This window comes from Camellia sinensis, chromosome 3, assembly GCF_055761805.1.
Source record: "Camellia sinensis isolate YWXY chromosome 3, ASM5576180v1, whole genome shotgun sequence".
NCBI lineage: Eukaryota > Viridiplantae > Streptophyta > Magnoliopsida > Ericales > Theaceae > Camellia > Camellia sinensis.
In genome coordinates this window covers 168,523,491-168,643,568 of record NC_138963.1, presented here as the reverse complement: position 1 = coordinate 168,643,568, position 120,078 = coordinate 168,523,491, and the positions used below count along the sequence as shown (strand labels likewise).

The following is a 120,078-nucleotide window of genomic DNA, read 5'->3' as shown; positions in this document are numbered from 1 at the left end:
TGATTTGGTAGCTTCTCAACTTGAGCTTGCTTCTCTTTTTTTTGTTAAATGCGTGTCTTATTATCCTAACAATTTTGTCTACCCTTGTGTCCCTTCCTTATTCAATTTCCCAAGTTAATTAATTTACACTTCAGTGATTATTAATCATTTTTTTTTTTTTTGGCATGAAAACAAAATTCTTAATCATTTGTAAGGTATTCTACTTATGGGTAAGTGTTTTAAAACTTTTTTACCGGGAGTGAAAAATCTTAACAGATACATGGAAATAATATGCGCACACAAATGAAAAGATTTGAACAAGAGAGCGAGCACCATTAGTTTTCTCTTTGATAATTTGTAAATAATTCTCTATTGACTCACATAATAAAATTATTAATTAGTTGTAATCTTGATAAGGTTGATAATTATTGATTACTTTTCTTTAGAAGAACTCAAACAAAGTAAACACATAAAAACAAATATTTCTAAAGACTATTTAGAAAAATATTTTCTTTTTTAATAATTACAGAAAATTTTTACACTAAAATATAACATAATTTAATTGGTTGTTTGAGAATACAATTTTTTTATTATTATGAAGTCAAAAAATAAATAAATAAAATTGCAATAATTATTAAAGAACCATTTTTCTCTATAAAGCAAAGTGGATACATGTGAAAGTAAAAAAATGTTGAGGTAGACCAAACAATATTGATAAGGAAACATTTGGAAGGAGGTGAGGTGATTGAGAAGACTATTTTAAAAAATAATTTTTTTAACAATTGCACAAAAAACTTGGGAAAAATAATAAATGATTGCACATTTCTCATTTATGCTCACTTGCACTCTATTGATTTATAATTATTTTATTTAATTTCTATTTAACTGATATTCGCCCAATTTTTTACATTAAAAATAGATAAAATAGCATAATTTGATTGGTAGGGCTTGGAATTACACTAGTTACACAGTAAAAATTATTAAAGAAAAAAACAGAAAGAAAAGAAAGGGCTAATCAATGAATAATCCAAAGAAGTGGACCCAAGTAGATCAATAAGCCATTAAATGCAAACAAATCACCAACAAATTATTAACTTAGAAAACAACATCATCATTCATTAGGTGTACAAATCAGATAAGAAAGATCATGGGCATCATGTACAGGGGCAATTTGGTCCAAAAGAAAAAGTAAGAAGCAAGGTTATGGAAGGCCATATTGGTAAAATTTAGCGGAAGTGGGGTTGGAGAAGTATGGTAGGTAAACATCAAAGGCGAATGGGCACCGTTTATATGTATTTTGCGAGGAGAGAGAGAGAGAGAGATGAATGGTACGTAATTGATGATGAGAAGACTACACATTTTCTCTATCCAAATTATATGTTTTCTCTCTCTACATCTATATACATGCATATATCATGCCTTTCATCTCAGCCATTCAATATATAAAATTTTTCAAATAGATCAATCATCTAAAAAAATTAAATTGATTAATTATCAAAAATTACATGATCGATTTATATATATATAAAAAAAAGAAGAAATAATTGTATAGTGGTGCAATAAAAAAAAATACAAACAAATGAAATAATATAATATTTAAATTATTAAAATGTATAATCTTTCCAACTAATTTATATTTTTTTTTTTTTGCTGCACCACTGTATAGTTATTTCTCCTAAAAAAATAAATATATAAGACATAATTTGATCGATCTTATTTCATATCTAGAATTGTTAGAGCATTTATTTCATCATCATCATATTTCATATCTAACTTTTTAAATCATATTTCATCATCTATTTATTAATCACAAATGTGATCCAATAAGATAGTTGATATTTGATCGATCAAATTTTTTTATGAACAATCTGTTCAATAAGACATAATTTGAATGATCCAAATTACTAAAACGAGCTCCATAACTACTGAAACTGAATTCCCCAATCCAAAATGGGGGTTAGAGGCAAGTTGGGTTGTATGTATATATCTAGAATTGTTAGAGCATTTTCAATGTTTATTACTGTATTTTTTTCATTAAATTTGAGTAAAAGTTTTATTTGATGTTGTGCGTTCTAACAGACCAATTTGAGATTTCATCAAGCCACCGATTGACTAGAAGGACGATCAGGGGATGTCCAGCCGATTGACCGACCAGTGTAAATTTTTCAAATTCTGAAACAGACTTTTCTAAGGAAGTAGTCGACATGAGAGACCATCAATCGGATATCTAACCGGTCGTCCGATGCTTATGCATTCTCCAACAGCCACATAATAAGACCATCTCCAACGTTGCACCAGATTCAATATAAAATTTGAATTTGATGAAAAAAGTCACTTTTTTTGCTTCAATGGTTTCACCAAACTGATATCAAACTGAGAACGGAGCAAATTTTTCACCAAACTGAGAATCTGCGTGAGCCTTCACCAATTCACTATGTTGTAACGTTGCAGGTGGGGCCACCGGTTGACCGGAAAAGGTTCAAACAGTTTAAATAGGTAGGTTCAAACAAGTTCAAAAAGAAAAAAATATATATGTTTTTTGCCTTACCGGTCGACCGGCCGGTTGCCCGCTGGTCGACCCCTACCGTTGATGACAACCATTGGAGCAGCTAATATCAAATTAAGAAAATTGTCATTTTTTTACTCAGATTTAATGGGGGAAAAAACGTGAACCATTGGAGATGTTCTAAGACCATCTCCAACGGTTCAGCAAACCTGGCATCAGATTTGAAATTTGATGAAAATGGTACTTTTTGAAGCTCCAACGGTTTCACCAAACTGGTATCAAATGAGAATTGAATAAAAAAATCATCAAACTGAGAACAAAATACAGGTTTCACCAAATTACTGTGTGTGGCCGTTGGAGGAGACCAACCGATCAACCTGTTGACCAACCGGTCGACCGATTCCCATTCAAATAGGTAGGTTCAAACTGGTCAAAAAGGTTCAAACAAGTAAAAAAAAAAATTTGCCTTACCGATCGACCGGCCGGTCAACCAACCGGTCGACAACTTCCCTTTTGATGCACAGTTGGAGCAAATGGTATCAGATTGAGAAAATTGACTTTTTTTTACTCAAATTTGATGAAAATTTTGATTCACCGTTGGAGATGCTCTAAGCATTCTCAATATGATGAAAAAATTGAGATATTTTTAATTTGATACTAATTTGGTGTGAACATTGGAGCACTAGTTTTGTACGTTTTTCATCAAATTTAAATTTGATGAAACAAAAGATGAAGCGTTTGAGACGCTCTTATGTATCTTTTTTTTGTTTTTTAACTCTTTTATTTTACTAAATTGCATGACAAAATATTATTTATTTTTATTAATTGCTTAATTATTATTACAAAATAAAATAATCAATATCTAAATAGAAAGATATAAAATGATAACAAAAAAGATAATGATATATAACATTTTATGTATATGTGTGTATATATATATATATAGAGAGAGAGAGAGAGAGATGTTTGCATTGAGTAATGTCATGTATTTGCTTGGCTTATAAAACATTATTAAATTTACTAGTTTGTTTTATGTTGACGACTCGTGTGCTTCGCTGGCAGTGATTTCCTCTAGCTGTTATAGATAGATGCCTTCCCACTATGCCACTCTTTACGGGTAGAACTTTATACCTCTACATATATACATATATATATAACATTTTTAAAAATGTTTTTAATATATAATATATTCATTTCTCTTTAAATAATTTAAAGGGTAAATCATTGAAGTTGTACTTGAATAAGGGTATGTATTTGTCTCTTGAAGCTTTTTGTAATTGTCGTAAACCAGTCACAAGTGGGTCACATGCCACAATCAAGATGTGACTAATAATTATTTGAAATAAAAATTTAAAAGAGAAAGTAAATTATGCTTTAGTTTTTTATACATCTAATAATTTGGGGGTGGGAAGGAAGTGAATGTAAGAGGGCTGCATTGGATTTTATATTTGAAATTTTAATTAGGTTCACATTGTAATAAATAAATAAAAAATGTCACATAAATGATAAATTGATAAACTAATTGTAAAGTAAGTAAGTTTAAGTGAGAATTGTAGACACAATTCTTGCACTCATTTTATTTACATTTAATTTTTTTATTTTTCATTTATCTTATATATCTCTTATTTTATGAAAATTCAGGACCATCAAAAGCCATATGAATAAAGAATTTCCCTAGAATACTTGAATGAATCCCAAAAATTAAAAACAAGAAAAACAAATAATTTATGTATATTTCATAATTAATAAAAATATAATAGTAAAACTCGAACCCTGATATTATGCTCAAAAAGCATCTTACTCACCAAACCAATGTATTAAACAATATTTTACACGAGAGATATTGAAGAATTGCATATTTTTGTTATTATTAACAAATACAAAAACTTACTTTAAATGACAGGTGGAGTTGTAATTAAGTAGTAATCGCATGTTATGTAAGTTAGTAGTTGATTGCACTACCACTACTTAGATTATATTATGCTTTGAAATTCATGCTGTCTTAATTGTTAAAATATTGTTTAAATAAAAAATAAAAATAAAAAAGTTAAAATATTTGAGAGAATCAAACGTTAATCATCGTACGCAACATGCTACCTTACCGTGTCATACGCTCTTAGGTGAATACTTTATTACATGTTCTATTTATTCCCTCTAGAAAAGATAACCCATATATTTTTGTGTGTGTATTACTCATATAATAGTGTAAATTAATCTCTCTTTATAATTAAAAAAATACATCAAGTTTTATAAGTTTGATATAATTATACTGATTTTTTTTAAAATTTTAATTCAATTTATTTTTCATCAATAATTTGTAAATTGTATGGATAAAAAAATCATATTCTAATTTTTTTTATATTACAATATATATTTTTCATTATTTATCCATTCGTTTACAAATTATTTGCATTCATTCCAACCGTTTTAGTCTTATTAAAAGAGAAGTCGGTATAATTCTACCATTTTTTTGTGATGAATGTAATTTATCATGTAAAATATTTCTATTATTAGTTTTTCTACATATACCAAAAAGAAAGAATCACAAAATAGATAGTTTTTTTTTTTTTTTTTTTTTGTGTGTGTGTGGATAGACTTTCCCATCTCTCATTGACATGGACTTTTTTTTTAGGTCAAAGATATTTTTTCCCCAATTCTCATTATTCTCCTATCCTACAACATTAATAATTATTTGATTATGTAAAAATCTCGAAATATAATTTAATAGTTTTGAATATTTTAAAACAGAAAAACAAAAACAAAAACAAAAACAAAAGCAAAAATTAAGACAGTATATCCCCTGCTGTAAACAAGCCACTTCTTGGTGGGTAGTGCAACTTTGTAACAAGTTGTGGGGTTGAGTTACAATGCAGTTGTGGGTGGGACAAGCTGAGCTGTGAATAGAATGGGCCAAGGGGCTGCTGCTGCTGAGAAAATAAAGAAAATATTGGAATTTCTCATCTATGTAAGAAAAGAAAATAACTTATTGTAATTTTTTATCTTTTTATTTGGACGGACAATGATTAAAATATAATGCATGTGTCTTTTTATTTTATTTACTTTGTACTTAGAGGGATAGTTTAGATATTATAAATTTTTTTATTTAAAGTGTAATTTTAATTTCTCACTAAATCTTTTCACTTTTGCAATTTATTTGGATAGAGGGATGTGATGAGAAAAGAAATGAAGCGATGATAATTAAAAAGTTATTTAAACAGTTAGATAGATGAAAGATGGTAAAAAATCATTTTCTTACCAAACATATATTTTATTTCTCACTAAAAGTGGTGAGATTTAGTGAGAAAGAAATTAAGTTTAATGAAAGTTTTCTAAAATACTAAAATTATCCTTATAAAAAACAAAACTTATTAATATGGGTGATTATTTTAATAAATTGAAATGTAACTCTTTTCTTTCTTTTCTCTTATTTATTCTATCCAAACAAGATAGGTGAGAAATCATTTTTTTTTTCTTTTATTTATCCAAACATAATGATAAAAAATCATAATTATTTTTTTTTTCTCATCTCCACTCGCGATCCAAACAAAATGTTAGTAAAAAATAAACTTAAATTTAAAGTGATTTGTATTTCTCATCGTTTCTATTTCTTTTTTACTATTATTTACCTTATTAATGACGTGAAAAATAATCTCATTTTCTCGATCATAGTGTTAGATTGAGAGAGATGCTATCAGAATATGAATGATTTCGCCTTTTACAGCATCAAAAATTCTGTAAATGCTTCAACCCACTTGTCAGGTTCAGCACCCTCCTCTCTCTCTCTCTCTCTCTCTCATGCATGAAATTTGGCAAAGCATAAACTCCAAGAATGGAAAGAAAGCATCTTTTTATACATATATATATATATATATATACACAAATACATATGTATATATATATACACTTACAAATATATGTATATGAAAAAATAAATTAAATTTAAAATGTTGGACTATCATTTTGATAAAGGTAATTTCTTTTTATATTCACATATCATACTTTAAAGAATTTCAATAAATTACAATGGAAATTAAATATAACAATTAATTAATACAAAAAAAAAAATACTCGCCAAGTGCAAGAAAAAAAACCAGTGACTTCATATGGGCTGGTTTGGGAAGTGGGTTTAACTTTTTAATTTTTTGACTATTTTAGCCTGAGTTAAAAAGCTTAGTTTGGGAAGAGTTTTTTGACTTTTTGACTTTTTTTGTTAGAGAAGAGTGTAATGATTATGGATTGGATGTAATATTTTATTTTTTGTGGCTAAAATAGTCTATTTTATCTTTTGTGACTAAAATAGTCAAAAAAACTCACTTTAGCTCTTCCCAAACGAATCTATAGTGAGATACAGAAGTGTTGGTAAATCAAAATAGCCCCATTAATTGTTAAAGTTAATTTTATGGTGTCCGAAAATTGCTATTAAATTTTTATCAAAATAAAATTACATGAGCATGTGGGCCCCTTCATTAATTAAATTTCAAATTTACATGAGCATCTATCAGCACTATTTTTACCCATTCTCGAATATAATTATTCTTAACTTTGACTTTCTAGTCTTACCACACATCCACCTTATCATTCTCATCTCAGCAACACTCATCTTATCTATATGTTGTTTCTTAATTGTCTAACATTCCGTCCTATACAACATTACTAGTCCAATAGTCGTTCTATAGAATTTCCCTTTTAGTCTAATGGGTACTCATTTGTCTCACAGTACTCTAGACGCACTCTTTCATTTAAGCCACCCTGTCTTAATTCTGTAGATCACATCCTCTCCAATCTCCCCCAATCGTTGAGATAATTGATCGTAAATAACAAAAATGTTTACTCTTAGGTAGTTTTTTGGTTCTCAATTTTTATTTCTCTTCTGTTTGTGACTGTTACTAAAATTACACTTCATATACTCTATCTTAGTTCTACTTATCCTAAATCTTTTAAATTCAAGTATTTTTCTCTAAATTTCTAACTTAATATTAACTCATTCTCTACTCTCATAATCTCATTCACTAACATAATATAATAGACCACCAACATAAGATTTAAATGATAAACTCCGCAATATTTAGATGTGACAATTAGGTTTAACACAATTCAATAATCACAAATATCCTATAAAAAAAAAATTACAATATTAATATAGAGTTCATTGTACTCGTATGATGATTTATGTGTCAGTAATGATAAGATATTAAATTTTATTTATTTTTATAATTTAAAAAAAAAATAGCACTTGTGAGAAATGGACCAATATTAGCTGTCTGATCTAACCTTTGGTGGGCCATAATGAAAAGTTACCTGTAGACAAAGGTTTAAATGAACATGGTGGGCATGTGAAGGGAAACTAAGATCATGTGTCATCCATGTGGATTAATCCCTTCATTTTATCTCTCTGTCACAAGCTAAGCAACCCACCTATGTCCCCCCCATTTTTTTTTCTTTTATCTTCTTCTTTTTTTTTTCTTTTTTTTCTTTTTTTTTTAAATTTTATTCACAACCCAAGATTGTAAACAGCAAACAAATATATGTGATATTTTATTTATGGGTGAGCAATGGGCATTTACAATCCACATTCTCATGGAGCCCACTAAAAGAGAATTTGTGACTCAACCCCCATCCAATCACCATAACCATACAATTAACGGTCAGGATCAATTGGTTTTCAGTGAAGGCGAATTCTTGATTGCGACCCATCAACTAGGTCTACAATAACGTTACAGTGACCACATCACTGTCAATTTTCAAATGTTAATATTTGTTATTTAATCAATATAATTTGAATTTATATTCATTCAATAATAACTCTCATATTATTACTGTCATTCTTGTCTTGTAATAAGTCTGTAACAGTAAAAAATAATCAATCTATATTTGAATCAGGAATTTAAAGACAGATTTGTAAATGAATAAAGAAAAAAATGAAATAAAAATTAAGTAAAGGTGATCCAAACATAGCCCCTAGTATTATTTTGATCGTGACATTCTAATCTATCTATTTATGTAGTTTGTTCAAAATGAAATCATATAGTATTCTCTTATTTATTTTATTTTTCTTATTTTTTAAGTTGAAGAATTTAAATGTGTATATAATTACAAGTTGAAGCTTAGTAGGGTAGGGTGGTAATTAACTGTTGGGTCCAATACAAGTTATTACAACCATGTGCAGAGATTTAAATGCATGTTCCTACAGTTAAAAGGACACTCAAAATAATTCATTGTAATGGTTATATATTGAAAGATGGTTATTTCTTTGTTTGATTCAAAATAATTCATTGTAATGGTAATATATTGGAAGACAGTTACTTCTTTGCTTGATTCAAAAAATATTTGATGAGTTTAATTTATATAACACATATAGTGTTATATGGAGGGTTTTATTTTAATTATAATAAAAAATCATCTAGTAAGTTTGGTCTATAAAATATGTAATGTGTTGTATTGTATTTTGACCATAATAAAAAATCATCTGGTAAGTCTGGTTTATAGACCATGCAGTGTATAATAAAGAAAAATCATTTAGTAAGTCTAACCTATAAGACATGATGTGTTATATTGAAATATTCATTGTTTCTGTTTTGACCGCAATGAAAATTCATCTAGTAAGTCTACTCTATCAAACACGTAATATGCTCAATCAATAATAAATAACACATGAACATCTTATCCCTCTTTTTCAAATAAAATGATCATATATTTCTTCACTATAAATTAAATACATAATCACACAATAAATCAGACTTTCATGATAATTTTTGTGGCCACTATCAAAACCTACGAAGGGCCCAGATTATGAGGATGCTATTACTACAAACATTAGGCACAAACAACCATAGCACTGTTAATTTTATTTATTTATTTACAAACTTTTTCACTTGGGTCTTGGAAGTAAAAGTTGAGAAAAGTAAAAACTTGGTAATAGTTGATCAATAAAGATGGTTGTGGTGGTCCTATGGATGACAATTTGATAAGCCCAAATACACACATGAAGAAATATATAATATATGCTGTTAAAGGTGTTGTTCTGATGGTGCATTAAATTATGTGCTTTGCATTTGCTATCTACAGGGTTATGTTATAGTACAAAAGCTTAAAATGCTTTTGTACTCATAATCACTAGCAATAAAGAGTTAAAAAAAAAAAAAAAAGGGAGAGCACTCACACAAGTCACAATGGATTACTTGCCCCTAGAGAGAGAGGGGAAAGGTTGATGTGGTCAGTGGATTATAAATTGGAAATTTTCAAATCAGTGTATGAGTTGAAAAATAATTATAAATTAATGATAAATTTTATTAATATTAATAATTAAAATTATAAAAAAAAAATTATACATGTGTAAATTTTTTTTGCAATTATCACATTCAGGTAATTTTCCTATTATAAATTGTAATACGGCCTTGTTTGGTTTTTTTTTTTTTTTTTTTCAAATATATTTCTCTTTTATTTTTCATTTTAATCTTTCATGTTATTGAAACAAAAACAATAAATTGTTTTTTAAAAGAAATAAATTCATCATTTTTATACCACCTATTGTGTGTAAGAAAATTCAAATTCAAAATATATATGTGTGTTTGTGGCAATTATGTGGTATTGTCCACTGATGACAAATTTTTATATCCATATTATCCTCCAAACATTAACATAAATAGATGGATATATTATCAAAATTAATCAAAAAAGAGATTACACAAAAATTTGTTTTATGCAAAGAGAGTATTCGTATGATGCCCTCCAATACCAAATTGTTATTCTTTTATATTGTTTCTTCAAACACCAATATAAATGGACCCATTCTTATGACTTGTTTAAGAAATGGTTATTTTAATTGATTTTTTAAATTTTTATAAAAAAATACTTGTAGAAAAATAAACAGAGTAATGTAACAATTTATAATAACTTTTTGATTTTTTAACTATTTTAGCCTATTGACAAATTAGACCTTTAAATCAATCATAAATAAAGAAAGCACCACCATAATCACACCCTCATAGTATGAAAAAATTGCTTGGGCTTGCAGCTATTAAATCCTAAAATTTGCAATGTCTTCTGACTAAAATAAATTTGTTCACATATTTTTTAAATGTAAACACTGTATAATTATAAACTTCATATTTAAAAAGTATAACTCCATTCAAAATAATAAATCTCACTATTTTAAAACAATCTTGTTTTGACAAGTTATTAAAAAAGTATATTTATTATCTTTTATTTTATTTAAATCGCATTATTTTTTATTTAGGTTATATTACCTTTTTATCATATTATATATCTTTTAGTAAAAAAAAAATATTAAAATAGCCAATATGTGAACAAAATCATGTTGACAATTTTAGTCTTCGTTTGGAAAGAATTAAAATAGCTTAACTTTTTGACTATTTTAACTTAACCTTTTTAGTCTCATTTAATTTTTATTTTTGGCTTTTTTGACTTTTGATAAAGAAAAAGTATAATAATTAGGATTTGTATGTAATATTTTATCTTATTAATTTATGTAACTAATTTTATCTTTTATACTTTTTTAACCTAAAAGCCAAAACGAAACATAGCTTTAATCATAATTTGGATTTTACAAAGGAAGGACATGAGGTGTAATGAATGGCGTATGTTTCCAAACATACATTTGCTGAAAATGGCAGAATCTTTAGGTGCATGGTACAAAACTGATTGGCGGGGCACCCTCGGACCTCTATTACCCAACTTTCTGTCAATAATCATTATTATGCTTTCTCCACTACACTAATATTATTAGGGAAGAATTTCAGAGCAGTGTAAAATTTTTTAAAAAATAATAATAATTACAAATTAATGATCAAATTTATTAATATTAATAATTAAAATAATAAATTCATATATATATATATAATAATTTTCTCAAATTATCACTGAGAGATAATTTTTCCTATTATTAGTATGTGCATTCATCGTACAGCAATTTAACAGTCTCGAGAATCATACAAACAAGCACCTGACATTTATGTATGCTCGAGCATATAATTTTTGTTTTACAAATTTATGTCTCTTAATATTGTTTTGAAAAGTTATTGATCATTTAAAAATACAAATATATAAATATATTAGAATTATTTTAATGTAAAAAAATATCTTGAAATTGTTACCTTTTTATGTTATTTTTCTTTGTTGATTGATTGTCCTTTGGCAGTTTATCATTAACATGACATTAATGTAATTATTATTATTTATATATAATCACATAATACGTATTCATCCCTTCAATTTCAGTTTGTAACATTCAAAGATTAAAATGTAAGGAAAATAAAAATGAAAAGAAAAAAAATAAAATGATTATTGCTGTTAATAAAAGAGAATTATTATTCACACTTCACTTTTTTTATAACCACACTCTAAAATTGGTATTCTCTTTCTAAAATTACACATGAGACAAAATTTTGAAATATATAAGTGGGAATAATGTTTTCTTAATCACAATAAAAAGGGCAATTACAACCATATTTTTTATAATTTGAAGCTTATATCATTTTTATTATTAAAGTTCTAATTGTATTAATTTAATTCGATTGATAGTTTTGTTTAAAAATTTGACTAAAATTAATGAGTAAAATAGTACATTCAATCTCTTTGCATAGATTGAAGGCTTGGCATTCAATTTGAAATAGCCAATGTTCTTTTGATCAACCATTTTATTGTTAATTTTGTCTAATAATAATTTCTTAATAGATATTAATAATTAGACTAAATTGATACAATATAAAAAATTAAAATAAAATTAAGAGACAAATTGATAAAATTACAATTACATCAACTCAATAACTCTACGGTACGAACACAGAACCAACCACATAAAACACAGATGAAGCATTTGAGTGTATCTTTTATAATAAACTTCACCTGTGATATATATGATTAAAATTATTTCATATAGTTGGTTGTGTCCATAAATAATTTTTCCAAATGATAAATTTTACTACTTTCCTCTTACAATTAAAATGAACAAAAAAAAATTCAAACAATGGAAAGAGTAATTTTTGTTGGGCAATTTTGAAAGTAAAGTGTTACAAAACTTTTTAAAAATATATATATCTATCTATCTATCTATCTATCTATCTATCTATCTATCTATCTATCTATACCACTTAAACTAAGTACACATTATACTATTAATTTCATTATTATTTTTTTTATTCCTACTTATTTAAATTGCACACACATCGTGCGTGCCACCCACTAGTATATATATATATATATGTGAACACCAAACTAACTTGTTAACTTTACACTTTAAAATAATAGTCGGAGAACGCATTTTAATAGTCAGAGATCATGTTCACCAACTCTTAGATCAATCGCCGAAACGATTTAAATTCCTATTCTACAATGGCCGAAGTTATAGATAGAAAATTTCTCTTTAATTCTATGGATTGTTTGCAGCTTATGTGAGTTATTTATAGTTTTTTGTTATTCTCAAAATTTGTGTCAAAGTGTTTAATGCAGGTTGTGTTTATTATTTATTAAATAAAAATAACTTAAATAAGTATTTTAAAAAAGATGGTAGTTCAAAAAAAAGTTTCAAAAATACAATTATCAAGATGTTAGGTGACAAGTATTTTTTATTTTTCCTTTCTGATTATCAACTTCACACAAGATATTGCTGTTAGCGAGAACTCGGTGATCAACTCTCTCTCTCTCTAATAATATACGAGCTTTATTCATTTTGTATTTATATCACTCATTTTGAAAAAAAAAATTATATTAATTATATATTATATTTTGATCTTGTAATTCACCAAACTTCATCTAATGTGACACATTAAACACAACAAAAAACAAAAACAAAAAAAAAATGGACGTCTCTAATAAATATAAATAGTACCAAACTACAAAATGTAGTAGCAATTTAAACCATAGCCTTCCAAAGTGGTGATTTAAAAAAGAGGCCACTATTATTGATGGGCCCTATGTGGACCAATTGAACCACTCGTAAAAGCCCAGTTTCACCATTGTCAAAGAGTATGGAGGCCCCCCCTTCTGCCTGCCAAAATGACAATTGACAACCTACAACCTAGAGAGAGAGAGAGAGAGAGAGAGAGAGAGAGAGAGAATGTACTAACAAAAATAAACCCAATTCCTTTTCATGTCCATTTCTCTGCATTTTTCTTTTTCACTCACGTCCACTTCCAATGATGTGAGAGATTAAATGGATAAGCTTTTATTTAGAAGCTTTTATGGTGTGTTTGGTGGCATGAATCACAAATGCTAGCTTACAAGAACTTGGCCCCAACCCATGCTAAAAGATGATCACACCAAACCCTTTTGTCTGAATCCTTAAATGCCCACCATAGAGTATAGCCAAACAGTATTTCAGAGAGTGAGCAAGCAAAAACATTTTTCACTTCAAAATGTTGTACAAGCTGTATTTAAACTTACGATCCACACATTATGCTGTAATTCTAATGACTCAGTAAATTATGATCCACTATGATTAGATTGTAGTTTTAATTACATTGCATCCTAACTTAAAGGCACATCGCTTCATAACTTGAATAGGTACATAACACAAAATGACCCTAGTTTTCATCTATGTATCTTGGTAAACCAATAATATTGAGATGTCTAACCATCCTATAATCCCAAAATATGAAGGAAAAAAAAAAATTATAATATACAACCCGTACCACATTCGTTCATAAGAAGCGTACATTGGTCGTAAATAAACTACTAATTTACACATAAACTTGGATGCGATCCAATATGACCTTGTTACAAATGAATGTGATCTTAATTACAAATGAATACCATACACATTTTGTGGGAATATGCCCTAAAAGAGATCGCCACAAGCTAATAGAGATGACAAATTTTAATGGCTAGCGAACAGCAAAGGATTGTTTAGAAATTAATGATTGCCCCAAAATAGGAATGAATGAATGAATGATCACGGTGGCAGTGCATTCTAGCGTAATATGAAGGCTTGTAAAAGCAATTGAATGAAGTGGTGCACGGCCTGTAAGAAGTTGAAATAAGCTATTCATTGTCCGTCGTCCTATGGAAAGCTTCGAAAACATAGTGACCACAAGGTCAGCAAACAGGACCAGTTCTAGAGACCCATTCAATAACTGTCAAAAGCAACCACATGTCTCTTTACTAATCAAAAGCAACCGTGGATGATAGTACCTGAAAATGAAAACACTATATGATAAAAGGAGGTGTGTACTTCTGCTCATATGCTTCTGTATTCACAATAAACCAAAACTAAAATTACAACTAGAGATTGAAAAACATGGGGTTTTTTTTGAATTTAGTTTTCCTGCTTATGTCTGTTATGAAATAAAAATTATAAAAAACACAAAAGAAAACCGAAAAAAAAGAGGAGTTATAAGGAGAGTTTTGATTTATGTACCTGATCATCATGGAATGCACTTGCTATGTCAATGAGCCAGAACCATATACATCTTTCAAAATCAGCTAGCACCATGAATCTATTCCAGAAAACTGATAGCAGAATCTATTTGGGGAATTCAAGAATTTTTTTAACTAATTACAGTGTTCAGGAGATCAGGAGATTTACCTTGGGGGGGGGGGGGGGGGGAGGAGAACAAAAAGAAGAAGAATAATTGAATCCCATGAAACAGGTTGCAGTGAGCACAGAACATGTAGTCTGTTGCCTGAAAAATACAGCTTTTGAATGCTGACAATTTCAAATAAACACAAACCAAGGTCGGCATCAACATATCCTTTATGCATCCTGTACATAAAAGCATCAAACTACAAATTACAGTTTATAGCTAAATAATGGGTGAACCTAGGCCATAACTTATTTAGGATATGAGGCTTTGGCATGGAATAGGTTCCAAGTGACTATTCAAACAATTAGTAAAATTAATGAACATCAATCTGCTAAATTTGATTATCTTCTGTAATTTCAGAAAATTCCCCGATTTGGGCAGCCCAAAAGCAACCAATATTCAACTTATTTATACAAGCAATCTTGCATGTCTAAACATAGCACTTCAATTTTTGACAGTGCATAAACTTCTGAATCACTTTATTCTCTGTAAATGGCAACTTTAATGCAAAGTTGACATTAAAAACCTTCACAATTAGGCAACTAGCCTTTCTATAGGCATAACTAAGAAAAAAAACCATAATGGTAGTGAAATAGCAGAAAAGTACCTGGTTGTGCCGAAGGAAGTTGAATCAAACAAACTCAAGGATATTTTCATAATGATATCAATTAAGAATGTACACATCAATTTCATAAACAGTAATTAGAGCACAAGAATTTTTAATGTGGAAATCCTTGAAGATTGCTCTCCAAAGGGAAAACTACATGTAAACCCAAACAGTCAAATCCGCTAGGAATCAAGAGTTTGAGTCAAGATGAAAGAATTCACAAGCCCAGGCCCGGTTTACTTCAGTCAAAAAAGAAACCTTCCACAAAAGCTCCTCACTTTGCTCTCCATTGCTCTGATCTATGCTCCTTATCTCTGCTGCACAATGGCTAATGGATGGACATGCAATGCAGCTATGTGTGTGGATTTTGGAGTAGACAATCATGAAAACCACTAGATTCTTTTCTCAGAATTCTAGTTCATTGATTGAAAAAATAATGGATTTCAATAGAATGATGTAAAACCAAGTAAACCAAGATTTTCCCTCAAAATTCTGTGAAAAATCATGCAGGAGAAACTAGGTCAATATTTATAGAAAAATCAGAAGTTTAACCTAATTAAACCAAGTTTTGGCCGCCCACTCGAGTGCCCATTGGGCAGGATTCGACCACTAGCTACTAGTCTGCAATTCTGACATGTGGAGGATGTTTTTTCTTATATAATGAAGATGAAAACACAGATAATTGCTACAAGAACACAAGCATCTCATGACACATATCTCATTAGAAATTAATCAAAATTGTTGCAAAATCATGTTATTATTAGCTATTCTGGCCTGTGAAACTGGTTTCTAGCTTACTTAGGTTAGGGCCTCAGGATGGTGCCCATCAAAAAATTATAATCAAGAAACAGAAAATGTAATAGTAACTTTGGATATAATTCAAGTTACTCTGCAACTACAGCAAGATGTCATGCTGTTGTCAATGAAAGGAGCAACTGGTTGGGAAGAAAATGTTGATATTGTCTTCCTAGAGAGAAAAAGAGCAGAGAACCCTATTATTAGTCATGTGCAAGATATATGAATCTTTGTGTTAACTAAATATTGGGTGGAAATAGGGGTTTGCAAACTGATGACATGTTCTTAATCATGTGTGCTGCAGCAACTGTATATTTTGAGTGTTCAAACTAGGGCTAGTTAGCTTGGACAACTTGTCATCTCCCTGCTCAAGTGATGGGTTGCTTTCTTTGTGGCTGTTGAGTTGTTAGAAAGATTCCCCTATTGTTTTGTATTATTGGCTAATTTCCTTTCATAATTTAATTTGCAAGTATAATGTCGAAAAACAGTTCAAAATTTTAGCCTAAAATGCCCATAAACATGATACATATCATTCTGTAAGCATAATTTTTGGTTTATTCAAGCCTACGTCAATGAACAAGTAGTTGTGCTTGATTTTTCTAGTCTTTTTCTTTTTTTTTTACTTATAATGTGCAGTGTGAATAGTGAAAACAAGAACTGCAATATCACAAAGACAAACAAGTACCGACCGAATTAAACCCTGAATAAGATGTTCAAAAGTTACAACTATAAACCCAAAAAAACAAGAAACATGAAAGAAGGGAGGGGGGGGGGGGGGGGGGGGGGGTGGAGGGGGACACCAAATAAAGGAGCACAAGGAAAACAGAATTTCCTACCATACAGAGTTTCCTACCAAAATGGTATTGTATTGCAGACCTTGCAGGCAATACCATTTCATTTAATGAAAAACAGAGAAAACAGACAGTTTTCCAACAAGGTTTCTCAATCAAACTGTGAGACTCTAAATAAGATCAATGGCAGCTTACCAAAAACTTGTTTTGCACTCACACAATACTCAATAATCAAACTAGTTTTGGCAACACAGGCTATTTAGTTATGGTCAGCTCAGCATCCATCTCCTTTCGCTTCAAATCCAATTCCATGTGCATATTGTCAAGTTTCATCCTCTCATTTACGATCCTCATCATTTCCAACTCCCAATTTCCTTTCCTGCAAAATTTTTGCCACTTGAACCTCTCTTTCTCCAGTTCCAACATCTGTGCTTGAATTTGTAGCTTCTGTTCTTCTAACTTAAGTGAACGATGTTTCAACATTTGATTCATATCAGCTTGAGCATTTTGTGGGAGAAAATTGAAAGTACAGTTTAAGAATTCAAGGAATTCCCTAAACTAATATCTTCATGACCCTGGCATTGTTTCATCCTCTTTGCAGAGCCCTCATGCACCTCATATATTGCCCTGAAATCCCCACACACAGCATAATTTTCCTCAAATTCATCATGATTATCAGTTTCTGCATCTTGATCACCCTCATCAAGATCATCTTGTAGGTGTTTGTTCTCATGATCATCTCTACCTTTGAGAGCCAACCGCAGAGAACGCTGCAATTCAGGATCATGGGGCAGATGCAGTCGGTTCCCATTATTGTAAGAGCACATCTCTTGGTAGAACAAATGTTTTGAGCTTAGGATTTTCCTAACCTCCTCCTTTGCTTTCTCTGATAAATAATCCATCATGTCCAACAGTTTTGGCCTCTCAACAACCTGGCAAGAAGTGCCCCTCCCAAGGATCTCATTAAGTCTCTTGTACCTTCTGTTGAGGTCACTGAATTTATCCTCAGACTGCTGAGGCGAAACATAATGACCCCTTTCAGCCATGACCTCAGAAACTAATTTCCATTTACCCTTTTTTTGTAAATTTGCATGTTTCCCCCTCATCCTCTTGCCATATTCAGTTGCAGAATCCTCACCTATGTAAGAGACAGCAGTAATCAAAAGCCTAACCATCTTATCAGTCCAATTCATGCGCTGCCATGGAATCCCTGTCTTCCCTCTATTTGCATCATTGTGACCATCAATAGCATCTTCCATAAAGCTTGGTTCATCCTCATCAGTTGCAGAAATTTTCCCCCTTTCTCCCTTAAGGGTATCTTCCAAAGAGATGGTCTGATCACAGTCTTGCATGCTTGACAGGGTAAGGGGAAAATTCTCATGAATCGATGGATGAACCATCGATCCCTGTCTAGGAAGAGAGTGATGCAGTTGGAGGGTAAGTGGGTGTTGTTGATGAGGAACTTGCATTGAACCTTGCAAGTCAAGGCCCCGGTTAGAACTACCGCCTGGAATCATATTCCCCGATGACAAATTGCCTTCCATTGCTTGCTAACAATGATAATTCAGATCACACCCAAGACCCAATTTCCCTCAAAACCCTAACCCAACAATAAATTTTCACTCTACAGACATCATCTCTCAAAATTCAGATCATACCCATGAACCTCTTCCCCTTAAAACCCTAACCCAACGACACTTTTTGCTCCATGGAAGCCATTTGTCATATAGTTCTATAGCACTACAACTCAGAAACAACCAAATACATTGCAAGTAATTGCTCCTAAAGCACTACTAGGTCCTTCTAGAGCTATCTAAATCATCAATTAAATACACTTTTCCATATAAAGTCAGATATATACCCACAATAAGAGAGTGAGAGAATCAACTAACAGATTGCCCAAATCCACACAATCAAAGCAACACAATTACCAAAATCACCTAAAATGAATGAATAAAATGTAACAAAAAATTAATAAATTGGGTTCATCAAACAGGAGCACAGCAACTTATATGGGTCAAAAAATAACACAGCCGAATACCCATAAAGCCACATAAGACTTGAGGGATATTTGGAATGATCTAAATAAGTATATTTTTTTATTTTTATGAAAATATGTACAGAAAAGTAAAGAGGTGATGTGACTCAAATAAGTGCACTTATATAGTGTACGCCAAATACTTGTATTTAAAATGAGAATTCGGTATCCAAAATATATTTAAACATATTTTAAAATAAATATATAAACATAGGCATAAAGAAAATGAAATATGTGAATCAAATTTATTTGAGTGTAATTCATATTATACTATATTTAAATTTATATTTTTACTTTTAATTTTTTTCTAAAATACATAGGGTATGTTTGGTTTGTGTTTGAGAGATGTGTTTTAGAGATAAAAAGTACGAAAAGTTGTTTGGTTTGGTTTTTTTCAAAAGATGTTTTGGAAAATTATTTTGAGAGAGAGTTTTGGAAAAAGTGATTGATTTGATGTGTGTGAGAGAGAGATTTGTTTGAAAAACTTGTTTACCGAAATTCAAACCAAACGAACCCATAACGTTTTTTAATATTGATAAAAATACGTATATAATAGGCTTTACGTTACAAGTAATTGCTCCTAAAGCAGTACTAGGTCCTTCTAGAGCTATCTAAATCATCAATTAAATACACTTTTCCATATAAAGTCAGATATATACCCACAATAAGAGAGTGAGAGAATCAACTAATAGATTGCCCAAATCCACACAATCAAAGCAACACAATTACCAAAATCACCTAAAATGAATGAATAAAATGTAACAAAAAATTAATAAATTGGGTTCATCAAACAGGAGCACAGCAACTTATATGGGTCAAAAAATAACACAGCCGAATACCCATAAAGCCACATAAGACTGAGGGATATTTGGAATGATGTAAATAAGTATATTTTTTGATTTTTATGAAAATATGTACAGAAAAGTAAATAGGTGATGTGACCCAAATAAGTGCACTTATATAGTGTACGCCAAATACTTGTATTTAAAATGAGAATTCGGTATCCAAAATATATTTAAACATATTTTAAAATAAATATATAAACATAGGCATAAAGAAAATGAAATATGTGAATCAAATTTATTCGAGTATAATTCATATTATACTATATTTAAATTTATATTTTTACTTTTAATTTTAATTTTTTTCTAAAATACATAACGTTTTTTAATATTGATAAAAATACATATATAATAGGCTTTACGTTACAAGTAATTGCTCCTAAAGCACTACTAGGTCCTTCTAGAGCTATCTAAATCATCAATTAAATACACTTTTCCATATAAAGTCAGATATATACCCACAATAAGAGAGTGAGAGAATCAACTAATAGATTGCCCAAATCCACACAATCAAAGCAACACAATTACCAAAATCACCTAAAATAAATGAATAAAATGTAACAAAAAATTAATAAATTGGGTTCATCAAACAGGAGCACAACTTATATGGGTCAAAAAATAACACAGCCGAATACCCATAAAGCCACATAAGACTTGAGGGATATTTGGAATGATGTAAATAAGTATACTTTTTGATTTTTATGAAAATATGTACAGAAAAGTAAAGAGGTGATGTGACCCAAACAAGTGCACTTATATAGTGTACGCCAAATACTTGTATTTAAAATGAGAATTCGGTATCCAAAATATATTTAAACATATTTTAAAATAAATATATAAACATAGGCATAAAGAAAATGAAATATGTGAATCAAATTTATTTGAGTGTAATTCATATTATACTATATTTATATTTATATTTTTACTTTTAATTTTTTTCTGAAATACATAATGGTTTTTAATATTGATAAAAATACATATATAATAGGCTTTACCTTTTTTTCAATTTTTTTTGATTGGCGAAAGTTAGCGGTTAGTTATTAGATTAGCACCCTGGGGGAGGTGAAACTCACACCCATACGCCTTGCAAGAAAATCTTACTCTCTCATTCCACTCTTAAGAGTGGAACCCAAGACCTCTCCCTTAAAAGAGACCTGGTGGCCAAAGGGGTAGCCAACTAGGGTAGAGCCCCTTGGTTTACCTTTTTTTCAATTGATTTGAAATAAATTAATAACATAGGCATAAACAGGGATGAATTGTGAATAATTCGTGGGCCAACCATTATTTTATTTTATTTTATTTTTTTATTGGCACTGTGGTGTCCGAATCAAAACCCGACCAATCTCCATGGATGCATAGGCTCTTAGTAGGGAGTTTCCCACAAGTATACCATGGTTAATTCAAAGGTTTTCCCCCAATTCAATGACCCCAATGAATTGTTAGTACCTAAAAAGTTTCAATCCTGAACCTTGGAGGGAGCACACCCCCAAGATCCAAGGCCTTGCAACCAGGCCAACCTCTGGGGGTTCTCATGGGCCAACCATTATTACTACTAGTTATAAATATTTTAAAACTATATAAGTTCTCTCTAATATATTTTTTGAAAATTTAATATTCTTTCCTAAAATTATTTTGAAATTTTTAAGATTTTATTTATCATGTTATTTTTAGGTGCAATTAATTTTTTAGGTGCAATTTATTTATCATGGTAAATTTTTTAAATTTACCACAAAAAATTTAAAAAAAATAAATTTGAGAAATTTGTCTAATTTGTGACCCATTATCTTTTTGTCTCTAATGTCCATGCTCTCTTTTTTTTGGTTGAGGCCCATTTTTTTGCTGACTATTTGCTTATTTGTATACGTGAAAGAAATGAGAATAATTTCATTTCCTATCTTTGCATACTAAGAGAGTTAAAAGACACCAAAAGAAATAAGGCTGAAAAACACATACTTGATTCTATTGGGAGATCAAATTATACAAAACTTTATATTTGGATGACACAAACCTCGAGAGAAAATTAGAATATGATTCCAAATCTCTATGATTTTAGTATTTAGAATGAACTGAAACAAGAAAGTGATTCATGATTACCAAATCAAGCAGGAATTACTGTCCCTCCCACTCCCCTATGAGAAATATATAAAAATAAATAAAAATAAAAATAAAAATCAGATAATTCCACAATATTTAAAATTTATTATTTCACATAAGGAATTCATAATGAAACCAAATGTTTAAATAGTAACTAACAGTGACTAGTGTGATGCGCGGCTTGTAAGATTTGATACTAATGATAGTCATAATAAACATTATTTATTTGATTTAAACTGCAATAATATACATTAATTTTTTATTTAAATTCAGTTATAAAAAAATAAAAATAAAAAAGTCTCTAGATTTATATTTCATTAATATTTTTTTTTCAAACTTATTACGAATTTTAAAAACATATGCAAATTTCCTGATTTGGATTCCAATCTCCTAGATATCAATACCAGTAACTCTCTCTATCTGTCTCACTCTAAAAATCCTCTTGTTAACAATCAGTCCCTTACGGAAAAATTACAAAACTAAAATAAAATCATAATTCTTTTGTGTGTGTTTTTTATGTCAGACACTTGAAATTCACATTACCTACCAAAATCAAAAGTTAGGAGATACATTTTAACATACAACCTGTAGAAATCCACATATCCAGTGGCAAAGGAATAAGGAATTAATCAATATGAGAAACATGTATTCATCCACAAATAAAGATATATATATATATATATATATATATATTATAGTTTACCCAGAAGAGGAAAACAGTTTACAAACATATATACTTTGTGTTCAATGGCAATCAATAAGTAACTTTCATATTTCTTTTAAAGATTTGCTATATATATCACTGGTTTATTTATTATTCACCTGGGTTCTAATAATTTTTTTAAATATGATAAGTCATATTGATACATGTACACATAAAAAGTGATAAAATTTGGTAAAATACAACAAATAGTATTTCACTTTCTGTTGTTATTAAACTTTGTTCTATCCAAATTTATTTTCAATTGTGCAATCAAGCATAGAAAGATGACAAAGAAAAAAACACAAAAATTGATCAGAAATTGTGAAAACGACACACGTACATGAACCCTTGTAAGCATGCCTCCTGATCAGTCATTGCCTTCTCATCGATCAACAAATGTGGACTCTGCCAACATGTAAAGTTCACCAATTGAATACATCAAGACCCACAGTCCTTCGAAGCCGACTCGATTCGAGGGACTTCGAGAACAGCAGCAATGAACAAAGGTTGGTGGGTTTTCACGGCGAGAGAGATTGAAAATTGCATAACACGGTGTTAGGGTTTTGGTGGGGGGAGAGAGAGAGAGAGAGAGTAGGGGTTTGAATTGAACGAATAAGGGGAAAACAGGGGGGGTGTATTTGAAAATTGTTTTTAGTTTTTTTTTTAATCTTATATTTAAAAAATATTATATTTTTATATGCCGTAAATAATAAAATATTTGTAAAAAAAAAATCACAAAAACAAATAGAAACAAAAAAAAAAAAAAAAAAAAGACCAAATGCTATATGTCCCAAATTTTTTACCAAATAAATGACCAAATATCTCACACACAACCCATATGAGACATTTAATTATTTATTTGGTAGAAAATTTAATATCTCTAGTATTATCCTTTTTCATAAATATATTTCACTTAAATTAATTAATTTTAAAAATTTTATTAAAAAAATTACTAAAGACAAAAATGTCTCGTAACAAAAAAATTAAAATTATTTGTGATTTTTTAAGGAAGAATTATTGAACAGTAAAGCAAAAGAAAAAAAATTACAAAAACATAGCACCCCCACAAATTCTCACTTTCAACTCACCATAAAATTACTTGCACACTCTATGTGTTTATAAATTATTATTTTTTACTTTCCACTGGACAATAATTTTTAAAAAATTTCTATTACAAACTTTTCCTAGTTTAAAATTCTTACTTTATCTCCATTTATGACTTCTTTTAACTCTAATCATAATCTTACACACGATCTCCATCACCTCTCCATGTCCGTCCTCTTTAAACAATCCTTCTAACCTCTCCAACCCATCCTTGTCACCCTTGTTCTTCCTCCTTCCCTTCTAACATCTGCACCATGTCCCTAACATTTCACCATTGCAAACTACAACTATTGTTGTTCTCTTCATTCTTGTTCTTCTGTTTTTTTCTTATTTTTCATCTTACATAAACTCTAAATCTCCTTCAAACATAGATCTAGATATGGATAGGAAGTTCTCAGTAAAGAAAAATAAAAACAATAAAAACAAAAGTAATGGTACTGTCACGACTCAAACCTAGCATTATAGGTTTAGCGTCACGACTGGCCAGTAATCTTGGATTACTTACGGCCTATGTTAACAAAACATTTTAGATTAATTTGCGAGGCTTAGCAGAAGCAATATAAAACTTGAAAATAATCCATTGAGCTATGCTTATATGAAAAAATTTCTTTTTTGAGTGAATATATATGAAAAAATTTCACATTAAAGTTGTGCAAATATTCATAAGGTGCATACATAACAAAAATTTAAAACATAAGATCCATCTAACAAAACTCCATACTTACAATCAAACAACAACCCCTAAATTTTTATTTTTTTTTTAAAAAAAAAAAAACGAAACTGAAAGTTCATAACAAAAGGGGTTTAGACTTTGCTTAGCTCCACATGAGCCCAAGCTGGCTCCTTGTCAAAGGCTCTACAAAAGGCTGACAATGGGGTGAATCCGAGGCAATCTCTATCATTGATGCTCAACTTGCTCACCTACATATACATATAAATAGTGAGCTAGGGTCAAGTGAGTAATAATAGAATAAGAGGTTATATGAATAAAGTTCGATAATATTTCTAATATCAATTCCAGTCTGAATATCAACCGCCATTTCAATCAATTTATGTGGCATATCTAATAAAGTAACAATGTATCAATGACTATGGAACCAAAAGGGTCAATCAATGGAACCATAATGGGTCATTCAATGGGATCACGATAGGTCAATCAATATTCCATATTCAATGTCACCATGTGGGTCTAACATCAGAGATTTCTGTATTTCAATTGATCCATTGGGCCACGATATTGTTTTTCCCAGGCGAAAGCCAATGGGTCATGGTATTAATTTTCCCCAGGCAAGGGCCTTTTAAACAATGGGACATGGTATTAATTTTCCCCAAGCAAGGACCTATTAAACAATTAGGCCATGGTATTATATCCCCTAGGCAAGGGTCTCACTAAAGGAGTGCCACAATTACAAATTTCAAATGGAACTTCATTCATTAATGAAAATTGAATGAAAATAGCATTTCAACAAACCATTCCATCAATCATTATATTGTTTCAATAAACTATTCAATCATTCATGTATTGATTTCAAGTACAACAACAGTTTCGAAAGTAAATATCATTTGAACATATCTTTATAAAGTTACTACTCACAGTGGGTTCTATCGATGCTAGGCCTCGGACGTCCACCTAAACAAAACATATAACAAATACACAATTGAAGCATCATTCAATAACCATTTCACTTTAATTCAACTCTTCATATGTGTTTCTAACTCATTTCATGTTTATATGAGTCCAATTGGGGCCTAAGAGTACTTGAAATGATATGAGGACGCAAGTATGTACTTGTAAGAGTCAGTCAAAATTTGTTGAAAACAAGGTCTTCGCTCGAGCGCTACTTCCTTCACTCGAGCGGTCTGCAAAACTTTGTAAAAGTAATGGTTGCTCGATTTTTAGACTCGAGCCAACTTTCTGTCACTCAAGCCATGAGTAATGCAAAACAGCGTTCACTCGAGCGCAAGTTTTGCCGCTTGAGCCATCGTACAATTCTCTGTAAAACTTCTGGGAGTTTGATTTTTATGCTCGAGCGACACTTTCTTCGCTTGAGCGGACTAGTTAAATTCTAAAATTTCCAAAATTGTGTTTGAAGCTCAAACTTGCAATTTAATGGTTCAAACATTGCATGTTGGTACAAAAACTTGAAAAAAAACATTATAGAACATGAAAACATAGCTAATTTGAAACCAATGGTCCAAAATCATGGTTCATTTCTCAAATTTGAACTCAAATTTAAAGTTATAACCATGCATGTCTTAACTTGAATGCCCTTCTTTTCAAAAGACAACAAGATGGCATGAAATGTATAAAATCATGAAAAATCTTAAAGTTTATACCTTCTAGACCTCATGCACGTATGAAATTCAAGAAATCTTAACTCAAAAATGAAGGATCATGCATGCATGTACATAATTCAACTTAATTCTTCCAATTTAAGGTAATTTATCCCTCTATTGCACAATTTCATGCAAATAAACTCAAAAACTAGATGAATTAAACTTCTACATGTTTCATCTACATAGATAAGGGAGAATTTCATACCCAGAGTGCAAATTCAAGAGTATCTAAGCTTGATCCTTCAAGTTCTCTACAATTCTCTTCTCCTTCTCCCTCTAGAGTTGAGTTCTCTCCCTCTCGGGTTAAGTTCTCTCTCTCTCTCTCTCTTAACAATTTAAGCCCAAGTGTTGTATGTTATGAGTTCAAGACATGAGTTAGGCTTTTATATAGGGTGTGATTAGCTTAGGCTAATTAAGTTAGCTTAGAACTAATTAATCTCACCTAGTTTTGATTAATTCTAATTATTTTGATCCGAATCAAATTTCAATTAAAGTTGCCGTAAAATTCTAAATATTCTAATTAGTCTATTGGGTCAGCCAATTTTGGTTTCTGGAGCCGTTTGGGCTTCCAATTCCTGTTTCTAAGTCGTTAAGTAAACAGATATTCTATGTAACAATAAATAATCACGAAATTAAGCATGTAATTACACAATTAAACACACATAACCATGTAATTAAGCTTATTGAAAAAACGTGATAGAATATTACGGAAGCAAGGATTATCACAGGTACAAAGGTGGGTTGAGATATATGGAAGTGGCATTTGAGGTAAGGAAATGATAAGGTTGTCGGCGAGGACGGATAAGGCCTATAAAAGAGTTGGAGTAGAGACAAGGGAAATGGGTCATCAGTACAAAAGTGAGAGGTTACTGGAAAAATGGGTTATAGGAATGGGGATATAAAGAAAAGGGTATGATTAAGATTAGAGTAATGCTACAAATCACAAAAGTTATATCAAAATTTTTACATGTGTTTACATAAGTGTGGAACTCACACCATGTGATCTAACATTTATGTAAGACATTTGATAAAATTTTTGAAATCTCTAACATTTTTGTTAAGATTATGCTAGGTGCTAAAATAAAAAATAAAAAACAACCTGTGTAAGAGAGTCCAAAGCAAATAGTTGTGCTATTATCATGATAAAAATGCCCTTAGCTTTTTTGTCTTTTTTGCAAATCTCCAAATTCATTCTCTTATTCTCTTTCGTCACCCTTACCACCATCTCCACCCTTCTTCGCCACACCTATCACTTCCCTAACTCCAACCCCATTCTTCTGGCATCCCTTATAAATTTTTTCAAATTTTGATGTAAAAAATTTATAAACAATTAGTCATTTTAATAATATATCCAAACCTATTCCCTCCTAATTATATATGAATGTGATAGTCTTTTTTTCATATTTTTTAATGAGCAAATTATATTAAACCCCCTCAAACTGTCGGTCATTTACACTTTACTCTTCTTATGTTTTAAATGCAACAATTACCCTCTCAAGCTATTTAAATTTAAACATTAAGGCCTCGTTTGGGAAGTAATAGTTTTAGCCTAAAAGTAAGAATGACAACGGGTCGGGGATTACACTTCTCGTCCCCAATCCCTGAAGGCAAAAAAATTCCCGTCTCTGCCCTCGATCCCCGGCGAGGACACCATCACCCCCCCGCCCCCTAACGGGGATCGGGTTTCCCCGATCCCGAAAAATCTCCGACCTGTTTTTTTTTTAATATAATTTTGTTCAACACAAAAATAACAATAAAAAATATATATATGTTTTCAATGTTTCATCATCATCATCAATAATCATCAACTTTAAAAAAAAAAAAAAAAAAAAAATTGAAATTGTTCATTACACACACACACATATATGTATCTATCATCATCATCATCATCATCATCATCATCAATAACTTTAAGAAAAAAAAGAAAAAAAAGAGAGATATGAAATTGTTCATTACACACACATATATATGTATCTATCATCATCATCATCACATATATATGGATCTTAGTTGTTCTTACAGATCAACTGTCGCATTGGCTGGCTCAAACCGTATGTCGTCGTCTGGGTCAAATCGAAATCAAAATCATCCACCGGAACTGTAGTGGAGGCCGGACAGAGGCGGTGCTGCGACGGAAGAAGCGATGAGTAATGTCGAAATCTACGGCGGAAGGCAGGCAGAGGCGGTGCTGCGGCTACTTTTTTGGCGGATGTGAAGAGGTGTGCGAGGTGCGGTTCAGGTGGTTTGAAAGTAAAATTACAAACTGAATGGCGGGTTAGCGGATTGACAAATTGCGGTTTGAACGGTTTTTGGTGGATTGAAGAATATTCTAACTAATTATCATACATTTGCATAATATATAACACTAATTTGTATAATATTTTTTAGATATATAACATAAAGAAATTTTACATAATATGTTTCATATATATATCCACTAATTTGTAATAAATTTCATATCTTAAATCTCTCTCACACTCATTTTTATATTGGTGTTTAATTGGAAGTTAAAATATATATATGTATTAACTATAGCGGAGCGGAGCGGTTCAGTTGGCAGATTATAAATTTTAAAATTTAAACCACAGTTAACGGTTAGAGCGGTGTAGATTGATATGGATCAGTGTGGTTTTAGCAGATTTGGCGGTATTTTGCACAACTCTACATACGAGAGTGAAGCGGCGGCGTTGAGGAGTCGAAGATGAAACCATGGTGGCGGAGGCGAAGGCGAAGGCGAAGGCGAAGGCGGCAGTGGTGAAGGATCAACGAATTTGTTCAGATCTGTTTTGGATGATGATGATAATGATAAGAAGTGAGAGAATAAGATAGAGAAATCTGAGTGAGTGAGTGAGTCTGAGACAGAGAGAAGTGAGATGATGAGGGTTTGGTTTATATATATATATATATAGAAGGGTAAAATAGTAATTTCACTTCAAGAAACGGAGACGGGTTGGGCCGGGTACGGGACTCGAACACTTATCCCCGTTCTCGACCCAAAACTGATCAGGGATTGATTTTTGAATACCATCCCCGCCCCGTTGAGGATATTTTTCGGAGAAAAACTGCTTAAATAGGGATCAGGGGATTGAGTCCCCGTCGAGCCGGATTTAAATTGCCATCCCTACCTAAAAGCCAAAAAGTTACTAAAAAATCAAAAAGCCTATAACCCATATCAGAAAGTCAAAATTTTTATTTTCTCTTTACTTTTTGCATATCTTTTCATAAAAAAAACCAAAAAACTATTCCAAATATACAAGTTTTTTTTTTATCTCATAATTTAGCCAAAAAATTACTAAAATAGTTTGTTCTCAAACGAGGCCTAAGTCTTTCTATTAGTCATTTGTTAGATATTTGGCTAAAAATTTGTCAAGTGTTGTGCACATAATAATTATATTAAATTTTATGACTAAATTACCATATTTTATTTTTTGTAAAAATTTAATATAATCATTATGTGCACAACACTTGACAATTTTTCATCCAAATATCTGACAAATGACTTATAAAATGAGTTAATGTTCGAATTTAAATAGTTTGAGGGGGAAATTGTTAGGTTTGAAACACGAGGGTAAAATGTAAATGATCGATAATTTGAGGGGGTTTAATATAATTTGCCCGTTTTTAAAAGAGAGAAAAAAATTATAGAAAAATAAATAAATTATGACATATAGGGTAATATAGGAATTATTGTAAAAGTTATTTAGTGGTTTGGTTTCAAATTTTCTGAATTCAGTTTTTCAGAAATTAATTTTTTTATTTTTCCTATTTTTTATTTTTAGTGAATATTTTTAAAATTTTAAGTAATTTTTTTTTTATTTTCTAGATGCACCTTACTTAGATGTATCTAAACAATAAAATATTTATAAAAAATTTAATAAATATACAAAAATATAAAAAATGTATTGAATTTTCGTATTTTTGATATTTAATGATTTTAAAATTTTTTTTTATAAACATTATATTTTTTTAAGTGTATTTATATTAAGTGTGTTTAAATTTTTTTAAAATTACTTAAAGTATTAAAAAAATTCATGAAAAATAAAAAATACAAAAAAAATAAATAAAATTTTGTGGAAAGTACTTTCTGAAGCAAAAACAAACACCCTGATTAGGGTTTTACACAAGCGTAGAGCCTTTCCCCAAAAACAGTAGAACAGAGCAGACTGCTTTGTAGTTTTGTTCTTACGCGAGAGAGAGAGAGAGAGAGAGAGAGAGGAGAAGAAGAAGAAGAAGAAGAAGAAGAAGAGGGAATGGAGGGAGAAGAAGACAGCGCAGTGAAAGAGCCTTTGGATTTGATCAGACTCAGCCTCGACGAGCGCATTTACGTCAAGCTCCGTTCCGATCGTGAACTCCGCGGCAAACTCCATGTCTGTTACACTTCCTCTCTTTTTCTCATACATCCATATATATATATATATATACATATCAATGATTTTGGTCCGGACCCCCTTTTTGTTTCAATTTCTTTATGCTGGATTTGTAGCTAATAAACTATATGATTAGTTCTGGGTTTTTTGCTGAGTTAGGTCTGGTTATTTTTTATTACTTTATTTGATGATATTTTGTTTCAGAACACAAGGTACAACTAGATTTCAGCTGGGTTTTGTTGAAATTGATTGTTAACTTTAGTCCAGGTCTGTACTGTAGCATCAACCTGATAACCATCCTAATCAAGCCTAGAACTCTCTGGATATACCCTACTTTGAATCCAAAAATCCCTCAATCAAATATGGAATTTTGATTTGCTCAGGTCAATCTAGTCTAAATTGGATGGAGGCATGCTTCAATTTTACCCTCTACTAGCATTGCTTTACACGATTTTTGTCACTTCACTCTTTAGCTGAGAAGCCATCAATAATTGTCTTAACAAAACTCTGGATTTAAAATGATAAGATTTTGAATAAAGTAAGAAAGAATGAAAACACACATCTGAAGGCATGTAATGGAAGCGAAGTAGAACAATTGATGTTTGCTTGCCACAATATGTTCCATTTATCAATGAAGTTTTATTTTCATTCTTGGAACCCCATGATATTGCTCAGTTGATGCACATTCCATAGAATATTTTATCAAACATGACTGACCTCACTGCAATGACATTGGATTGGAACTCTTCATGATTGAATGCCATTAATGGATTATGTATATGATATATATCATCAAGTAGTCATAGGCATGTTTTGTGAATGCCACAATACTGGAACCAAAACCTTTTAAAGCTTTTATAAGAGAAAAATTTTGAGGTTATCTATTCTTTCAATATTTGCGAACTTTCCACTATCCTACTTGTATTAAATTTTTGGGCAAATTATACCTGTAGTACCTGTAGTTTACCTCTTGTGTCAATTTGATCATTGTAGTTTTAATTGCATCACATTTAACCTTGAACTTTTTACGTTGTGTTGATTTAGTACAATCAATAACATCACTTAAGAATTTGGACTAAAATCAAGGGGCAAAATAGTCCATTTACTTTCAAAATATTGAGTGGTTGAATTACCATTTGCCCTTGATTTCTGTCATATTTCTTAACCGATGTTATCAACTACTTTCAGTATGAAAAATTAAAGTGAAAAATAGATACAATCGAAACTACATGGACCAAATTGACACGATCTAAATTACAGAGACCACGAGTTAATGAGCCCTAAATTTTTACAATTATATTTGAATTCTAATATTTGTGTATGTTTTGCCATTGTCGCAATTTTGTTTTCAGGCTTATGATCAGCACTTGAATATGATTCTTGGGGACGTTGAAGAAATTGTTACAACTGTGGAGATTGATGATGAAACTTATGAGGAGATTGTTCGGGTATGCTACAAACATATATATTTTCCCTTCTCCTTTCATTCTTGAATTTTATTTTTATTTATTTTTTGCGCAAAAATTTACTGGATCTGCTTTCATTCTTAAATGGTAATATGGTCTGTTATTCACAACTAGTGGATAATTGAAACTGTTGGACAAAGATTTCACTTTTGTGAATTTTGGCAGTTTAGATGATTTAAAATTTTAGACTATGCACTTGCCATTGCCTTGGAGTCTTACAAGCTAAATATGAAAATTTTCTGGTCCCCTGGTTTGGAGGATTTGCTATGCCATTGAAAATCAAGCATCTTTATTGAATTATATGTATACTTTTGCATGTCCAAGAAAGTCCATGATTTGTACCTAGTTGTTTGATAGTTCAGATCTATAGCTACATCTTTTCCCCTAATTTCTAATTGAAAAGATAGAATTTTTAGATGCAAAAAAAAATCCAGCAATATTTTCTGAATTGTGAAGGGATGTTGGACAAAGATTTTCTTAAAGGAAAACCTTCTGAAAATGGTTCTGGAAGATCCATTTACAGAATGTTATCTCCTTCCATTGGCCCAAAGGAAAGAGGAACATATAGAAAGAAGATAATATGTTTGTGGAGTGTCCCAAACATTTGGATTCGTGCAATGGGACTCCCTCTCCATATAGAAAAATGTGGTTTTTAAAGCCATTGGAAAGTGCTGCAACGGATTAGGTGGATGCTTCTACTTTGAACAAGAAACATATCTGATGGGCTAGATTTTAGTTCAAGGTGGTGGAAGTAAAATCATGGCAGAGATTTTAGTCATTGGAGTAGGTCGATGAAATATGAGGCTCAAATTTAGGTTGAGTCTAGACCTCAGGTGGATATTTGGCTCTAATATAGGGCTTCCATAGGGAGGGGTGCAGAGGTTAGGATAGATAGGAAGACATCCTATAAACAATTGTCACACCAGGCTTGTAGTAATAAGAATAGATAACTCCATTATTGGTGGTTCTTTGGATACGTTATTATGGGATATAAGTGGGGAAGAGAGTTGAGACATGATGTGGTGTGGGAGGGTAAATAGTGAGTTGGGTTCATTCTAGTTGTCACAATTACTTCACCATCTCTGTGGACACTATCTTATCCAAACTCCCAGCATCAATGATCATCTTTGCAATGGTGCCTATCTTGATGTGTAGAGGATGATTTTTATTTTGAGCTTTTTGGAGTTCCTTGGGTCTTTCCAGTGAAAGTGAGCTTATGCATAGTTGGGGTGGGGAGCTTGTGGAAAACAGCAGAAAAAAAGCTTACTTGACAACTCCATTGTGCTTGATGAATGTGGAGTGTTATGAAGCACGGGTACTGGTACTGTTACGATACGGGTACGTCGATACGGTAAAATTAAAAAAAAAAAAAAAAAAAAGAAGGTACGGATACGGCTTGGTATACTTGTTAAAAAATATTAATTTTTAATTTAGAGTAATGCAAAAATTAATTAAGGTCCAATCTACAATTAACATTTAATGCCAAAAGTAAAGATATAAATCAAAATTAAATGTAAATATATTAAATAATTTACAAGTCATAGTTTAATTTTAAAATCATGCTAAGCATAAAACAAAAAATAAAAAAGAAGTCTAGTGAAAGGAGTTTTATTTTTGTAGTAGAAGAAAATATTATTTCAACTGAGAGATGGTACGGCTTGGGTACATACTAGGTACGCCAAAAACTAAGGAGAAAAAACTTGGGTACGTGTTTTGTGTACCTGACACGTATGCAGAAGTACCATACGAGGTACCATATGCCAGCAAGTATCCGGTACGGGTACGACAGGTTTTTTGAAATATCAGTGCTTCATAGGTGGAGTGTATAGGCAGAGTAGAATAGAAGATCTTTTGATGATGTGGAGCAGTCTTCTTTTAAGCTTTGAAGTTGGTTTTTGAATCTTTTGATCCAGTACAGTTACTATTGAGCTACAGAGAACTTCAATGCATAGGGTGATGTATTGCTCTGTTTTGTGTGCAACAGGTATACCTGTAGATTATACAAAAGACAACTCGCCTTTAGGAAAATGTCCTAAAGATGATCAATACTATTATCACATCCCCTAAATAATAATATTTTTCACCAATCGAAGAATGTTATTAAGCATTTTGCCTTTGCTACTTATCCGGAAAAAGGGAGAGAAAAAAATGACTTAATAGTTCAAGAACATAGTTCTAATTCTAAGGTCATATTACTAGGGGATATAAAGTTATGGACACCCCCTCTAACCTTGCAACTCATAATGCCAGCTTGGTAGAATTTAATTTTGTAGCTAAAATGCATATGATATATATATAATTGAAAAACATCCTCCTGATTTTGAGGATTCTAGTTATGCTTTAGGCACATTCATGTAGGGGGCATGCAGCAAATTTCTCGCATAACAAAATGTTTTTATTTATTTATTTAAATAAATTTATTATCTTGTCTATTGACCCAGTTGTGTTTAAATTTGTTAATATTGTTTTATTTTATTTCAGGCTACAAGACGCACGGTCCCTTTTCTCTTTGTTAGGGGCGATGGTGTGATACTGGTTTCCCCTCCATTGAGAACAGCTTGACATCTGGACAACCTGTTTGGAATCCAAGAGTCCCAAGAGGAAACTCGTCCGCTTTCACATTTGTTGCCATGCTTTTATCATCAATTCAGTCTTCTGTCTACGTTTACTTCAACCTGTTTTAGATTCTGAGGTTGAAATGAAAACAAAATGACTGTAGCATTTGGGTTACTACACTTGTTGAATGGTTAATGTGTATTCTATCATACTTTTCAATGTTATGTATCTAGATGGTTAATATCGTCCCATCCTAAAATATCATGACTTCTAACTCCATTCGTTTGGGCAAATAATAGTTTTCTCATTTTCTTCTAGCTTTTGGTGCAACAAAAAACATTTTTTATGATTAACGGAAAATAAATTTATTTGAATAAGAAATATTTTTCATTTTCAAAAGGAGAAAAATATTTTTTGAATTAAAATTTACCAATGTCATCATATTACCACCATTATAACCGCCCTAGCCATTACAACTATCATTGTTGCCACTGTCACCTCAACGCCATCAATATCACCACTGTCACTGTAGTCACTTCCACCTTGCTAGTGTTGCCATCGCTACTAATGTAATGGTATATTAATTTCTTTTTTTTTTTGAGGATAATGGTATATTAATTTCAAGAATGCAACCAAACATAATTATTTATGTTTTGTATGTTCTACATACTCATGAATTAATTATGATTTGGTTTTAAAAACAAAGTATAACCGTTGTAACTTCAACAGCAAAGACGATATTGACAAAACTAATGCCCTCCAACAATTAGGCATCTTTAGCATGGAATCCCATAAGCCTGATACCAGTCATCACTGGTGACGGATTTGTTGGTGCAATATCTCCTTTCCGAAAAGCTATTACAAGTCAAAATTCACAAGCTCAGTGCCAAATGACTTAACATGGTTTTTGTTGTTCATATAAAGCGGAGCAAAATGCTTATGAACATGAACAAATTCATTGGGGGAATAATGTGGATGATTTCTTTTCACAACAGAATGTATCAATCACTACAATACAACAATACAAACAATATGGAGGGGGGGTAAAAAAATAGTAATAAAAGAATAAGGGTTTACTAGTTAATTCATCTATGTCTTTGCCGGGAATAGCCTGGGGATTCAACAGCTTGTGATCCTCTGAAATTCCTGCTGCTGGGTGAATCCGTTGATCCTCTAAAAGAAGCATAAGCAGCTCTGGCTGATTCTGGAACTGAGTCTAGCGGAAGTGACTCCACAAAGCATGCTGTGTTAATCCGAGTCCTCTCAAGCTCTGCTTGAAGCAGTTCGGAGCTATACTGCTGGGCAAGGGCCTAAGCAGAAATAGAAACATGTACAAAAGCATGTGAGAGAGACTGTCTATGATAATGTGCTACAGGAAAAAGAAAAAGAAAAAAGTATTACAGGAGGCATCGTCACCATTTATGCGATTGATACAAGCCTAACTTATCTAAGTTGAAAGCAATAACAAATTAGGTTATGTAGTTTTATTCATAAGACTATCATTAGAGGGAATGCTCATAGAGATTTTCCCCTTTCTTTGTGGGGATATTCTTGTGTGGGGAGTGACCAATATAATCAAAAAGCCAAAAGCTATTACAAATTGTAACACCACTCTCTCTACTTTTCTGCATGACTTTTAATAAATAGCCAAAAAATCAACTAAAATAACCAATTCCCAAAGGAGCCTGTGTTCTTAAAGTTTCTCTAGAAATCTCTGTTCAAGTTCTGCAATGAGTTTGGCAACAGCTACAAAAATTACATGTTTTTTTCAAGTTTTTCGCCTTTAGTGAGCTCTTTTTTTTTTAATTTTTTTTTATTTTGTTTAAATTGTGTCGAAAAAAAATATTACTTTTAGACCCTTGTAGTCTATGAAGCACGGACACCTCTCCGAGGGCTCCGTACCAGTGTCGGACACGTGTCGGACACGGACACGCGTCGGACACGCGGTGGACACGTGTCGGACACGCACTAGAGAGTGTCCAATTTTTTTTTTATTTTTTCTGAAGCCGGACACGTCCAGGACACGTTATGGACACTCTCGGACACGCACGGGGCCAATTTCAGAATTTACAAAACATTTTTAGGGTCAATTTCAGAATTTACAAAATATTTTTGGGGTCAATCTGTAAAAAAGCAAAAAAAAATTTGTTTGCCCTAAATCGATCAAAAGCCCTAATCGATCAAAAGCCCTAATCGATCTAAGAGGTCAGTAGAGAACAAAAAGAGAGAGAGAAGGCGAAGAAACAGAGGAGAAAGAGAACCTGGGCTCGTCCGTCGCTCGTCATCGCTCGTCGCTGCTCGTCGCTCCTCGTTGCTCCTCGGCCGTCGCTCGTCGCTCGTAAGGTACGTCTTCTTCTTCCTTCCTCAGCTTCCGTCTTCTTCCTTCTTCTTCTGGTCTTCGCCAGTCGATGTCTCTCTCTCTCTCTCTGTCGAGGTCTCCTCTCTCTCTCTCTCTCTCTGTCTGGTCTTCGTCTATGAAGCACGGACTTCGTCCATCTTCTTCGACTTCGGTCTCTCTCTTTTTTTTTTCTATTTTCTTTTTATATTTTTTTCCCTCTATTATTTCAGAATATATATATATATATATATTTATTAATTAATTTTTGTTAATAAATCTTTTTTCAGTATTTATATATATATATATATTAATTAGTTTTTGTTAATAAATCTTTTTTCAGTATTTATTTCAAAAAATATATATATTTATTAGTTAATAAATTAAATACTGAAAAAAAATATATATATATATATATATATTTTATTAGTTTTGTTAATATATATATATATTTTATTAGTTTTGTTAATTTTAATAATAATGTGTGTTTATTAATTTTATTATAGGAACAAATTTGTAATTCTGAAACAATGGCTACTGCTGGTGGTAGTTCTAATGATGTACCTGATGATTATTTTGATGAGAACAAACCATTGTGGAAGTATGTAACTAAATTAGCAAAACCTGGGGAAGGAGGAGGAAATTGCCAATTACAATGTAATTTTTGTAATAATACTTTCAAAGGTTCATATACAAGAGTAAGGGCACATCTATCAAATGACATGTTATGTATTGATGGAATGCAATTTTATGTTATTTCAATGTTTTTTTAATTATTTTTTAATAATTTTATGACATATAATAAATAAAATTAATTATATATATTGAACGTGTCCCCAGCGTGTCGTGTCCCCCATTTTTTGAAAATTTGCGTGTCGGCGTGTCCGTGTCGTGTCCGTGTCGTGTCGCGTGTCCGTGTCCGTGTCCGTGCTTCATAGCTTGTAGTCTAGGACCTTTAAAAATAATAAATAAAATATATAAAAAAAAAAAAAAACTGAAGGCAAATCAAATTTTTTTGCTTTTTGTGGGTCTTCAGTGGACTTTTTCAATTTCTTTAATTTTTGGGGTCTACTTGTCTAGTAGGATCAAAAAGTGAAAAGCTTCTTAAAAAATTTATAATAAAAAATTTTCACTAAAATAAAGGCAATTGCCAAACCCCAACCTCAAGTCAAATTCTGCTGCAAACCAACATGAACAAAACATAAAAGCACTAATCAAAATATCCTTAATGCTAAAAGGCATCAGACCAAGAGACTAAATAGGTTGGACACTTACAATGAGATCATCGGGTGACACGGTCATGCCTTGCTGTCTGTCGTCTGAAAAAGCATCTTCACTCCCACGAGTTGGCCGGCGTTGATGACTTGGAGTCTCAACAGACACTATCACACTCTCGGTGGCCTTCTCCAGAAGAACCCCTTGTAAAGACTTCAGAGACTCCCTTGCATCAGTTGTAAAATATGGATTCAATATGGTCTCGAAATATTCAAGCTGCGGAAGAAAATTTTAAACAGTTAGCATTTGAGCAAGTAATTATGTCAGGCATTCAAATCAAAGAATGTACTTGAATCTGCTGCAAGTGAAATAAATAAATGAATAAGCACCATGTAGATTTTTGGCATCATTTTCAAAAACCAGTACTTTCTCAAAATAGAAAAAATGCAAAACAGAACAGAAACACATTTTTTTCAGAGTCCAATGAATTTTTAAAAATCTCAAGTACATTAAAATAAGGGAAACATCCCATGACAACCATGTTTAATTTCCAAAAATTCAAAAACAAAAAATGGAAATAAAAACAATAAAAACAAAACATAACAATCAGGCCCTTAAACTCAACTTTTTTTTTTTAAATATAAAAAAATTCTTTTCATCCATTTCAAATCATGCAAGGATGACACGGTAAACAAATTGTCATCTATCCTGTCCCCAAGAATCTTCGTATCATTATTATATTATCATCATTATCATTATTGTTATTATTATTATTATGATTATGATTATGATTATGATGATGCTTCTTTTTCTTTTTTGATATTGCTCCAAAAAATATATATAAAGTCGTATTTAATTTATTTTAATGCATGATTGTCTGTAATTAGCAGTTGCAGGATCAAAAAATAATAATTTTCAAAATAAACAGTACCTAATTTAAGACCAGAGAGAGAGAGAGAGAGAGAGAGAGAGAGAGAGAAGAGGAGAGAAAATAAAAAGAAAGTGGATCACCGCTATTTACCTCGAGCATGAGCTGACAGAAACCATTTGCATCCAAAGACCTAAGATCTTTGTCTTTGTTTTCATGGAAAAGACTGAGGAAAGTATCAATTAGGCCTTCAACAAGTATACCAAGCGTCTTGTCGAGTAGGGGCTTGCAGCCTGCAAAGACCTGAAACAAGGGAATTATTTCACCTCATAGACTTAAATAAGCAAAAGAACTAAAATAGATTATTAGCAGATCGCTTAGTTGACCTTCAGAGATTGGCCTTAAACTGATGTGGATATGGCTTCTCATTTTATAGAAATAAAAAATACAATGCATGGCATGTAGGCCAAAAAAACAAAAGAAAACAAAGCAGGAAGAATTTAACAGCAAAACAAGAAAATTTCCAAACACAAAACATGCATTATAAGTACCTCTGCATGCACAGCTACCAGTGTATGCAGTAACTCTACAGCAGCATCTCGCACACCCTGCAAAGTATTAGCAATTTGAGGAATTGTTGAGATAAAAGAGTGTGCACCAGAGAAGGCGTTCAAAGAAGAAAAGAACCGATAATTAATTTATCACCTTGACTGCAGGTGCTCCCCCCCATTGAACTCCTGAATCCAATAAATAGTTCATGGCTGCTGTTCTAATCAAATTTGCCTAAGAAAAAAGGTAAGAATGCTGAGTTAGAAGGGGAATACTGAGCTGGAAGGCCCATATATTTAGGGAGGTCACAGTAACAAAGCCTGTCTCTGGTTTTCTGTAGGGCAGAACTCTGTAGAAGTAAACATCAAACAACAGAGAGGTTGCAAATGTGAATTCTGTGTGTAATAGTTCATTTCAAAAACAAACAAACAAACAAAAAAAAAAATCACAGAACTACTTCTCAAAATCACCAATCCTTCTCTTGACAACCGGCAGTGCTTCCTTTATAATTTTAAAACAGAGCTGGAGGCAAATTGTAAACTAAAAGGAAAAAAGGCATGCAAATATTAAATCTAAGAACTCTAATAGAAACTCAGTATTGAGGCAAGTAGCCTGACAGTAAATTTAGGAAAATATTATCCACCACAACTATCTCGATGAAAGATTTAGACGAGTTTAGGCCATATAATTTTATCATTTGACTTAGCAGTAATTTCACAAAGGAAATTCCAGAGGATGGCCAACTCAATTTTCCACCCAAATGAGAATAAATTTAGAACAAAGCCTATTTAATATAGAAAGCAAGACAAGATAGAAAATAATTCTGACCAAGTGATGTGGATACATGTGGTAGCAACAATGTTCAATTAAATTGAAGACATACAATTGGATCTACCTTTGCAAAAGTGTACTGTTCAATGACCTTCTCTTCAAGCCCAGAGAAAGACATAACCAAATCTTGCATATCGTTGTCCTCTTCGTCTCTTACCCTGTAGTGGTGAAGACAATATATTATGGCTCAAAATAACATTCGGCAGATGAATCAAAATACGTACTTATTGAGCATTAATTATTTTGACAGAAAGTATCCTATCAGTAAACTCATAAAATGGAAAAATGAAAAAGCGAAGAATGTCACAACTAAAATCTGTAGATCAGTTTAGACTAGAGAGAGAATGAAACTAAGTGAGATGAAGAACGTTAAATTGCTGAAAATTCACTATCAGTTAGACATAATTAGAAATATGAAAAAGATTTTAAAATTATACAGTTTAAGAGAAAGAAGGAAAGAAGGGAAATAAAATAAGAGGTAAATATGCAAATTCAGGGAGAATTATCCCAAACCTATAACTTTTGAGCTTCAGGAAAATTATGTTAACACCAACCCTGACTCTTGCATTCATCATTATTGACCCATGTTTGTGTTAGAATAATATTTGATTATTGTGTATTGATTATTCTATTAGTTATTATTTCCTTATTTTGTTATTTCCATAATTGTGCCTCCAAAGCTTTCATTGTAAGCTACTTATTATCAATATAAAAGGGGATGAGTGTCTTGTCATTCCCTAAGTTTTGTTCTCTGTTAACAAACATGGTATCAAACTTGTGGTTGTGGCAGCAACGTCTTGGGCACCCATCGTTTTTATTAGTTAAACATTTATTTCCTTATGTTTTTACAAACAATAATGTCTCTGAGTTTCATTGTGAGTTTGTCAACTTAGAAAACAACACAGAACTTCTTTTGCTCCAACTTTTAATAAAAGTTTAGTACCTTTTTCCTTAATTCACTATGATATTTGGAGTCCATCTCATGTTGTGTCTTTAAAAGGTCATAGATGGTTACTTTTATCGATAATTTTTCTCGTACTATTTGGGTGTATTTTATAAAAGACAAAAGGGAAGTCTTTTCTATGTTTCGTAATTTCTATAAAATGATATGTGTAGTTTTGGAGAAGAGAAAGAGTTAGAGAATGAGTTAGACTTCATTCCTTTTTATATTGATAATACTGAGTAATTACAGGAGTGCCATAAGGCATAATATAAGGAAACAAAATCACACGATTATGTATTTCCTATTCTAACTTATTTCCTATTCTAACACTCCCTCTCAAGCTAATGCAAAGATATTTCTCATACCCAGCTTGTTGAGGATGACATGAAATGATTTGCTCCCTAGCCCCTTGGTGAGAACATCGGTTAGTTGGTCTCCAGTCTTCACAAATGGAATACATATGATACCGCTAGTGAGTTTTTCCTTGATGAAGTGCCTATCAATCTCCACATGCTTAGTTATATCATGTTGAACTGAATTATGAGCTATGTTGATTGCGGCCTTGTTGTTAAAGTATACTCGCATGGAGTCATTATGGTGGATTCCCAAGTCTCCCAACAAAAGTTTAATCCATAGTAACTCATATACACCTTGAGCCATAGCCCTGAATTTTGCCTCAGCACTAGATCTAACAACCACATTCTGTTTCTAACTTCACCACGTGACTAGGTTGCCACCAACAAATGTGCAATATCCGGAAGTTGATTGTCTGTCAGTGACAGATCCAATCCAATCTGCATCAGTAAATGCTTCCACACTGCGATGGCCATGTTTTGAAAAATATAGACCCTTTCCAGGGGAAGATTTCAAGTATCTCAGGATTCTCATAACTGCCTCTAAGTGGGAAGTTCTTAGAGCACGCATAAACTGACTCACCATACTCCCAGAAATAGCAATGTCTAGACGTGAGTGAGATAAGTATATAAGCTTTCCTACTAGTCTCTGGTATCTTCCCCTGTCCACTAGATCTCCCTCTGGATCCTCACTCAGTTCCTGGCCTGGTTCTAGAGGTGTATCACAAGGTCTACCTCTAAGCATTCTAGTTTCTTTTAGCAAGTCAAGTACATACTTCCTCTGGCATATGAAGATGTCATTCTTGGACCGAGCTACTTCAATGCCCAAAAAATACTTCAAATAGCCTAAGTCTTTGATTTCAAACTCCTTGGCTAAGTATTCTTTCAAACGAGAAATCTCCACAACATCATTTCCTGTCAGAACAATATCATCAACATAGACAATAAGTGCTGTGGTCTTTCCATGTAAAGAGTGTTTTACAAACAAGGTGTGATCAGCTTGACTTTGCTTGAACCCATAGTTCAATATAGCTTGAGCAAACCTTTCGAACCAAGCCCTAGGAGACTGCTTTAGCCCATAAAGTGACTTTCGGAGCTTGCATACTTTACCGTTGGACTTAGCATCCGCAAAATCAAGAGGAATATCCACATAGACTTCTTCTGCTAGATCTCCATGAAGGAAGGCATTCTTCATATCAAACTGATAAAGTGACCATTCCAAATTTGCAGCAAGAGAGAGTAAGATTCTCATAGAATTCATCTTAGCAACCGGTGCGAATGTCTCTTGGTAATCTACCCATAAGTTTGAGTGAAACCCTTAGCAACCAGTCTTGCTTTGTACCGTTCTATGAAACCATCAACTTTGTGTTTTACCGTGTATACTCACTTACATCCAACTATATTTTTGCCTCTAGATAACTCCACTAACTCCCGAGTGCCACTGTTGCTGAGAGCTTTCATCTCTTCCATCTCTTCCATCATGGCATGCTTCCATTCAGGAATAAAGAGAGCATCTTGAAAATTGGTAGATAGACTTATAGAAGACACTTTAGACAGAAAGGCTTTATGTGACGAAGACAGATTAGAATAAGAGACATGATTAGTAATCGGATGATGAGCACATGACCTAATCCCCTTCCTATTAGCAATGGGAACATCAAGATCTGAAAAATCAGGAATAGGAGTACTAGAATCACAATTACCTGGACTCTTAGGACACTCATCCGGAGAAGTTGGCAATAGAGGGAGGAAAGTAGTCCCTTGCATCCAAGTGACTTGCTGTCTGTCCTTGTCCCTGATATAAACTTTGCCTGCCTTTTCTTCAACAACTGTTGGCTCATCATCCTCTATATGGTCAACCACAGGCAGAAGTGGAACAAGAATCTCCACACTAAGGCTCGCCCTAAGGGATGACGGTGATACCAGAGAGGGCAGAAAGTAAGGCTAAGACTCAAAGAACGTGACATCCATAGAGACAAACCATTTGCGAGTAGGAGGATGATACCACTTATAACCCTTTTTGGTGGCAGAATAACCCAAAAAAACACACTACGTAGGATCTAATTTACCACGAGTGGGTGAATGATTATGGACAAAGCAAACACAGCCAAAAGTCTTAGAAGAAATGGAGAACTCGGAAGTGGTAGACCCAAACAAAACTTGAAAAGGTGTTTGTTTTTGAAGGACTTGGGTAGGAAGACAATTAATCAAATAAACGACAGTGAGAATCGCTTCCCCCCAATAGGATCGAGGAACCTACATCTCAAAAGATAGACAACGGGCGACATCAAGGAGATGGCGAATTTTGCGGTTGAGGGGTATTAGTGCATGAAGTCTAATGAATAATGCCATGAGTGGCGAAGTAAGTGGCAAGACCAGAGTCAATATATTCCCCCCCATTATCAGAACGAAAAATTTTAACAACCGTCACAAACCATTTTATGGAAGTTTTGAAACACAAAAAACACCTCACTTTTATCTTTCATCAAATATACCCAAGTGGCCCTGGAACAATCATCTATGAAGATAACAAACCATTTTTGACCGGTTAAAGACACAAAACGGGATGGACCCCAGACATCAGAATGAATCAAAGAAAAGGGAACTGAACTTTTATTAATAGAAGCAAAAGAGACTCTGTGTTGTTTTTCAAGTTGACAAGACTCACACTGAAAATCAGATATATTGTTTTTCTCAAAGATAAAAGGAAATAAATGCTTAAGTAATAAAAAAGCGGGATGGCCTAAGCGACGGTGCCACAACCTAATGTCATCCATGGTAGATGGGAACTGAATAGTTGAATGGGCCAGCTTGTCTGTCTGATCCAGAATGTAGAGACCATGGTCCTCTCTACCACTGCCAATCCTCTTTTCCATGATAAGGTCTTGAAAAAAACAATGATCAAGAAAAAAAAGTCACGCTACAATTTAAGTCACGGGTAATACGACTCAATGATAAAAGATTAACACTAAAATTGGGAACATGGAGGACAGAAGACAAAGGAAGGGAAGAGGTGGCATGAATTAAACATTTCCCCGACACAGATGAAAAAGTACCATCAGCAATATGCACTTTGTCCTGACCAGATGAGGGTTTGTACTATGAAAATAAATTAGAAGAGTCAGACATATAGTCGGAAGTACCAGAATCAATAATCCATGGCACAGGCGTATAAGATAGCAATGCACATTCAAAGGAAGCCAAGTTACCTGAATTGGCAAAGGAAGAAAAGGGTGCACCAGGAATAGCAAGTGTCGAAAAACAATCTCAAAATTCAAGACGGAGAATCTCGAAACATCAGCAGCAGGGGAGACAGCCAGAGACGAAGATGGTGGCTCAGCCGTGTTTGAAAGATGTGCCCGAGCGTTGGCCCCTCGATCTCTAGATGGACCAAACCTACCCCCTTGAGCACCAAGACGGTCTCCTCAGTCACCAGAAGGAGCCCCATGCAGCTTTCAACAGGTCTCTCGTGTGTGGCGAGATCGATGACAGTAGTCACAGAAAAGACTATCCTTCTCAGAGGAAGGACGAGAACCACAAGTCACACGATCGCCATCGCGAGGGGGTACAAAAACCAAGGCCGAGGGCAATTAGGAGTGGCAGAGGGAAGCATTGCAGAGCGGCAACTCTTCTCATTCTGCACAAAAGCAAAGGCTTCCTGGAGAGAAGGAAGCACATCTATGTCAAGGACTCTACTCCGCACTGGATTATACTCCACATTTAGGCCTTCCAAGAACTTGAAGACCCGCTCTTGGGCCACAAACTTCCGATAACCCACAGAATCAGTGGGACAGATTGGTTTGTAATCCTAAAGATGATCAAGTCGCTTCCACCCATTGCTAAGGAAGGTAAAATATTGAAGGATAGTCATCTCATCTTGTACCAACCTTTCAATGGAGCAACGTAATTCAAAAGCCTGGGAGAAGTTCCCCTTCCGAGAGTAAGTAGTAGTCACGGCCTCCCAAATATCCTATGCAATGTCCATAGAGAGATAGCCCTCTCCAATCTCCGGGATCATAGAATGGATCAACCAACCCATAATGAGGGAGTTGGTGATCTCTCACTGACCATAACTCGAATCCGTGGTGGTGGATGCCTATATCCTGCCATCAACATAACCCATCTTCTCTCTGCTCTTCAGGAAAATAGTCAGACTCTACGACCATGCTAGATAGTTCTGACCATTGAATAGAGAAGTGATTTTTAGGCCAGGGTTGAGATTATCAGTCATAGTAGAAGGTAAAAGGGAGCTCTCGCTCTTACGCGGCTGAGAAATTGTTGACTCACTAGTGAACTCTACCATGAATATCCTACTAAGGAACCTTCAAACTTGCGGCCAATCACAAACCCAGAAGATAATAGTGGAAGGAAAGGCATAACTCACCCTATGAAAGCATAAAAAAGAAAAGAAAACTGTTTTTTTTTTTAACATTATTATTATTATTATTATTTTGTTTTTTTGGTTTTATACAGAGACGACTAGTTACATGTGTGAGGCTAGCCGATCAACCAGGGAGCACCGAAGGCCCTGGTTGACCACCTAGGAAGCCACGACAGCCCTAGTCGAACAAGTTAGGGTTGCCAACGAGCCTGGGCAATCCTGCAGTGGAAGAGGGAGGCTGCCGACAGACCCCTAGAAGGCCAAAGGGGCTGTCGACTAGGCCTAAGAGGCTATCGGGAGGCACAAGGAGGCTGCCGATGGTATGAACAAGAGTGTGGGAGGTTCGGATTGACTGTAGGGGGCCTGGGTGATAGGCTACAGAAGTTGACTGAGAGAGGTGGCTGCCGACAGAGGTATGAGCTAGGGTTTAGGCTCTGATACTATGTAGTTTTGGAGAACAGAAAGAGTTAGCGAATGAGTTAGATTTTATTCCCTTTTATATTGATAATACTGAATAATTACAGGAGTGCCATAAGGCATACTATAAGGAAACACAATCACACAATTACGTATTTCCTATTCTAACAATATGTACTCAATTTGGGGCAATTGCAAAAATACTACGGCCTGATAATGGGGGTGAGTATATTGATTCTGGTCTAGCAAGCTATTTTTCCACCTATGGCACTATTCATCAGACTTCTTGCACCATCCTTTAACAAAATGGGGTTGTGGAACACAAGAATCGTCATCTTCTTGATATAACTCGTTGCATGTTTTTTTTATGCATGTGCCTAGATCTTACTGGGGGGACACAATTCTCACTGTTGCCTACCTCATCAACAATATCCCAACCCAAGTGTTGCACAAAAAATCTCCTCATCAAGTTTTCTTAAGCTCTGAGTCTGTGTTCTCTATTCCCCCCAAAGTCTTTGGCTGTGTTTGTTTTGTCCACAATCATACTTCTTCTCGTGGTAAATTTGATTCCCAATCTTTGAAGTGTGTCTTTCTGGGTTACTCTCTTACTCAAAAGGGTTATAAGTGTTACCATCCTCCATCTCGTAAGTGGTTTGCATCCATGGATGTCACATTCTTTCAGTCACAGTCCTATTTCTTGTCACAATCCTCCCTTCAAGGAAAGCCTTGGTGTGAAAGAATTCCTGGGTGTGTATCAATTCCTGGCTCATCACTAGTGGTTGAGAACACAAAAGGTGAACCAACTACTAGTGGTGGAAATACAGAATCTAATGAATTGAAGGAGGGAAAAGTCTATGTCAGGGACAAAGACAAACAGAAAGTTATTTGAATACAAAAGACCATTTCTAATCATCCACTGCTATTTTCTTCTTCTGATAAAAGTCCAGGTAACTCAGAAACCCTTATTCCTCCTGAGCATACTGATCTTGATAATCCTATTGCCCAACGAAAGGGTGTAAGGTCTTGTACTAAACATTCTATTTCTAACTTTGTGTGCTACTCTAATTTGTCCCCTTCTCATAGCGCCTTTGTGTCTAGAGTTTCTTCTGTGAGTATACCTAATCATTTTTAGGATGCTCTTGCTACCCCTGAGTGGAAACATGCCATGATAGAAGAAATGAAAGCACTTCGGAAAAATGGCACTTGGGAATTAACTGAGTTACCTAAGGGCAAAAAACCTGTAGGATGCAAATAGGTGTATATTGCGAAACATAAAGCGGATGGTTCAATTGAGCGTTACAAGGCTCGACTAGTGGCGAAGGGCTTTATTTAGACTTATGGAGTAGACTATCAAGAGACCTTTGCACCAGTGGCTAAGATTAATTAAGTCAGAGTACTTCTCTCTTTTGCAGCTAATCTGAATTGGTCACTTCATCAGTTTGATGTAAAAAATGTTTTCTTACATGTTGATTCAGAAGAAGAGGTGTATATGGGCATCTCTCTTGGTTTTGACGACCATCAAAGAGTAAAATATGCAGGTTTCGGAAGTCATTTTATGGTCTTCAACAGTCTCCAAGGACTTAATTTAAGAGATTTATTCAGGCTATGCTTAGATATGGCTTCAAACACAGACATGCTGATCACACTTTATTTGTGAAGCATTCCTCACATGGTAAAACTATAGCTCTCATTGTTTATGTGGATGACATAGTGCTTACAAGAGATGACAGTAAGGAAATACTCCGGTTGGTGAAATATTTGGCAGACGAGTTTGAAATAAAACACTTAGGGAATCTGAAGTATTTCCTATGTATTAAGGTTACTCGGTCCAATGATAGAATTTTTATTTGTCATAGGAAATACATTATTGACCTGTTGAAAGAAACCGGAATGCTTGGGAGTAAAGCTTGTGACACACCATTGGAGCCAAACCAAAAACTTAGTAATGATAGTGTAGGAGCTATTGTTGACAGGGAGAGTTATCAGAGACTAGTGGGAAAGCTTATTTACTTAATCGCATTCTCATCCTGACATTGCCATGACAGTTAGTGTGGTTACCCAGTTCATATATGCTCCTCATGAGACACACTTGGTTGCAGTAATATGCATCCTTAGATACTTAAAATCTTCTCCAAGAAAGGGTCTCTAATTTTTCAAATATGATCATCTTTAGGTGGAAGCTTATACAGATGTTGATTGGGTAGGATCAATAATTGATAGAAGGTCCACATATCTGGTTATTGTACCTTTGTTGGAGGTAATTTGGTTACTTGAAGGAGCAAGAAACAGAATGTAGTTGCCCGATCTAGTGCAGAAGCTGAGTTTCGAGCCATGGCACAAGATGTATGTGAACTCTTGTAGATCAAGTTGCTACTAAGTGATCTGGGGATTAGTCATACTAATTCCATGCAACTGTATTGTGACAATAAGGCTACTATTAACATAGCTCACAATCCAGTTCAGTATGACCGAATAAAACATGTGGAGATTGATCACCACTTCATTAAGGAGAAACTCATCAGTGGCACTATATATACTCCTTTTGTGAGGTCAGGTGAACAATTGGCAAACATTCTCACCAAGGCAATTGGAAGCAAACCATTCCATGATGTGTTTGACAAGTTGGGCATGAGAGATATCTTCGCACTAACCATTGTTTGAAAACCCAAACTGGACTACCGGTCTAACCGGTGACCGGGCCTAGTTTCGAATCCGCATGACCTTCCAAACCCGGACTATGCTCAAAACCGACTTAGAATTTGAAAACTAGAAGAACTGCCAGTTCAACCAAAATAACCGGCGACGAGTCGACATAAGAATCGGCCAGGTTTGAAGAATTGAAATTTCTTCCAAAAATATGCAGTGAAAAAGGCTTGAACATGGAACCAAGTGCATAAAAAACAACCACTCAAACCACTATGCTATCAACACAATTGTTGACAATGTAATAAGTATATATACTATATATTCAATATTATCTTAATTATTTTTACTAAAAATCAATGTATAAAAAAAGTAAAATAAATTTTAAGAAATATATATTTTTTGTAATTGTTTATTATTTATCATTTTGTAATTTTAATATCTATATTTTTTATACTTATAAATTTTAATATATTTATGATATAATTATGACATTACGGTTCAATTCCGGTTCACCCGCAGTTGAACCAGTAACCCGTCCGCCCGGTCATGTTTCCGGTTCGCTCACCGGTCCACTCACAGGCCTAGTTTTCAAAACATTGGCACCAGCTTGAGGGGGAGTGTGAATAATATCTTTGATTATTGTGTATTGATTACTCTATTATTTCCATATTTGTGCCTCCAAGGCTTTCCTTATAAGCTACCTATTATCAATATAAAAGGGATGAGTGTCTCATCATTCCCCAAGTTTGTTCTCTTTACAAACAGTTTGAACAAGATTATCACCTTTAATATTAATTTGGGCCAGTTAGGCTTTATTTAAGCCTGGTCTAAGCAAATTCTAAACCAGTGAGTTAACTCTTTCACAAACCACATTTTTTTTTTTTTGACAAATAACTCTTTCACAAACCACATTGCAACCAGATGTCTGAAATTGCTACTAGTTCATTGATGCAAGAAATCAAAGGTATTAAACATCCCTCTACAAAAAATGTGAAATGTTTCCTCTCCAAGAAAGAAGAGCCAAAGTGCTGACTACGTACCTGGACTGTAGCCAAATATGTCTGTATTTGTAGTACAATTCATGAGAAAGTTCATCTTTGCAGTATCCAATGTTACTCAAAACCAGCAAAAGCTGTTGATGTGGATCAACAACACTTCCAGGAAGTGGATCAGATAAACTTCCTTGTAATTCATGAGAATATCCATTTGGCATATGTGGGCTTCCTTTGTTTGATCTAGTTTGGGCAAGATCACTTCCAGTATGCTCCAGATGGCCTGATTAAGGAGCAACAAATGGAAATCACAACTTACAGCTGCATTTCATTATAAAATACTATGGAAAACAGAGTCGAGGAAGTAACCAACCCATCATACCAGCAAAATCCAGCAAACAGTTCAAAAAAGCAAGTCTAACAGATTCTTGAATTTCTTGAAGCTGCGCAAATGTATCTTCTGACTTTGTAGCCTCACTCCTTAAAGATTGAATCATCCTGGAAGGTACAAACTTTGAGATAGTACTCAAGGAAACCAGATTTTGTCCATCCAAAAAAAAAGAAGTTCAATAGTGTATAAACAGCATAAATACATCTAGAAGCACAAAGTTTAAGCTGGAATTTAGGACAAGCACAAGCTCAGAGTTGAGGTTTCTAGAGCTCATTTCAGCCTGGCACAGCTCATTTACACCCATGTATGCTAGCGTAGCAATAATATTGTCATCACCCATTTGGCACACACCATCCAATCAAATGAAATTTGCACACGCTTTTTTTTTCTTTCTTTCTTTTTCTTCAACTTTATTCTTATTCAAGATATCATTAGCGCTACTACACTTCTCTTGTTAATGCAAAACTGTTAATTAGGCTCTGGATACTTACAAATTGATCTGATCCATTGCTGAAGCCATAACTGAACGAAATGCCAGCGGCAAGGAAGAGATTGTGTATGGGGACTTGTTCCTTTCAAGGATAGAAACTGGGACCCATGATTCATCTTTAGATATTTCTTCTGTTGAAGCCCGCAACCATGAACAAAGCCTTAGTATGTATATCTTCGTAATCTCAGACTGAAGCATCCGCATTGCTGCAACTGTTGGTCACAAGCAAAGTCAGAACAATTTAACAAGACAATAAACCACAGTTCGAGTGAAATCTACATACCAGCAATTGGAGGAGCTGATTCTTTTGCATCCAAAGCTTTACATGCTTTAGATATTTCCTTTATGGCATCACTCATGTATGGGTGAAGAATATTTGATTCTTCAAGATCACGGAATGCATTGTGGACCTGCAGTGGTATCAATATTCATTTAGATCTTCTTTCATCTTCCAAATAAGTAATTAAAGAGGAAAAAACAGAGCATCATTGATCAGAGGAAAATGCCGTTGACGCAAAATCACGATCAACTAAATTAAACAGCAAAGTAACTTCAAAATAATCATTCCTCCTGCCTACACATGCCAGGCTCCCACAGTCAAAACCACCACATCTTCAAATATCAATGATGTACATGAAATATAACTTTATGTATTTAATTTAATGTATAAACTTCTCTACCCTGCCTCATGCATCATATTCTTTCGAGAATTGGTTTGGGAAAAGATTTAGCTGCATTGTTAGTAAAAATCATAATTTGAAGATAACACCACCAATTATGCCTGAAAAATTAATGCAAGGAAAACCAATACTTATCACAAAGGGCTTTTTTTTTTTTATTGTTGCTTTGATTGGTTTTGTTTGAAATCTGACCACTGATTTAATATAGTGCAGCTACAGAAGATCTCTACTCTTAAGTACACATGCCAATACATCGGGCATTCAGCCCCAAATCAACGATAGAAGAAAATTTAACCCTAATTCCTAATCTCCGAAGAACTCTTTGTTGCTGCCTGCCTTCATTATCTAGTCCAGCAGCTCCAAAAATTCTTCTTCTTCTTCTTCTCTTCTTACATTTCTCTCGCATTCTCTTCTCTTTTTCTTCTCTACATTGTTGTCTTCTCTATGTTGCTATCTTCTTCTTCACATGGTTGTCATCTATGAAGCACGGACACGGACACGGACACGCATACGGACACGGACACGGACACGGGACACGGCAATTTCTAAAAAATGGGGACACGGACACGGCAGGGGACACGGCAAATTTTTTAATTTTTTTATAAATATTTTTATTTTAATACATATTAATTATTTTATTTATTTATTATATTTTTAAATAATGTGTTGTAATTAATTATTTTATTTTACATACATATTTGAGCCACAGAATTAGGGCCCCCAAACATTTTTCTTATCTTATAATATGTATTATCCATTATCTAATGAGTATATTTATGTTATATAATAACTATTATATAATATATAATAAAATAATAATAGTTATTAGTTATATATATTATATATATATATAGTTATTATATAATAAAATAATAATAGGTATGAGTTATATATATTATATATGAATATATAATAATTATAATTGTTATAATATCAAGAGATGAAGACAGACGGGAGAGAACCGAGAGAGAGGGAGACCGAAGCAAGAGACGATCGCGATCAGAAGCGAGAGAGAGGGAGACGATCGCAATCGCGATCGCGATCAGGATCAGAAGCGAGGGAGAGAGAGAAGGCGAGAGAGAGAGTGAGCTCTGCGAAGGCAAAGGCGAGACAGAGAGAGAGCTCTGCGAAGGCGAAGGGGCTGGATCGTCGAAGTAGAATGGGGCTCTGGATCGTCGATCGAAGTCGAAGGGCTCTGGATCGTCGATCGACCAGGTTTGTTCTCGTTTTCCCCCTTTCAGTTACTCTTCTCGCCGTGTCCATGGCGTGTCCAGATTCGGACACGCGTGTCCCCTGCAAAAAAATAAATTAAATTAAGGGGACACGCCAGATGCCGTGTCCCGTACGTGTCCCCGGCGTGTCCCCGTGTCCCCGGCGTGTCCCCGTATCCGACACCGCCACGGCTTCCATTTTGCCGTGTCTATGCTTCATAGGTTGTCATCTTCTTCTTCTTCCATCTTATGCTTATTCTCTGGTCTCCTCTTTCTCATCCTCCTCTGGACTGATCAATTTTCTTTCCCCCTCTTCTTGTTCTTCTTCTCCCCTCTTCTTGTTCATGTTTTATGTTAAACTTTGAAATAATGTTCATTTGTCTATGTTAAAATAATAATGCTTGTTAGTATTTATATTTTTAAATGTTTAATATTTCATTTTGCTTATGTGGATCCTAAATTATTTGCTTATATTAAATTATATATTTTTTTACATAAAAGGTGTGCCTCACTTCAGTAAAGCCAGCGCCTCGGTACACCTATCTCCTTTAATAACACGGACTCAACAGCTGGAACCAACACTACCAGATTGAAGGTCAAAAGGCCATAGGAACAGATGCTATAACCATTAGTCCACCAGAAGAGGCCTAGTAAATGGTCAAGTATTTGGCATATTACAGCACGGGGTAGCAATGGAGCCAGGGAAAGGATACAGAAAAGACAATTCTTTTCTATATTATTAGTATTTTCTATTAGATTAGTACTAGTTAGTGATCCTGGCTTAGTGAGCCATTTCATATCTGACAAACTTGATTTAAATGACTCGAGTCAGTCAGATCAGAACCTAGAATGCCAGATGTGTGATTGTTCAAGCATCAAGCATTGTAAGTTCGACCCTGATTATTGGTTCTAGAGTTACAGGTGTGTCCATGCACTGAACACAGAGGTTGTAGTTTTTCAAGTTGAACAAGTCATAAAAGAAGCAAATAGGTCTCACAGGTTTCATTGAAAAGAAATGGTTTCTTAAAGGGGTCAAGTTTGTAATAGATCATAGTGGTCCGGTTTTCCTAAGGCAAAAATGGGGATGCTTCAACGTTAATGAAAGTTGTTGGCTGACGAAAGAGGTCTGCAAAAGGGTAATGTGCTATGTTTCTTCATTCGCCATGTGCAAAGCATATCACGGAGGGTGATCAGAGGATACTTTAGGCAAATGGTCAACTCTAGTGGGGGGCAAAATGGCTTCTATGTATAGAAGTGGGCAGTCCCCATTCAAAACGATTCTACATAGTCTGGCCCAAATACAGTGTTGACCGGTTTGATTATTGCTCCAAGTCAATTTGACTGTCAATTGAAAGCCCCATCGAATAATCCAGACTCTATTTTGGTACAACAATGAATTTACTATGGTCAGTGTAGTGAGATTTGTGGAACTAATCATGCCCTTATGCGTGCCCGTCAACACCGAGCAGTAAAAACAGAAAAGGGAAGAAACAGAAAAAACCTTTTTGTCACTTTTTCCCAGAATAAAGCCCTTTGGCTATATTTGTAAAATTGGGCAGCATGCATTCATCGCTACCTTTTATGTGCAAACAAAAATCACATTCATCTAGAAAAGGTTTGTTGATGATCATAGTATGTCAACCATTCTCTTCCATTAGTTTAATAGTGGATTCATAGTGATTACTATGGTTGCAACAGCACAGATATCCATAACTGCAAGACTCTAAACTCAGATCTATGCTTCCACAGTATCATCATACTTCAATATTGTTTCAGCATTAAACATCATATCATTGGATATAATTACAACATAAAATATGTGCAAGTTTTCACACACGTGCTCATCTGCATAGTACTCTAGTTGTTAACTTGCTATCCCAGGAAAACTACATGCCGACTTTATAGCTAAAGAAAAATTAGCAAGTCTAGGTTTAACAAAAAATTTTGATCCAATCAACCAAACTTACTTTGGAAGAGGTAAAGCTCCAGCGGAGAAATTACATTATTACAGCCACCTAAAGCATCTTACTAACGCTCATATTAAAAAGGAACGAAATGGTCCCACTATAACTTACAATTCTGAGGTCAAGTAACACAAGACAGCATATTTACCTTTGATTCGTATGCAGATATAGTACCACGTATCATTCCAGCAACTTCATCAAGAGAATGACTCGAGTACTTTCCGTCTCCAACTTTTTCCTCGCTTTTATTTGCAGAAGTATTAACATTGGAATCAGCAGAAACTTGGGAAGACTGGAACAAGAACCATCAGTAACTTCAGATGAACAGAACAAGAAAAATAAATTCAAGTAAAAATCAAAGCAAGAAAATTATTCATGCTCCATTTTACATGATAAAATGCAGTATTGGCCTCAGGTGATATCTCTAACGCAAGAAGACAACACAAATTAACAAATTTCTAACCACTTAAATGATAAAATGCGTGCGCTTTAGTTCCAATTTATGTTAAGAGGACACCCATCACATCTAGGCATATGTTTAGGCTTAGACAAGAAAATGTTTTAAGATGCATTTTAGGTTTATAGGTTATACATTTGGGGGTTATATAAAATAAAAATGTCCAAGATACCTTCGCAAATTTCCCACTGGAAACAGAAAGGGCTACTTTCCAGAAGGCTGGTATGTGATGGATAAGTACAGCAGTTAACCTGCGGATATACCTTCCTCTAAGAGCATCAACTTCTGCACCAGTAAAGTCAACTGGCTGTGAATCCCCAAGCAGTCGGGTGTTTCCAGAAATGAGAGAATAGTCAACATCTGACTGATGAGAGTACACAGGAAGAGGGTCAGACATTGAGTATTAAACAGGTTAGCTCCTATATAAGCAGAAGACGGCCCTTTAGTAGTTGCACTTACGGACTGATTTGAATCTTGCTGAATTTGCTTCCACTTTGCATCAGATAGAGCTTTTTCACGTATCTCATTCTGCAAAATTTCCATTCTTGCTTCGTGATCTAAGGTAGATTTTTCAAGCAAACCTCGAATTCTGTGATTCTGTCAGTAGACAAAGCACAAAAGAACATCAGCAAATTGTTCAACCACTTGTAGCACCACGGTGACTTCAACAAAATAGTGGTTGAACTAATTGAAAAGGGAGGAACTTCAACAAGAATTTTAGAGGAATTGGCAAAAAGTTTTATATTGGTAAGTTAGAGGGAGAAGATATTTAAGAATGGAAACAAAATTGATTTTGAGTCTACAGTACGAACTCCAATAATGACTTTAGTCACTTTACCAAGCTATGGTTATCTTTCAATACCTAACAAACAGGCTAACTTGGATAATAACCTCAATCCAGCTAGCCGCTGAAGAATCCCCAGAGAACAAATCATACTGTATTGCATTTGAAGAAAATTTTTTTGTCACCTGTATATTTAAATAATGCCACACAGGATCTGACTCAGGTTCCAGCTCCAACAAAAGTCTCACAACGTTTTCAAGCTACATTAAGCATAAGAAAAATATTTAGTTGCCAGATTTCAAAAAATGAGATAAAATAAAATACTATTGTAACTACCTAATACAGTTTCTAATCAACATGCAACAGACACAAGTATGCAACACATTCAAGATGAGTGACTCAAATGATCCCACCATAGAACCACCCCAAACTTAAGATGGTAATTTTAACCTTTCTACTAGGGGACTTGTGGACTTAATTAACTAGTCTTCATTACCTTCGTGACTATCAGGATTGTTTGGGATGAATACAAAACATATATTTTATTATTGAACAACCAAAAAGATACTACTCCAAAATAGTGTGGTTATGAATGTGTGCATGAATGAATGAGAAATACAGCAAGGCAACAAATGGAAACTGGAAAGAAACCCCGAGAGAGAGAGAGAGAGAGAGAGAGGGAGAGAGAGAAGATTCTCTGATCTCTAACATCAACTAGAAACAAAGACACAAACTTCAAATCTTGATAACGTTAAATATTTTATCAGATCATAATTTCATTCCTCTGAAAATATTAGAAACAGTCAGATCTGTGTGACGAATATCTGTTAGCATAATAGCACACTACTGAAATATATATTATATGTATACAAAAAATAATAAATAAATAAATAAACATACATTTGTCAAGTCTATTTGTGGATCTTCCATGGACTTGTAAAGCGTGCCTTTAAACTCATGCATTACTTTCTCAACCTCCTCAAGAACACGTTTCAATATGCCCACCTGAAAATGAGGTCTTACCATAAGAACATTTGCTAGGATAAGAAAAGATAAAATAGGGATTGTGTTCTATTCAACCAGAAAACTTTATCCAAGCAAGTAATTACATAAAAATTATGCAATGAAAAATAAATATATAAATATATATATAACAAACAAAAAGACAAAGCATGTTGCAAATAAATAAATGTAAATTTTAAAAAATATTGCTAAACTTAGCACTGATTTCAGCATTACATGCCTCCAAAGTATCAGTCATTTCCAGAAAGCTCCCAAGGTAAGAATATTTAACAAAACTATATCATAAAAATAAAACATAAAAAAGCAATTAACGATAAGATGCCCTTACATAATCAAATGTCTAAGGCAGCAATGTTATTGTTTAATTTCTAAAATTGCATTCAAAGCAACGAAAACGATAGAAAAAATTGAGACAACTGAAAATCAAAAAGGATAAACTGACCATACGAATGTGATACATCCTAATAGGAACTTGATAAATCAATTGCTTCACATTAGCTTGTCACCTTAAACATAATTACAATTCCATTCCCTTGTATAATTTATGTCTTTAAATAAACAATATGTTAAAAGGAGGAAGCCAACATGAAAACAATCAAACTCACAGCTAGAAAAAAGATAATTGACTCTTATTGTTATACAATAATATCTTATTAAACAAACCAAGAAAATTTTATTTTGACTGAAGAACTGAGAGAGAGAGAGAGAGAGAGAGAGAGAGTAAAAAAATATCAAACTCAGGCAAAACCCTATAACCCTCCAATTATTCTCCCTTCCATGTTCTCCAAGCTATGATAAGCGGCCAAAGGTCTAAAGAAATCATTTTATTTTGAAGGTCATAACCTGATTACACCAGAATAGGAAACCACTTAATTAAACTGAAAATGCCCACAAAACCCCAGACCAGGTATATAAAAGACCACTGGCGGAACTGAAAACATCCACAAAACCCCAAACCAGGTAATAAACATCTGATGATACTAACATCAAAACAACTGTAAAAGGATGAAAAGAATATCCATCAAATCTTCACAGCAAAACCCCGCCATGTAAAAATTGAGGAAGACCATACCTATCTTATTAGGCTGATAAACAACAGTTAAGTATGAGTGCTCAAGAATTGTAAGGGCACACAGGCATGGTACACATGCATAGGGATAACTGAATTATTTAATACAAAAGTAACTAAAATTGTTTGTTTTTACCACATATAATTACTTTCTATTTTTTTCAATTAACAGTAGTACCAGAAAGATACAGTACCTAATTCCAACTGCTAAATAAATAAGCTCAAAGAACTCACAAGTATAAACATGAATGCCAGTGTAGGAAAGCAATTCATTATTTGAGGCTAGATTGGAGAAGTATCATTTCTAATCCATAACCAAGCAAACAGCACACAAAGCCATTTTATTATCTTATCTTTAGTTTGATTGGATTTCGATCCTTAAATACTCTATTTAAAGAAACAACACATCATCGTCGCAAAATGGTAGCTCATTGCATGAACAGAACAAGATAATAGAATTTCAACTGACAGAGGCTAAACAAAATGTTGCATAAACATTCTCAACCATATGCTCTTCACTTAAGAACAACAGGTACAGGGTTCCAAATAGAGAGGAAAAGAAAAAAGATGATAAGTTACATAAGTGAACATAAAGGTGAGGAGAAAACCCATTCACAAACACATGTAAGTTGTGCCTAGAATTAGAACTAGGAATGATCTTAATTAATGAAACAATATTATGCAAAACGAAATTTTTCAGTACATGGGATGGAAGAACGATTGACTTTGCTTTCCTGTACTCCCTAACTGCCAAGTCATATTCACCCTTACTAATGCTCCCACGAATTGCACTAGGCAAGTTGAATAGTGTCCGGAACCTCTGAAGCATTCCTTGAACAGACCTGATCTTCTCAGCTTGATCCTACATTAACGTTCTTTAAGAAATAAATAAAAACATATCTGAACTGCATTACACCTACAAGAAAGTAACTCCTGAGCTAATCTAAAATCTCGATCCTACCTACCTGTCTCTCAAATAGAGTCCCAAAAGCACGATTTGCCAGTGAATTGACTCCTTGAATACAGTTAAACAAGTGAGAAGTACCAGAACCTTCGGGATCTTCTTCAATCCGTTTCAATTTTGATTCGATATCTGTACAATAAACGAAAAAAGAATCTCATTTTACCATCACAAATTTCAAGTAAAGTTTTATAAGCTTAAGAAGAAGACAAAGGGGAGGGTGGGAGAGAGAGAGAGAGAGAGAGAGAGAGAGAGAGAGAGAGCATAGATAGCACAGCTGACTCAAAAAACAGAGGCCGACATGCCATAACAAAAGATTATGTCAAATTACCACATGTCAAGTGATGGTCACTTACCATCAATAGTGGTTTTGCAAGAGACGAAGCAATCAAAATTTTCTTTCACCAATTGTTTCTTCTGTTGTGTCCGGCCTTTGAGATCAGTTTTCAAAGCAAGAGCACCAGCCTCCAAATCTGCTCCGCTTGTATCTTGATGTATTCGAGAAAGGAACAACTTTGCGTCAAATTTTTCAGAGAAATACAGCAACTTCTCTGCAAAGATTCATGTAAAGAATGTAATCAGCAAAACAAGCACACAAGAATTACCTCCAAATCTCAATGGCTAGTAATAATGCCCCAAACTTATGATTCATACCAACCTGACCAATGAACATGCCAAGAAAGCCTACATACAGGAGTCATATATGTTGACGAACAAAAAAGAGTTCAAGCAAGAACATTATTGAGAGAATGAAACAACCTTAACAAAAAAACAAAAAACAAAAAAACAAGAAAGAAAGCCAAGCAAAAACAATATATAACAATAGGTAACCTATATAAAAGAGGGTTTCAGGTATATATACACATGAAGCTGAATTGGTAAACCACTATAGAATTTTTACATTCAATTTGTGTTTAATTGAAAGGAAAAAAACACGAAACACATGCCACACAATGACCGGGTAAAAGCAATAGTATATCATAGTAATTTCTTGTACTACCAATAGAAATGCAGAAAGGCCACTTAAAGAGAAGAAAACCCCAATCAATTTATTTGGCCAAACGATTTGCTTCCAGGCCTAACACACATAAAGCACTGCTAAATGTAGGCTTTTTTGTTTTGTTTTTTTCTAACAGCATCAAGAATAATTCATTAAAAATGGAGAAAAGGGTACAAGGCAAGGGCAAGTCATCCTCTGATGCAGCCAAAAAAAGAGAGGAAAGAACAGCCACTAACAAAGCAAAACAAAAAAGGCCTCAAGAAGCACAAACAAACAGCCCTCCAATCTTTGGAAATCAAAAAAAAAAAGCGAAACCCCTTTAAAGGGAGGGGAAACATAGGCCCAAAACAAAGCCAAATGACACACTTTATCCCATAGTGAGCCCAAATTCGCAACCTTATCTTGGAATATCCTTGCATTCCTCTCCAACCAAATGACCCAAAAGACAAAGGCACATAGATTTTCAGTCTGGAAACATATCTCAGTTACCAAATTTTGACATCTCATAGGAATGATTCCCCTTTTCTTAATATGAATTAAGGTCATGTTTGGTTTAGTTTTCAAAAACTTGTCTCAGAAAATTTTTCTAAAAAATTAAAATTTAATTATAAAAGAAATAAAAAAAATCAAAAACACTTATCATTTTTATATAATTTTATCTTTGGGAGGCCAAAAATATATTTTTTTTAAACTAAAAATATTTTTTTTGATATTTATTTTTATCAAATTAGTTTCCATTTTTTAAAAAATAAAATCTAATTTTTTTTTCTCCAAAACAAACCAAACATGGCCTAAAATTCCCTGCGCTTTTCTATTTAATGCCACATAAGATTTTTCAACAATTAACACTCAGGTTGTAAAGTTCATGGCAATAAACTTTAATTACTGAAAATATAAGGTTCAGGTGACTGAGAAAGTATTCATAAGCATAAGGTTAATCCTGGAGATGCCAAATCTATGTTCCTAGTTCCTAAAAGCACAAACCTAATCTTCGACGTGTAGAAAACTGAAAATGAATTATCACCCAGTCTATAAAAGATATTTTTACACAGTAGAAGAAATATGAAGATAATGAAGCTTCCAACAACGAAAAGAAAATCCATGACTTCAGATCCCCCAAAAAAATCTACTGGTAAAAAAAAACAACCCATAATAGAAGGGGGGGGGGGGGGGGGGGAAATCAGGATGAAGACAAGGCAGCTTTCGACAATAAAAGAAGTTTCACATTATGAATTGGACAAGTGAATAAAAAAAGAAGAAAAAAATACCACGAACACTAGAATCTAGATAATCCTTCTCAGACTTGGAAGGAGAGCTCTCTAAATTCTCAGTAATCAACCTTAGTGTCTTGTTATCAATTATCCTGCCACATGGTAAACTTAGTTTAGCACAGATGATAATAAGAGATGCAAAATATAAGTAACAAGCCCAGTGGTGGTTATTAATTTAACTTCAGTCCGAGAATAGTACAACAATTCTTCCACAGTCAAAACCTTATACTTGTTACCACGAAAGATATTGAAATCTTTAGCTGCATGAATGGAAAAATGGCAAGTAGAAATTTCAACAAAAGAAAGATAACTAACTAAAACTTTTCAAAAAAGATAGCAAATCAAATGTGCAAACCATTACTGACCATCGTGGCCCCCACTTTAAACCCCAATCCATCAGATTTTTACACTGATTGTGATTACTGCTGAATTTTAATAATACAAATCAAATAATAATAATAATAACTAGTAACTAAAAGCAACATGATGAACAACACAAAATCCCAGTTGGCCCAAGTTACTTTGATCACTATGGCAACGAGTAACTAGCAAAACAAGCATTCCGAATAGCAGAGAAGTTTACCCCAGTCCTAGTGGATCTATACATTCCATGCCACGGGGAAAGGACTGTAAATTGTTAAGACCCTTTTTAGCGATTGCTGATGGTTTCCGCTCAAACTTTTGAACCACCGGAACTGCTCTTGTCTCCCGCATCTCACGAACCCTACGAGCAAGCTACCACAATAATACAAGCTTATGAAAATGCTGTCCGTAACATTTTAATCCAAAACATAAGAGTAAAATTAAAAGTAAAAGGGTACATCACAATAAAATATTATAAAGTTAATTAGTGCAATAAGGTGCATGTTATTGTGCCTAAGAAGACGTCGTATGGTGATGCAGTCAATAAGCTATTAAAAAATGAGCAACTTAAGGAAAGAGTTATCTCTTGTAACTATGCTCTTCGTAAATTGTGGAATGTAATCTAGCCCTAGGTATGATTCCTTTGAGATAGGCGTGCTGCCTATATTCTTTTTACTTTTTTTGTCTTCTACTTCTATTCAATTTCCTGCAGTTTTTCTTATGATATCTAAAATTATATTACGATGGCATCGAACGGACAAAAACCATGTACCCACAAAATATAGGAAAGCTACCAAAACTAAGATCTATTTTTTAAGAACAATTCACCTATACAATCAACATAACAAAGTAAAGACTCCAAGAAATTTCCCAACATCCAAAACTGTAAGGCTCTCCACATGACCCTCTTCAAAGCAAGACCCAACCGCTCAACCTCCTCAACCATGCACTTATTCCTATGTTACATTGACTCTTCAAAATAAATTAATTATCTGTGTCAAACACTTGACACCTAGACAAAGTATGGGATATGTGTTTGATACATTTCATCAACTATGGGCTTAACATGGTTGTTATATGTATCTTTCGTTGTGTAAATGCTATAAAATAAGAAAGATTGAATTTTACCAGTACGGTATAAATGTGTATTGGCAAGTAAATTATGGCAATAAGATTCGCACATATAAACGTCTTTGCATGTTTTGATAAGTTCATTACAGCCATACTTTTGGTTGAGAAATTTGGCAAGAAAAAGAGAAAAGATATGTGATACGAGGTAAAATATACTTTTTTTTCCTTTCTTTTTCCAAATTACTTGCCAAATCCCCCAACCAACACAGCACAAGTAAAAAACTTATTACTACTTAACTTGGATTACCATAATGCACATAACTTTAAAATTCAATTCACTATCCCCAAGTAACTGAGAGCTGAATTATTCCTCTAATCAAGTTGAATTGAGTAATCTAGTCATCCAAAAACACTCACCAAAATCTCAAATATCGGAATTAGAGCTCAAACAAGCAATAAGCATGTAAAAACGTGTGTAATCTAATCATACCTCGCCCTCATCGACTCGTTTCCAGGAATCAGGTTCCCCACCATCCCAATCATCCTCCCTCCCAGGCCTCCCACCACTTCCAGCCCGATTCCGCGACTCAAACCCCCGATCCTTGGAAGTTTCCTCATCTCCGGACGAAATACTCAGCATCTCCACCTCCGAATCATCGTCGTCGTCCATCGACCCCCGCCGCTGCTGCTGCTGAGCCTTCGGCATCGGCGGAGCTTTCGACCTAGGGTTTCCCGGCGGGGCCGAACCCCTCTGCTTCGCCGGATGCGGCGGCGGCGGTGGTTGCACGAAATTGGCCACCTTCCGCGACGGCTTCGAGGAGTGGTAATTGAGATCTCGCTGAGATTGCTCCTTCAGCGCGATCTGAAGCAACTCGTCTTCGTCTAGGTCGTCACTGTCACTCGACATCTCTTAGATTTCAATATATATTATATATGAGCGCGTGTGTGAATTTTTTTTTTTTTTTTTTTTTTGTTGGTGAAAGTTTTGAGCGTTGTTTGTGAGATTGGATCCGTGGGAGATGATTACCGGCATTAACATGTAGATGAGTATTACACAGGTTGGAGGTTGATGAGGGAGGAGGGAGAGGATATGGTGTCTCGCGTGGATGTTTGTGACGTTCCAATCAGGGAATATGTGGTGGACACGTCGGTGAATTTGCGTAGAGGTCCAATGATCTGTGGGTTGATTTTAGTATTAATTTCACCGCTCACCAGCACTGGATATAAACTATTATATATTTCTTTTTATTTTGTTTGACATGGAATGTTTCCTTTTCTTCTCTTTGAAAAAATGGAGAAAAAACTTAGGCCCCGTTTGTTTTGGGTTATAGCAAGGGGATTAGGATTACTAGTACCTTGGGATTAGTATATGGGGTGTTTGTTTTGAGAGATAGCCTTGGGACTATTAATACCTTAGGACTAACTAATACCTTAGTATTACTAATACCTTGTTTGTTTTGAGAGATAGGGAGGGTATTACTAATACCTTGGTATTACTAATACCCTTGGGGAGGGGATTCATAGTGAGGAGGTAGATATGGTATTAGAAAAATAGTGAGGGGATTAGAAATTTTTTTATTTTTTATATATTGGAAATTTTTTTTAAAATATAATTTTTAATTTTTTATATTTTTTTATTTGTTTTATTATTTTATATAAAAATAATTTAACAATTCCTTACTACTAATCCCATCACTATCAATCCCCTCACTACTAATCCCCTCACTATCAATCCACTCACTAACAATCCCCTTATTATTAATCTTCTCACTATCAATTCCCTCCATTCTATCTCTGAAAACAAACGACTCTCACTAACAATCCCTTCACTATTAATCCCTTCACTATCAATCCCCTCCATTCCATATCTGAAAACAAACGGGGTCTTAGGGAGATCTAATTAGGGTCGACTCAACGCGTTTTGGATATGAATTGAAATTCATAAATAACTCTTATAATATTGAAATTAAATTTCAAATAATAAAATATTTAATAAATTAAATTAATATTTTAGATAATTTCTTTAAAACATAGATTATTATCGAAAGTAGAGCTTTTAATTTTTTACATCCACCCACTGAATCAGTGGAGTCAATATCTAATAACACTAGTAATTCAGAACCTTTATCTATTTTTGCTTAGATTCGTCCAACAATCCATGAATCTAAATTAGGACAATATTGTAAGGTCAGTGATCTTAATGCTGTAGTTAGACAAAATTATTCTAATCTTTATTTTCAAACTATTGGATCCCAATTAACTCGTATTGAAGAATTTATAGACACTGTACTCACTAAAAGTGACCTTTAGCGAACAGTACAATCATCCCCTATTCAACATGATAATCTCAAACCACCTGTTGCAATCTCTAATTTTAAATTATCATCTACCTCTAACAATGAAGAATTTGCTAATTCCTTACTTACCAAAATGAAATATTTAAATATTACAGGATCTTATTCTATTAATGTTTTAGACTCTACAACCGACGCCGAATTACATCATATTCTCTAACTTCAACAAATTTTCCCTTCTTCAGACTCTATTTTTGGGTGAATAAATTTTTTTTGGGTGAATATTCAGACTCTATTAACCGAACCTTTTTTACTAATAAACTTGCTCTCAATCATTATTACTATCCTAGACCTACTACGCATGACATATTATATGAAGAAGATTTTCTTCATGAACAAAAATTTTATCATGGTAAAAGCATCTATTCTTGGAACATTAATGCCAAATTCGAATATCAAATTTTAGAAGCTATCCATGAAATGCTCATGCATAGTTTTGTTTGTCATCAGAATGATAATATTGATAGCCAAATTGCTTATTTTATTACCACTGGTTTTACTGGAATTCTCAAAGGATGGTAGGACAATGTACTCACCCCTACTCAATAGCTAGATATTCTCCAATCTGTTAAGCAAGAAACTAAGCCTTTGACTAATACCCCTCAACAGATTAAGGATGCAGTTTATACCATTTCCCAAACCATTTTAATGCATTTTATTAGACCAGGTGTTAGTACCTCTGATAAAGGACGAACACTTCTTTAGAATCTTTGTTGCCCTTCTTTTACCCATTTTCGTTGGCATAAAGATGTCTTTTTAATTAAAGTCATGCAATGGGTTGATACTAACAGTGAACACTAGAAAGCCAAATTTATTGATGGCTTACCTACACTTTTTGCTAAAAAATCTATAATAAACTTAGAGACCAGAATCATGGTATGAATATCCTTTATAATAATTATACTTATGGTCAAGCCATCATTATTGAAAAAGGTTTATCTCTTTGTAATGATTTAAAATTACAATATCAAATAAAGAGAGAAAATCTTACAAGCAAAAAAGAATTAGGCGAATTTCGTGATCAATTTTCCTATGATGTAAAAATTCCTCATCTGAAGAAAAATAGAAAAATAAAGAAAATAAAAGACTATAAATCTAATTGCAAAAAGAAAAATAAATATTTTCCAAAAAAGAAATCTTCTTATAAAAAAAACTAAAACTAGACATGATTCTAAACCTTATCAAAAGAAAGACAAATGTTATAAATGTGGCAAAATAGGACACTATGCTAATAAATGCAGAACTAAACAAAAAATAAAAGAATTAAATATTGATGAAGGACTAAAAACCCAACTCTGTAAACTTATGATTAATTCTTCCAAATCCGAAGATAACTCTGACCAAAATAGTGATGATCTGGAAGAATTATATTCCGATAGTGAAACTTCTTTTGAAGAACCTATACAAGAAGGTTGCAGTAATGGCTATTGCAATCTTAATAATGAATCTAATTATTGGAAAGCTATAGTCGAAATGAATGGGCTTTCCACAGAACCTAGTATTAATGTTCTTATTGATGAACAAAAATCTGTCTTAAATCTTATTGATCAAATCAAAGATCCTGAATTAAAACTCAAAATGCTTGAAGGTTGTTATCAAAAAACTCAAGAAAAATCTTCTGAAGAAAACACGCAGCCTAATTACTATAGTCTTAAAGAAGTAGTTCAACGCATTGAAAATAATATTCCTAAACTAGAAACACCTGCTACTCTTAATGATCTTCGTAGAGAAGTTAATTTACTCAAAATAGAAATTAAAGAATTAAAAGTTCTACCTTCAATAGTAGTCCATGTTTTAAAGAAATTATCTAAAGTACTAATTTCAGTGTTGGGTAAAATCTCCATAATAGTGACAACAAATTCATAAAACCATTCTGTAAAAGGAATAATTTTCTGGTATCTTGACAAATGATAATAAAATTGATTTTTGTAAAACTGTAATTGCTTTTTATCATATTTTTAAAAATACCAATCTCTATATTGTTGATATTGGGGATGCTGAAATTCCTAATTAATATGTTTACGAAGTTCACTTCCTGGTGTAAAATCCATAGAAACTATATTTGAAAATTCATTTCACTGGCCATAGGAATTTGCTTTTCAGCAAAATCAGGTTCATATGGAAGAGTGACAATATGTCTTTTCCTATCCCAAAAAACATTAGGAATATCACTACAAATTTCTGTTTGAAATTCTGAAGCAATTATCTTTATTTTATTTTGTAAAGATGTTTGCTAAAGTTTTTGTTCAATACTAAGAATAGATATTTTTTTTTGTAAAAAATTTAATTGTTTTTCTTTGTAAATTATTAAATCTTTTATTTGATCCAATTCTTTAGTATATGGTTTAGTTATGAATTCGAAAACTATATGTTGATTTCTGATGGTTGTATGAATGCCTTCAGAATCAATTTTCTCAAAAGGCATAAGAAGACATAAAAATGGTGTTCCTAAAATTAATGTCTGAGACATATTTCTGATTAAAACAAAAGAAGTTGACAAACAAATGCCTTGGTTACAAATTAGAACTTCAGAATGTTCATATTTAATAATCATTCTGGTACCCTTTGCACTAGTTAATGATTGAGTGGTTTTTTCAAAATATTCAAAGGGAATAAGACATTCTTGAATGCAATTCATGTTAGCCCCACTATCAACTAAAGCTATTGCATCTTTCATAAGAAGTTTATTATTAATAACAAGAGTAATTTTAATATACCATTTATGATATGTTATTTGGTTTAGTAGTATCAAATATTGACTTTCAGAAGTTGAGTCTTCGTAAACTTCGCCAATTTTTGTTTTATTTTTCTGGTGATTATTTAGCATAGAAATTTGTTGTTTTACTTGAGTTATATCCTGCTTGTTTTGTTGCTAGTAAATTTTTAACACCCACTGAATATGTGGAGTTAGTATCTTATAACACTATAGAGACATCATCTCTAATGTCAGTTTCCATGGATTGTAGAAATTGTTCTTTCATGTATTCCATACATTTGACGAGTAGATCTTTATCAGAAATCTCCGAATGTTGCTTTTTAATTTCAGATTGGATACGAATAAAGCGGTTAGCAGCCGATAATTCAGGAATAGAAAGCTTTGGTATTGAATCATAACAAGCCTTAGTATTAAGCTTGATTTGTTCAATAATCTCAAATTGGGAAGATTCAAGAGTCTTCCACCATTTGAAAAAGAAAATTCGCTTAAGGCGGAGAATTTTATTATGAAAATCACATGCTAGGTCCCATCACCAAATCCAAGGGATACTGAAATGAGTCATAAAAATAGCAAAGGATTTGGTTATAGAAAATTTTGATTACCAGGTATAGCCTGAAAAGCTTGAACCCAAGCATTGAAAGGTATTCGAATTGGTTCTGGTAAAATGGATGGATCTGGGCCAAATTTTTCCCACCAAACAAAAAACCAGTTTGGAAGACTAGATTGATATGTTTGAGAACAAACTTTAATGAACCAAGAATGACTACGGCTAGGGTTCATATAATGAAAGGCCATAGAAAAAGCTTGTACATAATCCCAATAATTATATTTCTAGTCATGCAAATAAAGAGTACGGAATTGGTTGGGATTTAATCCTCATTTCTCTAGTTTCATAATTCTTTTAATCACTGCCTTGCTATATTTAATGGCAGCCTTCGAATTATTTTCTTCGGAATAAGTATGAGTAAAATCTACAGAGGCAGTATCTTTAAGCATTTGCTCATAATAACGATACTGATCAAAATGTGGTTGAAAATTCTGATAATGCAAGTAGCGATCCTTGATTTCCCAAGGGTTAGTCACCCACTTTATATCTATATTTTCAAAAAATAAAATTGTTTCCTTATGGGGACTTGTTTGATAAGTTTCAAATTCTTCTGTTAAGAGTACATCTTTAGCGGATTTAGTGGAAAATGAGCCTTCCTGTGCTGATGAGTTCTTCTTATGCTGAACAGTAATCCAAGGAAATTCAATAAGATCCGGATAAATGTTGCCATGAGCAAAGGGAGTGGTTCCTTTGCCCCGGCCATGATTATGACCCCAAACCAGGCGACTCGTGTGATCCTTGTAAAAATTCTCTGGTTAGAAAATCAAGGAGGCGATTAGTGGGCCCTTTTATATATTCAATATCAAAATCAAACATGGATAATTGACTTTGCCAATTAGCAAAAACCTGTTTATGAGAAAGATTTTCTACATCTTTTTTGAAAATCGGTTTTGCTGCACTGCAATCATCATGAATAATAAAGTGCTGATTAAGCAAGTCCTCTTAAAATTTTAAAACACACTTGACAATTGAAAAAAATTCTTTTTTAATAGTTGGATAATTCAGAGAGGCATTTTTCCAAGCACCTGAAGTAAATCTTATTAATTCTTCTTTTGAAGAATTGGGATTAACTTGTTTAAGTATTCCATCATATCCTTTATTAGAAGCATCAGTTTCAACTATTTTCTTCCAATTAGGATTAGGAATAGATAGACATGGTAATTGTTTAATTCTAAGCTTTATTTTTTATATAGCTTGAGTATGTACAGATGACCATGGATCAAGATTTTTTCTTAATCTTTTATAAAGTATAGTAGCATTAGTGGCTAAATTTGGATAATAATCAGCAATATAATTTAAACATCCAAGAAATCTTTGTAATTGAGTTTTATCTTTGATTTTATCTGGAAACTTATCTGCAAACTCAATACTACGGTCAATAGGGATTATTGTGCCATTATGAAAATTATGGCCAAGAAATCTGACCTTGGTTTGGAAAAGTTTCATCTTCGGAGCAGAAACTACAAGTCCATTTTAATGATAATGTTTTTAAAAATATGCAAATGTTTAATATGTTGTTCAATAGATGAAGAATAAAGGAGAACATCATCAATATAACATATAGTAAATTCGGAATAAGGAATAAAGATATCATTCATAATATTCTGAAATTCTGAAGGGGCATTTTTTAAACCAAAAGGCATAACATTTCATTCAAAATGTCCAAACGGTACAGTAAAAGCGGTTTTGTACCTATCTTGTTTTGCTATTTGTACTTGCCAATAGCCAGATTTTAGATCAAATTAGAGAATATGACACCATCCTGCAAGCTGTCTAAAAGATTTTTTTTATTCAGAATTGGATATTTGATCCATTTAAAAGCATCATTAAGAGGTTTATAATTAATAACAAGTTAGGGAGCACCTCTTTCTTTTTCAGCATTTTTATTGACATAAAAAGCAATACAACACCAAGGAAAATAACTTTTGCGAATTAATTTTTTATGAAGAAGAGTAGAAATTTGAATTTTGCATAATTCCATATTTTCTTTTTTCATTTGGGCAGGTCTAGCCCTTGTAAGAATTTGTCTTTCATCAAAATCAGGTTCATGTGGAAGAGTGACAAAATGTTTTTTCCTATCCCAAAAAAATTAGGAATATCACTACAAATATCTGTTAGAAACTTTGAAGCAATTATTTTTATTTTGTTCTGTAAAGATGTTTGCTGAAGTTTTTGTTCAATACTAAGAATAGATATTTCTTTTTGTAAAAAAATTAATCGTTTTTCTTAATAAATTATTAAATCTTGGGCAAACTTCACTTTACCCCCTATGGTTTGGGTTGGATGCGGATTACCTCATGACGTTCGAATATCACCACATAACCCCCTCTGTAGTTAATGGGGTGATGTGCACAGTTAACACCGTTAACATCACAAGTAAAAAGACTATTTTGCCCTTGTATATATAACTTTTGTTTAACATTTCTCATTCGACAGGTGTGCATTTGAGAAGAGCAAGAGAGAAAGAATCAATGGTGGACATTAGAATCAATGGCAAACATATTCATTCAGTTCATACCAGAAAGGTTGACACAGTAAATCAGAGTGAGTCTTTAAGAGGTTTTACATTGAACACATGTGATCCAATTTAAGAATGAGCTCAAGAAAAAAAAAAAAAACCTGCGGATCTAAGAAGTTTTTTTTTTTTTTCTTACTCTCTCTGTAGTCTACCTTATCTGCTGATTCAAATTTAGATACCGGTTACGGGTGCGCACACCATAGTCGTAGCTGCAGTCATGAGGGAGAGAGAAAGAAAGCTAGAGAGAGTGTGGAAATACTGTAGAGAGAAAGAAAGCTAGAGAGAGGAACCGAAAATACTGTTTCCGGTGGATTTGGCTGAGAAATTTATTTTTTGATTTGTGGTTTTTAATGATGTTCATTCAGAGAATGGAGTCTTGGAATTTGTGGAAATGGGTTTTCGAAAGAAATGTCAGTTTTATCTGCAGTTGGATCTTCATTGAAATCAAAGAAGATTATATATATACATATATATAGCTACAGTTTTATTCTTGTACCATATTTCCAAAATATATATAGCTACAAATTATATATATACATATGTATACATTAATTTTTGATAGTAATTATGTTGTTTAAATTAATTTAGGTTTTGTTTTGGGTTTTTGGAGGTTTTTATTTTTCTCCATTTCAGCTTAAATATGAAGATCACAAATATATATATATATATATATATGAATTTGTGTATATGATTGAAGAAACATAGAGAGATGTGTTGTGTTTTGAAAAATGAAGAAGAAATGCTGCTTTGGAAAATGGTGATGAAGATGAGGGCATTTTAGTCATTTAATTCGGATGAAAAATCATCTTTCCATGCCCAATTGCACATTACTCACGTATACTACATAGCTTGTTAGAATAGATTAAAAAGTTAACTGTGCACATCACCTTATTAACCACAGGGGAGTTATATGGTGATATTCGAACATCAGGGGGGTAATCCGCACCTGGCTCAAACCACAGGGGGTAAAATGAAGTTTGCCCTTAAATCTTTTATTTGATCCAATTCTATGGTTCAATTATGAATTCAAAAACAATATGTTGATTTCTGATGGTTGTATAATTGCCTTCAGAATCAATTTTCTCAATAGGCATAAGAAGACATAAAAATGATGTTCCTAAAATTAATGTCTAAGACATATTTCTGATTAAAACAAATGAAGTTGACAAACAAATGCCTTGGTTACTAATAAGAACTTCAGAAAGTTTATATTTAATAATCATTCTGGTACCACTTGCACTAGTTAATGATTGAGTGATTTTTTCAAAATATTCAGAGGGAATAAGACCTTATTGAATGCAATTCATGTCAGCCCCACCATCAACTAAAGCTATTGCATTTATCATAACAAATTTATTATTAATAACAAGTGTAATTATAATATACCATTTCTGATATGTTATTTGGTTTAGTAGCATCAAATATTGACTTTCAGAAGTTGAGTCTTCGTAAACTTCACCAATTTTTGTTTTATTTTTCTGGTCATTATTTAGCGTAGAAATTTGTTATTTTACTCGAGTTATATCCTACTTGTTTTGTTGTTGGTAAATTTTTAACTCTTTAATTTATATTTTGAGTAAATTAACTTCTCTAAGAAGACCATTAAGAGTAGCAGGTGTTTCTAGTTTAGGAATATTATTTTCAATGCGTTGAACTACTTCATTAAGACTATAGTAATTAGGTTGTGTGTTTTCTTCATAAGATTGTTCCTGAGTTTTTTGATAACAACCTTCAAGCATTTTGAGTTTTAATTAAGGATCTTTGATTTGATCAATAAGATTTAAGACAGATTTTTGTCCATCAGTAAGAACATTAGGTTTTGTGGAAAGCCCATTCATTTCAACTACAACCTTCCAATAATTAGATTCATTATTAAGATTACAACAGCTGTTACTGTAACCTTCTTGTATAGATTCTTCAGAAAAAGTTTCACTATCGGAATATAATTCTGCCAGATCATTACTATTTTGGTCAGAGTTATCTTCGGATTCAGAAGAATTAATCATAAGTTTATAGAGTTAGGTTTTTAGGCATCATCAATATTTAATTCTTTTATTTTTTGTTTAGTTCTGCATTTATTAGCATAGTGTCCTATTTTGCCACATTTATAACATTTATCTTTCTTTTGATAAGGTTTAGAATCCTGTCTAGTTTTAGTTTTCTGAAAAGAATATTTATTTTTTGGAAATATTTATTTTTCTTTTTGTAATTAGATTTATAGTCTTTTATTTTCTTTATTTTTCTATTTTTCTTCGGGTAAGGAATTTTTACATCATAAGCAAATTGATCACAAAATTCACCTAATTCTTTTTTCCCTGTAAGATTTTCTCTCTTCATTTGTTATTGTAATTTTAAATCATTACAAAGAGATCAACCTTCTTCAATAATTATGGTTATCAATTGACCATAAGTATAATTATTATAAAGGATATTCATACCATGATTTGGTCTCTAAGTTTCTTACGGATTTTTTCAGCAAAAAGTGTAGGTAAGCCATTAATAAATTTGGCTTTCCAGTGTTCACTATTAACATCAGTCCATTGCATGACTTTCATCAAAAAGACATCTTTATACCAACGAAAATGGGTTAGAGGTACCAACACCTGGTCCAATAAAATGCATTAAAATGGTTTGGGAAAGGGTATAAACCGTATCCTCAACCAGCTGAGGGGTATTAGTCAAAGGATTAGTTTCTTGCTTAACAAATTGGAGAATATCCAGCTGTTGAGTAAGGGTGAGTACATTGTCCCACTGTAACAACCCCGATCTGTGATTAGCCTATGATCCATGATTAAGATTGTTTCTTACGTAATTACGAAGAAATTCTACGTTAATTGCATTTGTTATATGTTATTTGCATTTATATTTGTCTATTGTAGAAAGATATGTCTGTGTTTCTGTTTCATTATGCGAATTGAAGGCCTTATCGGCTTTCGATCATGAAATCAACTCGGTATAGGTGTTATTTAGAATTTTTAGAATTTTATGGCAGGTTTAATTGAAATTCGATTCAAAACGAATTAATTGGGATTAAATAGTACCAACGGGTTAGCCTTAACTCAACTTAATTAACTAATGCTAATTGAGCCTATATAAGGCTAATTTGATGCTAGACTATTCCACTACACCCTTATTTCATCGTCTTTGAGACTAAAACCATGAGAGAGAGAGAGAGAGAGAGAGAAGGAAAAATTGAGATCAAGCAAAGGAAGTGTAGAGAATTGGAAGTTTCAACTTGGAAACTCAAAGAATTAACAACTTAGACCACAATTGAACACCTAAGGTAAGAATTCAAGCCTTTAAGTTTGTAATTGAGTTGGTTAATGCATGAATTCTAGAATGTTAAGTTAGGAAATGCAAGAATCAAGCTAAGAGGTAGGAAGTAAGATCATAACACACATGCATGCATAATTCATCAATTTTGGAGCTTTGACTTCAACAATTCTTACATGCAAGAGCTTATTTTTGTTCTATTCTGGGAGCTCATGGTGGTTTTCCACCTAAACACTTCATCTATTCATGTTTTGGAAACTTTGTATCCAAGTCATTACATGCATGTTATGTTTTGGAAGTTTTAAGTTTTGTTTTGTACAATTGGCAAAACTTTTGGGCTTGATTTTGCGAAATGGTTTGTAATTCATCATATACTATGAGTTTCTCAATGTTTTACCAAGTTTTGGCCCAAAAAGTTGTGTTTTGAAGCGTTGAAATTGATTTTGAACTTGAATCAGCAATTTGGAAATTCCAGAATTTACATCATCCGCTCGAGCGGAGAATGCAAGCTCCCAGTACTTTTGCATAGTCTGAGGGTTGGCTTAAGCGATAAAATCTGCGCTCGAGCGACCACACTTATATTTGTACTTCTGCTCAAGCAATGAAGTCTAAGCTCAAGCGTAAAATTCAGGCTCCCAGAAGTTTTACACAATTATGCAAACCACTCGAGCGATCGAAGTTATGCTCGAGTGGAGACCCTTTTTACTCAGTCTTTGGCTTGAGCGACCGTCAAGCGGAAAAATCAAGCAACTAGTTCTTTTGCAGACCTTACAAACCGCTCGAGCATTTCAACTTACATTTTCGCATCATCATTGTATCTTAGGCATTCCTAAGCCTTCATTAAGACATAATAATGAGGATAAGGATTAGAACACCAAGATAGAAAATGAATGAGTTATGTGTTTTTCAGGCGTGAGTTTAATGTGCCTTTGTTATGTGTTTGTGTAGGTCACGCGCCATAGGCTACCTGATCTGCCTGCCTTGTCCATTTTTCTATCAGAGCTATTTGTAAGTAACAACTCTATAAAGCTATATTTGATTATAAGTATTTTCAAAATGTTAAGATATGATATGTTTTATGAAATGCTATTTTACGAATAGTAAATGAGTGTCCAATTTTTTGAAATGTATTTGTGGCATCCTTAATTCACATGGCCCTCACTCGGGGGAAACAATACCGTGGCATATGTTTATATGGCCCTCACCCGGGGGAAATGATACTGTGGCTTATGATCATATGGCCCTTACCCGGGGAAAATAATACCGTGGTTTATGCATGGCCCTTGCCTAGGGGAAACAATACCATGGCTACTTGTGCACAAAATATGGACCTTTGAGATCGTCGGTACCGACTATGCATATGGGTCCCAGGACCAAGATGATATGATAGCTAATAGATGTACCACATATAATCGCTTATGACTTTTGGTTACGTATATGAATCTGAATCTGTTTCTGATATGAACTCTGATTCTTGAAACTGTTTGGACATCATTCATAAATCCTTTATTCTGTTATTATTCACTGGGCTCTAGCTCACCGTATTATTATGTATGTAGGTAACCAGGCGCGTGACCAGGCTTAGAGTTGATGGCTTGGAGTTTTTTTTTTGTCAGCCAGCCACAGTGCCTCCCGAGGATGTTCCTTTTTTTACAGTGGTTAAGCTTTTGTGAATCATGTTAAAGATCTTTTTGGTATTTCTTTTGTTAAGTTTGAACAAGCCTTTTGTTTATTTGTATGTATGAATGGTGACGTGGGTATGACGTCTTAATTATGTAAATTAATTTTTAAAATTTTCAGTTCCATGTATGTTTACACAGCTTTATGGATGTTATATATTTGTATTTGCTTCCGCTAGCCCCTGTATTTTATTTATTTGTTCAGAGGCCTTTGGTAATCCCAGGATTACTAGCCGGTTACGACACTAAACCTATAGGGGTGGGTTTGGGTCGTGACACCACCATCCTTTAAGAATACTAGTAAAACCAGTGGTAATAAAACGAGCAATTTGGCTATCAGTATTACCATTTTGACGACAAACAGAACTATACATGAGCATTTCATGGATAGTTTCAAAAATTTGATATTCAAAGTTGCCATCAATGTTCCAAGAATAAATACTTTTACCATGATAAGATTTTTGTTCATGAAGAAAATCCTCTTCATACAAAATATCTTGCAAAGTAGGTCTAGGATAATAATAACAATCAGGAGCAAGTTTATTAATAAAAGAGGTTCAGTTAGTAGAGTCTGAAGAAGGGAAATATTGTTAAAGTTAGAGAATGTGATGTAATTCGGCGTCGACTAGAGAGTCTAAACATTAATAGAAGAAGATCCTCTAATATTTAAATCTTTCATTTTGGTAAGCAAGGAATTAGCAAATTCTTCATTGTTAGAGGTAGATGATAATTTAAAATTAGAGATTATGACAGGTGGTTTAAGGTTATCATGTTGAATAGGGGATGATTGTACTATTCGCGGAAGGTCACTTTTAGTGAGTATAGTGTTTACAGATTCTTCAATATGAGCTAATTGAGATCCAATAGTTTGAAAATGGAGGTTAGAATAATTATTTTGTCTAATTACAGAATTAAGGTCACTGACCTTACAATATTGTCCTAATTTAGATTCATTGGTTGTTGGACAAACATAAGCAGAAATAGATAAAGTTTCTGAATTACTAGTGTTATTAGATACTAACTCCATAAATTTAGTGGGGTGGATGTCAAGAATTAAAAGTTCTACCTTCAATAGTAGTCCATGTTTTAAAGAAATTATCCAAAGTATTAATTTCAGTGTTGGGTAAAATCTCCATAATAGTGACAAATTCATAAAACCATTCTGTAAAAGGAATAATTTACTAGTATCTTGATAGATGATAATAAAATTAATTTTTGTAAATTGTAATTGATTCTTATCATATTTTTTAAAATACCAATCTCTAAATTGTTGATATTGGAGATGTTGAAATTCCTGATTAATATGTTTACGAAGTTCACTTCCTGGTGTAAAATTCATAGAAACTATATTTGAAAATTCATTTTACTGGCCATAGGGCTTTTCCCTTCGCTCATTATCCGGAGCAGGCTGTTCTGCAGGAGTGGAGGTATAAACTCCATGCGGTATTCAATTTTCTGAAAATCTAAGACCTCTAACAAAAGATTCATGTTCATTAGAGATACAGAATTTCTAGAAGTTTGGGGAATATCAACCTCATAAGGTAGACTTCTAGATATAATGGTACTAGACATACTCCTACCAAGTATTTAGGGGGTTGGTCTACGGAAAGTAAGAAAAACATCTCCATCTTTGTTTTGAACAATGTCTTGTATTTCATGATGTACTACATGAATAAGAGGCACAGCTTGCCAAAGTCTCCAATGTTGAGGAAATTCAATTTGATTCCATTGTATTTTTCTTAGTATTGAAACATTAGAAGCATACATATTAGTTTCAAATAAAATTGTTTCTCCAAAAGCACTATTTTTTCTAACATAAGGAGAATGAGTTGTAAGAACTTTAAAATAATTTCTATATATAAGAGATATAGGTCTGGTACCTGGCTTAAAATTATTTCCTTTAGTCAGTATTCGGACATTTAAAACGTCAAGAATATTAGCATCTTCTAAAGCAACAGTTAAATACGGATAGACATCAAAATAAACTGGTTCTTGAGACAAACTTGTCTCAACTACTCCCATATGGGAGTCTTGCCAATCCAAACATCTTCCATCTCTCAAACTGAGAGTTAGACAGGTATTTTTGCCCAATATAGTATAGGTTTAAGGGCTATTTGTACCAGGCCAATATGAATGAACATACTTCTTATAATATGGAAGTAAATCTACAACTTTAAATAAATTATGACTTTCATCATCATGTTCAATACGAATATTAGATTCTACGGTCTTAATAATTGTTTTTGATTTAAAATCAAAAGTTCCAATTTTATAGATTTGCTTAGGAGCAACCTTTGGAATGGTCCATTTGTCTAATTTCTCTTGAATTTCTTCAAATTTTATTAGTTTAGCATTATTTGCTAATTCTGAAGATCTTGTGGTTGCTATTGGTAAAATCTCTGCACCACTTGGAGCAGTTTCTGCTATCTTGTTACTCATATGGTTGTTCTGTGACCATATATGCTTAATTTATTATTGTTATACTATTCATACAAATAGTAATAAACTTGGCTTTGATACCAATTAGGTGTGCTAACTATAATGCTGCAAGCATGTCTGTCAACGACTTATAGGAGATACATGCCATATAGGAATTTAATCCAAAAATGGCAAAACCCCAAACATGACTTGGGTGACGTCCCACTTACAAATTTATAGTTCATGTCCCTAACAAGCACAAACTCAGGAATATTACTGTTCATATGAACAATATACCAATTATAAATTAGTTTTGGATATGAATTAAAATTCAATAATATTATATTTTTTAATTTATCATCCTTAAATAACTCTTATAATATTGAAATTAAACTTCAAATAATAAAATATTTAATAAATTAAAATTTAATATTTATCAAATATATCATTATAAATAATTTTTAAAAAGTAATAAATTAAGTGTGTCTAATATTTTTGATGAAAAATAAGCTGACATTGAAAGCTGGGAGCCATTTCTCAAACTTTCTATTAAATCATGTGCGTACAACTAAGCAACTTGTTTGGTTTCAGTTTTTATAAATTTATTTAAGAAATTTTAAAAAAATTAACTTGGCTCATAAAAATTTATTAAACAAAGATGAAGCTTTTTTTTAATTAGATTAAATAAAAAATCAAGTTAAGTTATTTTGTCATTTACAATATTGTTTTACTTGTTTTAAATGACATATTTTACTTTAAATGTTATTTTAAAAACTTTGTTAGTGGACTCATTAAACAATAACAATAATCAGATTGTTTGGTTTTGATTTTCAAAAAATACTTTTTAAAAAAAATTTATTTTTTTATTTTCTGTATTTTTTTTTTGTTTCTAATATTTTTTTTAATATTTTAAACAATTTTTAAAATTTTTAGACACACCTAACATAAATATATTTAAAAAGTATAATATTTGTGATTTTTTTTTTAAAAAATTCATTATATACCAAAAATACAAAAAAATAAAATAAATGAAAAGTCATTATATTTTCTGTATTTTTGTGTATTTATTAATTTTTTAAAATATTTTTTCACAAATATTTTACTATTTAGATACATCTAAGTAAGGTGCATCTAAAAAATTATTTAAATTTTTTAAAATATTCACTAAAAACAAAAAAAAAATGAAGAACAAAAAAAACTCAATTTTCAAAAAACTGAATTCATAAAACCAAAACCAAACACACTGAATTATCTTTAGGAAGATTCTGCAGTTGGGTATCCTAACTGGAGAGTGTTGTTGAACCTCCGTGGGCTCACCATGAAACCTACATCAATAATCCGAACTGTTCAATATGTAGGACTTGTCGAGTATTTCATTTCTATAAAAAATCACATTGATTGAATATTAATAACCACTTGACTAGATCACATTTGTATAAACAATTTATTTTTAAAATCATACTTACGATTGACACAAATGTGATATGATCAAGTGGTTATCGATATCCGATCAACGTGATTTTTAATAGGGATGAAATAATCAACGAGTCCTACACATTAAATGATTCAGATCATCGAAGTAGGTTCTGTGATGGACCCATGGAGGCCTGACAACACTCTCCAATCTGATTTGGACTGGAGAAAAGTTGTGGCCTTATCTTTATAAAACATTAACAATCATTTATTATACCTTAAGAGCATCTCCAACGTTACATCTTTTCATCAAATTTAAGTAAAAATTTGATGAAAAATTTGATCTGATACGTTGCACTCTAACGTTAAATTCAAATTTTTCATCAAATGCCCAATTCTTTAGAAGTATGTTTGAGAGGACATCCGGATATGGGCAAAATTTGGGTTCAGATAAAGAAAGCCCAACTGTCCGGGAGGATGTCCACAAAACGATCATCTACAAATTTGATGAACAATAAATGCTCCCTTCATTTGATGAAATATTTGATTTTCCCTGTAAGCGCCGTGCTTTTTTCAAGTATAAGGTGCGTTTTCCACACTATGTTGTGCCAACTTGCTTTAACCAATATAGAGTCACCACTTAATTTTAAAAGAAAACTATGAAACCTTTAATAATAAAAACTAAATAAAGGCACTAATCCATCCTAGCCAAATATTCTTGGTTCAAGAACTTAAAAACAAGAAGGGAATGCCATTAATTGATGCACCCCCTCTTACCTAATCAAGTGATTGGCCTCTACTAATGTAACACCTTGTAATTCTCACAAGAACATGATAAGACAAACACAATAATATACCCAAAAAGTCCTCTTTCTCATTGAACTAAGAGTTAAGAGTTTACAATTCACCATGTACATTCCCACAACATCCGAGATTCATATTCCAGTTCAATGAACTAGATGGCCTTACAAAATATAAGCCTCTAGGACATACAACAAAACAAAATAAATTTGATAGTCTTGTTACAAAAATCCCAATTCAAATTAACAAAACATCTATGAATCAAATTTTTCCAAAAGAAGCTATTGCTTGTTCCAATCCATCAGTGAGGTGGTACTTTATCATTTCCTAAAAAATAAAATAGGGTTGAGCTATATGCCTAGTAGGAATACATTTAACCAAGTATTTAATCACTTGAATAAGATTATGGTATCCTTGAAACAAAACATTACAAGGGAATTTGTCTTCACATAGAATCTTTATCAATCATATTGATACATGATAATCAAACAGTGACAGTTACATTTCATGTCTTCAAACACAACAGTTCAACAATCACATCCATAGAAAGCAAACCATGAGTCCCTCTGTAAGAGTCCAATTCAAAACACCATTTGCTTTTGTTTTAAAATTGCCCCCACATTTGTTGACTATTATACGACAGGGAGTGGGCACACAAAGAAAACCATCCGTTTTTTCATTTTTGCCGACTATAATATGGTAGGACTTTATGGACACCCAAAAATATTTTTTCCACATTCGTCCAGTAATAAGCCTAGACAGGGTATTTGGGCACCTTTAAGCTCCCTGCACGAGTACCAACACAACACCACATTTCCAAGACCGACTCTTACTCGGACTCATACACAGTTAACAATTCAATCACATTTTATTCCGTCAACAAGCATCCAACATTACAAAAAAACAGAATACAACAAAACATTCAAAGAAAAATAACATCCAAGCTACAATTCCTTTACCATATCAACATCCACATCTTTTATCTCTTTATTAGTCACAATATTCCATGAATCAAAGGAAATTCCATTCAATTTAGTGTTTTTTACTCAAATTGAGAATTTAGGGTTTTGCCTAATTTGGGAGTTTTTCTCCTTCATCATAGCTATGGGTTTTAAAAACATTTATATACATGTGTTAGAAAAAAAAAAAAGAGTTAAGAAATTTCAAGCAAAACTCAAGTAAAATGGTTTATTTATGTAAAACATGGGTTTAATCCAGCAATATCCTCAAATTAGTTCATAAGTCACAACAACACCATGAAATCTCTTCATAATAAGGAACTACTAGGGTAAAAGTATCCTTACCTCAAAAAAGTGAAAAGAAAACTCAGAGAAGCCCAAAGTTAATGAAGCCTCGAAGCTCTTGGATCAAAAGAAAGCCCTTGACACGATCTACAACCTTTCTCAAAGGACCCAGGTGAGAAGATGCTTCTAGGTGAATAGATCTAAAAATCCAAGTGGAAAAAAGTTGAGTTTAGAGAGAAAGAAGAGAGACTCACGGTTTAAGAGGAAAAAAGAGAAGAAAATAATGAGAAAGAAGTGTTTTGGATCCATTTATAGTAGTAGAAAAGTTGCCATAAGATCATTGAAAAGAATAAGTCCAAAACCCCCAAAATTAGGGCCTAAGTCGAACCCAAAATTCTGGAAATAACACGCAGTGGTCGACTCTTAAGATAGTGGTGTCGACCCTTAAGAAGAAAAGCTGAGACACTAATGTTTGCTGCAGACATGGGTCGACCCTTGGAACTCTTGGTATCGACCCTAAATTTCAGCAGCTAATTCCAAATTCAATAGCACACAAGGGTCGACCCTTGGAACCAGTGGTGCCGACCCTAAAAACCAGTAAAGGCACCAAGAATAGGGCAACAAGGTGGTGTTGACCCCAGGAACCCATGGTGTCGACACCAAAACATAATTTCTAAGTTCCCAACAAGGCTAAATCAAATTGTATTCCTCCAAAATCAAGATACAACAACTCCAATAGATTAAAACATACAAGTGTTACAACTAACCTTTTATTTTATGACCATTCATTCTTAACCCTAATCATTTACTAACACTAACCAACTAGATGATTTGAACAAAAGATAAACATCATTTATTTTTTATTAAAGAATAAAGTCATCTTTTTTAAAAATAATGATCTTTCCAACAAAAATTGATTTTATGATTCATGGCTATAAACTTAACTAAAAATTAACAATATTTATAAAGCATTCAAAATAAATAATTTTGCATAAAAAATAAAATAAAATAGCACATAAACTTGAATTATGGAAAAGTAAGGCAACCAAACAAGCATACATGCTATAAAGGACAAAAAGACTTACTCGAATGCTCACTTCAAGCATCTTACCATGCAAAGTATGATTAAATAAAATACACATGAGTCTAAACATGCAACTAAACACACAATACAAACCTAAGCCTGGTTTAATGGCTACTAACATGATTTAATGCAAACAAAGCAACTAACACACAAAGCTAAATATGGTAAATATTATATAATGATTAATTGGGCTATATTCATGAATATTACATGATTAATCTAGTCTAAATATGTTGTCTTGATAAACTAAACAAAACATGCGAAATAAAGCAAAAAACTAATGAAATAACTAACCTAGATAACTACGCATGCAACCTATCATCCTAACCATGATTAAATGATGAAAAATAAAGTAAAAGCTATTGAAAATTGAAAGAAAAGAGAGCTTACTTGCTGGTTTGCAATAAACCGAAAAAAACACAAAGAAAAAATGTAAAAACTTGCTTGATTGATTCCCTCAGGCTTAGGTTCTGATTATGTTCAAATTCTTCAAGTTTTAGATATTTTTTAGTTGTTTGAGCTGCTCTAGGAGGGTATATTTTTGGAGGTTAGGGTTTGAAAGAAGCGAAGGCAAGAAATTTCACTCAAAAACTCACAGTTTTGCTCAAAAAGTTCAAAGGGAGGACATGGGGTATATTTGTAGGCAAAAAAGAGCCTTGGGGATCAAGAAAGACCCCCCTAGGGCTTCCACATCGCTAACTTGTGGCGCTCCCTTCTTAATTCTCAATATTTCCCAAGAAAAACAAAAATCTACATCTATCGAATGAAAGGGCAGCCACACAAGGCATGTGCGACCGCATGTCCTTGATAGGCTTTTATATTTTGGTCATAACTTTCTTATCTGATATCGGATTGAGGCGAATCAAGTGACATTGGAAATATCATTAAAATATTTACAATTTTGTGTGAAATATAAAATTTTAAATTCCAACTTTTTTCTAGGTGAAAACAGACTGTCAATACGAATCAAAAAACTATAATTTTGGCAAAAAATAGTTTTTGGCACGAAAGTGGAAATACAACAACTCTAACAATTTCAGACATCTCCAAAGTTGAAATTATGATATCTTTCATCATCAGGAAGTATTTCAAGTGCCTAAGTCTTAATGGTCAGTCAAAATAAGGTGTCTACACTCCCTCCATCTGATATTAGTTTGATGACAACGTTAGAGCTGACATTTTTTTCGTTTTTCATCAAATTTGAATTTGATGAAACATCTGATGCAATGTTGGAGATGGTCTTAACAAGTGTCCCCAGAGCACCTATTAGCATTTGTCTTATTTTTACATAGGGTTATTGTGGGAATTGAATTTTTTAGTGATTTTTAAATTTTTTTATAAAAATACATGCAAAAAATAAAGAGAATAATTAACTTTTTTGTAATAATTTTTTAACCTTTTAAAAAAAAGTGTGCCTTCTCAAAGTAGGCTATAGAGTGAAGCTAATAAGAACTTATTATAAATGAATTGTTACTAATTTTTTTCTATTTAAAATATAAAAAACATATATACAACACTAACAGCATACATATAATGAATAACTGTTATCCTATTGTACAATTAAACAAGATAAATAGAAAAACATATTTAATCAAAATATGAAAACAATAAATCAAACCAAATTTTGTGTGGTACCACAGTGTTCTTAAAACAGATTAGCCGCCTCATCTTGGGTGCTGGAGGAACGTCGACTTCTGTCTCCCAGGATAAGATGACTTAAACCGGCTAATGTAGAAGTACCTTTTGTTAGCTTGGTGAACTGACAATGGTAGCACTCTCTCTCACATAGGAAGAATATTATACTAGTAAGCAAACTGACTATATGACTGGAAAGCAAAAACTTGTGTACAAAACCAAAGGGAGATGGGCCTCTTCTTATACACAAATGGGGGAGAAAGGAGGAGTCTCAAGCCATCAAGGCTAACCACTAATGGAGGCCAGTACTCCTGGAAAACTGCTGGAGTAATGCACAAAACTTATGGGAATTCAAAGTGTGAGTTACACACAATATACACATATGTGTATATACATTTCTGCAACAGACTTGGGCCTGCAATAGACTTTGCCCAAAAAGAATAAGTTGGCGGACCACCAATCTGGCCCAGCCCAAATCTAACCCGTTCCAGCAAGCCTCAAGCCCAAGCCCAAGGTCCATGACCCATGGATCACAGACCCGGTCCGGGCGCGCGCGCGTGCACTTGTGTGGCAATTTTGCCATAACCAACTTGGACCATAGTCTTGGCCCAAGCCCATCCTTGAAGCATCCATGCCTCTCTTCCTTCGGAAAATTTGGATGCCCCAAAGGGCTCATGCCCTTCTCATAATCTTGAGGCTGAAATACCTATCAAAGTTTTCCTCCACAATCAATGTGGGATTGGTAGTTATACACAATTCCCAAAACCTCATTCATGAGACCATCTTTATGAGACAATTTCTCATTCAATTCTCAATGGTTATTGGTCATTCTTTATTTGGTGTAAAGACCTTGTTACAAAGAATTTAAACCCATTTAATCCCACCTCAACCAATGATTATGACCTACTTTAATTTCACATTAAAGTTTCCCAAAATCCATTTTTTCCAACAATCCCTCACATGAATAAAAATTGACCGAATGAGAAAAACGGACAATGTTTACAACAAAGCCTCGGAGAGAGAGCGCACAGACTAACCCTGCATCAGAAAAGGTAGTTGTTGGCCTTGAACCTTTCGTAGTGATAGCCTATCGGATGTACTAGTTGACCAGTGAATGTGATGTCTTGAACTGTTTTGCTGTTTGTGTAAACTGAGACAATAGACTTTACACAGGAGTTAGTCCAACCATTGTTCTTGTTCTCACTTGTGTATTCGGTATGGCCCTGGATCACTAGCCTAGTTCAGTGAGTGGTTTCAAAGAATTCGGCCTTACCAATTCTTAAAGAAGCGGCCCCACTTCGCACTCACATAGGTGACCTATATAAGGTATCTCATTATACCACGGTTGACTATCACATCACTTAGGTCATTAAAAGCATTAGCTTAACCTTCTACCCCCATCGGGTATCACTGTACAAAGGAATGGACAAGAGGATTTACCTCTTTAGTGACTCACACATTACACGAAATTAGGTTGTCCTTTTGAACCTAGATCTTGGGATCTTCAATCAACTAGATTAGGTTTTCCGTTCCGATAACATTACTAAAGGCGTTAACCCTATTCCTCTTGGCGACGTTTCTACTACTTCTCGAGTTAACCCTTTGGTTAGCAGATTTGCAGTGTTGTCCTTAGACTTTACATAGTCTAGAGAGACAATTCCATTAGAGAGCAGTTGTCGTATGAAATTATGTCTACGACGGATATGTCTAGACTTTCCATTATACATATGACTCTGTGCTCGTCCAATCACCGATTGGCTATCATAATGAATACAGATAGCAGGTACAGGTTTCGACCAACGTGGAATATCCTCAACAAACTAGCAAAGCCATTCAGCTTCTTCAGTTGCTTTATCCAACGCAATAAACTCAGATTCCATCGTTAATCTCGATATACACGTTTGCTTGGAAGATTTCCAAGACACGGCTGCCCCTCTAAGGGTAAACACATAAACACTAGTGGATTTGGAGTCTTTTATATCAGATATCCCTCTAGTACCACTGGGTATTTGGTACAATGCAGCCCATAATCCCGGGTGTAGCATAAATAACCTAACACCCGCATAATGCCTTTTCAATGAGTGGCATTTGGATTACTCGTGTATCTACGAAGCTTGCTGACAAAGTAGGCTATATCCGGCCTTGTACAACTCATCAGATACATCAAACTTCTAATGACCCTAGAATATTCTAGTTGAGAGACACTTTCACCATTATTCTTGGTCAAATGTAGACTCACGTCTACCGGTGTCCTAGACACACTTGTATTTGATTTACTAAATTTCTCAAGTATCTTCTCAACATAGTGAGACTGAGAAAGTACAATACCACTAGATGTTCTGGTAATCTTAATACCTAGAATGACATCTGCAAGGCCCGTATCCTTCATGTCAAACTTTGAGTTTAACAATCTCTTGGTAGTTCGAACCATTTCATCATTACTACCAACAATGAGTATGTCATCTACGTATAGACACAAAATGACATAACCTCTATCAGTGTGTAGACATCCCATTTTTTGACCGACCTTAAGACTTAGACGTCACCAGTTGAGTGCTTGGTGATATTGCATAATGTACTCGTTCAGAAGTTTCAGAGTCTTGGCTGCGAGCCCTGCCTCCGGACTTCCGAACCCTCTTTTGTGCTTTGCCTCGGTTTGTGAACCAGACTCGGTTTTCTCTGTTTCTTTTCCTGAGGGAAGGGAGAGGTCCTGTAGACCATCTCTCAGTGGCCGTGGGCTACATTTTGTGGCTGTAGGCCATTTTTCCCATTTCGGAGTCCGGTTTCTGGTTTTCGGAGCCGTCAGGCCGTGTGCCTCGGTTCGGGACCGCTTAACCATCTCCGTTTGCTCTAAATTTTGGCATACCTCCTATTTACTCCCCTTTGAGGGACACTGGGGTCTGAGAAACCCAATTCGTGGCCGAATGCCACTTTCGGTGCTTAACAGCCCATTTTCGGGACCCCGAACTGCGCGTTTTGGCCCCCGAACTTTCGTTTTGCATCGGTTTTTGTTCATTTTTGGCAGGTGCCTCTGTTTTATCACCAGGGAGGTCACTGAAGGGTGGGAGGCCAGAAATTATCTTGGCAACCAGTTATGTTCCATTTTCGCCCTCCGACACCCGTCTTTCGCACTTCCGGGCCAATGTTGAACACCTTGGAGCCATTTTCTTCAAACCCAAACCACATATTTGTGATGTACACACATGGGAGGACCCTAAAAGTTTATGGCCGGCCATTAATTTCATTTGAACCTTTTGAACCCCTCCTCAAAATGGCTTGTTCTCTCTCCTGTTTTAGAGTTTCCAAATTCGAACCACAGGGTTGTGATGAGGGGACCCGGGAGGCCACCTTTTTGTGGTGGCTGGCCACTATTTGAACTTGGCCTTTTTGACCCCTAGCCGGCCGGCTAGGGGTGGTGGCCGGCCGGCCACCTGCAACAAAAATACCTGGCCGGCCATGATCCTCACACTGTTCACTTTACAGCTGTACAGCTGTTTTCCCTAGAAAATATCTATATCCGGGGGATATTTTGTGGGGGAACAAGAGCCTCAATTCCCTCCACTTTGGCCTAGGGTCTTCTCTCTCTCTCTTGCCTAGATTGCTGGCCTCCCAACTCAAGAAAGAGGGTTAGAAGGATTGGTTGGAGCATATACATACATATCACCCCATTTCCTTCAAGTTTTGGGCTCCATTTCTTCATCATCTTCAAGCTCTACCATCACCACTCCATTTCAGCAGCAAGGGGAGGAACTCCAGCAGCTTAGAGTCATCAAAGTTGGTCCAAGAAGTAACAAAAGCATTGGTCTTCAAGGGTGAGTAGCATTTCCCCCTTTTGGTCCATTTCTTGCACCTTTTGTAAGCCATACATGTTTATTGATTTGAGCTCCGACCAAAACTGAAAAGGTCATTTTTTTGAGCTCATTTTCTTGTTTCATTAAGGGCTCAACCCGGTTCGAGCCCTCCATATTGCACTTGCTTCAATATCCTCCTTGAATGCCATTTTCTTGCATGCTTTGGCAGCCTATCATGCTTCTATTTTTGGTCTTTTTACAGGCCTAGAAATAGTCTTATTTTGACCTTCTTAACATGTTTCATTAAGGGTCTTTGGCTGTTTGATGAATATTTTGCATACTTTGTGTTATAGCCACTTTTGAGCCTCATTTTGCATTGCATTTATAGCATGTTTGTATACTGTTTTGGAGTTTTTACAGTTCTGTAAATAGTCATATTTTTGATCCCTCTTCAATGTTGTAGAAGGGAATTTTTCAGTTTGGGCTTTGCATATACCACTTGCCTCTTTGGCCACCTTTTGGCCCTTTTTCTTGCATGGGAGTGCAGCCATACCTGTGTTTGTTTTTAGGGTTTTTACAGTTCTGTAATATGGCTTATTTTTTGCCCCTATTCAATGTTGTTGAAGGGCCCTAACCTATTTGGAGTTAGCAGCTATGAGTTGCTTCATAATCTCATGTTTAGGGCCATTTTTGCATGCCATTGTTGCCCTATCTTTGCTTGCTGTTTGGCCATGATTTGTACTGGAAAAATGCTTATTTTGAGGCTGCCTTGCTTCTTTCTTTTCATTCCATGTACCAATTATGCATGCTTTGTATAGCTATAGTTCATTCTATGTGCCTAATTTTGCATTTCGGGAGAGATTCCATGCATCGGGTGTGTTTTCGCCTCATTTCGGGGCTGTTTTCCCCCACATTTCATTGCTGAAAATCCATTAACATGTTTGCATGTCATTCTCATGTCATTTGCATTGCATATGCCATTGCCTCGGTTTGCGTGCCCGTGTGCACGCGTTTCGAGGCACTTCATTTTCATCCATCGGCCTCTTATGTGAGTGTGGATGAGGCTCTCTCATGTTAGTATAAGTCCATGTTGCATTCTATATATCATTTCCATGCCATTGCCTCGGTTTGCGTGCCCGTGTGCACGCATTTCGAGGCACTTCATTTTCATCCATCGGCCTCTTATGTGAGTGTGGCTGAGGCTCTCTCATGTTAGTATAAGTCCATGTTGCATTCTATATGCCATTTCCATGCCATTGCATTGCATATACTATTGCCTCGGTTTGCGTGCCCGTGTGCACGCATTTCGAGGCACTTCATTTTCATTCATCGGCCTCTTTTGTGAGCGTGGCTGAGGCTCTCTCATGTTAGTGTAAGCCCATATCATATTTCCATGTCATTTGCATTGCGTATGTCATTTTCTCAGTTTGCGAGCCCGTGTGCACGCATTTCGAGGCATCTCTTTTTTACAGCATAGTGCATACTAGGTTGTATCTTAGAACGCATTCTGTCATTTTCTCGGTTTGCGTGCCCGTGTGTACGCATTTCGAGACATCTCATTTTCATAGCATTGTGCATGCTAGGCTGTATCTTAGTTGCATTCATGCATATCATGCATATTGCATCGTGTTCGGGATAGGAGTTAGCCCGGACACGGGAAACGAGGTGCGTTTCGTACTCCGAGTGACGGAACGTGTCTCAATTCCCTAGTCACCGACACTCCGGATTACCCATGATGGAGTTAGGTTCTTGTTGTGTTTACACGTGCATTCATTCTATATTGAGTTGCACATTTCGACCCCTCTGCCATCATGCATAGATATGCGTGATTGGTGGCACGAGGATCGAGGCATGCATATATTTGTGAAAATACATTGCTATGCCCCTTTCCTGCTCTCTATTGCAGCAAATCAGGAATCAGCGGTCTTTCGAGGTTTGGCACGCATTTCAAGAACAGGCGCAAACAGAGGCTAATTGGGGCATCCCAGTGGATTTCCACGCAAGACAACCCGGACATGCATCATCCATCAGAAGCAAGGCAGTCCCTGGCTTGCATGCCAGTTTTATTTATTTTCTTAGTTAATTTGTTGATTAATTAGGAATTTGTACATTATTTGGACTGTATTATTTGGACTGTAATATTCTTTTATTCGGGACTGTATTATTTATTCGGACCCTCTGCGCGAGGGCACAACTGTAATAAGTGTGCGTGTGTGTGTTGTATGTCTTCCAACCCCACGTCTTTCTTCCCTTTTATTTATCTGCTTATGATGGTTAGATTAGGGCATATTTCAATTAGCATACAGTATGACAGCATGTTTGCATCATTCATCTGTATTGCATACACCGGGCTCGGCACATCATACTAACTGCATTTGTATTTCAATTCCAAGTTGAATACATGTTAGTTGTAGCATTCCATATGCCATGTTTAGAATAGCCGAGCCTGCTATAGTTTGCATTTTTGCATGTGTTGCATTAGGCATTTTTGTATACTTAGGATCATGTATGATTTCTAATGTAGTTTCTATTTTAGCTTGGAGTACTCGGTAAGTTTTATGCTTTAGCATCCTTGCATGCGTGTGAGTGAATGCCATGATAGCATGCTTACCATGAGACAATATGCTTATGTGATATAACTGCCTGAATGCCTGTGGGTGAAGGTTGGGTTGTTTAAATTGGAACAAATCATTGACTGTGAGTTTTAAGCCCACTAGATAGTGGCAAAACCATCTTTTCCTAAGCCCACCTGAGGGTGGCAAAATCTGTATTTTAAGCCTACTTGCGAGTAGCAAACCATCTTTCAAAAACAAACACGAAATGTTTTGCTCCAATTCAATCGACTCAGTCTATACTTGTATGCTGTGCGCATCACATAGTAACCTAGGCTAATAACCGGAATAAGAACACACAATGTTTTCAAAAATAGATATCATGGTTAGTAGAGGCCGATCTTTGATCGGGCGAGCGGGGGTGCTCACGAAGTGACCTTCCCCAACCGTACCCAAGTTCCCGAGCCGAGGCAACTTTGGTGATGACGGACACGTGGCCTTAGGCAACGAGTCAGGGTTTCCTAAATTTCCCAAAATAAAATATTTAGGTGGCGACTCTGTATCTGGCAAAGCAGTCCATGTTTGCCACTTCTTTCAAAAATCTGTTTTTCTCAAAACGATTTGCCGGATTTGGACTCTTTGGTTCAGACTTAGAACCGTGACAAATTTGAGAGTCCTGAGCTGTAGTGACCCCAATATGAACAGAACGGGAGCTCACCCTCCCGGGGCGTTCGGGGGACGTCTACAGTTTCTGGCGACTCTGCTGGGGATTTAGAGAACTTGACTCGAACTCTTGATATCTGTTTTTGACTACACTTGTGTGTTTCTTTGCATTGCATTTGCATTGGTGCGCCTAGGACACCGTGTTTGCCGTCTGCTATTCCTGAACGGTTTGCCGGAGGCTTGTCTTGTCAAGGCATGACCATAAGGCTGACCGGTTGTGGGCTCTGCCAGTATGGGAACACAAACCCCGGTTTTACCGGGGCACCCTCTTTTGACCATTCGACCTAGTGCATATTCGGATCCATAGTGACCATTCCAAACTAGGACAGGTTGCTTACCCGTTTATAGGTTGTTTGAAACCGCTGTGTGCGTAGTGAAACCCTAGCTCCTGACAAAATAGGACAGGGAAACCCTACCCCAACATAGGGGTGTTTTGGCTCTCACTTATCTGTTATGTGCTTTAGAGTGCGTCTCTACAGGAATGCATGTATCAGTGTTTTAGTTTGGGCATCAGGCCTGCGGGCGCCAGTTCAGTATTTTGGGTATTAGGCTTTCGGGCACCAGTTCAGTATTTTCGGAAATCAGTTATATCTGCGGGTATCAAGTTCAGTTTTGGGGACAGTAATTTTGGGAACAGTGATCAGTGGTCGAATACAGTTATTCAGTTATATTCATGCCTGTATTGGTGGGATTGGGCTGAGATGCTGCATATTTTCTCTTTCAGGGTTCAAAGACTCAGTTCAGAGCAACCAGTGTTCCCCTTTGCTGAGGCAAGACAGGAAAAGGCTCACCGGTTCTTCAGATTTATTAGTCACCAACCCGGTCCATCTGATCCGTCAGTCACCAGTCACATCACTTCTGTTCAGTTCAGCAAAACTCGTGATGGCACAAAATTCGGAAGAAATTGTGGTTATGGCAGCCACATTGGACCAAGGAATCACATTGCAAGGTTATACCGATGGTGAAGTGCCACACCCACCCAGGTCACCTGCCGCACATCCGATCTGGGAACCCCAGTTATTTCCAACCCGTGAACCCACCACGTTCGAGTTGATGCGAATGATTGGTGACCTTCAAAGATCCGTGGCGGATCTAGCCTGCCGAATGTCGGTTCCGCCGCCAAATGCATCGTATGCTGGAAATTTCATACCGCAGGAGCCCCCGCTACTGGGATGAATTGTAATCGAACTTAGTCAACCTGAAGCCATCCCAAGTTCCGGCAATGGCATGCCGACAACAACGGGGCTTTGCTCTGATGTAGCAACTCAAACCTTCTACCAAGCCGAGGCGAGTGGTAAGAACAAGATGAAGGTGGACACCGATCCCTACGAACAACTCCTGTGGGCTGTTGAGGCTTTGAAAGCCGGAGGATTGAATAAACAGCAGGTGTTCGCTGTTGCTGAAAAAACTGTAGATGACATCTTCCCCACTCAGGCCGAGAGCAGTTTAAGCCAGAGGGAAAATCAAGATGGGGACCGTCGTGCCAGGACAGCTCCCTCCAATCCTAACCCTGCACCTAGAAGAGATCAGAGAGCCAAGGCAGCACCTGCCGACCCTTTTTCGAGTGCGTCCAGCAAAAGTTAGCAAGCCTCAAATTGTCTGCCTCGAGGTCGCAGAGTCTTCCATGCCCTCTATATGCCTTTGTCTAAGGCCCTTCAAATCCTCATCAAAAAAGGGCATCTCAAACCCCTCGAGCCTTGGCCTCTCCCGAGTCCTCTTCCAGCTAAGCATGATGGTACCCAGTACTGTGCATACCATTAGCAAACTGGTCACAGCACCGACAATTGCTTTTGTCTTCGCCACGAAGTGCAGGATTTGATTGATAATGAAGTTATCCTCCCTCCAAGCTCGGCAAAATCTGTCACCACCGGGTTGGTGAATTTCGAGGGTAATGCAAGTATGTGATCAGGGGTTGAACCACCTGCGGGCGGCACGCGGTTTACCTCGGATGTGGCGTATGGCACGCACTGTTTTGAGCATTTGTGAATGCTGGTTTTTGTACATGCTGACTTGGGTATTGGGTCAGTTTTGTTGTTTTGTTTTGAGTCTGTCTTTTTGTTTTGAGTCAGTCTCTTTTGTTTCGGGTCTGTCTTATCGTATCAAGTCAGTCCTGTTGTATAGGAGTCGGGTGATTCTGGGGGGTGTTACCTCGGGCGTCACCATTTTGTTTTATGTTTGTCTTTTCGTTTCGTTTTGAGTCTGTTTCTGCCGTGGAGCCAGTTACACCAACAGATTTGAATGAAATAGCAGTGGTTTTTCACGCTCTTGTGTTTGCCTCGGCCATGTGCCAATTGTGCCAGAAAGTTTGAATGAAACGGCAGTACTTTTCGCCTACTCTTCTGCACCCCGAAATCATTGCATTGACCTAAGTTTTTCAAAGCTTTTTTTTTAAAAAAAAAAACACCGCGGTGAAAACAAAGAGGAAGGAATTCCTCGGGATTTGCAAAACTTTGATCAATTGAGAGAAAGAGAGGCATGCTAAGCCCTTAATGATGGAATCATGCGTGTTAGCGTGAGTACTGAGAAGGACCCTGGCTTGATCCAGACTGGTTTCACACTATCTTCAGCGCGAGCGATTTGTCGCTTTTCTTAAAAATTTTCAAAAACAAAATATTTTGCGCGGTCCCGCGAAGACCTGTGTGGAATCGCTCTTGAGATTGTGCAGCTTAGGATCGCTCTCAGCCTCGAGACTTGAGTCCTTACTTTCAAACCTTGGGCCCATTCAGAACGTTCAACGATCAACTACAATGTGAGGCCTGTGTGGCTAGATTTGAAGCAGCCCTCGAACAAGAGGCAAGGAAGTCGGGTCAAGAAGATCAGATCTCATCAGAAGAAGCTTATGAAGCTAGAACAGCAGCCATTCTCCTGGATTCAGATGACTTCGGGATCTCAAAACCATTTGACATGGACTTGTTATACTTTTACCCCTTGAGAGGCTCGCTGAGCCGAAAACCCGGAAGGGCGACCCAGGCAAAAGTTAGAGCAAGAAAAAGAACAAAAAGAACAAAAAAAAGAAAAGAAAAATGCAAAGAATGAAAAAAAAAAGAGAAAAAGAAGAAAAATGAAGAAAATGAAAGAAGAAAAAAAAGAAAAAAAAAAGAAGAATGAAAAGATACAAAAATTGAAAAAAAAGAAGAACAAAGCTCGCAAGGTCGAAAACCCGCAACGGGCGCCTTGGCAAAAGTTAGAGCCTAAAAGGGAGAGGTTAATACCCGAGTGTACCTTAACCTCGAACTACGTAAGGCTTGATTCCCATCATTGGGATACGTAGGCAACTTCATTCTGAAGTCCAGCCCTAAAACACTTCAAATTCGATCATGTCCATGTAATGGTTCTGATAATCTTTGCCTTCTCTGTATCCGAGTGTTCGGTTGCAATCATCACTTCGAGGACTGATTATAATACGCTGCGGTGCCATTCAGACAAGGGGCAACTTTCCGTTGCCGTTCAACGCGCCGCGGTGCCATTCAGACAAGGGACAACTTTCCGTTGCCGTTCAACGCACCACGATGCCGTTCAAACAAGGGGCAACTTTCCGTTGCCATTCAATGCGCCGCGGCGCCTTTCAAACAAGGGGCAACTTTCCGTTGCCATGCAGCTCTCTTCGAGCAAGGGGGCAATTTTCGTCCAAATCCGAGGTTGTACGTCTCAAGAGTAAGTTCCGCGCTTGTTAAGCATCGGCCGTTTGCGAAAATAGTCTTTGAGAATTTTTACTGAGGTTGACTGATTTTCTCGAAAATTGTTTCATCTTTTCCAAAAACTGGACCATTTCTTAGACCAAAAAAGGAAAATTTTCAGTGCTTATAGCCTGACTTGCATGATTTTCAAATCAAAAATTGAACAAGCATGTTGATCTAACTTTCATGTTGGTCAAAATTGTTTTAAAACCAAAATAAAAATGGTCAAAATGATGAAATAGGGGCACAGTTGAGTTAGATGTCCTGTCTTCCTCCTGTTGTCAACTTACTTGCCAGAAAGGGAACTCTACTTGCCGAAAGGGCACAATATTCGCCAGAAAAGGGCACCACTGAGGCTGATCACAAAACGGCTGAAGGTTCCCTCATTCTCCAAGCAGCAAGGTATCAAGCCGAGTGCGAAGCACGAATTGGAATGGATCAAGATGCCCCATTCCCTCGTCCGGCGCATCGACAGATGTTACTAAAGGAAATAGCCGCGAGCTGATTATGTTGGGTGTGAGCCTGCAACTTCCTATTCATCCATCAACCACCCAGGGGAGGGATTGAAAAAAACGAGAGATTGAAGAATAGAGAGATGTGCGATGAGAGAAAAAGTGAGAAGAGGGCTTTTTCAGAAAAATAGAGCTTGAGGGCCGAGTGATGTGAGGGTCACAAATAAGAAAGGGTGGGAAACAATACCCGGGGAAACAGGCTCCATGTGCGCATTCGAGTCTTGTGTTTTATTTTGTCTGTCTCGATTCTTGTTGTGAGTCGCTTCAAGTGTTACTCGATGTGTTTAGGTTGTTTACCTTTTTGTTTTCTATTGCTGAGTCTTTTTCACTGTGTGCAGTCGTAGGCTCAATACCCGGTTAAGAACTCATTTCCCAATTTCCATAAATCTTTTTTGTGCCCAGAGTGTTGTGCCATTCTCCACATTTGTACAAAACAAGATTTGTTCTTTCATAAAACCGCAGGGTCCACCCCCGATAAGTGTGAACGGTAAAACAAGGACCTATCTGAAGCTATATAAGTTCCGGACTACGAAGCAAAAGAAAATAGGGAAAATTTTGAGCATCTGAGTGTGTTTCACCTACAGAAAATTCTGCGATTGCATTCCATATGTACCTCTTCAGGCCTTGCCAGTGCCCTGAAGAATGAGCGTGCCTCTACTCCAAGCTTAAGCATGCTTCAAGCCAGAACGGCAATTAAAGCAGCAGTAGCAGATGTTATCTCTCGCCAATATGAACAGGGTGTGCCCTTTTTGAGCTGAGTGTGTTGCAAAGTCCTCTAAGAGATAAATCAGAGGCACCAGGGTACATGTTTGATACTCCTCTACTACATAGAATGTGCACTTTCGTATACACTTCTGTGGCATGCGTGCCGCGCATCGTTGTGATTCATGCATAGAATATGCTTGCTTTCGATTCCGCATAGAATATGCTTGCTTTCGATTCCGCATAGAATATGCTTTCCTTGTTTCATGCATAGAATATGCTTGCTTTCAATATTGCATAAAAAATGCACTCTTCCATACTTGCATAGAAAATGCACCTCATTTGCATAGAACATGCATTCACTCGCACTATCTTGTGCACTTACACTTTGTATCTCACTAGCACTGTCTTGTGCATCTTGTGGTTGTATCTCACTCGCACTATTTTGTGCATTGCATTTCAATCGCGCTGTTTAGCGTATCGCACTGTTTAGTGCATTTCATTTCAATCGCGCTGTTTAGCGTATCGCACTGTTTTGTGCAATTCAAATCAATCGCGCTGTTTAGCGTATCGCACTGTTTAGTGCATTTCAATCGCGCTGTTTAGCGTATCGCACTGTCTTGTGCATTTCAAAATCAATCGCGCTGTTTAGCGTATCGTACTGTCTAGTGCATTTCAAAATCAATCGCGTTGTTTAGCGTATCGCACTGTTTAGTGCATTTCAAATCAATCGCGCTGTTTAGCGTATCGCACTGTTTAGTGCATTTCAATCGCGCTGTTTAGCGTATCGCACTGTCTTGTGCATTTCAAATCAATCGCGCTGTTTAGCGTATCGCACTGTTTAGTGCATTTCAATCGTGCTGTTTAGCGTATCGCACTGTTTAGTGCATTTCAATCGCGCTGTTTAGCGTATCGCACTGTCTAGTGCATTTCAAAATCAATCGCGCTGTTTAGCGTATCGCACTGTTTAGTGCATTTCAATCGCGCTGTTTAGCGTATCGCACTGTTTAGTGCATTTCAAAATCACTCGCGCCATTTTGGGCATCGCACTGTTTTGTACAGTTTACATTCCGCACTATTTTACGCACCTCAATCGCACTTTCTTGTGCATTTTGAGTGACTCGCACTGTCTTGTGTATTTCAAATCACTCGCGCTTTCTTGCGCATTGCACTGTTTTGTGCGCCTTACTTGTATTTTGCACGCATTCCATCGCGCTATCTTGCGCATCTTACCTGTACTTGTTAGTGCATTGTATCGCGCTATCTCGCGCACCTTATCTGTTTAGCACTATTTTGTGCATTCACTCTGCATCGCACTGTCTTGTGCACTCCCCGGTCTAGGAGACCTTAAATCCTCTAAAGGTACAATTCCTTTGGTGTTTGTCGTGCCCGAACGACTTCCGGTGGTCTGGTATAGCCACCTGCCTGTGTTCGCGGTGAGTTCCTAGGAGACCAACTGAGACGGTGGAAACTAGAGTTCGAATGGCTTATGCCTAGAACGCAAAGGTTCGGGATTTCCGAGACTAAAGTCTGGTTTAAATACCCAGAGGCGTGTCCTCGGCTTGAAATCTGTATGGAAGCCCCATAGGTTGAGATAGCGTGTATGCACCTCAATTCTGGATACTGAACCAATCTAGTCTGTCACCCCGTTGGAGAATAGGGAAAGCTGCGACCTTGGTCAGGAAGAAAAGTAGTACCTGCAGTTCAACCAAGAAGAAGCGAAAGATCCCCAGCAGCATGAGGTAAGTCATTGCCAATTGCCCCTGTAAGGTACCATTACCTCTTAGCCATTATATTGCATTTTAGCCACTACATTACAGTGCATTGCATGAATCCTCAACTTTCAAAACCGGCCTCGCGTAGCGTATAAGTCCAATCTTCAAAATCTTCTTGCATATCATTTGCATTTTGCCCCTGCCTGCGGGCATGCCTGCGGGCACGTCTCTGTTTACTTTGTATGTTTGTCTAAATCTTCGGCCTTGTCAAAAATGGGTCGTCTCTGGGCTTTGACATTCACTCCCGTCACTTGTGACTTTCGAGTTCTGTCAAAGAGGGGCAACTGTAGACACCCCATTTTTTGACCGACCTTAAGACTTAGACGTCACCAGTTGAGTGCTTGGTGATATTGCATAATGTACTCGTTCAGAAGTTTCAGAGTCTTGGCTGCGAGCCCTGCCTTCAGACTTCCGAACCCTCTTCTGTGCCTTGCCTCGGTTTGCGAACTAGACTCGGTTTTCTTTGTTTCTTTTCCTGAGGGGAGGAAGAGGTCATGTAGACCATCTCTCAGTGGCCGTGGGCTACATTTTGTGGCTGTAGGCCATTTTTCCCATTTCGGAGTCCGGTTTCCGATTTTCGGAGCCGTCAGGCCGTGTGCCTCGGTTCGGGACCGCTTAACCATCTCCGTTTGCTCTAAATTTTGGCATACCTCCTATTTACTCCCTTTTGAGGGACACTGGGGTCTGAGAAACCCACTTCGTGGCCGAATGCCACTTTCGGTGCTTAACAGCCCATTTTCGGGACCCCGAACTGCGCGTTTTGGCCCCCGAACTTTCGTTTTGCATCGGTTTTTGTTCATTTTTGGCAGGTGCCTCTGTTTTATCACCAGGGAGGTCACTGAAGGGTGGGAGGCCAGCAATTATCTTGGCAACCAGTTATGTTCCATTTTCGCCCTCCGACACCCGTCTTTCGCACTTCCGGGCCAATGTTGAACACCTTGGAGCCATTTTCTTCAAACCCAAACCACATATTTGTGATGTACACACATGGGAGGACCCTAAAAGTTTATGGCCGGCCATTAATTCCATTTGAACCTTTTGAACCCCTCCTCAAAATGGCTTGTTCTCTCTCCTGTTTTAGAGTTTCCAAATTCGAACCACAGGGTTGTGATGAGGGGACCCGGGAGGCCACCTTTTTGTGGTGGCTGGCCACTATTTGAACTTGGCCTTTTTGACCCCTAGCCGGCCGGCTAGGGGTGGTGGCCGGCCGGCCACCTGCAACAAAAATACCTGGCCGGCCATGATCCTCACACTGTTCACTTTACAGCTGTACAGCTGTTTTCCCTAGAAAATATCTATATCCGGGGGATATTTTGTGGGGGAACAAGAGCCTCAATTCCCTCCACTTTGGCCTAGGGTCTTCTCTCTATCTCTTGCCTAGATTGCTGGCCTCCCAACTCAAGAAAGAGGGTTAGAAGGATTGGTTGGAGCATATACATACATATCACCCCATTTCCTTCAAGTTTTGGGCTCCATTTCTTCATCATCTTCAAGCTCTACCATCACCACTCCATTTCAGCAGCAAGCGGAGGAATTCCAGCAGCTTAGAGTCATCAAAGTTGGTCCAAGAAGTAACAAAAGCATTGGTCTTCAAGGGTGAGTAGCATTTCCTCCTTTTGGTCCATTTCTTGCACCTTTTGTAAGCCATACATGTTTATTGATTTGAGCTCCGACCAAAACTGAAAAGGTCATTTTTTTGAGCTCATTTTCTTGTTTCATTAAGGGCTCAACCCGGTTCGAGCCCTCCATATTGCACTTGCTTCAATATCCTCCTTGAATGCCATTTTCTTGCATGCTTTGGCAGCCTATCATGCTTCTGTTTTTGGTCTTTTTACAGGCCTAGAAATAGTCTTATTTTGACCTTCTTAACATGTTTCATTAAGGGTCTTTGGCTGTTTGATGAATATTTTGCATACTTTGTGTTATAGCCACTTTTGAGCCTCATTTTGCATTGCATTTATAGCATGTTTGTATACTGTTTTGGAGTTTTTACAGTTCTGTAAATAGTCATATTTTTGGTCCCTCTTCAATGTTGTAGAAGGGAATTTTTCAGTTTGGGCTTTGCATATACCACTTGCCTCTTTGGCCACCTTTTGGCCCTTTTTCTTGCATGGGAGTGCAGCCATACCTGTGTTTGTTTTTAGGGTTTTTACAGTTCTGTAATATGGCTTATTTTTTGCCCCTATTCAATGTTGTTGAAGGGCCCTAACCTATTTGGAGTTAGCAGCTATGAGTTGCTTCATAATCTCATGTTTAGGGCCATTTTTGCATGCCATTGTTGCCCTATCTTTGCTTGCTGTTTGGCCATGATTTGTACTGGAAAAATGCTTATTTTGAGGCTGCCTTGCTTCTTTCTTTTCATTCCATGTACCAATTATGCATGCTTTGTATAGCTATAGTTCATTCTATGTGCCTAATTTTGCATTTCGGGAGAGATTCCATGCATCGGGTGTGTTTTCGCCTCATTTCGGGGCTGTTTTCCCCCACATTTCATTGCTGAAAATCCATTAACATGTTTGCATGTCATTCTCATGTCATTTGCATTGCATATGCCATTGCCTCGGTTTGCGTGCCCGTGTGCACGCGTTTCGAGGCACTTCATTTTCATCCATCGGCCTCTTATGTGAGTGTGGATGAGGCTCTCTCATGTTAGTATAAGTCCATGTTGCATTCTATATATCATTTCCATGCCATTGCATTACATATGCCATTGTCTCGGTTTGCGTGCCCGTGTGCACGCATTTCGAGGCACTTCATTTTCATCCATCGGCCTCTTATGTGAGTGTGGCTGAGGCTCTCTCATGTTAGTATAAGTCCATGTTGCATTCTATATGCCATTTCCATGCCATTGCATTGCATATACTATTGCCTCGGTTTGCGTGCCCGTGTGCACGCATTTCGAGGCACTTCATTTTCATTCATCGGCCTCTTTTGTGAGCGTGGCTGAGGCTCTCTCATGTTAGTGTAAGCCCATATCATATTTCCATGTCATTTGCATTGCGTATGTCATTTTCTCAGTTTGCGAGCCCGTGTGCACGCATTTCGAGGCATCTCTTTTTTACAGCATAGTGCATACTAGGTTGTATCTTAGAACGCATTCTGTCATTTTCTCGGTTTGCGTGCCCGTGTGTACGCATTTCGAGACATCTCATTTTCATAGCATTGTGCATGCTAGGCTGTATCTTAGTTGCATTCATGCATATCATGCATATTGCATCGTGTTCGGGATAGGAGTTAGCCCGGACACGGGAAACGAGGTGCGTTTCGTACTCCGAGTGACGGAACGTGTCTCAATTCCCTAGTCACCGACACTCCGGATTACCCATGATGGAGTTAGGTTCTTGTTGTGTTTACACGTGCATTCATTCTATATTGAGTTGCACATTTCGACCCCTCTGCCATCATGCATAGATATGCGTGATTGGTGGCACGAGGATCGAGGCATGCATATATTTGTGAAAATACATTGCTATGCCCCTTTCCTGCTCTCTATTGCAGCAAATCAGGAATCAGCGGTCTTTCGAGGTTTGGCACGCATTTCAAGAACAGGCGCAAACAGAGGCTAATTGGGGCATCCCAGTGGATTTCCACGCAAGACAACCCGGACATGCATCATCCATCAGAAGCAAGGCAGTCCCTGGCTTGCATGCCAGTTTTATTTATTTTCTTAGTTAATTTGTTGATTAATTAGGAATTTGTACATTATTTGGACTGTATTATTTGGACTGTAATATTCTTTTATTCGGGACTGTATTATTTATTCGGACCCTCTGCGCGAGGGCACAACTGTAATAAGTGTGCGTGTGTGTGTTGTATGTCTTCCAACCCCACGTCTTTCTTCCTTTTTATTTATCTGCTTATGATGGTTAGATTAGGGCATATTTCAATTAGCATACAGTATGACAGCATGTTTGCATCATTCATCTGTATTGCATACACCGGGCTCGGCACATCATACTAACTGCATTTGTATTTCAATTCCAAGTTGAATACATGTTAGTTGTAGCATTCCATATGCCATGTTTAGAATAGCCGAGCCTGCTATAGTTTGCATTTTTGCATGTGTTGCATTAGGCATTTTTGTATACTTAGGATCATGTATGATTTCTAATGTAGTTTCTATTTTAGCTTGGAGTACTCGGTAAGTTTTATGCTTTAGCATCCTTGCATGCGTGTGAGTGAATGCCATGATAGCATGCTTACCATGAGACAATATGCTTATGTGATATAACTGCCTGAATGCCTGTGGGTGAAGGTTGGGTTGTTTAAATTGGAACAAATCATTGACTGTGAGTTTTAAGCCCACTAGATAGTGGCAAAACCATCTTTTCCTAAGCCCACCTGAGGGTGGCAAAATCTGTATTTTAAGCCTACTTGCGAGTAGCAAACCATCTTTCAAAAACAAACACGAAATGTTTTGCTCCAATTCAATCGACTCAGTCTATACTTGTATGCTGTGCGCATCACATAGTAACCTAGGCTAATAACCGGAATAAGAACACACAATGTTTTCAAAAATAGATATCATGGTTAGTAGAGGCCGATCTTTGATCGAGCGAGCGGGGGTGCTCACGAAGTGACCTTCCCCAACCGTACCCAAGTTCCCGAGCCGAGGCAACTTTGGTGATGACGGACACGTGGCCTTAGGCAACGAGTCAGGGTTTCCTAAATTTCCCAAAATAAAATATTTAGGTGGCGACTCTGTATCTGGCAAAGCAGTCCATGTTTGCCACTTCTTTCAAAAATCTGTTTTTCTCAAAACGATTTGCCGGATTTGGACTCTTTGGTTCAGACTTAGAACCGTGACAAATTTGAGAGTCCTGAGCTGTAGTGACCCCAATATGAACAGAACGGGAGCTCACCCTCCCGGGGCGTTCGGGGGACGTCTATACAGTGTCTTTAACATATACGCACTTGTCACACTCATTGATTTTAAACCCATTTGACAACATAGCATTGTCAAACTTCTCATGTCATTGCTTAGGCGCTTGTTTCAAACCATATAATGGCTTGACAAGCTTACAAACTTTCTTATTTTTTTCCTAGAGCTAAAAACCCCTTGAGTTGTTTTATGTAGATTTCTTTATCTAAATCTCTATTTAAGAAAGCTGTCTTTACATCCATCTGATCTCTAGACCACGTAAAGTGGCTATCGCAATCACCATGCGAATGGATGTAATCCTTGTCACAGGTGAATACGTATCAAAGTAATTCAGGCCTTCTCTTTACCTGTATCCTTTGATAACTAGCCTAGCTTTATATTTATCAATTGACCCATTAGCTTTCATCTTTCTTCTAAAGATCCATTTACTCCCCAAGGCCTTACTGCCTGGGGGTAGATCAACCAACTCCCAAGTATGGTTCTGTAAGATGGAGTCAATTTCACTTTTAATAGTTTCTTTCCATAAGGGACTTTCTGGTGAAGTCACAGTTTCATGAAAAGTTCGAGGTTATCCCTCTAACATATAAGTCAAGAAGTCTAGGCTAAAAGACTTGGTAGTTCTAGCCCTCTTACTCCTTCTTAGCTCATCTACTTCCTCATCTTGATCATCTACTTGATCATCATCTTGATCATTATCTTTAAGTTCCTTCTCAGAACTTTGATCCTCTCATCGGGTTCTGCAAGGAAATGTGTCTTCAAAGAAAGACGCATTCCTTGACTCCATTATGGTATTCTTGTGGATATCTGAATTATCACACTTGTGCACAAGAAACCTATATGCACTACTATTCTGTGCATAACCAATTAATATACAATCCACGATTTTCGGACCAATCCTAACCCGCTTAGGTGTAGGTACCACCACTTTTGCAAGATATCCCCACATTCGTAGGAAATTATAAGAAGGCTTCCGGCCTTTCCATAACTCATATGGAGTTTCGTCTATTTTCTTTCGAGGGATTCTATTTAGAATGTAATTTATGGAGAGAAATGTTTCCCCCCACAAGTTTTGTGGCAATCCAGAACTTAGCAACATTGCATTCATCATCTCTTTTAGCGTTCTATTCTTCCGTTCAACAATCCCATTTGACTGAGAAGAATAAGGCGCCATGATTGGGTGGATAATCCCAGATTGAGCACAAATCTCAATAAACGGTGATTCATACTCACCACCACGATCACTTCTTAAAGCCTTAATTTTGTGGCCTAATTGATTCTGTGGCCTAATTGATTCTCAACTTCATTCTTATAAAGAACAAACTTGTCAATAGCCTCATCTTTGTTTTTGAGCAAATACAATCAACAAAAGTGATGAAGTACTTATTGCCACCATGTGATTGTATAAACTTTAAGTCACACACATCACTATGCACTCAGTCCAACAGCTCTAAACTTCTTTCCATAGAATGAAACGAAGATCGTATCAACTTCGCTTCAACACAAGTCTCACACTTGTGTTTTGGATTAATCTTAAAAGATGGTATGTGATCTAACTTGATTAATCTACGTAAAGATTCAAAGTTCACATGTCCTAATCTACCATGCCACAAATTAGAAGACTCAAGCATGTAAGCACAAGAAGATGCATCTTTATTCATCTTTGGGATAACCGTTATTACATTGATTTTAAACATACCCCCCAACATATAACCCCTACCCACATACACTCCCCTCTTGGTCAAAACGACCTTGTCAGACTCAAAGACCATGCAAAAACCATGTTTGCTAAGAAGAGACCCTGAGACAAGATTCTTACGAATGTCCGGAACATACAGGACTTCGTTCAAGGTCAGTTCATTTCCTGAAGTCAACTTCAGGACCACCTTGCCTTTCCCCTCAACAATCGAGGTAGCAGAGTTTCCTATAAACAACTTCTCACTATTTGTAACCAACGCGAAAGTTATAAACAACTTATTCTCGAAGCAGATATGGCGTGTAGCCCAAGTATCAATTCGCCATTCTCTTGGGCTTGAACCCACCAGATTCACCTCAGAGACAACGACAGACAAATACATGTCATCCTCCCCATGGGAGTGGTCTTGTGTATCTGCCATGTGAGTACGAGGTTTGGTCTTGTAGGCTTCTTCTGCTTGCAGCAGTCACTAGCCCAATGCCCCTCGCTATGACAGTTGTAACACTTCCCTAAGAATCGATAACCAAGTTATTGCGGTTTGTATGCCGGTTTCTTTGTAACACCACCCCTTGGCCCCAACTTTGAGCCCTTGTTCATAGGAGGCTTCTTTCTTACTCTAGAAGATTTGCCATGCTCAATGACATTGGCCTTCACAGAGGAGGTACTCCTTCCTTTCTTTTTATTATCCTCCTCAATTCGGAGTTGGACAATCAGTTCTTCAACGGACATTTCCTTGCACTTATGCTTCAAGTAGTTTTTGAAGTCCTTCTAACCATTGGGAAGTTTCTCAATGATCACAGCGACTTGGAATGACTTGTTCAACGGCATCCCCTCACCATGAATCTCATGCAAGATCACTTGAATCGATCATTTTAAAGTCCAAGAACCGGCCAACGACAAATTTCTTTGCCTCGGCGTCCTGAGTCTTGTATTTCTTGTCCAGAGATTCCCATAACTCCTTTGCTGAGCTCTTGGCACAAAACACACTGTATAGTGAGTCTACCAAGCTGTTGAACACATAGTTCCGGTAGAGATAGTCTGTCTGCTTCGATGTGTCAAGCGCTATGACTTTCTGCCTGTCTGGCTCATTCTCTGTCACAACTGGAGGATCCTGGCTCAAAACCTTTGCAAGGTTCAGCGTGGTCAAGTAGAACAACATCTTTTGCTGCTATCTCTTGAAGTTCACCCTAGCAAATTTCTCTGGGCGCTCATGGTGACTAAGCGGTCCTCCCGGAACAGCTGGAGTAACACCAGGGTTGACCACAGAGGTCATGACTGTAGGGGTTGGCAACCCAGTTGCCCCAGGGTTCAGATCTCCACCAACGTTAGCAGTAGCAGCAGCATCCGTGACAGTTGCCATTTTTGAAAATTATACCAGAATATCAATTTCTGTGTTTCCAGAAATTAAACTTAACAGTAGAAAATCCCACAGTTGAAAATTTAATTCAAGATTAGTCTCACCACTAAATCTAGAATCGAACATGGTCAAGAATGTTCCCAGGAAGACTGGAGGGGTCACATCGGTCCCACTTAAAACCCAGTTAACCTTTTGACAAAACTTTCAAAAGCATATTGACTCCTAGTCCATGATAAACAATTTTAAGAATTAAATTTTCCTAGGAATGAACTAGGTTAAAACAAACCAAGGTCCAAAATTCTTACAAGTGATGTAAAAATTGCTAACAAATTACATAAGAACAACACCATGAAATATCCAACAATATCCTCAAAAGTTTATTTTTTAGTGACCACAAATATTCTTTCGCCAATTATGTATCTTTGGCAACTAAATTTTTGTTTGGTTGCTAAAAAGTGTCGCCAAAAATACTTTTTGTTGTAGTGGGAAAACAAAAAAGAATAATGAAATTGTGAGTTAACATAGCTGAAAATACACAAAGGAATCGTTGGTTTCTTTCCTTTCTCTTTGAGTTAATTTTTTGCTAGTTGTGTTGTTTGTCTCATATCCCACGTTTTTACATCAAATAAATTTGTTATAATAACTATAAAAAATAAAAATTGGTCACAAAATCTAAATCTTTAATATCAAACACAAAAATTAACAATTTTTACATTGGAATGCAATATTTCAAATAAGATAAATTAAAAATTAAGAAATTTATTGAAATTAATTAAAAAAAGTAATAAATAGATTCTATTTATTGGTGTTGGCACACACTAAACTGAACAATCTTATATCTACGAAAGAGAAAGGAAATAGAAATTAGGGCAAAAATCAAAACCTCAAATCCAAAAACTGTGAACGAAGATTCGTTGTCTCGCGGATAAGAACCGAACCGAAACTTTGCTGATCCAATGATACTTCCTCGACAATGTCGAAATTTCCTGTTCAAAAAAAGAAAAAGAAAAAAAGATACTGTCTACATTTCGGAGGACTCACCAAACACAATGTCAAACATTAGAAACTAAATTAGAATGCTTCAGGCCTGACCCACTCACTCACTTAGCCCTTGAGCCCTACATGTGTTTGGGCTCTTTGTATTGGGGAACTTACTAATATGTTCTATACACAAATTTCAAATTTCATCTAATCCCAAAACAAAATATTCGTACCAATTAGTTCTATATATTTTTAATTGTTACCAAAAAATCTTTTTAAAAAAATAAAATAAAACTAAAGACGCTCTTACATCCCATCACCGTCGGACTTCCATCAGACGGTCATCGGAGACTTGCAGGAATATTTAACATCACCGGGAAGTCGTCGGAATATCATCGTAAATTCACCGGAATATTGTCGGAATGTTTTGAACGTCACTGAAAGTCGTCGGAATATTTAGAATATTCACTAGACATTAAGAATATCACCGTAGACTCACCGGAATGTTTAGAATATTGTTAGAAAAAAGAAGAATAATAAACTGAGAAATTAAAGTGAAAAAACATAGCAAAATGTGCTAAATATCTATAAACTGAAAGAAGAAGAAAAAACCTAAGAACAACAAACAACAACAATGAAAAAAAACATATGTTATTTTCAATTTTTGTAGGGTTTAAGCAAATAATTTCTAATATTGATCAAACTAAAAAGTAAGCTTTGAAACTGTAAAATGTTGCAGTTTCAAAGCATGATTCTATTAAAGTATTTATCCTTATTAATCAAACTAAAAAATATGTTATGAAACTGCAAAATTTCACAGGTAAAGAATGATTCAATTCAACACCAAAAAAATTGAAATTACAAAATTTTATAATTTTCACTACTTGTAATTAAAATTCGAAAACAATTTGTTCAAAACTTGCAAATTTTCTCTATTATAACACGAAAATAGAAGTGTATAATACAAAAAAATTATTAAAACTGAGAGATTGAAGGAAAGAGATAGATATAGAGAGATGCTTGTATTCCGACAATTATTTTTTGATTTTGATTTAGCCGGATCTAACGTAAATCTACTCATTCGTCGGAACCTTATTTCTTTTGTCGTTAGTGAGCACGAAGCAAGGAATTGGTGCTCAATGGTTGCCCGTGAACCTCAATCAATGGTGATCGCCGGTGATTGTAGATTAGAAAGAGAAAGGAAAAAAAAAAGAAGGCGTAGTCGTAGTCGTAGTCGTGGTCGTGATCATCACCAATATTAGAGAAAAAAAGATACAGAGAAGAAACAAAATGTAAGGAAATAGGAGACGATAAATGGGTATAAGATTTTTAGAATTAAATAAAATACACATTTTTTAAAAAGGACTTGCGGGTAATTTGTCCATTTTTGGACTTTTGGGCCGTTCATCTCTAGCCCATTTATACTATAAGGGCTGGAATATTTGAGGCTCTATTTTTTAGGGAAAATTGAGGGGCCGAGGCAAAGGCCTTGACTCACGGTTGGGCGAGGTTCTTTTGCAGGTAAATGTTAATTTTTTTTATAAAAGATATTTAAATAATTATATTGTGCATAAATATATAGTACTAGTTATGTCCCTATCTGAAGATAGGGTGTAAGCAAAAATAAGTGAACAAAAAGAAAGAAAAAAAATAGAAAAAAAAAGGAGAAAATAAAAAAGTAGGGACATTTACATAGAAGTCCTAATTTATGAACTTATACGTCATTAAGTCCTAACTGTGATTTTTCGGACCTTTAAGTCCCATTAAATTGTTAATAGTAAGAATTACCCTTCAAATAATGATTGTTTATCATTTATGATTATCTATAAAAGAACATGATAATTTGACATTTATTTTAATTTTCAAAACTTTAAAACATTAACTTTTAAATTGAAAATTTTTAAAAAAATTATGTGAAAAAAAACTTTTTTTTTGAAAAAATTAAATTATTTTTTTGTGCAAAATTAAAATTTTTGCATCTATACATGATGATAGAACATTGATGTGCAAAACTGAAGGAAAAAAAAAACTTTAAAAATGAAAAAACTATAATATTCTCAATTTTAAAACTGAAAAAAAAAACTGTTAATATTCTCAATTTATTAGATAGTTGAATCAAACCAATAAGTAAAAGGGAAAAAACGTTTAATCTCATGCTCTAGCTTTTTTTATCAGTCAGCGAAACAATTATCTGAAATATTACTATGTAAAATTAATAATTTTCCTTGTTTTAAAAATTGATAATATTCTCAATTTTACTAAATAAGATTTATTGATTAAAAAAATATTAAATAGGATCTAAGTTACTATAACATTTGTAAATAGGACTTTTAGGTAATTAACTTAAAAAAATAAAAAGAAAAGAGAGAGAAAGGTGGGATCATGGAAGGATTGGTGAGAAAAAGCAAAAGTAAGAGCAAGAAGCGGGAAAGTAAAAAATTGTACATGTAAGATATTTTTTTGAAAAAAACATCCCAACCATTGTTTTATAGTTTTAACAGGTCTGAGCCGTTCAAATGTCTTAGTAGGATAAAAATATGTTGAAAATTCAAAAACTCTTCTACTTTATTATATAGATTTTTATAATTATCAAAAATAAATAAAATACTTAGGAATTTGTTTTTATAGTTACAAAAATATTTTAATTATTTTTTACATTTAATTTTTTAAATTATTATATGTCAAATACTAGTACAAATTAAAACATATATATCTTTTATGAATGTACCATATCATATCCTATTTCTTTAAGTTTTGCCATATCAACGTTGTAGGAGATCAACCCAAGTTGAGTTGGCTACAGAGATTCTGGCCATGTGAAGGAAAGTAGCAACCAGCTACATGGTGGGGAAGCCATGTGAGTTGGCCATGAGGCCATGAAGCAATCTGGAAAGCCACCGAAATGGGCTGGCAGCCAGCTCATTTCAAAGGGTGCCTCTTGCCTTTGTAATCTCTATATATAGAGAAGCTAAGGAGAGTTGAATATAGGGCATCATAGCAAATCAGAGAGTGTGAGAGAGTGTGTTATATAGAGAGACAGTGAGTTGAGAGTGTGTAATCTCCTCCATTTGTTGATATATAACAACATCGCTCCCGTGGACGTAGGCCGGTTTGCCGAACCACGTTAAAAGTCTTGTGTTTTTGCTTGTGAGTGTCCCCTGGTGTGCCCAAGATACGCAACAATTGGTATCAGAGCCCGGGTGGAGAAAAATCGAGTTTTTTCCGAAAGTGTCCAGATTTTGAAGTGGTCAAAATCCACTTTTGAGCATACCAGGAGGAAGGTCAGGAGGAGAGGAGTCCAAAACTTCAAACCACAGGCCAATCGGAGGTCTAACGCGCCGCCATGCGCCACCTGAAGATCGCGAGTGAAGGCCACTCGCACCCACGCGCCCCACGCGCCGACGAAGGAAGAAGACGAGTGGGGGCGCGCGTGAAGCTGACGTCAGGCTGACGTCATCCTGAGCCGAGCCAAGCCGTCGAGCCGTTGACCGCGCCGCTGACCAAGCCGAGCCGCGCCGCCAGCCCAGCCGCGCCGCTGAGCCGCCATTGACCGCACCCCTGCGCCGTTGACCGAGCCGCTGACTGCGCCGTTGACCAGCCGATCCAGAGGAATTATCTGGTGCTTCTCAGGCGCACCAGATTCAGCAGATCTGAACCGTTGAAACTGTTTTGGCTAGATCTAGGCCATTCGGAGTCCGTTTTTGGCGTTCCAATAGTGAGTTCCAACTATTTGGAGTATTCCGGACACATCCGTACGGTTAGTTTTTTGAATCGAAGGCATTCAAACTCTTTTGGCTAGATCTAGGCCATTCGGAGTCCGTTTTTTGGCGATCCAATAGTGCGTTCCAACTATTTGGAATATTCCGGACCCATCCGTACGGTCAGATTCTTAAATCGGAATTTCTTTAAAAAAGGAAGAAATTTACAATGGCAGGAAAAGGCGCAAGTTTCATGATTGAGCCTTTTAATGGCAGTAATGACTTTACCCTGTGGCAGCAAAGGGTGAAAAACATTTTAACACGAGAAGGTCTGGTGAAAGCTCTTCTCAAAAAGTCCAACAAACCGGAAGACATGAAGGATGACAAGTGGGAGGAGTTGAGGGAATTGGCAAACAGTACAATTCAGTTGTATCTCGGGAACAACACACTCCGGGAAGTCATCAGTGAAGTAGATCCGGCGGAGCTATGGGCAAAGTTAGAGATGAGGTACAAGTCAAAGTCTTTGACAAACCGGTTATCTCTGAAGAGGCAGTTATATACACTTAGAATGCCAGAAGGTGCGAACCTCACAGAACATCTGGACGAGTTCAATAGGATCACAATGGAATTGGACACCATTGGAGACAAGACCCAGGAGGAAGATAGGGCTATGATCTTGCTGGTCTCTCTACCTGCATCATATGAGCATCTCAGGACAACTCTATTGTACGGGAAGGATGCTCTTGGACTGGATGAGGTGATTGCTACGCTCATTTCTCATGAGTCGATGAAGAAACAGGAAGATAGCAGTAGCAAACACCCAGAAGGAAATGCCATGGTTGCCTCAGAAAATGAGCAAGGCAGAGGTAGGTCCAATGATAGACGGGGTAGATCCAAATCAAGAGGACGTTCGCAATCAAGGTCAGGCTTCAGGAGAAAGTGTTATTACTGTGATCAGGAGGATCACCTCATAAAAGACTGTGCAAAGCTCAAGGAGGACAAGGCACACAAGGAACAGGAGAGCTCATCAAATGTCGCTGCTGCAGTAAATGCTAAGGATGAGTATGCATTTACAGTTTCGTCGAGTATGACGAAACCTGACTGGATCTTAGATTCCGGAAGCACGTATCATATATGCATGGATAAAAAACTTTTTTCTACCTACCAAGCCAAGGATGGAGGTATTGTTCGAGTGGCTAACAACACTGTGAGTAAGATTGTTGGCATGGGAACAGTACGGCTGAGAATGGAAGATGGAAAAATTTTCACGTTGGATGGAGTCCGACACGTGCCAAGACTAAAGAAGAATCTAATTTCCTTAAGTATGCTAGACATGAAGGGTTATAGCTTCACATCTAGCAAAGGAAATCTCAAAGTCATCCATGGAGATACGGTGATGCTACATGGACGACTGGAGGGGAATCTGTACAGGCTTGTGGAGAAGGTTGTGACAGACGGAGCTACTGTCACTTACCGGGCAAGACGTACAAGACATGCACAGAAGAGACATAGGGCCCAGCAGACATGGCAACCAAAGTGTACAAGAACGCATGGAGGCAGTTCGGAGGTGCACAAGACGGAGCCATTGCGGCCAATTTTAAAGACAACTCAGAGCAAAGAGACCAAGACAGCAAAGCATGTCCCAGGGAAGAAAGTTTCTTTTGCTCCTGAATTAGAGACATATTGGGATCTCTCCAAGACTGGATGGAAGGGAGAGATGCCATCTCAAAGAGTTGCAAAGTAAGCTTTGCATGGCACCCCAGTGAGGGGGGTGCCGGGCACTCCAGGCAGGGGGTGCTATTATGGATCACCTCATATGGGTTGAGGGGGTGATTTGTAGGAGATCAACCCAAGTTGAGTTGGCTACAGAGATTCTGGCCATGTGAAGGAAAGTAGCAGCCAGCTACATGGTGGGGAAGCCATGTGAGTTGGCCATGAGGCCATGAGGCCATGAAGCAATCTGGAAAGCCACCGAAATGGGCTGGCAGCCAGCTCATTTCAAAGGGTGCCTCTTGCCTTTGTAATCTCTATATATAGATAGGGCTGAGCAAGGAATCCGTGAAATCCGTAATCCGATCCAGTCCAGTCCAATCCGATAGGTTTGGATTGGTTTTTTGAATCCGCGGTTCGGTTCCGGATTGAAGAATTAAAAATCCGTAGTTAACGGATTGGTTCCGGATTGAATCCCACGGTTCCGGATTGGAACCGATCCGGACCGTATACAAATAGTCTATATTTTTATTATACAACCTCCCCCATAGTATCTTCTCTTATTCTATATAAAATCTAAACTCAAACCTAAAACCGTATAATATCTTCTTTTATTACTTTTGTTTGTTAGTTTTAAGTTTTAATTTGCAATGGTCTAAATACTTATGGTGAAACCAGTTTTCTTATGGTTGTTTAAATTATAGAACAGTATGTCGTTATTATAGAAAAACATATTGCTATTATGGAACTAATATAGTGTTATGCTTATATTTTTATGAAATTCAAGTGTTATATATATATATTTTTGCTATTTAATTATGTGAATCCGTGGTCCTAAACCGATCCAATCCGTATTTAAATGGATTGGTTCGGATTGGTTCCATGATTTAAACGGATTGGATTGGTTCCAATTTTTCAGGAACCGTAAATAACGGATTGGTCCTGGTTTTATCCCAATCCGATCCAATCCGGACCATGCTCACCCCTATATATAGAGAAGCTAAGGAGAGTTGAATATAGGGCATCATATAGCAAATCAGAGAGTGTGAGAGAGTGTGTTATATAGAGAGACAGTGAGTTGAGAGTGTGTAATCTCCTCCATTTGTTGATATATAACAACATCGCTCCCGTGGACGTAGGCCGGTTTGCCGAACCACGTTAAAAGTCTTGTGTTTTTGCTTGTGAGTGTCCCCTGGTGTGCCCAAGATACGCAACAAACGTAACATACTTTAACGCGCACCTGCATGCGTGCTTCCTAGGCAAGGATTCTAATACCTGTATAAGTTAACAATAGATAATACATACCTATTAGAGATGCTCTACTGCAGCAGCTGTTTGTTAATGTGTTTGATCAATATATTAACTTGGTGAAGGAGATTTGTATTTCAACTTTCGTCATCAATTAATCAGGGAAAGGAATTAATTTACTGACAGATGATCTTTAGGACCTTATTATGATAGATGCAAAAGTAGTGAGTACAGTTCCATTAATATAAAACTATCTTATCTGAAGCGTGAATCGTTTCGGTATGTGGAATAGAAACAGAAACGTGATATGTCATATGTTCTAAAATGTGATACGATGAGTGTAGATTTATATATATATATATATATATATTACACTTAAAAATTTAAGATACTTTTAAAGTAATTTTCTTTTAATTATTGGACATCCAATAATATATATATATATGTGTGTGTGTGTGTGTGTTTGTTTGGGAAGTGTGTTGGCTTTTTGGTTATTTTAGCTTGGCTGGGGCTAAAAAACTTATTTGAGAATGACTTTTTAGCTTTTTTGACTTTTTATGAGAGAAGAATGTAATAATTATAGGTTGGATATGATATTTTGTCTTATTCGACTAAAAAACTTATTTTGTTTTTTTGGGGCTATTTTAGCCAAAAAAAATCCCAAACCTCAACTTCCCAAACGGAGACATATATATTTTTCGTTTTTGTTTTAGCAAAACTTAGGTCATCTTAGATTTTAATTCATTATGTTTGATTTTTTTCCTCTTAAAGTAACATTTAAGGAAATATATTAGAAAAACTTTTAGGGATCATTTTGGATCATTAAATTTATCATTTTGAAATGAAAGTATATCATGTTTCAGAACAGACGTACCAATATATAATTTGCTAAGATATTAACGTTTTTTGGTAGCATAAATATAAAATCTATTATCAACTTTATACATAAGAGACCTGTTACAAGGCCATAATAAACAGTGTAAAATTTTATAAATAGCTTTGATCACGGATAGTTGCTTTTTTCGATAGGTGAAATTACAGGTGAAGAGAGTCGTAGGCATCCATCCACAGGCCTTATGAGTGGAAGAAGCAAACAAAGTGATAAGAGATTTTTATGGACAGGTTTTCCTGTCTCTTTCTCTTTCTATCTCTCTGTTACATATCTTAGAAAAATATGTTTTGATCATATCAAAGAGAACTGTATTGTTACAGAGTCCGAAAAAATAATCATAAAAAGAGCTCTTTCTAGATTTATTTTGAGTGTAATCCATATTACACTAAATTGGTATATCTACATCATATACTTATTTTTTATTATTTTTTTGGACTAGTTCTCTCAATTTTGTAAATTCTAGCTTTTTCCTAAAGCCAATATGAAAATGAAAAAGAAAATGTTTTATCTATTCAGTGAGCAATACAATGCAAGTTAAGATGACTTCAACATTTATGGAGTTGTTTATATTTATTTTATAATTCTTTGTCAATGTATTTGAAGAAGTTTCTATTTATACTTTGAGTCAAAAATATCTCAAATGAACTTCAAGAAAGACTATTTTTAACTTTTCAATCTAGAAAATATTTATCAAATATAGACAAACACGGTCAGATATGCATACTATTTCATCCTCTTTTTTAATTTTCTTTTTTCTGGATCTATTATAGATAGAGACTGACATAAGCATATCAAAGAAAATAAAAGCAATCAAGTTTGAATTTTTATTTTACAGCTGACATAACCATAAATAGATGACAAGTTGATTTTACCAACCTATAAAAGGGATGAATAAAACCAGCTCAATTCACAAGTCTTTTAACTTTCAATTTTTTATTAAAAAATTACATTTCAGGTTTCCATCTCCACAATGGCCCATTCTTTCTCGGCTACGGCTGTGGCTTTGGCTTTGGTTGTGGCTTTGGCTTTGGTTTCATGCGGCGCTGAAGGTGCCCGTCCTACTGACACCGATGCGGCTGTAGATGTTACAAAGTTTGGTGCTAAGCCAGATGGCGAGTCTAATAGTGCTATGGTAAGTTTGAACACAATCAAAATATGTTATTTTTGCTGCAGTTATTAGCCTTCTATTTATTCATCTAAATTATAACTCACATTATAATGTTCATTGCATGACAGGCATTTATACAGGCATGGAATGCGGCATGCAAATCATCAACAGGGCCATCAAAGCTTATTATCCCACCAGGGCGATTTATGATAGGGGAGACAATTTTCCAAGGGCCTTGCTCATCAAAACCTGTGACTGTGGAAATTCAGGGAACCATATTAGCAAACTCTGATATGTCTGAATTTACTGGTAAAGAATGTCTCTTATTTCAAGACGTTGATGGTTTGACAATCTTAGGTGGAGGAATTTTTGATGGGCAAGGTCAGTCTGCATGGCAGTATAGCAATTGTCGTTCATCTGATAATTGCAATAGCCCTTTACCAATTGTAAGTTCAAAGACCTTTTAGGTTAATTCTATAGTCCTATACAAAAATGCACTAAAAAGATCCTCATTTCTATTGGGGAATGCGAAAACTTGAGATACTAAAAATGGTTTTATTATCATCTCATCTCATATATTTTGGTGCAGTCTATTAAATTTCAAAAGGTAACGAATGGCGTTGTACAAGATATCAATTTGGTGAATAGTAAAGGTTTCCACATGACAATCACTAGCTGCAACAATTTTGTAGTTGAACGTCTCAATATTACTGCACCTGGAAACAGCCCAAACACTGATGGCATCCATATTAGTCGCTCTAATCAAGTTCGTGTATCTAACTCTGTCATTGGAACCGGTGATGACTGCATTTCTATCGGTGAAGGCTCAACCAATGTAAATATCTCTGGTATTACTTGTGGTCCAGGACATGGCATCAGGTAAAATCCTAAACAAAATAATCTTTCATGAATTCATAGTCCTTTTCTAGTAAATACCAATTATATTTTTCTAAATAAGTGCTTGAATTATCATCTTTTTCCAGCATTGGTAGCCTTGGAAAAAGGCCGGAGGAAAATAGTGTTAGCGGAATTTTTGTGTCTAACTCTTCCTTAACAAATACAACGAACGGTGTGAGGATCAAAAGCTTCCACAATTCACCTAAAATCGAAGCTTCCAACATCACTTTTGAAGATATAACTATGAATGAAGTTCAAAATCCCATCATTATTGATCAACATTACCGGTCTAAGAAGCACTCAACTGGCGGGGTAATAAATATATCTTACCTCTATACGTCATGACAAAGAAAAATAAGAAAATACAGATAGTAATATATGTATGTGTTTTAGCCAATTTTCATTAGACAATGTTACTAACTATGTTATTAACTAACTTATGTGATTTAGGTATCCCTTGTGAAGATTAGTGATGTTCACTACAAGAATATAAGGGGTAGCTCAATGTCAAATGTTGCAATCACTCTTAGTTGCAGTAGTTCAGTCCCTTGTGAAGGCATCGAATTAGCCGACATTGATATCACCCTTAGCTCCAACTGTTTAAAGAAGTTGTTGCCTCTTTCATCTTCATGCAGCTTTGCTAAGCCAGTCTTCAAGGGTAAACAAAACCCTCCGGCTTGTGAATAAGCCTTTTCGTTTATTGGTAATGTCATTGGCACGTAATTATGACAATTATTGTTATCTTAGTTTTTTGTTTTGGTAAATGTTGTATAAGTTTGATATTTTCCTTTAATGGAATATGTACTATTCTTTTATTTATGTCTTTGAAAGGAGTTACAATGTACTAATCGACGATTACTATTTCTTATAACACAATTTTTTCAAGATTTTTCATCATCCAGACAATTTCTAGAATGGGAAGAATTGTATATGTGGCATTTTAATTTGTTTATAAAAAATTGAATTATGGAATTATTTATCTAATAATCAATATTATGCATCAATTTTTGTCTTGTTGAAGAGAAATGTGGATGTGTAAAAACTATATATAAAATTCACCTCCACTTTGATTTTTTAATTTTGAAAGTATTTTATTTTTCCTTTTCAAACTCTAATGATAAGTAAGAGTGAAATCATATTCTCACAAAATTAAAAATATACAAATTAAATTATGGAAATGAAAACTGCACAGATTAAATGATAGTTCACCTAAACTACAGCCTACAGGTATTACGGAGGTATTTGAAATGATTTAAATAAGTTTACGTATTTTATTTTTTATAAAAAGATATGTAAAAAAAATAAAAAGATAATATAACCTAAATAAGTACACTTATATAGGTTATATCAAACACTCTCTTAATAGTGTAATTTACTTAATTTTTTTTTTATATAAATTTAATGAATAAATTGGGTCCAATTTCATCAAATTTAAATTTAAAGTCAATATAGGTCAATGTTATATCAATCTAAAATGTTTCCTAATTGACCAAACAGTTTTGGATGTAGCGGCGAGTCCTCTGAAGCATACTCCATCATATTCATCGTTCTAGGTTACGATTTGTTTTTGTTTTTACCTTGGCGACAAAGAATGTCAATTGTTAAATGCTCTTCTTGTCCTCGACTGCTCTCTGCGATTCTTCTATGAACTGATCGTCACTGACGAAGACGAAACCGATAAATTTGAGATTCTTAGTAGTAGTAAAAAACAGAGTTACGACGATCTTTCCAAAGCAACGTTATATACTATGGAGTTGAAACAACAAACACAACGAATATCCTTTAAAATCAAGCACAAATCAGAGAAAAAATCAAATCAATCATCGAAAGCTAGAGCTCACAACAATGTCAATGAATGTTAGAGAGAGAGAGGGTAGAGAGAGCGTGATTGTTGTGTTGGTTGGAACTAGGGTTTCCACGGAGAAGAGTGGAGTGGCGGCGCTCAGGTGCGCTCTGCGTGACGTTGTACGGACGAACGATGAAGTTTTGGTTCTGATTATGATGGATTCGGAGGGGGATGCATCGACGCCGTTGAATGCCGCAGGTGGTTGTTGTTGTATGGGAGATGAACGGTCTGATCAATCTATATGTGAGGAAAGCGATTCGTATATCAATTTTGTACATGAAGGGATCAATCAGAGAAAGGAATTTTACAGGCAGATCTTTAGACCTTATTATGATAGATGCAAAAGCATTGGAGTAAGTCCTTTTCCCATTAATATAACTTACCCACAATTAGCCCAACTTTGTAGGGGTTGAGCTCAACTAGTTTGTTTATCGTGCTTGAAAAATCAGCCAGCGAGTCAAGTTTTATGAATGATCCTAAAAATCTAGTTCAAACTTGTTCATTTACTTAAAGAATTGAGTTGAACCGAGCTCACGAACAACTCAATTGATCTGCAGCCCTAACTTAATCTAAACTCTGTTACGGGGTCATAAACAGAATATACTCATAAAAATATGTAAATAGATTATATCACAGACAGTTGCTTTTTTTGACAGGTTAAGTTTCAGGTGAAGATAGCCACCGGCTTCGAACCACAGGCCTTGGTAGTGGAAGAGGCAAACAACATCGATGCCACTTGGATTGTCATGGACAGGTCCTCTCTCTTGGCACGGGATCATTTGTTTCCAAAAGTCTTATTTCTCTGTTCCAATACTTTCTCAGCTGCAAGACTACCCAGTAAAATTTTTGTGTTTTGAGAGTCTCAACACATCCTGTGACTTAGAATGCATTGAGAATAGAGGAATAAGAATTTTGTAGACACAGGATTGTTAGCCCCTCTTTCTCCATTCTTACCATAGAAAAAAAATTTGGCCCGTAATTCTTTATTTTCAATTTTTTTGTCCCCTACCTCAATGCACTTCTAACCATTGAATTATGGCTTTAGATTCATGTGCTTGAGTTTCCCACTTAATCCAATAGATGAGAGTGTATTGATAGAGGGACAGCGATTTGGGAATTGGATGACTTAAATCCAGTATATAGCATTAGATGACTGAATTCATATGAAGATAGTTTCCTTTATTTACAGGTTCTTTTCTAGGGACCAAACTTTCCCATTGAATGGAACCCATTGCAATGTGGCTTTGGTGAGTGGTGATGACGACATTATTACACACAAGAATTTGCCTCTCCATGGAGCTGA

The 120,078-nt window shown here is 35.2% G+C and overlaps 3 protein-coding genes, 1 long non-coding RNA gene and 1 other non-coding gene across 6 annotated transcripts in view; 2 read left to right on the top strand and 3 right to left on the bottom strand.

Annotated features, from left to right (window-relative positions):
- Positions 1 to 14,096: 14,096 nt before the first annotated feature.
- LOC114258677 (uncharacterized) lies at positions 14,097 to 18,895 on the bottom strand. Its single transcript, XR_014364735.1, has one exon. It is a non-coding gene; the product is annotated as an uncharacterized LOC114258677 (transcript).
- Positions 14,097 to 23,540, bottom strand: LOC114303098 (uncharacterized). The gene is made up of 3 exons (XR_014364736.1): positions 23,235 to 23,540; positions 14,859 to 15,203; positions 14,097 to 14,632 (listed from the first exon to the last, which is right to left on the bottom strand). It is a non-coding gene; the product is annotated as an uncharacterized LOC114303098 (long non-coding RNA).
- Positions 23,541 to 30,376: 6,836 nt separating this feature from the next.
- Positions 30,377 to 34,983, top strand: LOC114258679 (sm-like protein LSM3B). The gene is made up of 3 exons (XM_028198662.2): positions 30,377 to 30,702; positions 32,055 to 32,150; positions 34,650 to 34,983. Exons 1-3 carry the CDS (start codon positions 30,586 to 30,588, stop codon positions 34,728 to 34,730), a joined length of 294 nt encoding a protein of 97 aa, XP_028054463.1. The 5' UTR covers positions 30,377 to 30,585; the 3' UTR covers positions 34,731 to 34,983.
- Positions 34,984 to 35,615: 632 nt separating this feature from the next.
- On the bottom strand, positions 35,616 to 64,290 carry LOC114258678 (exocyst complex component SEC5-like). Of its 2 annotated transcripts, none has more exons than XM_082921355.1 (21): positions 63,480 to 64,290; positions 62,139 to 62,290; positions 61,553 to 61,647; positions 59,641 to 59,835; positions 59,289 to 59,416; positions 59,027 to 59,185; positions 57,132 to 57,236; positions 56,417 to 56,491; positions 55,907 to 56,044; positions 55,620 to 55,811; positions 55,139 to 55,282; positions 51,419 to 51,545; positions 51,137 to 51,347; positions 50,628 to 50,752; positions 50,303 to 50,537; positions 40,587 to 40,680; positions 39,848 to 39,925; positions 39,694 to 39,750; positions 39,296 to 39,445; positions 38,335 to 38,550; positions 35,616 to 36,034 (listed from the first exon to the last, which is right to left on the bottom strand). In XM_082921355.1, exons 1-21 carry the CDS (start codon positions 63,894 to 63,896, stop codon positions 35,810 to 35,812), a joined length of 3,318 nt encoding a protein of 1,105 aa, XP_082777481.1. In that variant the 5' UTR covers positions 63,897 to 64,290; the 3' UTR covers positions 35,616 to 35,809. The 2 variants fall into 2 exon arrangements, with proteins under 2 accessions (XP_082777481.1, XP_028054462.2); XM_028198661.2 differs by having other exon boundaries at positions 50,637 to 50,752.
- A 54,484-nt stretch (positions 64,291 to 118,774) lies between these two features.
- LOC114316134 (uncharacterized) overlaps positions 118,775 to 120,078 on the top strand; it is a 1,638-nt gene continuing 334 nt past the window's right edge. The window contains exons 1-3 of the mRNA XM_082918579.1: positions 118,775 to 119,128; positions 119,432 to 119,529; positions 119,965 to 120,078. The exon at positions 119,965 to 120,078 is cut by the window's right edge and continues 100 nt beyond it. Coding sequence (XP_082774705.1) covers positions 118,775 to 119,128; positions 119,432 to 119,529; positions 119,965 to 120,078 — 566 coding nt within the window. The remainder of the gene's footprint in view (positions 119,129 to 119,431; positions 119,530 to 119,964) is intronic.

Coding starts and splice junctions, on each gene's coding strand:
- LOC114258679 (XM_028198662.2), top strand. CDS start 30,586: ATGGAGGGAGAAGAAGACAGCGCAGTGAAAGAGCCTTTGGATTTGATC. Junction 30,703..32,054: donor AACTCCGCGGCAAACTCCAT/GTCTGTTACACT, acceptor TTTTGTTTTCAG/GCTTATGATCAGCACTTGAA. Junction 32,151..34,649: donor CTTATGAGGAGATTGTTCGG/GTATGCTACAAA, acceptor ATTTTATTTCAG/GCTACAAGACGCACGGTCCC.
- LOC114258678 (XM_082921355.1), bottom strand. CDS start 63,896: ATGTCGAGTGACAGTGACGACCTAGACGAAGACGAGTTGCTTCAGATC. Junction 62,291..63,479: donor AACGAGTCGATGAGGGCGAG/GTATGATTAGAT, acceptor TTATTGTGGTAG/CTTGCTCGTAGGGTTCGTGA. Junction 56,045..56,416: donor GGCATTATTTAAATATACAG/GTGACAAAAAAA, acceptor GTCTACTGACAG/AATCACAGAATTCGAGGTTT.